The following is a 144,179-nucleotide window of genomic DNA, read 5'->3' on the forward strand; positions in this document are numbered from 1 at the left end:
CTAGATATTTTACTTGAGTCATAGGGCAGTGTCATGGAAATGGAATCCAGTAGCCTTGCTTTTAAGGCCAAAGTAACAAATGACAGCTGATTATTTTAGCAGATATAGATCATTTTCTTGATTTTGGCTTTTAAGATGAGTTTTATCTTCACTGAAGCTACTTGAAGGACAACTTAGAACCTTTGAATCATAAACTGTAGTATTCAGAACTAGTGGATGGTAGAAATTCTGGTATGATCTGCTATTTTTTATTCCAGTGAACCAATTAATTAAAAATTTTATAGTGAGAGAATAGAAATTACAAATATTTCTCATCACAAAAACTGTAACATCCTTTAACAACATTCTTTTGAATAAGTATAAAGCATACTAACTTTCTTTCTTTTATATAAAGATTTATTTATTTATTTGAGAGAGAGAGAGAAAGAGAGTGCACATGGGAGGGGCAGGGGGAAAGGGAGAGAAAGAATCCCAAATTGACTCCCTACTGAGTGCAGAGTCCAATGCGGGGCTCAATCCCATGACCCTGAGATCATGATCTGAGCCAAAATCAAAAGTTGGATGCTTAACAGATTGAGTCACCCAGGCACCCCAAGCATACCAACTTTCTATTTTAATTAATTATTTTCCAATTAGTAATGCCAAGCTTAGGATGATAGCTTTGGACTTGGCTTATATTTATAAGATGCTGAAATATGTAATGAATATAATCCAAAATTGCAAGATCTACATGAAATATAATGTATGTGGTCAACATTAGTAGATTAAAAGAAAAAAATCACTAGTGTTTAATTCCTGTTATAGTTTGAACTCTAAGAGCAGTAGGGTAATGCTGGTTTATGCATACTTTTTCAAGTATGTTATGACGGCAATGAAAACAAGTTGCATAATAAGTGGATTATATGTAGAACTATATTTTCTTTTCTGCAAAGTAAGAATGTGTTTACAAGGGATAGAGACTAAATTGAAATAAAGAATTCACCCTATTTTAAATGGAAGAAAACGAAGTCTCTTTATTTTGGTATCGTTTTCTTTTTGAATTTTTTCCCTTATTTTAATATATATCAGCTTCATGGTGAAAAATTAAATTAGATTAATGTGATAGAGAAACTCACTTGTATTTATGAGTTTGTTTTGTTAATCTTTTTGTGAGTTTGGTCTCAGTCTTCTATTAAATAAAGATTTCAGACTATTTTATTCCTCTTTAATTTTTTACAGAAGAGTCATATTTAAAATAAGCCCTATACCCCTGCAATCAACTGTTCAAAAAATCATTAGTTCCTTCAAGATGCCCTGAAGTTTGAGGTTTATTCAAAATTAAAGATACACTTTAGGTAATGCTGATCTTTTGTGAATTACAATTTTCTTAAATTTATAAAATTTAATTTATAATCTCATAGATTATACTCTGTTTGAAACTAAAAATTATTCCTTTAAATATTTAATAATTAAGATATTCACTAGTAGATATATCTATCCATTATAATTTTTAAAAATACAAACTAACAATAGTTTGTTATCTATTTATTTCAAAATATATTATAGATGGTTATTACCATCTTTTGCTTATTTTTTCTATTGTTCAAGAACTTAGGTCAAATTTTCATTAATTCTAGTATGAATTTTCATTTGTTTTTAAAATGTGTTTTGCTTGGTATTTCTTGAAGTAAGTGATGGAAAATAAAACAACTTGGAAATGAAAGACTGATAATTCTGCTGCAAATTAGACACAGCTCTCCAATAATTTGTAGCAACTAAACTAACTACTTAAAATGATGCTGCTTTGGAACCAGATCCACGTAGGGTGGCCCAGCCCTTCAAATAAGGAGGGCCCAAAGGATCCTTCATAGTCAGGATGATAGTCATCATCTGTCATTGGAAAGGGTTTGCTCAGACTCTTTTTCTAGCAGTAATCATTTGTCAGTCATGATCCAACCAAAATCTTTGACCCATTTTGGGTAAGAAAGTCAATGTGAGAATTGACTTGGGATCCTGACCTCAATAATACCATGTGCTATTGGATCACTTGGCCACTTACTGTAACAGGCAAAGGGAAGAGCTCAGAGAACCATTCTTTCTACTACCAACACACTGGTTTTCTTAGAGACTTCCATTTTATTCAATAGAATTTATTTTGGTACTTCTGACCTGGGTTGTATTTTTGATCAAACCACTTATTTTCAGTTCAAGGGGTCCTTAAACTTGGATCATTAAATAGGCACAGTTAACAATTTCTTCTTCTCCTCCTCCTTCTGCTCCTCCTCCTCCTCCTCCTCCTCCTCCTCCTCCTCCTCCTTCTTCTTCTTCTTCTTCTTCTTCTTCTTCTTCTTCTTTCTTCTTCTTCTTTTTTCTCCTTCTCCTTCTCCTTCTTTCTTCTTCTTTTTAAAATAAGCTGAATGCCAGAAGCCAAACTAGAGAATCTTCATGTCAAGTGGTTGACTAGACCACAATTTCTACTGTTCATTCACAAGCATGGGTTCCACATGTCATGTAGATAGCTGGCTAGTGGTAGAAGAAGTCATTCTAAGGCGTCCTTCCCAGGATGAGATGTCATCTCAAAGGGATGTATTGTCTGAGACATCTGTAATCAATCTTTATTTTAAGGTGGGATGCATCCTATTTTCTCTTAAACCCTACAACCTCTAGCAAACAAGCTGATATTTCCATAGTGCAATGACAGAAAGTGAATTAAGAGTCAAAGGAATGTAAAATCAAGACTAAGAGATAGATGATTGCTGTTGATGGGCCTTGTCCACTAAGTTAGTCTGACTTTAAAGGCCTGGAGTCAAGTACACAAAATGAGTATTGCTTATTTTGAAACTCGATCTCTCAGGCTTTTAAATGACCTTTTTTATAGTGTGGCTTCTTTTCCTAAGTGGGGATTTCACTTTCACAGTGGGTACTCAGTAATATTACCCTTTTGAATAGCCAACAGGACTCCCCACTGACTCGTGACCATTTGCAGAGCAGTGTCAGTCTCTGGGGCCCTTAATTTTTTCTCCCCTGGTACAACAAGACAAATGCACTGAAACCGTGCCAAGGTTTTGCTTCAACCATAGCATGAGATAAAGAGGATTTGCAGGCAAAGAACTGTCTTGAACAGCAGCCAAAAAAGCAGATAACTTTTAAATAACACAGTGTGGTGGAAGAAACTGCCTTGTGGCAATCTACTTTTGAGAAAAATAGCAGCTATTTACAGTACATGTTGGCAAACTGTGTATGCTTAGGTTCTAAGAGAGGTGGAAGGTTACCATACTGTTTATGGTTTTTCTTACATGGCTAACACTGACTGCATTGAATGTTACATTTTTATTACTTATCTTCAACCAAGTTCAATTGATTTACAACAATCAGCCATATGACTAATTCAATTTGAATGGAAATGAGTTCAAAGAATACATTAAAAGAAACATATGATGATAAATTATCTAAATTATACAAATGTGCCCCCTCACTACAAATTTAGATTTGTAAAGTAGATAAATAATAGATAATTGCTTTCTTTTATTGAAAGGCTCTTTTCTTCTTCAGTATAAGGTGATTCATCTCTAGATTTCTCTGAATAGTGAACTCTCTTAATGTTCTTAAAATATAATTAGATTTCAAAAATCCTTTTAAAAAACATATTTTGTGGAACATATCTACTGCATCAGATAAAGGTTGTTATGCTAATACTCTCAAGTTGTTAACATGGGAGAGTTCATAGTATCATGTGCTTTGATTAGCATCCATGGTACTTATGTACCATGTGCATGAGGGTGATAATACCTAAAGGCATTGATTTTATTTTTTTTTTGAGAGAGAAGAAAAGAGAGAAAGAGTGCATACATGTGGGTGCATGACAGAATGGGGAGGGGCAGAGGGAAAGGGAGAGAGAGAATTCAAGCAGGCTCCATGCCCAGCATGTGAGTGCAACCCTAGGCTCAATCCCACAACCCCTACATCAGGACTAGAGCTGAAATGAAGAGTTGGACGCTCAACTGACTGAGCCACCTGGGCACCCCCTTAAGGACACTGATTTTTAAACATACATAATATATGAGAGGATAACATGTCTTCTAGCCATGGAAATAACTACATAGACTATAACAGAATCCAGGGAAAAAAGATGCTGGGTCTGAGGTGAGTAATAATCCAGATGCAAAAGAAAAGTTGTCTGTGGTAGGAGAGGGAAATCCATTCAATTTCTCATCTTCTCTAACCCTAGTTTACATTCACCCACAATGTTCTTTTTTTTTTTTTAAGATTTTATTTATTTATTTATGAGAGAGAGAGAGAGAGAGAGAGAGGCAGAGACACAGGCAGATGGAGAAGCAGGCTCCATGCAGGGAGCCTGAGGTGGGACTAAATCCCGGGTCTCCAGGATCATGCCCCAGGCCAAAAGCAGGCTCTAAACTGCTGAGCCACCCAGGGATCCCCATACCCACAATGTTCTGATAGCTAATTTGTTGCTCAAAGTGCCCTGAGACCATGGAAGGAAGAACACTGATTTCAAAGAAATGGTAATAGTTTTCTTTATAAATTGTCTAATAGACACATTTGATGATCTCTGCATGTATGGACAATGGCAAACTACTAGACCAGGACTGTTGAAAACAAGTCCTATAGATTCAACCCAGAACTTCTATTGACCAGCAAGACTTTAGATTGATGGTTCTTAAACTTTTCCATATCATAGCACATACAGAAAATGATAATATTTGTAAGCCCTCAGGTGAACTAGAGAGGACATAAAGGAGACAATATGGGCTTCATGAAAAAAAATATTGTTTTATGTTACATATTTATGATAAAGTAAAAGTAGAGATACCTTGAATATTGAGTTTGTAAAAAATTTATAAATAAAATGGACTTACATTTTAATTTATTTTTTTGCCTCACATTTTTAAATGAAAAGTTGAATTTGCTTATGTGAATATTTTACACCTGTGCAACACAGACATCCACCTGATTTGCAGCTCAAAATTGTTCCATGTAATTCCTGATCAGAACCTTTCATAGTCTTCATAGTCTAATTGGTCAGAGATTATGTTTACACAAGCAGAGGTGGCAAATAGCAGATTTTTACTTTTTCTTCAATGGATGAAAACTGTTTTCTTGCTCTGTCTCAGATAATTTGATCTTTGATCGTTTGAAATCTTACTTTGCAGACTTCTCATTTTTTAAGCATAAAAGCTTCCTTATGTTTGACAAATGCAACATTAAAATGTTTTGTGATAATGGATTTGAGTTGAATCCTTTAAAATGTTTGCATACTATTTCAAAGTTTTCATGAAGTTTTTCTTCCAGCATAAAGACATTGCTCTACTGGTGCTCCTAATACCTTAGTGTTCAAATTCTAACAGCTACTAAACATTAGTAGTAATTTTTTTCTCTGAATCCATTAATACTGACACTGCACATTCATATATTTGATGGGGTCCTCCCAATCTTGGATCAAGTTCTTTAAGATGCTCAAAATATTAGTTAACACATTTTTTTTTTAAAAAAAGATTATTTATCTGGAAGAGAGAGAGAAAGAGAGCGAGCACAAACAAAGGAAGGGGCAGAGAGAGAGCAAACAGACTCGCTGCAGGGTGCGACAGTGGGGCTCAATCCCAAGACCCTGAGATCAGGACCTGAGCTGAAATCAAGTGTGGACCACTTAATCAACTGAGGCACCCAGGCACCCCTAGTTAACACATTTTTTAAAAAGCCAATAAACCAACCTTCATATCTACAGAGTAAGGATCACTTTTATGTACACTTAGATTCACAATTTCAATTCCTCTTTTAGCTCAGAAACTCTTGAGAAAGTTTTCATTGGTCATCCTCTTTGGTATGAACTGGTAGTATATTTTTCTGAGCTTAATTCTTTGAATAGAGTTCTAAACAAGTGTGACTATAGTGGCTTGGATTCACCATTTTGATAATATAATTTAATATGGAAAACAGGTCCATGGAAAATTGTTATACCAACATTTTTTTTTTTTTTTTTAATTACACAGGCAGAGGGAGAAGCAGGTTCCATGCACCGGGAGCCCGACGTGGGACTCGATCCCGGGTCTCCTGGATCACGCCCTGAACCAAAGGCAGGTGCCAAACCGCTGCGCCACCCAGGGATCCCCCCAACATATTTTTTTAATACCAGCATTTGTCTGTAATTAAAACAGTAACTTCTTTCATTGATGAGGTTTTGGGAACGAACTACTGATGTACGTCCTTTAACTTAGAATTAAAGCACCAATACACACATCTAAGCATTTTACATAATATATATTTTTTCAACGTATTCATTTAGCACTTTAAATATCTTATCTTAAGAACTTTGTTTTTGTACCTCTTTGCAGAACAAATAATGTTTTTCTGAAGCATTTCTCTTTAGGTAGTCTAACTAGATCTATTAACTGGGTATACTTTGTAAGGCTTGTTGATTGATCAATTATGTTTGATTTCTAGATTGGTGCTATCTCTTTGGCGACTCACATGTTAGTAAATACATCTACTTGTGGTACAGCTCAAAAACGACATCTTTTCTATGCTCTTATCTTGCTGGTCCCAAACACAGACAATTTTTTTTTTTTAATTTTTATTTTTTTTTATTTATTTATTTATTTTTTTAACACAGACAATTTTAACATAGGATGTTAAATTGAATGATTCTATAATTACGTATGCAAGTTGGCTTTTGCTATGAAGTTGAACTTCATCTCATCAAAGTGTAACTTGATTTTATAAAATATTCTTTCAAAAATTTTAAGTTTGCAGATGCTTCAAGAAGTTAAATCTTTTTCTCTTTTAAGATATAAGTTTTGTGAGGGGAGCTGGCCTGATTTGTTAGGCTCTGTTGCTTTGCTTGGTAACTTTTCTATGACTGAAAAAAGGGCTGAGGATTAAAAGAATTACTGGAGAGCACACATGTGAATTTGAGATAATCCTCATTATTCTGAATGATTTATGCTTCATGCTTCCTGATTTCTTGGCTTTCTTGGTAGCCCTTTTTGGCCCCCACATTTATTGAGATATATTTATTATATATAAATATTTAAATATCAATATATTTATTAACATATTGATATATTTATTTTGCTCCCCGATTTATTGAGATATAATTGACGTACAACATTATATACATTTAAGGTGTACAATGTGTTGATTTGATAGACATATTATAAAATGATTACCACAACAAGGTTAGTTAACATACCCTTCACCTCACATAATTACCATTTTATTGTTGTTGCGGTGGTTCTGAGAATATTAAAACTTTACCCTCATAACAACTTTCAGTATACAGTACAGTTATTGTTAACTACAGTCACCATGTTCTATCTTAGATCTCTGGAGCTTATTCATCTTATATAACTGAATGTACCCTTTGACCAACATCTCTCCATTTTTCCCAACCCCTTGACCCCTGGCAACTACCATTCTCTTCTGTTTCTATGAGTTCAATGTTTTTAGATTCCAAATATAAGTGAGATCATACAGTATTTGTCTTTCTCTGACTTATTTCACTTAGCATAATGCCCTCAAGGTCTATTCACGCTGTCACAAATGGTAGGATTTCTTCCTTTTCTTTTCTTTAAAGATTTATTTATTTATTTATTTATTCATTTATTTATTTATTTGAGAGAGGGAGACAAAGCATGAGCGGGGAGGGGGGAGGGGCAGAGGAAAAAGAAGGCTCTTTGGTGAGCAGGAGCCTGATGCAGGGCTTGAACCTAGAGCCCTAGGATAATAACTGAGTCAAAAGATGCTTAACTAAAAAAAAAAAAAAAAGATGCTTAACTGACTGAGCCATTCAGGTGCCCCTCCTTCTTTTGTTATGGCTGAATAAGATTCCATTGCATATAGACAGACATTTTCTTTATCCATTCATCTATCAATGGACATTTAGTTTATTAGTTTGTTTCCCTGTCTTGGGTATTGTAAATAATGTTTTGCAGTACTGTTTTGAAAGTCATCTCTGAAAACCTAGCACCTGTTCCTCCAGCCCTTGCAACAATGCTATAAATCTCTAATTCTCAGCCAACTAGAATAGATTTTCTTGTCCACAGAAGAACTTCAAATGATACGATAATTGGTACCAGAAGTGGCTGCTGACCTTAGAAATTCAAAGATGTAAATCTGGAACTGGTTGTTTAACCTGTTTAAATTTGAAAACAGTGAAGAGATCTGTTTACTTTGAGAAGATGTCTTGTGGGAGTCATCTGTAGTCTCTTAGAAAAAAGTACCTTTTGGAGATAGTTTTGACAGACCAAGTGGCTACTGCTGTAGCACAGTGTGATGGACAAAAGCAACAAAAGGGATGCAGAATGGGTAAATTACTTCTAATTATATTTAGTAGTTCTGAGACAGAAAATGGCAGGCTTAGAGTTTTAAGTTTAAGCCATGGCTAGAGAACCAGAGAATTCCAATGGTGGCCACATGATATCTTATCTCTTGTAGCCACAGTCTGGATCTGTAGATTTCTGATTTATAATGTGTGCTGAATTCATAGCTTCACCAGGCTTCAGAAATGACCTAGAAGCAATGGTCAACCCACTAACAATGAGCAACCCAAGTTAAATTATAGTCTCTAAATTTAATTTTCCGCTATGATGAAAATATTTCCAAATTATATATGATAAATGACTTGTATCCAGAATATAGAGAGAACTATTATGAGTCAGTAACAATAAGACAAACAACCCAGTTAAAAGTAGGACAAATATTTGAACAGATAGTTCACAAAAGAAGATATAGAAATGGTTAACAATAACATAGAATGAGCTCATCATTAGTCATGAAGGAAAACCAAATTAAAATCAGGAGGCACCACTACACACCCAATAGAATGGCTAAAATTTAAAGGCCTGACAATATCAAGTGTTGTAAAGCATAGGAAGCAATCGGATCACTCACTCATTGGTGATGGTTATGCAAATATAGTATAGATCCTTTGGAAAAACAGTTTGGCAAATTCTCATAACATCAAGCATACACATGGCATAAGACCCAGAAATTCCATTTTGGGTATTTTCCCAAGGAAGAAGAAACATATGTTCACACAAAAACGTGCGTATAAATATTTAGAGCAGATTTATTTATAACAGTCCAAAACTGGAAAGAACCCAAATGTCCATCAACCAGTGATTGGATGTTGTATATCTATGTAGTGTAATACTACTTAGCAACAGAAAGAGACAAGCTACTGATACATGCAAACTATGAACAAATCTCAAAAGCATGATGCTAGATTAAAGAAGCCAGGCACAAGAGGCAGCATGTTGCATGGTGCAGTTTATAAGACATTCTAAAAATCCAAAACTATAGGAAGAGAGAACAGATCATTTATTCCTGGAGATGAGGGTTAGAAGGAGAGGTCTGACCTCAAAGGCACATGAAGGAAACGTAGGGTGACGGAAATGCTCTATATCTTCATTGTAAGTGACAGTTACACAACTGTAAACATTTGTCAAAGATCATCCGCCACATATGTTAAAATAAAAAGGACCCCAAGATATAGACATGCTCAGTACAGACTAAGGTTGTGGGGAAAAAATTAAAACAGTAGCTTTAATTATTTTATGAACACTCTACACTTTGTCATAACAGTGTATTTTCAGAATGTGCTAGAATGATGCATTGGTTCAGAACATGGCTGTAAAAATCAAGCTGACTTTGGTCCAAGTTCTGGTTCTGCCATTTATTAGTAGAGTGATTTTATGCTAACTACTTCATGTGGGTTATTTAAGAACATTTAGAAAGAGCCTATGTGGAGAGACACACATATAAACAAATAAATTATATCATGTGAAAATAGCAGAAATAGAGCAAGTGTATGGCACAGTGATGGCAAAAAATGATAAATATTTCATCATGTTTGGAGAAGCCAATGAAGACTTTCTGGAGGAAATCATGAAGAAATTTTGAAAGAAAAATAGATGATGTTCAGGCTGATTAGGAGAGTGAAGGGCATAAATGTTATAGTGTACTTGGAGAATTATGAGCAGTTTGCTTTTTCTTTCTTTCTTTCTTTCTTTCTTTCTTTCTTTCTTTCTTTCTTTCTTTCTTTCCTTCTTTCTTTTGTTGAGTGATTAGAGAAGCTATTGCAATAGGGACGAGTCAGCCAGAATAAGCTCTTGAATGCTAATTTAAGAATGTTGTTGCATCTCATCATGCATTTAGTGGAGTGATCGGGAGCCAACAAGGAGGGAAACAAATTATAAATATTACTTTGGTCATCTTGGAGAAGGTGGATTGAAGCTAGGATGAAGCTAGAGGGTGATAGACCTGTTAGAAGTTTTGTTAGATGATATCAGGTAAAGGATGGTGACATTTAGTACTTGGACTATAGGAATGGAAAAGTGGGAATAAATTCAAGAGAGTTTTTGGGGAATCCACATAACTGAATATGAAGGATAATGGTTCTAAAATAACATTCAGAATTCATGCTTGGGTATCTATGTGGGTGGTATTTCCTCTTGATTAATAGAAAAGTATATTCCTAAGGGGAAATGATGAGTTTAGATGGGTAGTATTGATGTTTGAGATGCCTGTGGATGTCAGGTAGAGCTTTCCAGTAAGAGGAAGGATAAGTGAACCTAGAGCTCAGTACTGAAGCTGATGGGGAGCTATATGTATGACAGTTGAAGTCACAAAAATAAAAAAGATTACCCTGGAAAAGCATACAGTATGAGAAGGGAACCAGGGACAGAATCCTGGAAAATATCAACACTTAAGTCTGTATAGAAAATACCTTAAATGGTGGCCATAAAAGTAAGAGGAGGATCAGGGGTACCTGGGTGGCTCAATGGCAAAGCATCTGCCTTTGGCTCAGGTCATGATCCTGGGGTCCTGGAATCCAGTCCTGCATCAGGCTCCCCAGAGGGAGCCTGCTTCTGTGTCTCTGCTTCTCTCTCAGTGTCTCTCATGAATAAATAAATAAAATCTTAAAAAAAAAAAAAAAAGTAGGAGAATGATCGGGGGCAAGTAGTATCAAGGGAACCAAGGAAGGTGTTTCAAGAAGGTATCATCAAGAGTATTATTATATGCAGCAGTGCTGTCAAGGAAGATGAAGACAGCCAATGGATTGGAGTAGTTTTAATAGTGGGACCAAACAAGATCACTGTAGTTTTTTTTTTTTAATTTTTATTTATGATAGTCACATACAGAGAGAGAGAGGCAGAGACATAGGCAGAGGGAGAAGCAGGCTCCATGCACCGGGAGCCCGACATGGGATTCGATCCCGGGTCTCCAGGATTGCGCCCTGGGCCAAAGGCAGGCGCCAAACCGCTGCGCCACCCAGGGAATGGTGGTTAATGCATGTGGAAATATCAAATGCAGGCTACTCTTTTGGAAACTCATGGTCAAGAAGAGAAAGAGAAAAACGGAATGATAGCTAGAAAGAAATACATGTGGTTGAGAGGAGGTTTTTGTTTGTTTCTGTTTTTTTTTTTTTTGTATGAGGCAAAGGAGAGGTTTCACAGTATTCCTATATTGAAGGGGAAAAGGGTGGAAGAGAGGGAGAAAGTAGCTGAAGATCTAGGACTGCATTATTCAAGGTCCAATCAGGAGACAGAAATCACAAGTTATTTGACAGAAAAGTTAATATAAAGAATTCTTAAATACACAGAAAGCTATTTATCAGGTAATTTAGAGGTGATAAAAGGACATAAAGGGATATGAAAGAAGCAACTACAAGGAACATCTAACACTCTTAGGGCTGGGGGACCAGCAGAGGCAGGTAAGAGATGTGGAGTTTGAAAAGTGTGAAAAAAATTCAGCAGAGGGAGAGGTTTTTTTTCCTTGCTAAAGTCAATCAAAGAGTATTTTATGAAGATGGCATTTCAGCCGGGCTTAATTAAGTAGAAACAGAATTCCAGGAGTTACACAAGTTGCACATGGCCTGGCAAACAGGAGATGCTTAATAAATATTTGTTGATGAAACGATGAAGGGACAGTGAGCAAAATCCAGAGGAGAAAAGTATGGAAAAACTGGAGGAACAGTAAGTTTGACTGGTGCTTGTGTTGTGGGAGAGTGGTGGGCCGTGCAGATAGAACAGGATGGAGCAGACAGTTTTGAATACCAGGCTCATGAGTTCAGGCTTTATTTTAGGAAGCCAACTGAAGTTTGGGTAGGGGAGTGACCTGTCTAAAGCAATAATTCTGGGAAGGTTGATGTGTCTCTGGTATGGTGAATGAACAAGAAGGAGAGAGGAACCAAAGTCATCAGAAGCCAAAAAGGAGGACATGCATTGGGTGACAGGATGGAGGAGAGTGAGTGGATTCCAAACAAGATGAGGAGGGCCAGTGGACTTAACTGCTGATTGGAGGGGAAGGTGGAGGACGAAGAAGGGGAATGGAGATGTAGGCCGTTGGGAAGAATGACATAAAGTGGAATGAAAGGTGGAAGAGGAGATTGTCAAAGGACATGGTAAGTTCTGTGAGGGCCGACTGGACGCCCCAGTACGTCGAGGGTGTCCGTGCGGGCCTGGGGCTCCGTGGCGTCGGGGCAGGAAGTGGCCTTCGGGAGTCCCCTGCAGGGTGCTGGCCGAGGCCTGTCTTTGGGAGGGAGCAACAGCATCTGGGGGTGTGAATCCGGAGCCGGTCCTCCGGCTAGAAGCCGGGCTGGGCTGCACTGCCTGCTGACGTGGTGTTCACCCGGGCGGGCCTGCGACAGCCAGGAGGGGCAGGCGTCCACGTCCATCCTGCCTCAAGCCCCGGGCTCCAGGAGCGGAGGGCGCCCGACGCCCTTCCCCACCCACCCCTCGCCTAAGGCTGGACCGCGAGCGCCTGGGGCTGCGGGCGCGAGCTTCCCCGGCGGCGGCGCGCGCTCCCCTGCGCGCAGGCGCGGCCCGGTCGCCTAGCAACCAAGAACAACAGTGCCTAGGAGACGGGCGCCGGCGCGGCAGGTGCAGCTCTCCCGGTCTGAGGGGCCGCGGCTCCGAGGGATCTCCTGGCAGGTAAAGGCAGGCGTGCGGCTGCGCAGCCACTCCCGCTGTTTGGAGAGGCCCAGGGCCGAGGCCTCCGCAGGACGTGGGCAAGGAGAAGGTGCCCCGCCGGTGGGGTCATCTGGTCCAGCTGAGGGTGCGAACACTTTGGAGGGGTTGTCGGTCCCCGCCCTCTCCCCACAGTATTAGACGGGGGTCGGGGTGGGTTTCAGAAGCATCCTGGCCACCTTCCATTTAACAGGTGATGAAACTGAGGCCCGGAAAGGGGATCAGAGGGTCTAAGATTTCATTACTTGACTCTCAGCAACTCAAGAAGCCAGTCCCCACTTGCTCTAGCCTCTCTCCTCCCCTTCAACTTTTCTGAAAAAAAGGTCTCCCCATTGGAAAACACTTAAGGTCGTGTAGTCTGAAAGCTCACAAAGTAGTACAAATGGTTGATACATTTGTGGGGGGAAAATGTGGCTCCGTTCTAATAATCGAGAAAATGCGCATTGAAAGCAGAATTGTTTTCATACTCAAGGCCATGAAGTTCATGCCTTTTCATCCAATTATTTGACTTTATCTTAAAGAATCAGTTGCGATGTGGATGAACATTTTACGTGTAAGGATGTTCATTGCAGCCGTATCCATAATCTCAGGAAATTGGAAACAAATGCTCAACAATAGGGGACTGTCTAGATAAACAGTGAATTTTACAATTTTATTTTATTTTGTACTTTTTTGTTTTTTTTAAAAAAATATTCTATTTAAATTCAATTTACCAACATATAGTACAATATTATTTTAAATGACATGATATGCTGATTCATTGGAGATAATTGAAGCAATAAATGGAGATGGAGAGTTCATGAACTTGTCCATTGGTTTAAGAATATATAGGAAAATGGTTCCAGGAAGGGAAGTTGAGAATAGGAGCTAGAAATCCAGATAGGATGGTAAAATCACTATAGAAAACACACAAAAAAAGGAACTGTATTGAAATAGTGACGATCCCCTTGAGTTTTTTTTCCTGAGTGATTTTTTTTTATAATCCCGTGAATCCTTGTTTTCAAATCTTCTGTAATGAAATGTATTACCTCTATAAGTGGACAGTAGACACACAACTATACACTTAAATATGATTAAAATGTTAAATTTTACATTATGTTTATTTCAGCACATTAAAAAACATCAATGGGCAGGTGGTAAAATAGTCAAGGAAAGTAGGTTTGCTTCAAACAGTCAAAGGGATTTATTTTCTTAATTTGACATCTCTGAAGCTTTAAAGAAAAACAAATTTTAAAAGAATAAAATAAGGTAATTTGGTTGTATCATGTTGATTTTAAGTGAAATGTTGAATTTACAAAGCTAAAAAAAACACTTTAGGGTTATTTCTGAGGCTCATTGCCCCCCTGGTTCTGTGTCAGTTGTATAATTTCTCCCTCATTAACTATTATGCTCAGTATGACAATAAAAACACTAAATGCTTCCTACCTCACGTATTCCTAGGATCAGCTCCATTGCTATAATCCTGAGTTAAGGCTCTTCTAACCTCTGTACTCTTGAATATGCAATTATTCAAAGCCACTATCCTGAAATGGGAAAAATAAGTTCCTGAGTGAAAATCAGATGACGTACAGTAATTTTGTGCGGGTGTAATTCAGGTCCTTCTAAAACATTATTCATAAGCAGTTCTTATGTAAATCAAAGGCTGCTATATCTTGGAATTGGTTGCAAAGAGCTCTGAAATTTCTTTTTCCTAGAGATTAGTCATAGGATAGATTTTCATTTGTCCAGAATAATTTCTTTGCATCTGCCTGGAATATTATAGACACAAAGTCTAAGGTCTTTGTGCTTTTTAAGCATCCATGAAATATGTTTCAGTTTTGAAAAAAATATTGCTTCTAAAATCTGAAACCTGAAAAATTAACATTAAATGTTTTTAATATTAAATTACATTTGAAAACAATTTTCTCATTTTTCAAGAATTTCCAGGTGTACAAACTGCTGAATAATTTCAAATGCTTAACTTCAAAATTTTTTATGATTAAAATTATATTTAATGGAGAATGTGGGTACATTTCAGTGTTTAATATATTGGATATAATATGAGGTAGTGCATAACAGCGTAAACTTGCCCAGACCCTCAAAAATCTTGAAATCTGTGACCTGAACTTAGGAACCTGGATATCTTTCAGAAATCCTTAGGAGTTTCTATGAACATGTGACTTTTTAAGGTATGTGATAAATTCTGATTAGTGTTTCTAATGCTAGGAGTTGCATTTGTGCCTTGACAAACGATCTAAACTAACTCTGATATTGTAGATTCTCCCCAAGATTTTCGACTTCCTAGAATTTCTCTGGAAGCTATAGTCATTTCCTTGAGACTAGTTTATACCATCTGAGATTGTGCAAATGCCAAACATAACCCCACAAACTCTCATTGGAGAAAATTCTGAAGATGTCTAGGGTTATTCTAACAGTCATCAACACCTTAGAAAACTCTCTATACCCAGGTGGTTACTCCTCTGTAGTATATCAACTCTGAGTACCAATCCTTTGACTTTTTGTCTGTATAGGCATGGACATACAAGGGCAGATGGAAAAAGGTCCTGCAAGCAGTAACCCCAGAATCTCTTCAGACTCTCAATTAATTTTTTTTTGAACTATGGATTATATTAGAGAAAACTTCCAGATATCTGGGGAATTGACACAAATGTTAGTTTGGAGTTGGTATGTCTTCGGTATCATTCATACAATCATACTCTCAGGAAAAAACAGTTAATGATTTTTATGAATATTGAATGCCTATTCTGTACCGTACACTGTTGGGATAAGATCAGTGCGAGAAAGCAGACAAAACTCCATCCCTTTGTGGCAAAAGATTCTTGCAGATCTCAAAAGTAACTTGGATGTAGTCTCCCAAATTATCCAGAAGTGAGCTGTAAACATGGCAACTGTTTCCTATTTTGTAAGTAAAAGTTATGTCACTAATTTATTCTCTTCCTTACAAACTGAAAGCCAGGACTAGTGTTCAACAATCTTATCAATAGGTTCCTTAAAAGTTGCAGAATTTGAAATAGGAATGTAGGTAACATATTTATACATGTATAATAATGTACATGTATTGTGTATTCTCTTTTTGGGTAAAATTAAATGAGGAAATAAATCTCCTGCTAAGGGCATAGGTGGGGATTCCTGGGTGGCTCAGCAGTTAAGCGCCTGCCTTTGGCCCAGGGCGTGATCCTGGAGTCCTGGGATCAAGTCCCACATCGGGCCCCCTGCATGGAGCCTGCTTCTCCCTCTGCCTGTGTCTCTGCCTCTCTCTCTCTCTGTGTCTCTTATCAATCAATAAATAAAATCTTAAAAAAAAAAGGGAATAGGTAATTACAATGTATTGTAATTATAATTACAATTGTAATCACAATACATTGTAATTGTGTATACAATGTACAAATGACACCTTTTTTTTTTTTTTTTAAAGTAGGCTCCACACCCAGCGTGGAGCCTAACATGGGGCCTGAACTCACAACCCTGAGATCAAGACCTGAGCTGAGATCAAGAGTCAGATGCTTAATCAACTGAGCCACCCGGGCTCCCCTACAAATGACATTTTTAACTATTTATTGCATCTTTTTCCAGAATGGGTAAAAAGATAAAGAAGGAAGCAGAACCTCCTCCTAAGGATGTGGTAAGTTTCTGATTTGAATATTATAGCAGCACATTAACAACCAGTTTTAAAAATAAATTGTTCAGTTTGGCACATACCAGTATATACATGAGTACACAGTGGCAGAAGTCCAAAGTCTGACTAATGATAAGATTAGAGAAATCTAACATTATATAAACAAACATTTACAATGTTGTCATTACATAATTAGCACAATTAGAGAGTAATTATTAGCTTTTCCAGAATGTGGATGGCATGTTTATAAGCCTAGTTAATGAACAAATAGTTTTGGTTTGTGCTTTTAAATATCTTAAATTTATATTTGCCTGTCTCTCATTAATGTTAATCAAGTGAATTTTCAAAAATACCTAGAGTTTATGCTATAGCTATTAAATGTACATATAAGATTGTCTGAAGATGACCATTTGGACATTAGAAGTCTTGTATTTTCCAGTTCTATGGAGGGAAAACTCTGGGTTCATCCACTTTTTCTATTCCAAATATTTGAGTAATGTATTGCCTGCAACACAAAACCCTGTGTCTCCTAAAAGAATGGTTTTATCTTATTTCTTTAAAGTTTATGAATTACCAAGAGATTGTGTTAAAAATAGAAAATTAACTTGGACAGTTTTCAATGTAGAAACTTATTTTGAAACAGACATTTGGTGTAATTTTCTTCAAATAAAATGAAAAAAAAAAAAAACCTCTTAGAGTTGGTCAGTAGACTCACAGGATTTTATAGTTTGAGAGAAGCTCAGCTTAATGCAGGGTCTTCTCAACAGCACTAGAGCTTTGTAGCTACAAATGTCCCAGCTCTGCCTCTCATGAGCTGTGTTATTTGGCACAGTTGCCAAATGTGGCTGAATTATTTCAGTTCTTTACAAAAATTTCTTCAATGCAAATTATAATATCCAATTCATTTTGGTTGTTGTGTGAATTAAGATGAAATAAAACACATCAAGTTTTCAGTACCTTGCACATAGTTAACACTAGTAAATAAAACCTATTATTATGGGACTCCTTTAGACTCTGATACACACACACGCATACGCACGCACACACACCCCTATGTAACTTCTTAGGTATGATCCTTCAATGCAGTTGAGAATAAAGACTGCAAAAGCATCCGTCTGCCCAGTTCTAGGAAAGCTTTGCAGAGATAGATGGTCATTGTGGTTCATGATGCATTTTCATCATTCTAGTTCTCCCTTTGGACATACTCCTAAAATATTGCAAATTCTCTCCTTATTTTTTCATTGTAACCTAAGTTTGCATTACTCCTTTTTACTGCAACATAGCATTATTTTTTCAAGATTTTATTTTATTTTATTAAAGATCTATCTATCTATCTATCTATCTATCTATCTATCTATCTATCATCTATCTATCTATCTCTATCTGATGGAGAGAAAGAGAGAGCATGTGCCCAGGGAAGGGCAGAGGGAAAACTCTCAGGCAGACTCCCTGCAGAATTCAGAGCCTGATGGGAGCTCGATCCCAGGACCCTGAGATCATGACCTGAGCTGAAATCAAGAATTAGACACGTAATGAACTGAGCCACCTAGGTTCCCCAAGATTTTTTTTTTTAAAGATTTTACTTATTTATTCATGAGAGACACAGAGATAGAGATAGAGATAGATGATAGATTAGATAGATAGATAGATAGATAGATAGATAGATAGAGAAAGCCAGAGACACAGGCAGAGGGAGAAGCAGGCTCCATGCAGGGAGCCCAATGTGGGACTCATCCCAGGTCTCCAGGATCAGGCCCTGGGCTGAAGGCGGCGCTAAACTGCTGAGCCACCTGGGCTGCCCTATTGTTGTAATTTTGATAGGGATTACATCAAGTATCCCTCCATAGATGAATAGATAGAGAAGATGGTATATATGTGTGTGTGTGTGTGTGTGTGTGTGTGTATAATGGAATATTAGCCATAAAAAGATTGTCACCTTGCTATATAATGCTGACCTGCACAAGCTGGCTGTCAATATGGTCCCCTTCCCCCACCTGCACTTCTTCATGCCCGGCTTCTCCCCACTGACCAGCCGAGGTAGCCAGCAGTACGGGCCCTGATGGTGCCCGAGCTCACCCAGCAGATGTTTGATGCTAAGAACATGATGGCTGCCTGTGACCCCCGCCATGCCGCTACCTGACTGTGGCCACAGTATTCAGGGGCCGCATGTCCATGCAGGAGGTGGACGAGCAGATGCTGAACGTCTAAAACAAGAACAGCAGCTACCTCGTGGAGTGGATCCCCAACAATGTGAAAACAGCTGTCTGTGACATCCCACCCTGGGGGCCAAAGATGTCCGCCACCTTCATGGCAACAGCATGGCCATCCAGGAGCTGTTCAAGTGCATCTCAGAGCAGTTCACGGCCATGTTCCGGCACAAGGCCTTCCTACACTGGTACACGGGTGAGGGCATGGACGAGATGGAGTTCAGGGAGGCCGAGAGCACATGAATGACCTGGTGTCCGAGTACCAGCAGTACCAGGATGCCACCGCCGAGGAGGAGGGGGAGTTCGAGGAGGAGGTGGAGGAGGAGGTGGCCTAGAGCTGATACCTGGGGAAGCGCGTGGAAGCCGTGTGAACTCTTTATTCGCTCACAACCTGTTATCTGATAGCCGTGTCTCTGTGTGTACTCGCTCTTTTTCCTGTCTGGACGTCACATGCTGTACCATTAAAGCATTTTCACAGTGAAAAAAAAAAAAAATGAAGTAAGTCAGACAAAGAAAGACAAATACCGAATGATTTCAGACATATGTGGAATTTAAGGAAAAACCAAATGAACAAACAAAACAAGAGACAACAAAGAAACAGACTTTAAATTCGGAGAACAAACTGGTGGTTACCCGCCAGAGGGGAGATAGGTGCTGAATGAGTGAGATAAAAGGGATTAAAGAGTACACTTATCTTGATGAGAACTGAGAAATGTGTAGAATTGTTGAATCATTATATTGTACATGTGAAATTAATATAACACCCTATGTTAATTATATTTTTCTTAAAAGTAGAGTAAGACCAAAAAAAAATTAAAAATGGCCAGGCTGTGTTACAATTGCCAGTGGTCCTTGACTATTGCCTGTCCTCAGGGTCCTTCCATTCTTCTCCTACTCTGACTTTATGTTAATAAAGCTGATAGAGTATCATTGAAGTACGTAACCACTCTCTATCTTGTCAATTCAAATACTTCAAAACAGTATTTAAATTTAAACACAAAAGTTCAGAAAGTTTAAACACAATTTAGATAGTTTAAATTTTGTTAGATTTCTGGACTCTCTAATTTTTAGTTAAAATTAAACTATCTAAATTGTGTTTAAACTTTCTGAACTTGGAATTTGTTCCAAGGTGTACCTCTTCAAAGTCTACAAATGTTTTCTTGTACAGATTTTAAAGGAAAAGCAAATTTAAAAGATAGATATATAACTGCTTAAGAATATAAACTTTCCTGTGTCAACTAATAACAACTTCCTTCTTCTAAAGTTCCTAAAAACATTATTTCCAGAGATTTGTATTTTCATTGGTCTTTTTTTTTTTTTTTTTAAGTCTTTCACCTACTATTTAAAATGGGTCTTGGGGACAGAAAGATGTTCAGTTATATGGTTAAAACAAAAATTTCCTTTGCTTTTCTTAATTTTCTCATTGTCAAACATATCTTTAATATAGGTATATATGGTTTCTTGACCTCCATTTCTTCTCATGAAAGTGACCACTAGCTTGGATGTGGGGAAGACAGAGTTTGAACTAGCAATGCAACTATACTCTGCCTTCCCATATCATTTCCATGTCTGGCTGAAAGGTTGTTTGTGATGTTTTAATAAAAGGCAAACTTTCCATGGAATGATTGCTTAAGAGAGTTGATAACAGAAACGACTTTAATAGACAATATTTAACATAAGACAAGATATTCAGTGACTAAGAACACAGGATCTGGAGTTATATTGCTAGTGACTGAATCTTCACTCCATCATCTGCCATTTATATCTGGGGCAAAGTTCTCAATTTCTGTATACTCCAGAGAGGATGTCATGATATCCACTTCATATCTACTCACAGCAGTGAGGAAAGGTTAGATAAATATAAGACCCTTAGAACAGTGCTTGGCACTAGATAAGAACTTAGTAAAAGTTGTTATTTTTAATGATGTAGTTGAGTGTGCTCTTCGTCATTCTATACAACTTTAGAATCTTTATGAATTGTCAAAGAAGGCAGGGATATCAGCTGTGGTAGACCACCTGGCCACTGAAGTTCATGGTCAAGTCTTCAAGTTTATGAGCATGGAACTTTTATTTTCCTGACATTTCAATGGAAATTGAGTTTCAGTGGATAAACTCACACCACCTAAACTTACAAGGGACAAGCCCTGGTTCTGGAATCTCAATAAGCATCAAGTTAACTGAACATTTATGTTAATGGGTCAGCAGCTTCTCTTTGTCGTTTGGTGCTTATGGGGGAGTTAAATTCAGTGAATATTGAGTTAGAGCAATAGGCAATAGCAGAACCGGTTTTCTCATCTGGGCAAGCAAACCCAGTTCCTTGTAAGAGTGGGATATCTCCAGAGACTTGTTTTTCCTGGATGCTTTCATCAACCTCAGAATGTAACCCTTAACCCTCTGTCACCAACTGCCAAAACTGCTTGAACTTATTTCAGAAATGAAGCTTTTTGGGAATTTATTTTCCTGTCTTTCTCCCTTGTCACAGATAAATATAGATAAATGTCATGGTTTAATAAAAATTAGTATAAATTGATAAACATATGCAAAACTATATAAATAATTATCAGCTTGCTTACCTGGATCTAAACATTTAATTCAGGTGGTAAAGAAAACTAGAAACCATTTTATTTTAAATGTTTTCATTTTAACTTTTACACTTTTTTTAAAAAAACAGATTTTAGGGATCCCTGGGTGGCGCAGCGGTTTGGCGCCTGCCTTTGGCCCGGGGCACGATCCTGGAGACCCGGGATCGAATCCCACATCGGGCTGCCGGTGCATGGAGCCCGCTTCTCCCTCTGCCTGTGTCTCTGCCTCTCTCTCTCTCTCTCTGTGACTATCATAAATAAATAAAAATTGAAAAAAATTAAAAAAAATAAAAACAGATTTTAACTGATGTCTAGATGTTCTACTAAATGTTCATACCAGAGCAATACAGTTTGATCCCTTCTGTTTATCTCTTTTCCTGTGTAATTGGTTCCTTGTGATCTGAGACCACTGATGTAGCAAACACATTCCAAAAGACATCAAAAAAGCCTTTTATTTGCCCTTATCGGTACCATAAAAATCACTAAACTGTCATGATTTATGTGTTTTCACGGAGTTCAACTTTATAGTTTTGTATTCTTTTAGACCTGTGCTTAAGCAGTAGTCACTAGTCATGTATGGCTATTTAAATTTAAATTTATAATTAAAGTTAAATTAATTGGTTGGGTTTTTTTTTCTAATGTACAAAAAGGGGAATCCAGTGGAAGTTTACAAGTAAAGGATTAGTGACATCTTATTTATATTTAAAACAAAAAGCATAAGATCATTCTAAAATTAACAACAAAAAATTAAATGAAAAATTCCTCAGTCACATTATATACTTCAAGTGCTCAAATGCCTCATGTGGCTTGTGACTGCTGTATTGGACAATGCAGAATCAGAACATTTCCATTGTTGAAGTTCTACTGGGCAGCACTATTCTAGACAATCTTGTTTCCTTCACAGAGATATAAAAATATCTTTATAAGTCTATGGCTTCTCTAATTGAGCTTAAGATTTAAAATTTAGTCAAAATGCTTCCCCTTTATTTCACTCTTTCTATAAATAACTTTGGTTTATCATTTATTTTGTGTAGAGCGTGAAATTATAATTTCACAACCAGCTTGTTGGTGACTGACTGTGAGTTCCTCACAGGAAAGCAGATGGGATATGTAATTACAACACAGTATTATTTATTTAGTTGTGTGGCATTCTGTTATAGCTATCATTTTATTCTCAGCACCTTTTTTAATAAAAAATTACTATAATGCTGTAGGCTCTGTAGGAGAAACAAATGTCATGCCAAGTTTCTCCACTCTCTGCCAAAAATTGGTATTTCTCCCCTTTTAACAGCTCTTTAGATTGTGACTCTCACAGTTTGAATCTTCCCTTTAAGCTTCTTGTACCCCGTATCACCTTTTTCTTAATGATGACCAGAAGATATGGAAAAATACTGAAATGTTTTCTCAACCATTAAAGAAGGATTAAGGTATTTATGATAGTTTTAGTTTAAATATGTTTTTATGTACTCCTTTAACAATTGTAGTCATTGTGTGGAGATCATGACATATTCTTGTTTTAACATGGCATATTCGGGGACGCCTGGGTGGCTCAGCAGTGGAGTGTCTGCCTTTCATTCAGGGCATGATCCTGGAGTCCTGGGATCAAGTCCCATTGGGCACCCCGTATGGAGCCTACTTTTCCCTCTGTCTGTGTCTCTGCCTCTCTCTACTCTCATGAATAAAAAATTAAAATCTTAAAAAAAATCATAGCATATTCATTCACAGGCTCCTAAAGGCAGATTTAAAAATATTGAAATACCAGAATAGCAAATGTCCTAGCTGGCAGAAACAGTCACTTAATAAGTAATAGTATAATTCAGATAGTAATAAGATCAATGAGGAAAAATAAAGTAGGATATAAAAGATGGAGAGTGATCAGGCTACTTTAAATAAAATCCATGTCAGGGCAAGCTTTCCCAGTGGGGTCACATTTAAGAAAGACAAACGGAATGAGGAAGTACACTCTGCAAATATCCGGAGAGAGTATCCCAGTTAGTATGAGTGAGAAATGCCAAGAAAGTTTGTATGACTAGAAATTAGAAAGCAGGGAGTAGGAGGTAGGTACCAAAGGTGGTGGGACAGTGGTGATCATGTAGGGCCCTCTTGGCTATATTAAGGAGATTGGATATTTTTTGGAATGTGCAAAGAAAGGGAATCTAGTGGACGGCTACAAGTAGAAGATTACCGACATGTCTATTTAAAATAAAAAGCATAAGATCATTCTAGCTACAATGTGAAAGAACAGTGATACCTGGAAGACCAGTTTGGAGGCTGTTACAGAGGAGCCATAAACTATGCAGCTAGGCCCAGGTGGTAACTATGGAGAAGGCAAGAAGTGGCCATAGTGGGGATCCATGTTGAGGGTAGAGTTGACAGGATGCTGATGGACTGCATGTGAGGTGTAAGGAGAAGAGGAGTGGGGAGATGTTTCAACATTCTTGGCTTGAGCAACTGAGTAAACATAAGACACATACACTAAAGAGACGATGCAATGTATTAAGTGCTGCCATAGGGAAGTTCAGAGGAATATAGCTGTGTAAAAACAAAACAAAACAACCCCCCCAAACAACAACCACCACCACCACCACCCCACCACCACCCCACCACCATCACCACCACCACCACCAAGGATTTTCAACACTGAAACTACCATGGAATAAAAAGCAATAAGAAATTTATCTGGAAGGATGGAGGCCTGATAATTAAAGCAGCTTTAAGCTTCTACAGTTTCAAGTACTGTTTATCATTTTAATTCTCTAGAAATGAGATAAAAATGTCAAAAATGATAGGTGACGTGGTGATCACTGATGATGATCTTTGGTGAACCTATGAGGATGAAAGTCAGTTTGGCAATGTGAGAGGGAGAAAATAGAGAAAAATCAATAGTTCTTAGGAGTGAAAGGGAAGGCAAGATAGGATAGCATCTGAAAGGTGATTAATATCTAGGGAAAGATTATTTTTGTTTTAAAATAAGAGACTTTTGAGAAGTCAGAGTTTAGAGAAGTGAAGGTGGCTGGCATGTGCATGGCAGAGTGCCAGAGAGGAGGGAAATACATAGAAAAATAGCACCAGAAATTTGGGTAATGGTCCCCTTAATTCCTTGAAGTCTAAGCTGCACAGGGTGAAACTCATGCTCATGACAAAGAACAGGCATGAACAACTATCAGGGAGCTGTAAGCTGAATAATTTTTAGACCCATACAGATCTGAAATACATTCTAATTTTGATCCAAAAGATTGGAGAGATCTTACTGAACATCTGGGGTATTAAATAGAGCCCCAGGAAGGTCATGCCTTAGTAGTAGTATGGCTAACCCAGCCCTAGAGCAAAGACTTCCCCAAACCTGCTATAATAATGCTTTAAAACAGGCCTTAAATAGATCAAACTGAACCATAAAACTGTCTAGTAGAAAAAAATTCAACATCCTTTAAGAGAAACTCGCTCTGCCCAAAGAGTTTGGACACTCAGCAACATAATTTTCACATGTTCAGTAGCCAATAAAAATAATTATTATATGCAAAGAAAAATGTGACCCATAATCAGAAGAAAACTCAGTTGATAACCCAATAGAGGAGATAAATTGGATACTAAAAAAAAAAAATAAAAAAAATAAAATTCAATTTTCCAAAAGAAGACAGGAAAAAGGAAACCAGGGACCAAATCAGAAAAAGAGAAAACAACTAACAGAATGGTCCACTAAAACCCAATCATAGGGATGCCTGGGTGGCTCAATGGTTGAGCATCTGCCTTCGGCTCAGGGCATGATCCCAGAGCGCTGGAATCAAGTCCTACATATCAGGCTCCCTCTTCCTCTGCCTATGTCTCTGCCTCTCTGTGTCTCTCAAATAAATTTAAAAAGGGATGCCTGGGTGGCTCAGCGGTTGAGTGTCTGCCTTTGGTTTAAGGCATGATCCCAGATTCCTGGGATAGAGTCCCACCTCAGACTCCTTGCATGGAGCCTGCTTCTCCTCCCTCTGCCTGTGTGTCTCTGCCTCTCTTCCTGTGTCTCTAATGAATAAATAAAATATTTTTTTAAAAAATAATTTAAAAAAATCTTTAAAAAAACAAACCCAGGCAGCCAGGGTGGCTCAATGGTTTAGCGCCACCTTCAGCCCTGGGTGTGATCCTGGAGACCCAGGATCAGGTCCCACTTCTAGCTCCCTGCATGGAGCCCACTTCTCCCTCTGCCTGTGTCTCTGCCTCTCTCTCTCTCTCTCTCTCTCTCTCTCTCTGTGTGTGTCTCTCATGAATAAATAAAATCTTAAAAAAAAACCCAATCAGTAACTATATTAAATGTAAATGATTAAATATTCTAATTAAAAGCAAGAGATTGTCAAACTGAATAAAAAAACAAGACCCAAACTATAAGCTGTCTACAAGAAATCTACTATATTTTTAAAATATTTTATTTATTGATTGATGAGAGACACAAAGAAAGAGGCAGAGACATAGGCAGAGGGAGAAGCAGGCTCCATGCAGGGATACTGATATGGGACTTGATCCCAGGACTCTGGAATCATACCCTGAGCTGAAGACAGATGCTCAACCACTGAGCCACCCAGGCATCCCCAAGAAATCTACTTTAAATATAAAGATATGGATAGGCTAAAAGTAAAAATATGGAAAAAGAGATACTGAAATAATCATAAGAAAGATAGAGTGCCTATATTAATACTAGATGAATTATATAACAAGGCAAATAATATTACCAGAGAAAAAGAGATACATATCATCATAATAAAAAAGTTATTTGTAAGAGAAATAATGATCCTAAATGTTGTTCACCTAATAACACTTGTCTAAAATACATGAAGGAAAAAGATATTAGTTGCCATAGCATCAGAAACAATGAAATATTTAGAAATAAGTTCAACAAAATAAATGCAATGCTTATATGCTGAAAACTATAAAACATTGCTAAGATAAATTAAGAAAGACAAATAAGTGAAGAGATATACTATGCTGGATACAGATACATTGCTGGTGGGAACACAAGATAGTAACACTACTTTGGAAAAAAAATTAAGGGCATCTAGGTGGCTGAGTGGTTAAGCATCTGCCTTCAGCTCAGGTTGTGATCCTAGGGTCCTGGGACAGAGTCCTGCATCGGGCTCCCCACAGGGAGCCTGCTTCTACCCTCTGCCTCTCTGTGTGTCTCTGTGAGTCTCTCATGAATAAATAAATAAAATCTTTTTAAAATTATTTTTTTGGTAAAGTTAAACATGCACTACCAGACAAGCCAGAAATTCTACCCCTAGGTATTTACTCAAGAGAAATGAAAACACATATCTACAAGAAGACTTATATGAAAATTCCCATTGCAGCTTTATTCATAATGGTCCCAAATGGAAACAACCCATAGGTCCATCAATTAATTGAGTGGATAAACAAATTGTGTTGTATTCATACAATGAGATACTACTCATCAGTAAAAAGGAATGAATAACCGATACATGGAACAATCTGGATGAATTTCATAAGCATTCTGGCAAATGAAAGGAGCCATACATAAAGGGTACCTATGTGATAATTTCATATTAAATAGTTGGAGTTAATCTATAGTGAAAGGATGCAGATCTGGTTGCCTAAAGTGGATATGGGAAAGAGAATCAACTGCAGAGAGATGGGAACGAATATTTTGGGGGTAGTGGAAAGTTCCACGTATCATTTGGAGTGGCTTGTTATGTGCATGTATACATTTATTAAAACTCATCATATTTACACTTAGCTGCATTTTATTAAATCTAACTTGGCCCTCTGTAAAGTGGACTCAAAAGAGGTAATGAGAATAATTCAATTGTTAGAAGGAAGTTGACAACTCAAAAGAAAAAAGGGATGATTAATGGTATGACATAACTGGGAATGTGTTCTATGAAAATAGGGGTCTTGATTATCTTATTTAATGTGCTGTTCTTGGTGTAATGCACTTATCCGGGGTTGAATGGGTGTTTATTGAATGAATGAGTGGGTTAAAAGTAAATGGAGGGGGGTGCCTGGGTGGCTCAGAGAGTTGGGTGTCTGCCTTCAGCTTGGGTCATGATCCTGGGGTCCTGGGATGGAGTCCCACATGGGGCTCCCTGCTCAGCGAGAAGCCTGCTTCTCCCTCTCCTGCCTTTCCTCCTGCTTGTGCTTGAGTTCAATCTTTCTCTCTCTCTCTCTCTCTCAAATAAATAAATAAAATCTTTTTTTAAAAATAAAGGTGGACAGGTTAAAAATCCAAAGCACACATTAGATATTAGGCTTAGTAGGAGATACATTTTATTTAATGTTTCTTTAACAATTCTTTAATGTTCAATTCTTTAACAGAAGAATATGTGCAGAGACTCTTGTAAATATGTGAAGCTCTTGTGAACTTGTTGATCACGAATGTATAGTAATACTAATTTTCCAGTAGCTTAATATTCTCAGTAAGAAGGCTTGGATGCTTGAGCACAAATGCAAAGAAAGAAAATTCTAGTGTTTGCTCATGGTTTGAGTATTCTCAAATTGATTTGATGAGAAGACAAAAAAAAAAGTTTATTTAGGGTTTGACAGGAGTATTATTAAAATAATAGATCATTAAATTGAAGCAAGATAAGAAGTGAAGAAACCAAAAAACTTAAGTGGAAGTAGAGAGAGTGAATGGAGTGGGGACCACAGTGAGGATGAGGAATAGCTGTAGTGGGAGTAGCTGTAGTGAGAGTAGTTGAACCAGTGAAGCTTTATCTTTCACCATTTGCTTATTAGCTACCAAGAAATCCTCAAAGACTGAACACTATGGGTGCTGCAGGAAACCTATATGTGAGTAAGCAAAGAAAAAATGGTAGAGTATCAAGGATAATGACAGAAGACAAAGCTGAGAGATAGATGGATGTGTTGAGTCAGAGTCAGTAGAAGGGACATAGGACAATTTTAAAAAGTAAAGAGAATGCTTCTGCTTCTGACCAGGATGCAGTTGTAGTAGAGAGCAGTAGAGCATTTCTCTCACTGTTACAACCATGAAAAGCAGATTGTTTTAAAAATATAATCTAAGAGCTATGGAAAGACAAATATAAAAGACTGAAAATATCAAGGATTGGTTACGATGTAGAATAACTGGAATTCTTAAATTGTAAATTTAAGGTAATTTGTATGTAATGTAAATTGATAAAACCACTTTAGAGAGCTATTCAACAGTATCTATGAAATGTAAACATGTACCTAGACTATGGCTCATCAAATCCATGCCTAGATATATGGCCAAGGGAAATGAAGGCATATATCCACAAAAAGACATGTAAGAAGAGTCATTGCAGCTTTGTTCATGATAGCCTCCAGCTGAAAGAAAAGAACCCAAACTGGTATATGCATACAATGAAATAATATATAGCTATAGAAAGTATGACTTAGTGTGCAAAAATGTAAATGAAAAAAATGTGAATGAATCTCAGAGACATTATGCTGTGCTAAACAAGGCAGATATGAAAGAAGTCATGTTCTATGATTCTCTTTATAAAACGTTCAAGAATAGGAAAAACTGATTTTAAAAGTCAAGGATTATCTTTCTGGGGTTTTTTTTTGGAGGAGGGAGAAGCGTGAGAGAAATATTCAGAGGCAATAGAAATATTCTATATCAGAATGAGATAGAATATCTTAGATAAGATCTAAGATATCTTAGATAGATATGAATTTGTATTCTGTAAGGTCAAGTGGAAGAAGTATCCATTAATATACAAAAAAGAGTAGATTTTGCTTTATAACCCAATCTGACAATCTTACTTAATGAGATCTCTTTGTCCTATTGATGTTTATTTTGACCATTGATATATTTGAATTTATTCCTACCATTTTAAGTTTAAGGTTTATTTTAAGATGTTTCTTTGCTATATTTTTATGTTGTACCTTTTTTATATTTTATTCCCTTTTTCTGAATTGAGCAACTTTCATTTGTTACCCTTTCCTTTTGCTAATCTGGAACTTCTACTAATCTGTAGCCTATTAAACACATATTTAAACCTGCTTTTTATATCAATGTAAAAAATAAATTATAACTAGGCAGTAATCTCATTCTGTTTACCTTTGTGTGATCTTTGTTGAAAAAAATCTAGAATTTTAATTCTAAGACATTATTTTTTCTCATAATGTGTCATCACTTCAGAAACACTTAAGAATTACATTATGATTCACAACATCAGTATCATTCAGCTTAACTATGTATTTTATTGTATCTATTCATCTACTAGTATCTTTTTATGTTTTATCTTCCTCAGTTTGGGCTGGAGCATTTGTCAATTAATTTGTTTATATAGTAAATATATCTGTTGAGTTTATGAGTGCCTGATGGTTTTCAAGCCTCAGTCCCCAAATAGTTTCAGAAGGCCTCCCTGAAAATTTCTGTGGATTTCCAGGTCATGTGCTCTTCTGGTCAGTGTTGAAGCTAATGTCTTTGCCATTGCTTGGGCTCTGCTAGAGGCCATCTTTTCTCACAGGTTCATGTCACTGGAAACCCACAAGTATCACAAGCTTGGTGCATATGTCATACTTTTAATGAAGATTTATCTCCCCAGAAAGAGTCTAAAAGGCTTGAGGACAAATACCATGACTTTTGTAATTCTTAGGGTTTCTAGTATAGAGTTAGACATATACAAACAGCAGCGTTAATGTGGATGTTAGATAATACTGTCCTAAAATCCACTAGCCATTTCCCGGCAAAGGGGAATTTTACCCTAGCTGTGCTCCTTTAGGTCATTGCTACTGCTATCTTCTCTGTCTTCTTCACTCTTCCAACCTCACACAATTGTGCTTCCTTACTCAGAGTAATCAATCTGTCCCTCCATCTCAGCCTGAAACTGAAAACTAATTTTCATTATATTCCCAGACACAATAAGATGTCCATTTAGGAAGGGCCAACACAAAGAGCCAGCTAAAGCTTTGAAATTTGTTTTTCCCCTTTACCTCTTTAACATAAGGAGAGCACCCTCCTTCACCAGTCTCTGGAACTGGAAGAAAAATAGTGTAATAATTCCTTTTCTCTTTGACCAAAGAAAACCATGGATTTGTTATTGTGCATTTTGGCTACCCAAGAATTCTCGAAGATCTCTTAAGATGGAGTCTTCCTAGAGCTCTATACTTTTTCTTTATACTGTATTACCATTTGTCCTCTTTCAGATTTTATCCATTTTACATTTTGTTATATGCGGTTTTCTGTTGCTTTTTAGTATTTAACGTTATATAATGTTTGCTTTCTCAGAAAGAATAGTGGTTAGAAGCAGGTACTGATTGTTAAGACTGCCAGAGCATCTAATATATACAGGTACTCAAGGATTCTTACATATCAACTAAGAATTATGCTAGTATCTGTTATTTAATAGTCATCTGTTATGTGCCAGACAATGTGCCAAGTGCTTTACATATATGATCTCTAATCCTTTCCTTGATCCTTTGAGGGGAATAAGTGTCATTATACCTAGTATACAGAAAAGGAAACTGAAATTCTATCTGCTTAAGTAACTTGTTTGATTCCACATAGCTAAGTTGAGAGACTAGATCTGTCAGGATTCCAAAATGCTTTGCTCTTCCTGCCACTACCCCAGGAATTCCAAAGCCACTAGTTTTGGCAACTATATATCAGTAATGTTTTTTAAATAAAAACTTTACAATGCACTTAGTGGGCAGTGACCACATCCTTTTTGTATGGTTATGCTCTCTTCAAGTTTCTAGACACCGTTCATTTTTTATGTGATTTTTAGAGCCTATATGTGAACCTAACATTTTTCTCTCTACATTTCAGTTTGATCCATTAACGATTGAAAGTAAAAAAGTAGCAACTGTGGTGTTAATGCTTAATTCCCCAGAAGAAGAAATTTTGGCTAAAGCATGTGAAGCCATTTATAGATTTGCCTTAAAAGGTTTGTTTTTTTCAGTTTATTTTTCTATTTCATTAGTTTCTTAAAATATTTACTACATAATGGGCACTTTCTCCTTAGTCTTTAATACACTTCTTGTCAGATGAATTCTTTCAGACAACCAGAATATCATTTAATGCAGTACCTAAAAGTAATATATCTCCCTAAGTGACTATCTTAATCTTAAGGAGTAATTTAGTCACTGCATAGAATAGTCATGTTGAAGGTTTTATTGTAGTTTAAAACATTGTAAGTCACAGGAGCTGAAAGAGCTCCCAGTGGTTAAAGCTGGAACAATTTGAGCAACAAAATAAGGTAGCATTGGATTATGACCCCAAATATAAATATTTATGAGCTTATGCTGATATAAATAAATAATTGAATAAGTAAATAAATGCGGGAGAAAATACAAGTCTCCTGTGCAGAAGAATTCCAATAATTTATGTGCTCTGCCCTCAAGGAAGCAAAATATAACTTTTCACTCTTTAGATATGGACTTTGCATAGTGACTTCTTTTCATAGATTATAATATGGAAATGTGGGGGGCAGTTAGTTTATGGTAGAAGAACCTGACAAACACTACCTCGGTCAAGTGATCAAAATCAGCATTAAAGTGATAGGTCATGTTGGTAATATGTCAACTTGACATGATATAATGAAAATGGAACTTCTGTTATTTTTCCCCAAAACTTATAACCCTGGAATCAGACAAGTTCCAAGTCAGGGACAGTCTAGATATGAGTCTCACTCAGCCATACAGGGTCATCAAATGCTGACCCCTTTTATATGACATGAGGTAAAGAAATAGCAAGGCATGTATTTTATGTTAAATCAATACAGAAATTATTGTAAATCTGTTGTTTTATACTAACAATATTTTCTGACTATTTTTTAAAAGGTAAACGATGGGACGTTATCTTTTGGCCATAATGGAGTAAGGGGTCAAGTTTACTTTCCTGATTGAAACAACAAAGAAAACCAAAATATATGAAATAACAGTTGGCAAAACACCAAATGTTAGGCAATGAAGGACAATGACCATTGAGAGATAGAAAACGAAGGAAATAAACTCTATGATTACCCCAGCTTATTGATTTCAGAGAATTTCCAGGCCACATCACAGGAAGGGGTAACCTATACAGAACCGGGTAAACTCTGAGTTGAGAAGACAGATCTAAGAGTTCAGAGAGACAAAGCCAGCAAGAGTTTTCAGGACAGTAATAGGGAGGAAAGAGATGTACAGAAGGAAAACTCAGGAGATTGATAAAGGGTTTGACTCAGGTGTTCAGCTGAGTACTGATTAGGATGGACATCTATGGGAACTACTTGAAGTTAGACAAAGCACCTAAGAGGATCAGAGTTAACAGTGCCTCTTAACAGAGGCACAAGTAGTGCCTGTTTCCATCAGCCCAACTGAATCTTCAGGAAACCCTCAAGATTCATGGAGAATTGTATAGAATACACAGAAAAGTCTTGCTCCAATAGTTAGAAAGAATTAGCGCTAGATCAACCTCTGCTCTAGTACTACCTAATAAATATTTAAAAAGCAAGACCTAACGTAAACAAATTGTTTCCAGATATTTGTGTCCCAAAACAAATTTGAAGAATGCAAAAATACCCATTTACCAACTAGGTAAAATTCACAATGTCTGGCATCCAATAAAAATTACCAGGCATAAAAAGAAGCAGGAAGATACAACTCATAATGAGGATATAAATCATCAGTAAATAGAAACTCACAATGTATGTATAATGGAGTCTTTGAAAAAGAAGAGAGAGGGACAGAAAAAGTATTAGAAGAAATAATGGTACTGAATTCCCCCAATTTGATGAAAACTCTAAGCTTCCAGATCCAGAAGCTCATAAAAACCCAAGCACACTGGATATGAAGACAATTACACCAAGGTACAACAAAATCAAATTGCTTAAAAAGAGTGATAAAGAGAAAATCTTAAAAGCAGCTAGAGAAAAAACACATTACATTCAGAGGAACAAAAATAAGGATGACAATAGATTTACCATCACAAATGATGCAAGCAAGAAGTCAGTGGAGTAACAGGTTTAAAGTACTGAAAAAAAAACCCAAAACTTTAAACCTAGAATTTTATTCCCAGCAAAAATATCTTTCAAAAAATATAAATGAAATAATGTCTCTTTCAGTCACTCAAAAGCTGAAGTAGTTTCTTGCAAGCAGACCCACGCTACTAATTATACTAAAGTAGGTCCTTCAGGAAGAAGGAAAATGACACCAGATGGAAATGTGGATCTACACAAAATAATAAAGATAGAACACTAGAAATGGTAACACATAAAATTTTTCTCATTGTTTAAATCACTTAAAAATCAAGCTGGTTATTTTAAAGAAAAATAATCATATACTGTAAAGAAACACTTGTAAAAATAGGATATATGACAACAATAAAACGAAGGTAGAAAGGGGAAAAATGAAAGTATACTATTTTAAGGTTTTTGCACTAGATGAGAAGTAGTATATCACCACTTGATAGTAGACTATGATAGGGATGTATGCTACAGACTCTAATACAACCACTAAAATAACAGGGTAGTGTCAAATAAGTAAAAAAAAAAGGAAATGAAATTATAAAAATAATATTCAATTCATACAAAGAAGATAGAGATGAAGAAAAAGAAAACAAAAAATAATAAGACACACAAAAAACAAATAACAAGATGGTAGATTTAAACCTAATGATATCAATAATCAAACTAAATGTAAGTGGTCTGAGTACTTCAATTAACAGGGAGATGGTGTTATATTCATTAAAATGCAAGACCAAACTACATATTGCCTCCAAGAAAGGCACTTAGAATATAATGATGCAAATAACTTGAAAGTAAAAGGATAAAAAAAGGATATCCTATATTAGCACTAATCAAAAGAAAACTGAAGTGCCTCTATTAATATCAGAAGAATAAAAGAGCAGTATCAGATAAAAAAAACCCTCATTTTATAATAATAAAAGAGTCAATTAAGAAGCTATGAAAAATAAAAGATGAAAAGAGAGAGGGAGGCAAACCATAAGAGACTCTTAACTATAGGGAACAAACAGGGTTGCTGCAGGGGATGTGTGTGGGGGGATTCGGTAATTGAGTGATGGGCATTAAGGAGGGCACTTGATGTAATGAGTACTGGGTGTTGTATGCAACTGATTAATCACTAAATTCTACCCCTGAAAAAAAAAATAAGTTCTACCCCTGAAATTAATATTACAGTATGTGTTAACTAAATTGAATTTAAATAAAAGAAAAAAAGAAGCTATGAAAAAACAATCATGTAGTTAATGTCAAGACTTCAAAGAACATAAAATTAAAAATATAGGGAGAAATAAACATCCACAAATATAGCTGAGGATTTTTATAACCTTCTATTAATAAATGAAAGAACAAATGGATGGCAAATTTATAAGGATATAAAATATTTGAACAGCAGTATAAATGAATTTAACCTAATTGATATTTATAGAACACTCTAAGCAAAGTAACATCCTTTTCAAATACCCACACAGGACATTTATCAAAATAGGTGATATTCTGAGCCATACACAAGCTTTAATAAATTTAAAAGAATTCTAATCGTATAAAATATATGTCATACCACAATAGAATCATAAATTAAAAATCAACACAAAAGACTTTGGACAATCATTAGAAAGTAAACTACACACTTTTAAATCATCTGTCAGTGAAAGAATTCAAAAGGAAAATGCAAATTGAAAATGAAAACATAGCATATAAAATTTGTGGGATGCTACTAAAAAAGTATTTGGGTTAGCCAAAAGATTTTTAGATATGACACTAACACATAATCCACAAGAGGACAATTGATTGGATTTTATCAAATTTATCATAAACACACACCTCACCAAAAAAAGATACAGAGATGACAAATAAATATGCGAAAAGAATGTTATCAGGAAATTGCAAATTAAAGCAATAATGAAATACCCCTACACACCTATTAGAATGGCGAAATTTCTAAATACTGACAACATAAAATGCTGTGAAAGATGTGGAGCAACAGGAACTCTCATTCATTGCTAGTGGGGATCCAAAACAGTACAAGTACTTTAGAAGATGATTTGGTAGTCTCTTAGAAAGCTAAACGTAATCTTATGTATTTCTCAGAACCCATAGAATTGTATAACACGTATAGTGAACCAAATGTAGATTATCAACTCTAGTTCATAGTAGTGTATCATTATTGGTTCATCAATTGTAACAAATGTACTACACTAATGCATGATATTGATAGTAAGAGAAATGGGGGAGGGGAGGGAGACAGAGTATATGAGAACTCTGTATTTTTTGTTCCTTTAAAAATTTTTTTTGAAGATTTTATTTGTTTATTTAACAGAGAGAAAGAGAGCACAAGTAGGGGAAATGGCAGAGGGAGAGGAAGAAGCAGACTTCCCGCTGAGTAGGGAGCCTGATGCAGGGCTCTGTTCTAGAACCCCAAGATCATGACCAAAGGCAGATGCTTAACCAACTGAGCCATCCAGATGTCCATTTTGTTCATTTTTTTTAAAAAAATTATTCATTTAAGAGAGAGCAAGCATGAGCAGAGGCAGGGAGAAGGGCAGAGGGAGAGGAAAAGAGAGCGTTCTCAAGCAGACACCCATTGAGCTGGTAGCCCAACACAGAGCTCAATGCTAGGACCCTGAGATCATGACATGAGATGAAATCCAGAATTAGCCGCTTAACCAAACGAGCTACCCAGACACCCTTGTTCATTTTTTAAATAAACCTAAAACTACTTTAAAAAAAAAGTCTACTAACTTTTTTAAAAGGTATGCTATATAGACCACAAGAAAATTTTGTAAATCATATATCTGATAAAGGATATGGGTCCAAAATATATAAAGAACTCTCAAAACTCAATAATAAACTAAATTTAAAAATACATATGAACAAGAGATTTGAATAGACACTTCACCATAGAAATAAATGAATGGCAAAAAGGTACCTTTTGCTCAGCATCATTAGTTGTGAGGGAAATGCAAATTAAAACCATGATGAGATACACTCCAGGATTACTATCATCAGAAAGATGGACAGAAGTGTTGGCTAGGATGAGGAGAAGTTAGAACCCTCATACATTGCTGATGAGGATGTAAAATGGTGCATTCACTTGAACAGTTTGGCAGTTTCTTGAAAAGTCAAATGTGCACCACCCATAGATGCAGCCAAATTGTGGTATATCCGTATAATGTAATAGTATGTAACAATAAATAGGATGAACTATGATATATGCTACAACATGAATTAATCTCAAAATAATTAGAGTGAGCAAAACCAGGCAATAACGAATTCATACTGCATGATTATATAAAGTTCTGGGACATATGCAAAATAATGTATACTAACAGGAGGAAGAGATCACAAAGTGTCAAGAGGGCACTTTTGGGAGTATTAGATATATTCTTCATCTTAATGGTGGGGTTTGATTTCACAGGTTAAAACTTACCAAATGGAAAAAAAAAAAAACTTACCAAATGGTTCTCTTTAAATATATACAGTATTGTATGTCAATGATCTCATTAAAGCTGTTATAGAATAAAAATAGATGTTAAAGATGACACATGTTGTTAATTTTGCAAGTACTCTTCTTCTGGTCATAAAATTATATATAGCATATTTAAAAACAGTAAGAAGCAATATGTTTTAATGAAGAAATAATTCAAGTTCTGTAAGAATCAGAAAGAAAATTTAAAGACAAACTTAATTTTTATAATAATCTGATATATAAAATATTTTTTATTTAAGCATAAGTATCTTAAAATTTATCTTAAATTAAGATGCATTTGACAAAATATTTTCATCTAAGAAATTAAGCTTTAAATTTCCATAAAATGCAAATATTGGAAGATTTGAAAAGAAGTGTCTAAGAGTCAACAATGCATATTTCAACATGTTTTTATCAGGCAACAAATTTAACCTGTTTAAATATAGGGCAATTCCATGGGCTATAGGAAGTATAGTCTGTGTCTTATCAGAATATGGACCTATAACTTAAAATATAAAATACTGTAATTTTATGAGAAAACTGAGGCAAGGAAAATTAAAATAACTTTATTATATTCTCAAATTAATCTTGAAAGCGAGATCTGTATTTTTGTAGACTTCCTATGAAATTAAAAAGCTGAGGGGTCCCTCGGTGGCGCAGCGGTTTGGCGCCTGCCTTTGGCCCAGGGCGCGATCCTGGGGACCCGGGATCGAATCCCACGTCGGGCTCCCGGTGCATGGAGCCTGCTTCTCCCTCTGCCTGTGTCTCTGCCTCTCTCTCTCTCTGTGACTATCATAAATAAATAAAAATTAAAAAAAAAAAGAAAAAAAAGAAATTAAAAAGCTGAAATTAATCAGGACCTAAACATTGTTCCTGACTTTGTAGAATGATATCCCACTTATCAAGGTAATGGATAAACTGCTTCTGCAGCTAAGCCAGACTCTGGTTCTGGGGCTTCTTGCCTCTGCTAAGGAGTTCCCAGTGACCCTGGCGGCTCCCTTCTGTGTGTGCACCCCCATGACAGCTGCAGGCACATCTTGCAGGACAAAATAGAAGCTGTGACACCGTTGGGTGAAAAATGAGCACCCTGAACTCACTCCCCCATCCCACTTTAACTCAAAATGGGACTGTGTATGTTAATTAAGTCTTATGATTAACTATGCCAATACATGACTGGCACTATGCTAGGCACTGAGGATATGAGAGAATAGAACAAAAAGGTGTCCATTCTCAGGGAAAATTAAGTTAGAATGGAACAGGCAAACCAAGCAAGGAGATGGCTAAGTGGTATGAAGAGTAGACTACAGAAAGATAAGAAAGGCCCGGATGTAGTGACGACATTAGATAAGGTGGTCAGGGGAGACCCCTCTGAGTAGGTGCAGTACTGCATGAGCTAAGAACAATGACAAGAGGAAGCCAGCTTTGCCAGTATCAGGAGACAGAGAACAGCAAATGTCCAGGCTACCTGTGCTCTAAAGTTCATTCCGACAGAAATATATGTGGAAGCAAAGAGAATGTGAAAGGCAAATGGTGAATAAGAAATTAAAATGACACAAGGAAGAGTTTTGATGAGATTGATGATATCCATGCCTGATTTTATTTTACCTGTGATATCAGGTGAAGAAAATAAAGCTACCCTCCTTGAACTTGGAGCTGTGGAACCCTTAACTAAGCTGCTCACCCATGAAGATAAAATTGTAAGAAGAAATGCTACTATGATATTTGGAATCCTAGCTTCTAATAGTAGGTTAACAAATTTTTTAAATAATCTAATTTCATGTCATACATTATCTTTTTTAAAAAATTTAATGGATTTGTTTGAATTTTATTTGAATTGACTTGAATGGTAACAAAAAGTCAAATATGCATGATACAACAGATGAATGATTTCATATTTTAAGAGGTTTTTTAAAAAATTTATTCATTTATTTTAAAGAGAGAGCACAAGTGGGGGAGTGGGGAGGGGTAGAAGGAGACTGAGAGAGAGAGAGAGAGAGAAAGAAAGAGAGAGAGAGAGAGAGAGGAGAGAGAGAGGCAAAGAAGCAGACTACCTCCTGAGTGCAGAGCCAGATGTGGGACTTGATCCCAAGATCCTGAGATCATGACCTGAGCCAAAACCAAGAGCCAGAATTATTTAACCAACTGAGCCACCCAGGCGCCCCAAGAGATATTTTTAAAATATAAAAACATGTGCAAATATATCTGCAAAAACTATCAAAATTGGTGATGTAGTATGTTCCAGTCTAACAAGTTGTCTTTTAAAATTAAAATTGTTTTTTTTTCCTTGAGTTAGTATAATGTAATTTGTCTGCCTATATGTAAGTTACCCTTCATATGTATGACATAGTGAAAGGAGCCCAGTGTAAAGAATCTTGATACATTTGTTTTTTTTTTGAAACTGTAAAATATATTTTGCCAAAAATAATTTTAGACATGTATTTCTTTTTTAAATCAGACGCATTACTTGGTTGAATATTTTCATATATTTAATATGGTGGAATAATAGTATAAGTTAAAACATGCTATTATGTCTGTTAGAATATCAGTTTGACCAAACCATGCCAGAAAAGGCAATCCCTGATGAATGAACGGGATGTATTTTCCATTTGAAAGTCATTTTCATATTATAATGGTAGGTTTTGGAGTCAGCCAACAAAAGCCTTCTAATTTTATAATAAAAAATGACATCCTTGGTAGAGACTGAATTCTAACATGAAACTCAGGCAGCTAGGAATAAGCGTGTCTCTCTCATGGCATGTGGCTAAAATGATCATATTTCTCTCCCTCTCACCAGTCTCAGAAAAAAAAAAAAGCACAGTTTCCTCCCTCTTCTTCCTGCCCCCCTACCTCACTTTCCTAAAAAATGTGTGAGACAGGGCTGGGGTGGGGATGGGCTCCTTATTCTGTGGTGTCCAGTGGGGACTGTGACATTAGTCAGAGACAGGAAGATGGGAAGGGGAAGGAGAGTTTTCCCTGCATCTGTGTCATTTCAACCTCAGCTGCAGAGTCTGCACGAGCGGCACCTGCCATGTTGGGGGGCAGATGGGGCTCCTTTGGGGCTGTAGTGGAAGAGGTTCCAGAAGCAACTGCACGAGCTCTAATGGTGGCTGTTCAGTAAGGCGAGGGCTCTAGGAGTATTTCTGGGGATGGCTGCAGGAGGAGGACAGTTATAGGGAGAGGATGTTACACCAACCCAGATTAGGAAAACACCTACACAGCATTTGCAGCGTGCCGGGCACTGTTCTATATGCTATTTGTCTATTCAGTCATTTAATGAGGTGGGGGCTATTATCGTTCCTTTTACATACAAGACAACTGAGGTACAGAGCAGCTAAATTAGGAAGTCATCATCTGTACTGTGGAATCTTCATAAATTTATCTCAGAGGCTACCTGTGTACTAATTCTGCCATAATGAATGAGCCATGTGAATATATATATATATAACCTAAAAAGGGAAAATTAAGAATTTTCTTATGTTATATTCTGTTTACACGCCACAGAATTTGAGAACCAGTGGTGCTTTGTGACATGTCTTGTGCAATTCCTCGTTTTAAAAATAGGAATGAGCTCTGAAGGGATTAGGTTCCTGGCGCAATCATGCAGGTGGTTAATAGAAGAGATGAGATCAGAGCTAGAATTAGAACTGTACTCTCTGGCTCATAGTGTAGTAGTAGGCTTTCTATCCATCTGATCTTCTCCAATCCTTGACGTTAGTGCCCACGCTAAGTCAGGTTCTCCTTCTAAATGGTTCTGAGGGACGAATGCAGCTCACTTGGAAAGGAGAGTTATAATTGTCTGTTTATACTTAGATCTTCTAATGTCTAGATTTCTACTTTTTTCCTGTTTACTTCTGTTCTTAATTTCTATTACTCACTTTATTTAGTATTTCCATCTTCCAATATGTGAGGAGTTTATAACCTATGAAGCCCTCCAAATTATTTACAAGATTTTCTGGAGCAGGGTTTATATATTGAATTTCATGAGTTTCCAAAGGAGTCTGTGATCCCAAAATATTGAGAATTAACTATTGTGTTTGACTGCTAAACGTGGTGGCTTTCAGACCTGTTGAGCCACACTCTGCTGCAGGCTGGGTGGCCGGGCTGCGACCAGTGCTCGACCAGTGCAGTCTGCAGTCACGAAGCATAGCACTGGAAAGAGTTTTGCTGAATAGCAGTTTCCAGTGAGTGGCTGGGTCTTACACAAGATCAATGAACCTTCAAGAGCTTTCTTTTGGTTCCATGAATTGGGTAGAAAAAGTCAAACCATTATTGGAATGAACTCATTTTCTATTTGAACTATCTGATGACCTGCACGAACACATGACATCCTCAATAGCTTTTGGAGTTCCTTTTCTGTCAATACAGCCAATACATTAATAGCTATTGCTTCACTTTGCGTACATGACATGGAATAAAATATGAGCAACTAGTCATTTGCTCTAAATCACAAAGCATGTTTCCAGACAAATATATAAGTAAATGCACCTCTGCTGCTGCATGGTTAAATCATCTTTAAGCTGTCTTAAAATAACTGATTTTTTTTTAGAAATTTGTGTTGTCACATGGCTTTCATGTCTTCAGTGATATCACTATGTTCCTAGTGAATGAACCAATAGTATGTTCCAACAGAATGCCAGGTGCTAAAAGGATTGCTATGAGACGAAAAAAATCTTACTTTTTCTTCCTTTTCTTTTTTTCTAAAGTGATTGAGTTATGTACCTATGCCAAGCCTGGGTCATTCAAGACCGGCATTTATATTGCTTTGTTAAGCTTTCTTATCAAAATGGAGCTACTTTCTCCTTTTACCTGCCAGTTTGTATTTAGTTTGATGAGGTCATATAACAGAGACTCACTCAATGAAGTCAGCTAAAGAGAGAGTTCATTGTGATCTTTAAAGCTCAGACTTTATGTTACTTACAGCAGTCTGAAGAGCTTGCCATCTTAAAAGATTGATGTAAAAGAGTGTACAAAGTCAAAAATAAATTAGATGGTCAATATTATGCAACTAAAAATTGTACATTTTTAGCTAGAACACGTTTATGTGGACCAATCACGAGTCAGAGTTTCTATTCAGCCACCATACATGAGAGGGTTCTCTGTTGAGAGAGAAGGGGACAGAGAGCAATATTGTTTTTTAAAGTGATGAAAATTGCAGCTTATCCATTATTTTTGCTGATTCACCCTCAAGAAAAGAAAGATTGGGGGGGGGGCAATTTGGTGTCAAAGAGCAGAATAACAAATTGATCAGCTCTGCTGCTGATTCATAAGAGCTGTCAGTGAATCTGAACCGTCCACCGAGCCAAGAGAAAATGGTATAGTGAAGAGATCTACTAGATTTGTTATTGAACAGATTTGGCTGAATTCATAGGGAGAAGGAAATTCCGTGGCACAGGGAATCCTCTAACAAGAACATGTGACTTGCTAGGACAGACCAAGGGGTGGTGTTACATACAGATGCCACACCGGTATATTGGTATGACCTCAATTTGGAAAATAGAGACTGGACTCCTCAGAGTAAGAAGAGAATAGAGGCACGCTCTTCAAGAGGGTGCACGTCTGTGTAGTTCACCAGAACACCTAGAAGGCTCTGAATATTATGCCTTAACTTGGTTAATTCCCTGTCAAGGTTATACTTTTGTTTTTTGAATGAGTGTTGACTAGAAAGTAACGTCCTCCATTTTGGGACACCACACTTTCCAGAAGCTCTACTGTTCTTTTGTATTTCAAGCTTATTCACATACATATAGCTAGCTGTGAATCTGCGGGCCCTCTTTTTTAGCCATTTTGAACAAAAACAGATTGCAGAAGTTTTGATGGGTTGAAGAATAGCTACATCCCTGAATCCCACAGGAAAAGGTGTCCAATAAAAGTCAAGTATGCCCAGTGGTTAGTGAGAAAAAATTCATCCAGAGACCATCTGCCTTAGCTGCTGCAGAGTGAAATTTTCCAAAATCCTGGTAATGCTAATTTTGGCCTCCAGACAAAGATAACTGACCAAGAGGAGAAACTACAAAAAACAAATTAGTACCTATGCCTTATTTCTCAGAAAACAGGGGCTATGGTTGGCAGGAGAGAAGTAGAGGCCTACCTGTCTAGCCTTAATTAGGCTCACATAAATAATACAAAAGTGAGCTTTAAAAAAATCTGTATACTAAAAAAAAAAAATCTGTATACTTACCTTTAATCATTTTGAGCATCTCTGATAAGAAAATGGAATGTAAACAAGGTATATTCATCGAAAAGGCTGAGGATAATTCTCATGTACATTCTGTACAAGTTTTATTAAAATCAAAATTTAAAAATACCCTTCCCAACAAAACAGCACAACAGAGAATTTTTCTACCATGTAGTAAACAAATGTAGGGCACAGTAACTCAAATTTGCTTATTATGTTTTAGGCGCATTTTGTATTTTTCAGTGGTTTTGGAAGGTAGTATACCTCAGTGATCAAGGAGCAGAAGCCAGAATTTGTCTAGGGTCAGACAGACCTGGCCATACCACCTGGTCCCACCACTCACTTGCTGTGTGATTTTGAGCCTCCATTTCTTTATCTGTAAAATTAGGTAATAATAAAGCCTATCTCATAGGGGACTATTTAAACAATATCGCTATTATTATTATTATTAATAAACATTAATAATCTGTTTCTCTTTTTGTAGATGACGTTAAAAAATTGTTGAGGGAATTAGATGTCATGAGCTCTGTCATTGCTCAGCTTGCTCCAGAAGGTAACTTTCCATTTTACATTGGTTCAAAAGTGGGCCTGGTTTAGTTTTCATGTTGGATTAAACTACTCATCGAAAATAGTTTGTGTCATATCAATTATGAATTATCTTTAAAATCTCTCAAACCAAGGTGGGCTCCAACCAAGTAAGATCTGTGAAGCTTTGGTTTTCAAAACATGTTTTAAAGTAATGGTTGAGTAGGCCTTTTGCATACTTGTGTTGTTTATCTTTGATGCACAGAAGAAGTGCTTATCCACGAGTTTGCCACTCTTTGCCTGGCGAACATGTCTGCAGAGTATACGAGCAAAGTGCAAATATATGAGCATGGTGGGTTAGAGCCACTCATCAGACTGCTGGCCAGCCCAGACCCTGATGTGAAGAAGAACTCTATTGAGTGCATTTACAACTTGGCCCAGGTGAGGGTAATTTCTAAAAGTGTGTTTTGACCAAAGCTATATATAGAATTGATTTGCCCATTAGAAAAGGGGGAAATGTTTTAAAAACTCATAAGTTCTGACTAACCAGTTTTTTTTGGGGGGGGGAGAGGGTACTAATTTAGTAATTATAATTTAGAGAAAAAAAGAAAGGATGTTGAATATGGACACCTTTCAATTTTCACATTTTACAAGTATTTTTTAATTTTTTAATTTTAATTCCAGTACAGTTAACATACAGTGTTACATTAGTTTCAGGTACACAACAAAGTGATTGAACAAAGTCATACATTACTCAGTGTTCATCATGAAAAGTACAGTCTTCATCCCCATAACCTATTTCACCCATCTCCAAACCCCTCCCTTCTGGTAACCATCAGGTTGTTCTCTATAGTAAAGAATCTGTTTCTTGGTTTGTCTCTCTCCTTTTTCTCCTTTGTTCATTTATTTTTTTTCTACATATGAAGGAAATCATGTGGACTTTATCTTAGTCTGGCTGACTTATAATTAGCATAATACTCTCTAATTCCATCTATGTTGTTGCAAATGGCAAGATCTCATTCTTTTTTATGACTGAATATTTCATTGTGTGTATGTATGTGTGTGCGTGCGTGTATGTGTCTGTGTGAATCTCTATCTATCTATCTATCTATCTATCTATCTATCTATCTCACATCTTTATCCATCCATCTTTTGAGGGTCTTTGTAATTTCATACAAATTTTATGATTATTTGTTCTAGTTCTGTGAAAAATGCTGTTGGTATTTTGATAGGGACTGCATTAAATGCGTGGATTGCTTTGGGTAGTATAGACATTAAACAATATTTAACATTTTAACAATATTTCTTTCAATCCATGAGCATGGAATGTTTTTCCATTTCTTTGTATCCTCTTCAATTTCTATCATCAATGTTTTATAGTTTTCAGAGTACAGGTCTATGAAAGGGCATTTTAGAAGTGTATTTAAATTTTGAAAGAATAGAATAGTTTGCAAATTAAGGCAGGATTATACTAGATAAAAGTATTTTTTCTGAAACAGGATATCTAATACATTGAACTAGTTGGACCCAGGCAGTTATCTATTAACCTAACCTTGGTGATCTAAGCACATTGGATGCAATATATGCCTTATTTAGTGTACCAGGATTTTGGATTAGACTGGTTATTGGTGAAGACCCAGTGAGTTGAGTATGCTGAATAAAATTCATTGTTCACAATTGCAAGATGCTATGTCACTGACCTGTTTTCCTTTGTTATGGAAAGAAACAGTCTCCCTTGGCCTTTCCACCTGTGCTGTTCTGTGACCCTGTCCCCACTGCAGCCCCAAAAGGCACACAGATTCTCACACCTACAGCAGTTCAGCTTCCTGACACTTTGGACAGCCTTCTCTGCTTCTTTTCTGGCTCAGGTTCCTGAACAATTCTCACACACATTTGGTAAGCTTAAGATCAACTGAAAATACAAAAATGCTGTTTTAAATAGCCAGCAGTGGAGTATAAAAGGAAGAGATAGCGAAGTGAAGGTGAGGCCTCCCTTTCATTGAGAGGCCGATTATCTAGGCAAATTATATAGAAAAACAGAGAGAAATGGGCCCATGCCCAAAGGCAGCAAAAGTATACCTAAATTTGTGGCCTTAGAAGTCATTGCCACGTGGCTGGGCACTCACTGGCCTCTATTCCGTTCTTCCCTGAGTGAGACGTTCTGCCGGAAGCTCAGCTGTTTACCTTCTTTCATCACATAGACCTAAGTAAACTTGTCAGTGTGTTAGAGTCTTTCATCCCAAGACTCCTCATAGCTTTTATTTCTCTGGTTTTTTTGGTTTTGGGTTTTTTTTTTTTTTGTCAAACAGAAATGAAAACCTTGCCTTTGCTAGTCTTCACAATAAAACTACTAGTTAATAGTAGTGTATTAATTTCCTACAACTGATATAACAAAAAATTGAGTGCCTCTAAACAACAGAAATTTCTCACAGTGCTAGAGGTGGAAAATATGAGATCCATGTGTCAGCAAGGCCATGTTCTCATGGCCCTTCCCTTGCCTCTTCCTGGCTGCTTTTGGTGGCCATTGGTCCCTGGAGGTCCTTGGTTTGCAACTGCATCATTGCAATCTCTCCCTTCTGTTGTGTCTCCTCTTCTTTTAAAGACACCAATCTTAGGAAGATGCTATTAAGTACTTGCCCTACTCCACTATGACATTATCTTAACTAATGACAACTGCAATGACCTTGTTTCCAAATAAGATTACGTTTTGAGATACTGAGGGTTAGGACTTCAACATATATTTTGGGAGGGACACAATTCAACCTATGACAAGGAGCAACCCATAATTTTTATGTCTGTAGGAAGCATCCATTGAAGAAATAGAGATAGAGAAAAGCTAAAGTGTTAGTAGGGTTTTTCCACCTTTAATACTATTCTACATTTATGATGTTTTGATTTTAAGTGTCATGATTCAGCAGTCAGAGTTTTGGGGCTTTTCATGACTTTTTGCTTTGTTTTCTCCATTGTTCACGGAGACTAGTCCTCTCCCACCACTCACACACACACAATTATAGACATACAATGTAGTGCAACTCATCTAGACTCTAATGACCCTTGATATTGTAAATGTCTTAAATAAAGGTCATGTTGTGTCTGAACTAAACCTGATATAAATTTGTGTGTACAGGGTCTGCCAACAGCACTGTGTGCATGTAAGCATTTCATAAGCATTCCATTTGAATGAAGATAATAAGGAATTGATGCCATCATTTCATTTTATCAAATACTATTTGAAACAGGGTCCAGAGTGTGAAAAGAATTTGATTATGCACAGATTTATTGTAATGCTATTTGTAATAAAAGGAATTTGCTGGATAATAAAGAAACAATAGATATTGCAAAAGTCATAGATCATATTTATTTCCTGTTATTGACAATGTTTGCATAGCTAACATGAATATTTAGGTGTTGTCATTTGAGAGTTTGCTTATTTTTTGTGTGAGTTATTTTGGAAGGGAATCTGGAATAAAAGATTCGAAATTTATAACTCATAATGTCCTTTGTTAGAAAATAGAGCTTCCCCATTCTTGAGACTGACTGTATTTTGCTTTAAAAGTTACTTATTTGATTATTTGTATCTCATGGCAGGATTTTCAGTGTCGAGCTATGCTTCAAGAACTAAATGCAATCCCCTCAATACTAGATCTCTTGAAGTCAGAATATCCAATTATCCAGTTGTTGGCTCTCAAAACCTTAGGTGTTATTACTAATGATAAGGAGGCACGAGCAATGCTAAGAGACAATCAAGGAGTGGACCACCTTATTAAAGTCCTAGAAACTAAGGTATCTAACTTTTGTTTGACTCTCTACGAGGAAACGTATCTCTTCTAAATGTTGTTATAAAATATGAATTGTAGAACAATTTTAAAAATGAAATTTAATATATTTAAGCCTAGTACTAAGTATAATGGACTAATTTGCTTATTGCTACATTGTTTATCAGCATGATTAAATCAGATTAATGATAAAAATCCATTATAAAATTCTTTTTTAATCTGGTTTAGAAATGTAAGATTTTTAGATTCTTGTTTAGGATCTTCTTCATGATTTCCTGAAATACCTAGAATTAGTCTTTTAAGCTTTATGGCCATAATTTTCTCTAGGTAAAATTAAGAAGAGTTATTTACTCCCCATTGTGGAAAGTAATCTGCTGTACCTGGTCTACTGATTTAAATATTATTTTCATCTAAAGAAATACTTTCACAGAAACATCTAGAATAATGTTTGACCAAATATCTGGATACCATGGCCTAGCCAAGTTAAAACATGAAAATTAGTCATCACAAGTCCATCCCTTATAAATTTGACACCCATACACATCTCCTTAAATCATAATTAATCTCCAAATAAGAGCAATAGCAAGGTCTTACTTCTGTCTGGCATGATATAGCTATCCTGTGTACAACCAGAACAACCCTTTCTCCAGAAGAGGATGCAATGTCCTTGCATGATGTTTACTCTTCTCCTTGATATCCTATAACTTAAATACGATGATATAAAATTAATAATAAACACTAATTTTTAAAGTCTATACATCTTATGTTACCTAACAGGATAAGAGGGGAAAAAACAAAGATATTTCATACATACACACATACACACTTCTTTATAACAAAATAAGGAAGAAATACTCATGGCAGTTACAACCCTCTTGTCTGTAAGTGCCACATGGTGGTGGTTGGTACTTATAACTATTTTCCTTCAATACCCATTCCATATTCCCTTTGCCCTCAGCAAGCACTTTAGCTGGTAGGGTGATCCATATCTTCATTCCTGAGGGTCTGGGCGGGCCATCAGTAGTCCTGCCTGGAATGGGTAATTGTAGTTTTCCATCGACCTTAACCATAGGGCTTGATAATATTAGGAGACACCCTAAGAACATCCTGTAGTCCAGATATAATCTTCTTTACCTCTACTATGGAGCAGCAGTCCAATTTCCCCTTGGTGACTGGGATCAGTCACCCCAGCAGCACTCTAACTCTCTTTTTTGCCTGCTTTAGAGGCATGGGGAGGCCAGAGTGACTGGGTGGAAGTTTTAACTTCCAGTTTAGTGGAATTATTGTTGTTTCTCTTGGTGGAAGCAGTCTTCCCTTTGGAACTAAGACCTCTAGGCCAGCAGAGTATAAGGTCTGGGAGACAGGAAGCAAAAATGTTGCTGGTGAGTCTCTAGGGGTAATCATGACTGGTGCCACACCTGTTTCCACCCCTTGATTCCTGGACCCACCATGACTGGCTATGGGAGAAACCTCTTCAGAAGGCCATTCTATCAAGCCAGCTGCTTCAGGATGGTGGGGAACACAGTAAGATGGTGAATTCCATGAGCATAGGCTCATTGCCATCCTTTGTTTGCTGTGAAGTGAGCTCATTGATCAGAAGCATTGCTATGTGGGATCACATGATGGTGGAGCATCCTTTCTATGTTCCTCTCACTTTAAGGATTCCCACTTTAATCATCTAGCTGTTCAGATAAGGCCACAGTTTTCCAAAGCATTGGGGATTCAGGAGATTCCCTGGGCAAGAGGGCCACAAACAGAATACTTCCCTCTACCCATAGGAGACTTTAAGAAATATACTTCCTTTCAGTTTCTTCTGTCTGCTTTTTCAAAGAATATTTTCTGCGGATTTTAAAACTGTTGTCGGTAGGGGGTTATATGAGCAACTTCGCTTGGATATCATGACTGGAAATGTCCAGTAATTATCTTCTATCTGTGAAACATTTTGGAGCAGGGGAAACAAGAGAAGATGGGGCAAATTGTGAGGGAGAGTGGATGTTCTCATCATAAATGAAACTGTTTCCTCAGGCATCTGTCACAACAAAGTAACAGCATTATGTTCTGACCGACTTTTGTCTTACAGTAAAATTTGGGAAGTACCAATCTCTTTTAGTACAATTTTCTAAGGTAGTGTTTGCTTTTATTATTAGGAATTGAATGACCTTCATACAGAAGCACTTTCTGTGATGGCAAATTGCCTTGAAGATATGGATACTCTGGTGCTGATTCAGCAGACAGGGGTTCTTAAGAAGCTCCTATCATTTGCAGAAAACTCTACAATCCCTGATATTCAGAAGAATGCAGCAAAAGCAATCACTAAAGCAGCTTATGATCGTATGTCTGATTTTATATAAACTAAGCACACATACTTCCTCTTTTATTCTTGATTTTGATTAGTACTAACAAACATTAGAGTATTTGTCTGCTTTTAACTGGTCATCTGAGAATAGTGCCATATTTACTATTTAGGGCCAAAATTCATCCCAATGCCAATGAGTAAAAGTAGAGATTACTTTGTCAGGGATTTAATAAACTCAGTGTGATTTAAACATGAATTTTTTTTAAAAAGCTATCTCATTCCTAAATTAAGTTTTTCAAGCCTTTATTTCTCTTGATTTTGAAATTTTACAGAATCCATCCATTGTTTGTGATCCTGAAAACATTGTTTCAATATATCCACATTTGGCATGATACCTACACAGTAATCTCAACTTCAGCTGGAGACTAGCAGTGCCATGTGATATAGCTGTGAAAAATAATATGCTCATACTATATACATAATACAATTTTCATTTCAGTGGCAAGCTATGTTGGCATAAATCTGTAAAATATGAGAGATTAATTACATCACAAGCACTGAGGATGAAATTATAGTTTTAATTTATGTATATTTGGAGTATTTTATTTAATAAAAGAAGTGATTTTATTTTCCCCCTTCCACATCACTCCTCTTATAAACAGTGACAGTTTTGACTAGTTTAAGTGATTTGTATTCTAAACATATATACTCACATCTGTATATATGTCTATGTGTATATTATGGGAAACATTTCCTTCTAATTCCACACTGATTTCTTCAAGGCAGAATTTTATTGCGATAAGCTGAGTTTCATCATCCAGCACATAGTTAACATAGAGGGGACTTGTGAGTTACACTATAAATGCCAAATCTAACCAGGCTGTAAAATTAAGGTTTTCAGTATTGGCAAAAGTTGCTTGATTCAACATTTTGTCAAATGGAATTTAGATCTCATCAAACCTGGTCAGTTCTGTTTTCCAACTATCCCAGGACTTATTAGTTGTTTGGGACCAAAAGAAAGGGCAATAGCAAGACATGGACAATACGAAGCCTAAAATTTTTGCAATTTCTCTATTGCCTAGTGTGGTTGGACCATTTCAGGATGGTCACAGCCCCTGTTGGGATAGGGCTTCATGAATTTGTTACTCATCATGTGACGTAGCAAGGGGAAGAGCACTGGGTAGAGAGTCCTCACTACTGGAACTGAAATGTCCTAGATTGTGACTATGAGTGAACCATAACCTCTCTGGACCTATTTAGTGAGCCTCCACCTTGTGTCAATAAACCCAGAACAGGCAAGGAAATAAGTGATCACATTGTAGTGTTAAATGTGCTTGATAATAGAAGAACAGAATCACCTTGGGGCAGAGCACCTAATGTCAAGTTGGATCAGATAGGTTTCCTTGACATAGGTGATTTACAAGCTAGGATCTAAAATGAATAATAGAAATTGGGTGGCCAAAGAAGGTCCTGGTGGGATGGAGAAGGATCAACAGTGCTCCAAGGAGAAGGAACAGTGTATAAAGGCCAGAGGAGGAACAGAGCATGGTAAATTCCAGAACTGAAAGTTTTCAGAATGGCTAGTTGAATAGAATGCAGCAGAAAACTGACAGTGAAGGCTGTAGAAGTAATAAGAAGCTAGATGCTAATGGGTGATAGAAGCCAAGTAAGGACTTTGGAGCTTATTTTGATGGCAACTGAAGTTACCACTGAAGTAGCTTAGAGAGGTGAGGGACCATTACAGATACTCACTTTTAAAGAATGAGCACTCTTGCTGCAAAATGGAGGAGAGACTAGAAGTGTGCTGAACCAGATCCAGAATGACCAGGAAGGGGATTTCTGTGATAATCTAGAGGGAGGGTGAAAGTATCCTGAAACAGACATTTGCAAGGAGAACCACCAGCACAATGTTTGGCACATTGGGAGGGCCCATAAGTGTTTGTTAAATGACTACATGGGTTGGAAGAAGAAGAAGATGATGTTAAGGATAAGATCAGGTTTCTGGCTGGGACAGCTGGGAGTAGAATGAGATTCCATTCACAGAAGTGGGGAACTCAAGAAGAGGAGCTGGTTTTGATTAAAAGAAAGGAAATAAATTCTATTCTTCTTTTTAAAATTGTGGTAAAAGGGGTACCAGGCTGGCTCAGTTGGTAGAGTATTGTGACTCTTGATCTCAGGGTCATGAATTCCAGCCTCATGTTGAGTATAGAAATTATAAATAAATAAGCTTTAAAGTAAATAAATAAATAAAAATTGTGGCAAAATACACATAATATTAAGTTTTCCATCTTAACCATTTTTAACCTCAGTGGTATGAAGTATAATTACATTTTTGTGCTACCATAGCCACCATCCATTCTTGCAAAACAGACACCCTATACCTATGAAACAATTAACTCCTCACTTCATCTTGCAGTCCCTGACATACACTATCCTTTCTGTCTCTTTGATTTTGACTATTTTAAATACTTGTATAAGTGGAACCATACAATATATTTGTGACTGGCTTATTTCCTTTTGCATGACTTATCCTCAGGTGCATCCATATTCTAGCATACATCAGAATTTCCTTCCTTTATAAGGCTGAATAGTGTTCCATTGTATGTATATAGCCCATTTTGTTGATTTGTTCATCTATTAATGGACACTTGGGTTACTTCTACTTTTTGGCTACTATGAATAATATGAACATGCATATACAAATAGCTTTTCAAGTCCCTGCTTTCAGTTCTTTGGGGTATATACTCATGACTGGAATTGCTGGATTATATGATTAATCTTGTGTTAAATATGTTGAGGATATGACATATTGTTTTCCATAGCAACTGCACCATTTTACATTCCCATCAACAGGACACAAGGATTCCAATTTCTTTACCTTCTCACCAATATTTGCTGTTTTATTTATTTAGTTAGTAGCTACACTGATGGGTATGAGGTGGCATCTTATTGTGTTTTGGTTTGTATTTCTCTAATGATTAGTGATGTTGAGCTATATTTCCATGTGTTTATTGCCCATTTGTTTATCTTCTTTGGAAAAGTGTCTATTTAAATCCTTTGCCCATTTTTCAATCAGATTGTTTATTTTTCTTCTTACTAAGCTGTAAGAGTTCTTAATATATTCTGGATATTAATTCCTCATCAGATGTATGATTTGCAAATATTTTCTCCCATTCTGTGGGTTGCCTTTTCACTCTATTGACTGGGTCCTTTTTTTTTTTTTTTTAAGATTTTATTTATTTATTCATGAGAGACAGACAGAGAGAGAGAGAGAGAGAGGCAGAGACACAGGGAGAGGGAGAAGCAGGCTCCATGCAGGAAGCCCGATGTGGGACTCGATCCTGGATCTCCAGGATCATGCCCTGGACTGAAGGTGTTGCTAAACCGCTAAGCCACCAAGGCTGCCCTGACTGGGTCCTTTGATGCACAATTTTTAATTCAGATGTTGCCCAACTTATTTTTTTTTTTTGTTTCCTATGCTTTTGGTGTTATATCCAAAAAATCATTAACAAATCTGATGTCATGAAAATTTTCCCCTATGTTTTCTTCTAAGAATTTTATAGTTTTGGGGCACCTGGGTGGCTCAGTCAGTGAAGTGTCTGCCTTGGGCTCAGGTCACAATTCTACATTCTGGGGATCAAGCCCTGAGTCAGGTTTCCTGCTCAGCAGGGAATCTGCTTCTCCCTCTTCCTTTGTCCCTTCCTCCCCTGCTCATTCTCTCTCCTTCCTCTCAAATAAGTGAATAAAATCTTTTTAAAAAATCTTTAAAAAGAGAATTTTATAGTTTTATCTCTTACGTTTAGGTCTTTGATGCATTTTGAGTTGCTTTTGTATATGGTGTAAGGTAAGGATCCAACTTCATTCTTTTGCATGTAGAAATCTGGTTTTCCTATCACCATTTGTTGAAATCCATTCTTTATTTGTAATACAAAGAAACTCAACCAGATAGACTTTAAAGCCCATCTGGCACTTAATGCTTTATGAATCTACTTCCTTATGTTAGCTCTAAAATGACTACATTCCAGTTCCAAACTGTGTCTCCTCACTCTTTATTTTAGAATCAAATGACTAAATCTGTGTTTATTTCGTCTATGCCATTTGTGATTTTTTTTATGTTCCCTCTAACCACCATTTTTCCAGACTGAAGAATCTATATTTACTTCATTTTTCACCATACATCACGTCTGTAGGCTATCCTGTAATCATCCTCTTACTTTCTCTGGATGTTCTCTTGTTTATGATTCACTCTTTGAAGTGGAGTGATATGTATCATGAACAGTATTTTAAAAACATGCACCATCATTTTATGTAATATAAAGATTTGGTTATATCTTATGATTATTTTCAATTTCAGTTTTATGAAACAAGTATTATAATCAGCCTCTTGAACCACATCAGCAAAGTGGGCCAATACTTTGAGGGAAAGACTTACAGTGAACCCCAGATCCCATTTCTCCATCAGGACCCAGAGCTCAAAGTCTTCCATTTTAAATTCTAACATTTTGGGACACCTGCGTGGCTCAGTGGTTGAGCATCTGCCTTCGGCTAATGTGTGATCCTGGAGTCTCAGGATTGAGTCCCACATTGGGCTTCCTACATGGAGCCTGCTTCTCTCTCTGCCTGTGTCTCTGCCTCTTTCTCTCTGTGTCTCTCATGAATAAATAAATAAAATCTTTTAAAAAAATAAATAAATTCTAACATTTTTATTTGATTTGTAGTTTAAAAAATATAAATTTTGCTTTGAAAATAATATTGCATTTTCATTGAGGCCTAGTATATAATCAATGTATACAAGCCTTTTATGAAATCTTGAAAAGATATGCTCTTTGCTTACTACTTAATAAATATTTATTCTATGCATGCTATATGCAAGGCACTATTGTAGAAGATGAAGGTAAACAATGACTAAAATAAGTGAATAAATATTTGTTGAATAGAAAAAAGATGTATTTCCAGTGGAATGTAGAGTTTGATATTTACTTTTAGTTTAACTGTGTAAATTACATTGTACTGTTTTTGTCATATTTATTTTGTATCTGATATATCACAAAAGAGTAGTGTGTTAGAAGTTTCTCACTATGTTATTTCTGTTGATGTTTCTCTTGTAATTTTATTTTAACTAACTTTGCTTTATTTAATATTATTGTATATCCACTATTGATTTTTTTTAAAAACTCACTTAACTGCAGCCTTAAATTCTAATTTGATATTAAGATTGCAGTTTATCATCAAATATGGTCTAGGCAAAAACCAGCTCTGTAAACTCCAGATGGTTTAAATAAAGAGACAAATGAAGGGACTATTGTCAGAAGTATAATTAGGGCTAAGGGAACAAAGTTGGTGAGGTCTCCACAGATTAGCAACATGGTGAAACCATCACTACCACTAGATCCAAGACAAGATGATGAACCATTGTTAGATTTATTTTTACAATGATTTTATTTGTTTGACCTTCTTCCTGACACCATGTTTTATGTTTCTTTTATTTTTCTATGTTGTCTTCTTTGTTTTCTTTCTTTCTTTTTTGTTATATAGATTAAAAGAAATTTTAAATGACTATTTTGAAGATAGAGTTACTATAGTTATTTAAGATAGCTAGCATTTTTGCTTCCATAACTCTTTGCTTTCCTGATGTTTGTAAATTTCACAGGGCGTTATAGATTCTCCTCTCTAAAATCTACATAGTTCTCTTTTTAATGAGTCACTCTGCCATTATGCTCAATTTTATTCATATTTACCATTATTTACATATTGAATCCACTTCAATGTACATTGTAAATTTCTCATCATAAAACATACCCATTCCTAAGGTTTTTATTTTGGGTTCATTTCTCATTTGGAGTACTTTTTTCAGTTAAAAAAGATGTATTCAGGAATAGTCAAGAGTGGTATTTTTTGAGACCTTCACTGTGCATGTTTGTTGCCTTCAAACACATATGGCAGTTTAGCTGAGTTTGGAATTCTTGCACCATAACATTTTCTTAAATTTCTACAAACCTTGTTTTTGTAGTGTCTGAGTCTAATGACAGTCTGATTTCCATTCTTTTGTATATAATCTATGTTCTTTTTGTATTTGTGTAGAGTTCTTTATCCTAGAAGTTAAAAAAAAACTTTGTCAAAATGTGTCGGACACACACACACACTTCCCACTCCCTGCCTACAACATAGAAAAGCCTTGTGGTCTACCAAATCATGTTTTGGATTTGTTATTGTTGGTTTTTTTTTTTTTCCCCTAACTTTGGAAACTTTTTTTTCCTATTATACTTTTGGTTATTGCTTTAGTTTTAATATTTCCCCCAAGAATATTTATTATTTTAGCATATCTCTGTCTCATTATTCTATACTTATTATACACTCATAATTTTCTTTTTTAATGTTTTAGTCACCGTAGAATGAACAGTGGTCTGCCTAGGCCTCATTATAATGAACAGAAAAGACATACAGGATGCCGTTTGCCTATTTACTCCCTCAACTGATGTGGCACTAGAATCCGTCACCCCAGTTTTGGGTGATGAAGGGGTTTTCCTCATAGGTGACATCACAACACTAATGTGCTGTTTTCTCCTGGTCCCACTGGTTATGTTGGAGGAAGCTGATACAAGTTTGGAACATTCTTCCAAATGAGGAGACCATAATTGTTCATTGACCAGTAGTTTGTGAATATTTCTTTCTTCCTGACTTGTTCCTGCCCCAGGGCTTTTCCCCCCTTTTCTTCTCAATCAACTTCTTTGAAAGACTAGTCAATTTTAAATAGCTCTACCTCTTCATTTTATCTCCATCCCTTAACCTTAAGCATGTGACTTCTGCTTCTACCGTTGTGCCAAAACAGTCCTTGAAGAATTTGACATTGACTTTTCAACTCCTACATCCTACAGACAAAGCATTTACCTGATTATGCTCATTTATTTATTTATGTATGTATGCATGTAGGTATGTATGTCCTTATGCTAGTTATATGGACAGGTTGACAATAACCATCTTCATTCTATACTGTTCTTTCTTTGCAAACCCTACCTATGTTTCTCGTCTACCCCTTTTTATATCAACTCTAGCCTGCGTTGACTTCTCTCTGCCAGACCCAGCCAGCTATAGCATGCTTTATTTTAGAGTAATTAGTAACAATGATTAAAAACTCTAAAAACTTAATAAGGATTGACAAAGTTATATCCTAATATTTCTGTACTTAAAATAAATAGTCATTAAGTTTCAAAATAATTTTCCACAGTTAGAAAATTCTGGAAGAGAGCACAGGCAGTAATTTCTCTGACATCCACTGTAGCAACATTTTTCTAGATATGTCTCCTGAGGCAAGGGAAACAAAAGCAAAAATAAACTATTGGGACTACATCAAAATAAAAAGCTTCTGTACAGGAAAGGAAATACTCAGCAAGACTAAAAGACTACCTACTGAATGGGAGAAGATATTTGCAGTTAGGAAACTTCATTCATAAGCAAATTTTAACAAATAACATCAGTATTCGTCTATAATTTTTTTTTTTTACCTTCCATCATCATCAAACATTCTTTTGTAGGTTAAGCAAGGCATTGTCATTGCATGTCGAAAACACAATTGAAACACACCAACCCATAATAATATACAGTCTTTAAGTTTTGTTTGTTGAGTACTTGTAGCATGTGTCCCCACAGTGGAAAGCCCAGATCAGTCTGCCTTTGACCTGGCACCAGGAGGAGGAAGGTGTTAATTACCACGGTGCCATGAGGTTTATGAACTGGCATTAACATCTCAGCAGGAGCAAAGGTGGCACAATAGCAACTTCCAAGAGTGGGTGAAAAAAAGCATTATTACGTGCAGATTTATTTCCAGTTACAAAACCTCCTGCTTTTATTTTAGTGATACTGTGCAAATGTTATTTTTAAAAGACATTACTCTATTAGTCGCATAATTACCTTGCCATCTTTATTATTTGTGTAATTAAAACGTGAATACTTTACTTCTTGGTGTAGCAATTCAATGAAGGAACTTGGTTAATATGTTAATTCATCTTTTAAATCTATTATAGCCACACTGCAGTCAGCACTTTTGAGGTTTGGTGAACACAGCTGGATTTTGAGAACACTCCCAGCAGGGTTGAGAAACTAATTGCCCACGGTATTTAGATTATTTTGAAAAAAAAAATCTTTCCAATAATTGCATATATACCGTTTTCTGAATGCAACACTACATACTTCAAAGTTAGTCTTTACAAATTAATTTTTTTTGGCCGATTTTCCTGGTAGAATTTACGTTGAGAGTGTTCTGTTTAGTAAAGTTGATTTAGAGCTTTAGATTCAGGGAAGTCTTAATTATAAATCTAAACATTTTAGGTCAGAGACTAGAAAACTCTCAGATCTTGTTTCTTCAGGGAATACTAATCAGGACCACATATATTTTAAAACATTTCAGAAGCCACCTACTTGAGATTTAACTATTAATCACAACATTTTTATAAAACAGATCTGACCTGACTGAAAATGAATTTTAAATGAAAGGAGCAAGGGATTAAAATGATGGGATTACAGGACATGGTTCATAATTGGTTTAAGACAAATGAACAGAAGTGTTAGTAATTTAGCTAGTGCCAGTTATAACCAGATTGCTGTGTATCAGATGAACAAAGGCCAGAAGTGTTTGCAAAGATGATGGTTCTGCTTCTGTGAAGAGGGCAATTTTAAAAACTCATTGTTGGAAGAACACAGAAATCATATGTTAACTTTATTTATTTATTTTTTTTTTAAGATTTTATTTATTTATTCATAGAGACACAGCTAGAGAGAGGCAGAGACACAGGCAGAGGGAGGAGCAGGCTCCATGCAGGGAGCCCGATGTGGGACTCGATCCCGGGTTTCCAGGATCACACCCGGAGCTGCAGGTGGCGCTAAACCGCTGCGCCACCGGCGCTGCCCCATATGTTAACTTTAAAGTGGAAAACCAGTTTCAATAACTTCTGAGAATATTCCTGGAAAAACAAGTTAATTACAGTATATATAAGTAATGAATTATTTCCACATACAATTATGTATGATGTAAATTAGTATCAGCAGTTTTTGCAGAAATTTTTATTCTAACAGAATAGTCTTCTCTTGTGTATATCAACATCTTAAGAGCATATATCTCACATTCTTCTGCTTTAATCATATAAATTGAGTTTATGAAGGTCAATTAACGGAGAATCAAACTTATGACGTTTTTTGAAGGAACTGTATATAAATTAGCAAAGAATTACTTGTAAGCTGTTGCTTTTCAAACTATTCTCTTTTACCTCTTATGGCATTAAAACTGAGTTTGGTTTAATACATTTTTTCTAGTATATGTCTTTAATAAATAGTAATTTATTTAGAATTAACTATAGAACACAAAACAAAAAATTAGGTTTTAATGTTCTAATTTAGTTTAATGCATTGTTTGCTTAGTATAGTAATGAGGCTGTCATTTATTAAGAAAATGAAACAAAATCAAGAGAAAACATTAGGGAACAAAAAGAAGATTAAAAATACTTTGTTTTTTCATTTAGAGTTCTAAAATGGGGTGAATATCATGGTATGTACTTAGAGTCATCATATTATTTGTTTTCACATAAAGAAAACTATGCTAATATATGTTTTGATTATACTGATGGTAATTTAGTAATTAAATATTTATTTTAATTTTTGCTACAATAGCATGTAACAAGAGAAGAAATGATTATGATTTTTTGATATAAGATTATAAATCCTTAAGATTTAGGATTATACTTTATTACTCATTTTTACTTTCTCCTCTTCTCTCAAGCATCTAGCACACCAGTTTATATACCTTAAGCATTCTTCAGACATTGAGTTGTATATTTAAAATAAATATCAAATAAATGCAGTTTTGTCCTTGGTGTGAAAACAGCATGTGTAAGCACAGCACCATGCCAGACACCATGTTTGGCATTAAATAAGTTCTCTCTAAAGTTGAACCTTGCCCTTTTTCTTAATATAGAATGTTCTTTTTTTTTTTTTTTTTTTTTTAAAGATTTGCTTATTTTAGAAAGACAGAGAGCACCAGCAGGAGGGGCAGAGGGGAAGAGAGAATCCCAAGCAAACTTCATGCTGAGCACAGACCCCGTGTGGGGCTCAATCTCACCACTCTGAGATCACGACCTGAGCTGATACCAGGAATCGGAGGCTTGGGGATCCCTGGGTAGCTCAACGGTTTGGCACCTGCCTTTGGCCCAGAGAGTGATCCTGGAGTTCCAGGATTGAGTCCCACCTCAGGCTCCCTGCATGGAGCCTGCTTCTCCCTCTCCCTGTCTCTGCCCCCTACCCCCTCTCTCTCTGTGTCTCTCATGAATAAATGAATAAAATCTTAAAGAAAAAAGAATCGGAGGCTTAACCAACTGTGCTACCAAAGCGCCCCTAGAATTTTCTTTGCTGTATTATTAATATAATATTAGGGAACAGAAAAAAAAATTCCAATACCCATAAGTCATTTTGCATAATCACTGGGTTCTAAAGGTTAAATAGGTGTTTATTTTGTTTAGTTTAGAGTCTTTGTTCCTGAAGCTAAGAAATAGTTTGAAATCCTGTCATATTTTAGATGATTAAGTAGCTACCCTTATACAATTTTTGCTGCAGAATTCTGATTTTTTTTTTCTTTTGGTTTATACAAGCTGAAATTAGAAAACTTTTTCACGAACAAGAGGTCGAAAAATGCCTTGTAGCCCTTTTGGGTTCTGAAAACGATGGAACGAAAATCGCTGCTTGCCAAGCCATTTCGGTGATGTGTGAGAATTCGGGCAGCAAAGAATTTTTCAATAATCAGGGTAAGCAAAGTGGACAAACACATTTTGAACATTTTTAGGCCACGAAGCTGTCGCTTACCTGGATGTTTACAGAACCACATCTTCCCTTTCTGTTTCTACAGGGATTCCACAGTTAATTCAGTCGCTCAAGAGTGACAGTGAGGAAGTCAGGGAAGCCGCGGCCCTTGCCCTGGCTAATCTGACCACATGCAACACCGCCAATGTAATGTGAGTACCAAACAACTCAACACTGTCTCATTGGGGGACGTCTCACAGTCCAGCATGTTCTAATTGTAGTATTTTGGCTTTTGAGGCAGTCTACATATTCTGTTAGATATTCTATCTTGGATTGTTCCTTAAAAACCCACTCTTGTGGAAGATTCCAGAACAAACAGAACTGGATAGTGCTGGAAATATTAAAGACAACTTTATATAAACCTTTGATAAATCCAGAAAAAAATTTAAAGGTTCATTTTAACTTTAAGACTTTAAGACTTAAAGTTTAAGACCTAAACTTTAAGTAATCTAGAAACATTTTAGAAAGTCAATCTGAAACAACATATTATGAGTAAATACTATGAGGAAAGATGAGAAAATGCCCTGGGCATTCCAAGGACTTTGGTACGTGATCTATATTCATTACAAATTTTAATTACCAAGATAATCTGTCAACAAATGAGAAAACTGATGTTCTGCAATTTACCTTGTTTTCCTGGGTATACAAATTTATTAAAATAGCTGAGCTGGAGACTAAACCCAGGTCTGCTGGCTTCCAGAATTTGTATGTTCTTTTCTCTATAGAAGATCACCTTATAAAAGAGTGAGAATTTCTTGAAGGCACCTTTCATAAATAAAATATTTTCCCTCCCTATTTAGTATGTTTATTAGTCAGGACTCTCTAGGAAACCAGAACCAATAGGACATAATATACATGGAGGAGGAGTTTTTTTTTTTTAAGATTTTATTTATTTATTCATGACAGACAGAGAGAGAGAGGCAGAGACACAGGCAGAAGGAGAAGCAGGCTTCCTGTGGGGAGCCCGATGTGGGACTCGATTCCGGGACTCTGGGATCATGCCCTGAGCCAAAGGCAGACACTCAACCACTGAGCCACCCAGGCACCCCATGGAGGAGGAGTTTTATGATAGGACTTGGCTTATGTGATTATGAAGGCCAAGAAGTTTCATGATCTGCCATCTCTAAACTGGGGAACCAAGAAGGATGGTGGTATAATTTAGTCTAAATCTGAATTGCTGAGAGCCAAGGGAGCCCATGTGCCAGGGCAGGAGAAGATGAATGTCTCAGCCTAGGCAGAGCAAGTTCACCTTTCCACCTTTTTTGTTCTATTTGGACCCTCATCGGATTAGATGATGCCCACCCACTTTGGTGATTGCAACCTTTACTCGGTCTACTGATTCAAATGCTAACCTCTTCCAGAAACACCTTCACAAACACACCCAAAAATAATGGTTTACTAGCTATCTGGATATTGTTTAGCTCAGTCACGTTGACACATAAAATCCACCATCATAATACGTAAGTTATTAACTTCGGTGTATGTTATTGTTTTGTGACATTGTGGCTAAAATTACTCTTTCCTAACTTGAAATAAATCTTCCTCCACCTCCTCATATACTTAATCTTTTTCTTACCCTTTCTTTCCCTTTTTCTACTCCCACACATTTTATAAAGACCTTAACGCAAAGAGTAAAAATCTAACAATGCCCGATTAAAATACAGCCAAAATGTAGAAACATCAGAGCAAAATTGTGTTCCTTTAATAGCTACCGTCTTTGACATGGTAATTTCTGAAATTCAAGGTCATCATCATCTATATGAAAGCGCACAAACTTCTAGAATATTGAGTCATACATAGTAAGTAGCAGTTTGAAAATAGCATATTCAGTGACTGTTCCAGAATAGTCACGCTGGTGCAAAAGTCTTATCAGTGACACTAAAACACTTTTATCTCGGGTGCATTTAGATTTATGTATTACCTAAAATACTTTAAATAGGCCTCCAGAGTGTATAGATGTCTTAATTTGATGTAGGTTTGCCTAAGTTTTATCATCTCACAGTTTTATATAAAATCGTAGAAAATTAGGATGTTAAGTAGCTTCTAAAAGACGCTGCCTCCAGATTCTCTCTTGCAATTTAATCATCTATTTCACAGTTTTGTCATCTAAGTCTATAGTTCCATTTTGTCAACATAGAAAGGTCAATCAAGACTAAATGATGATGCATATATCTTTATTTTTGTAATTTGTTTTAATTTTTATAAATTTTATTTTTTTTTATTTTTTATTTTTTTTAAATTTTTATTTATTTATGATAGGAACACAGTGAGAGAGAGAGAGGCAGAGACACAGGCAGAGGGAGAAGCAGGCTCCATGCACCGGGAGCCTGATGTGGGATTCGATCCCGGATCTCCAGGATCGTGCCCTGGGCCAAAGGCAGGCGCCAAACCGCTGCGCCACCCAGGGATCCCTAATTTTTATAAATTTTAAATTGCAGTTATTTCTTTAACCTATTGTATATTGTCCATTATGATTTTTTTTCAATTTGTGTTTGTTATGGGAAATGGGACATGAATAAAAGTGGTTTTATGGATGTCTTTTGAGGCCTATAGAGTTTTTACTTTGGACTCTTTGAGCTAAAAAATATTGAAAGTAAATGTTTCTGATGAGGAAGTGGAGTCAGATTTGACATGTTTGTGCCAATGCTGAAGACTAGAGTTGACAAAGATTTTATAGTCAATCAAAAGGAATGAAAACAAATAAGCCACATTGTCTATCCTTGTAGCAAGCCTCTTAGAGTATTAATTAGAACCACAACAGAAGAGACAGCAACCATGATTGATTATTTTTAATAAGAAATTTTTTCTACTCAGATCATCTTTAAAGACGTATTAGCTTAAACTCAGCATTGGTGAGTATTTCTAGCATCACCTTTTAGAAGCAGGGCCTTAGATTACCTTTCCTAGCTATGCGGTAGGGGATGGGGGGCTGAGTCATGGCTCTGCTGCTTCGGTGGTGGGACTGGGGGATGGAAAGAATGTTCCTTTCCTGCCACACCTAAGTGGTAAGAGAAGGCAAAAAACCAGAGCTAATGTCTTCCAGGTGCACTGGGTAACTGTTTAGATACCTGATAATTGCTAGCCTAATTAAAAAAAAAGTTACAGTTAGGCATTGTGAATACTAATTTGTTCATTAAAAGGCAGCTCCTTCTCCGACATTCATGTCCCTATGTGCCCAAAATGGTTTTCTGTTGCTTAAAGTCAGGGCACCTTCTGGAGTTGAAGGACCATTTCATGAATTGAGTAATCTCTGATGTGTTATGATTACATGCTGATATAATTTCCTTTATGTAACAATGGGTTTTTGCTTGGAAAGTTGTGGGTAAATCAAAATTTTCTAAATTAAAGGAAAAAAATCAAGGAAGGAAAAATATACTTTGTGGTGACCCTTTTTGTAAAACTGGCAAATGCTTTTTTTTTTTTTGTAAATGCTTTTAAAAAATAAAATATCTTACAGCCTGAAAATAGAATTTTATACATATTTATAATCTAAAATACCTAAATTCAGATTTTCACACATCTTGTTTTCTTAAGAAGGAAAATACACTCATATGCAATAGAATGGTAAGATGATGAGCAATTTTGGTAGCAATGATAAATAACCAGACTATAACCATAACCCTTTCAACTTTAATTATAAATGTCACCTTAATTGATGCCAAACGATCTTGCCTAATGGGTATTCTCTGTGAATGAGGCTTCCTAGATGCACAAGTTTTTAGTATATTTGAAAACTCTTTATAATCCACAAATCTTTAAAAAATTGTAATGCATTTGAATTAAAACCTTCTAAAATACTTTCCTCCCAACCTTTGAAACTGATCATACTGTTATTAGACTTTTGGGGGAGGGTTATGGTTGCCATTTTGAGTTGATGCCCATCATGTGCTGTAAGGTGGAGGTGTCAGGGCCCCATAGGGAAGGTGGATGCTTGCGCTGCTCTGAGTGTGGCCTGCTGAGGGCAGGGCCTTTTGGGTATTGATGCATTTTGTCGACTCTTCTACTGGCAGGCTGTCAGTATCTATTTTCACTGCTGTCTGTAGATCTGATTGGCAGAACTGATCCTGCCAAAATTCTCTTCAAATCCCTTCTAGTTACTTAAAAGTTTGGATATCAGGTAACCAAGCTTTATCAAATTGTATATAAAAGCTGTGAGGGCTGAGACCTCTTCTCTAAGTGATAATTTAGTCTTCAGTGGCCATTTCTTCTTTCCTTTCTCCCTTCCCTTCTTTCTCTCTTCCTTTCTGGTAGTTCTCATGTGTATTCTGGATATATGAAGTGTTCAGGTATTTGAGTTATAGAAAACTGAGACTGTACTTAAAAAAACAATAATAATCTAACAGATGCAAATCCCTTTTCATACAAATAAGCCAGCGTTGGGGAATGAAATTATGAAAAGTAAAGTATTCTGGAAATACATAAAACTTCCAGTAGTATTTTGCGTCAAGCCTTGTGGATGGACTCTTCTCTCTGCATGGAATGTTCTTCCAATACCAGAATGCCAGTGGCTCACTCCCCCACATCCTTCAAGTCTGTTCAAATGCCACCCTCTTAAAGAGACCCACTGTGACGACATTGTTTACAGTTGCACCCACACACACTTTTTCTCAAACCTCCTTCCTTGCTGCCCTTTCTCCAGAGCACTTACGATTTTCTGACATACTATCTAACTCACTCATTGTTTGTTATTGATTTTCTATCCCTCACCCTCCTCTGACAAGCCCTCATGAAGGAGGTACCTTTGGCTGGTTAATTCACTGATAACCTACCAAACATCTAGAATAGTGCCCATTGTAGAGTAGGTATGTGGGGGCAAATGGACTTACCAAAAATAAGATGGAAAGCAATAGGATAGTGAAAAAACATCAACTGATGCCCAGAACTTAAAACAGAAAGTGATCATCTCTGTTGTTTCGTGTGTTGATTTTTACATAATTTGGATCACAGAAGCAACAGTGGATATGCAACCTCTAAGAGTTTTCTAGTCATACCTTACATTTTTTATTATCTGCAATGTAAAGATCACTTAAAGTGGATAAAAACATGGAAAGGCCACAAACACAAATAAAAGTAACAGTCTGAAGGCATAAGAGAAAAGGACAAGAACAGCCAGATTCACTTATCTAAAGTGAAAGAGGAAAAAGAAGAGTAAAATTATTTTGTAAGTGAGTAAATTAATAGACAACCTCCTTTAGGACGAAATAGGTGGAAATAGAAACGAAAGAGCAATAATGACTTTTTATAGAAAAATGTAACCCACTGGGACACCTTGGTGGCTCCATCAGGTAAGCTTCTGACTCTTGCTTTAGGCTCAGGTCATGATCTTAGGGTCATGGAATCAAGCCCTGTGTCAGTCTCCATTCTCAGCAGGGAGCCTGCTCCAAGATTCTCCTCCTCTCCCTCTGCCCCTACCCTGCCCCCTCATGTGCCAGCATGTTCTTTCTCTGTCTCTAAAAATAAAGGAATAAATCTTTTAAAAAATAGAGCGCATTTAGTTGCTCTGGACACCGTTATCCTTTCTTGGTTCACCGCTAATCCTTCTAAAAATTCTCAATTTATAATACTTTTTGAAAAAAGAAAGTTGTTGATTTTTGATCTAGGAAATACCATTTCAATGAAAATTCATATGATATTTACCTCGTACTCTTCTATCCAATTATTCATATCAAAGCTGTACATTATTTATGCAAATACCAAGAGAATTATTCCTGGTTGACATTCTTCTGAGGGGTAGATTCTACATATTAACAAGAATATTTTAAACTGCTAATTTATAACATCACTGCCATCTGTTGGATCTGATCAGAATTAGAGTTTTTGAGTTGTCCTAAGAATAAAAAGAGTTCGATGTTTTTCATTTTCCTTGCCAACAATGAGTAACTTCTGGCTATTAGTAAACTATGAAAAGATGAGGAAATAGTATGGTTGGTTACTAGATAGCTCTTAAAAGATACAGTTATTTTAGGAAATAAGAATAAAATAAAAACATAAAAAGTAATAATATAATTAATGCCCATAGATAAGTAAGTACAAACTGTGGTTTTGCTGTAGAAAATACATAATCAAGTCTCTGTTGTTTATACATATATCATACTAACACCTGATTCTTCATACTTATGTTCTCTCCATGAAGAACTGGGTGATTTCCCTAAAGCTTAGAGACCTTGTCTCCATTTCTTTTTTTTTTTCTTTTTTTTTTTTATACACCACTTCTTGGCTTTCCACAACACCAGTGCCTTAAGTAAGTTCTAAATAACAACACTATATAGTGGTTACTTAAACAAACAAAAATTGATTGATTGCTGGGCCACCCCAGGCCTCCACAACACAAGAGACCATGCTCTTCTGTAGGGACCATTTTGCTATTGTGTGATCTACAGTCAACCACAGCAAAGGAAGTCAGGAATCCCAAAGGGATTCCAGAAAGAGACACAATGCCCCCAATTTATATGGATGTCTGAGTACTTTGGGAACTTCTCAATGTTCTTTATTATCTATGGATAACCTGTCATTTTGTATTATCAGTATTAAAATTTCTATTCACTAACATAGAAATAAAGCATGGACCAAATAGTGGAATTATTCACGGAGTACTATGCCTGAGAAAGCCACGTAATGTGTAGAAAAACCACTTCAAAGGTGTGCCATGGGGGCACCTGGGTGGCGCAGCTGGTTCAGCCACTGCCTGCAGCTCAGGTCACAATCCCAAGGTCCAAGGATCAAATCCTGCATTGGGCTCCCAGCTCAATAGAGAGTCTGCTTCACCCTCTGCCCCTCCCCTTGCTTGTCTTTTCTCGTACTCTCTTTCAAATGAATGAAATCATTAATGGGGGGGAAAAAAAAAGGTGTGCCACCTACGGAACTTTATATAGCACTTCAAGGCAGGTCTTCATCTATTCACAGTGACCCAATTCCCTATCAATCACTTGGCACTATCAGGGGAGAGCCTGACCCAGAGCCAGTTGTTGGAATGTTAAATCTCTGTAGCATGTATAGAAAACACTTTTTAGAGCTTTTTTTTCTTTTTTATCCTTACCCCATTAAGTAGAGTTGGGGGAAGGTGATATATTTGTAAATTTATTTTTACACTTGTACCCGTAAGTATATAGACAAATGCTATTTCTCAGAATTGGCTAGGGTGCACTGAACCGCCACAGTCATTTTGAAGGAGGGAAAAAAAAAAGGTCTCCCCTAAAGTTGGCAAAACACCACCAGCTTCACTTCCATCTCCGTTCCTCTACAGGAAGAGATGGGATTATGGCTTTGAGATGGCTGGACTCGTGCAACTTCACCCTCTGAAAAGAAATTTTACCCTCTATTCTAGAACCTAATCCTTCTTGGCCAATACACACAGATTCACTTAGAGTAAGTAATCTGGTCCCTTTGAATACTTTGCCATTAACGAAACATCGACTGTAGAACGAATCCACTGTGATTTACAAAATAAACGTAGGCTCATGAAAAATGCAAACTCATGGTACAGACTTGATGGATCGGTTGGACTTCAGGATGCTGAAGCCGTGCAGTTATTGTCTTTGTTGCATCAGGGTTTTTCCCTTGGAAAATGTATCCAGAGCTTGGTGGTGTTTTTTTTCCCCACCTCTGCGAGCAGTGGAGGGAACTGTGTCTTCATACTGACCCCTAGTGGTCGTTCAGGAGCGAGTTGGGGGAGGGGCAAAAAGGGCCCTGGAAAGCTCGCTCCCTATTTCAATGAAAGGCACGCTAATTTAATTTGAAACACTCTCTGGCGCGTCTAAAATAATATTTTTAAAACATTATTAAAATATTGTCATCTCGTAAGCATTTCATTGTGTTTTTGAAGAGAGAATATTCTCCTGCTCCATGTGTGTTAATAGATGCTTGCGTTTGTCTCTGGTCCCTTTTAAGATGCAGTCGCTTTAAAATGTTTTGACACATTCATTGTTCTGGTGACTGAATATGGGCTGCGCTACATAACCATATAGGATTAATAGCATATGCTTGGATGGCATCAATTAATCTCATTGTTATTGTAGTCACTCTGGAGTTGATTTTTTGCTCTTGACTCCACATAATAGAAAAGATTATTTTGTTTTAAAATTCTTATTAGCATCACTTTGTTGTAAGATGCTACCTCCTTTTAATTAGACCGCTCACAATATGAGCATCCTACAAGATAATTGAGTTCGTTTCATGACCTTTTTAGGAAATTCAGTTTTGTAGAAGGATGTTTCAAACTTTTGTATTGAGGACGATACCTCAAAGAACTTATGGTGTTTATTGACTATTTTAAAAGGCTTCTGAAGTTAATAGATCAAATAAATGGGAAGACTCTTTGTGGTAAATCTAAAATTGATTCTTGTATTATTACCATCCAACTTTACTGAGTGGGTCCTTTTCATTTCTACCTGTTAGCACCTGGATTCCTTCTCTGCCTGATAGAATGTTGTTCTGACACAGGCTATGATAGGTTGGAAAAATCATACTGGATTTGAAGAAAGATGTAGAATGAAAAGCTGGATTTTACAATAAAACAGATTGATTCCATATCTCCATTTTGTGTTAGCTGTTGCCTAGTCAGTCTTCACAGTTTAAATTTTATTGGCTATTAGTTTTGTGAGGCTTTGTGAATCCCATGAAATGTTCATTTAGAAAATTGTCTATGCTGCTTTTATTACCCAGAGAGGAGAGACTGACATTTGCATAACCTTTTTAAAAAGTTGTTGGCACCTCTTTCAGGTTTAATTTCCAATATTACTGATTTTCACAGAGAATTATCAAATTATTGTGTGATTTTTTTTCCTCTCACACTCTCACTTTGAAGCAGTACTTAAAGCCTACATAAATTCCATTTTTACTCATCCTTGACTTTTTATATTAATCATTTTCTGTGACTTTTTATTCCCCCTCTCTGGAAATGGCCTTTATTGCTTATTGGCTGCACCTAAATGGGAGAGACCTTGGTGAGATTCCTGAGGAAACTGTCCCAGCTCTACCCCTGCAGGTGGGAGATTTGACCACTTAGCTGAAAAAGTCTGAAAATTTCATATGCACATCTAAATTTGGAAATATGATATTTTTCCATGGTACAAGAAATCAAGTAAGATAGGATATAGGAAAGTCTCTGCCTTGTGGTTCACTGAATGTCAGCAGACAGTGGTGATGATGATAGCTGGCATGTGTGAGCCAGGCCTTGAGCTAGGTATTTGATATGGAATGTATTATTAAATCCCCAGAATGAGGATGCCTGGGTGGCTCAGTGGTTGAGTGTCTGCTTTTGGCTCAGGATGTGATCCCGAGGTCCTGGGATCGAGTCCCACATCGGGCTCCCCACTGGGAACCTGCTTCTGCCTCTGCCTATATCTCTGCCTCTCTCTGTGTATCTCTCATGAATAAATAAATAACATCTTTAAAAAATATTTGTCAATTGATGATTGTAATAAAGTTTACAGACTAAAAGACCACTGAACTTTTAATCCTGTGTTGGTTGTTGACTTGCCTCACAAGCAAGTCTTAATCTCTCTAAATGTTATCTTTCTTCACTATAAAAGAAAGAAAAGCGAGCCTAGGTTATCTATTATACTTTGTGCATCTGACTACGCTCTATCCAGTATCATAGGGAGTCTTGAGCACAACTTCCACTAGGAACTAGCTGGGATCACTCTTTACCACTTTCATCATTTTGTCTCAAAGGTGAAGGAAGTTATGTTTTTAGGTTTCTTTTGTAATTCTCTCACCATTACTTGGGGATTCTTTACATCTAGGCCTTATTGTAGGCTGCAGGGATATCCTAGGGAACACAACGAAGGTTCCATCAGACTGCTGTCATGAAACCTACATTTCGCACAGGGAGGCAGACCATAGGGAGTAACTTTAAGAAGGTAATTTCAGAAGTGATAACAGTATCAATTAAATAAAGTAGCACAACGTCCTAGAGAGGAGCCTGCGTGACACTGGGGTTGTGAGAGGGGTCAGGAGGATGACACAAAGCTTGTCAAACGGCCTCTCTGAAGAAATGACATTAGAGCTGATGAAAATAAGAAGCCCTGGCAAGGCCAGGGGTTTTCATGTGCCATCACACGAAAGCATGCAGCATCCTTATTATTTAGTTAAGGAAATCAACATGGTACTTCTAATTACTTTGGGATTGCGTCACTTGTCACATACAGATACGTAAATAGACTGATTTCCCAGTGAAACAGAAATATTTGGTAACTGCAAAAGCCATTTATTATGAGTATTCCAACACCTTGACCATTATTCGTACTTTATCAGGAGACAAGTCAGCCATGTATAATGAAGACGGTTGTTCTTTCCTGATGGCAGCTAGTTAATTATGGGCAGGCATTCCAGCTTTTGAAACAGACGGCGGCATGTATGGAAGTGAAGTATTGCAATTGAACAGATAGGTCAATAAGGATTCCATGTCACTTGTAAGAAAATTACATTTGATTTCCCTAGACTTTGATTGACTGCCTCATAATTGGTAACAAAAACCTGCATGCTGTTCGAGAAGGTGCTGGGTTAGCATGTACTAGTCTCTTTGCAACTGGCCCCTTTCTCTTTAGAAACCATGATGTCATAGCAACCGTAGCAGAAAAGCATACCCTGGAAGTCTCAAAATTATGCCACCGAGATACATCAGTATGAGAGAAGGAATTCGATTTCACCTACTTTAAAAAAAATTATTTTTCACCTTTTTCCTATTTTGCTATAGGATGTAAAACTGCGTGCGTTTGTTTTTGTGGCTGGGTTTTACTTTCATAAATACAGACTATTTAAAAAAAACTTTCAAAAAATTTTTAAAAATAAATTTGAAAACCTTTCATTTTAAGCATTTGCCCACAATGAATTGTGCTTCTCTCCCTTACTACTAATAAGTTTCTTTAAACACTATTTCTTTAAAAGGAGAAAATTCTCTTGGCTACTTTTGCGAGCCCTGGAATTCAGCCCGAGGTGGAGGGCAAACATCCCCATTCTTCTGCGACTGTGGGGCTGCGGCTGGGTCATAGCTGTTTGGGATGTACTCAGAAATTGATCGATTTAACGAACACACTCGACTTCTTGGATCATTACTTTTGTTGAAAAATTGGTTGGAACGAGAGTCAGGAATCCTGTTCACAGCATTCCAAATCTGGCTGCGATAACCAGGAGACCTGTTTATCACACCGGCCAGGGTCCCCTCCCCACGCTCCTATGTAGACTTGCTGGGAGCTGGGGAGGCTCAAACACACCACCCCTGAGCCTGTGCAGGAGCACCTCTCCTGACCCCTTGCAGCGTGTCTGCCACCGGTATGTCTTCCTTAGTGTGACAAACCTTGCAGAGACATATGAAAAGTCATGCTGGTGGGAATGGTTGTAATCACTGTTAACAAACAAGGTTCTGATTGCCAATATTACCATCTGTTCCATCGGGTTCCACATATTACCCTGTATGTGGGCTCTGTTAAACAGATTTCTCTACTGCCCAAGGTCACCCTTGATTCATGTAACCAGCCTCTGCAGATGGGTTACACGTGAACCTCCAAACTGCAGCAAGGATTTTCTGAGAAGTACCAAATGGTGTCATCTGATGACACGACCCAAATAAACAGAGTCAACGATGTCTGCAAAGACAAAATATGGACAGCCTTTGATATATAAAGAGATCAATCCCTAAGACGTTGTCTGAAGTGCAAGATATGATTCGCCAAACTCCATATCAAAATTATTTCACTGAATAATTAGGGAAGCATTGGGGATGGGGAGAGCAGCTCTAAGTGATACAAGCAGAGATCCCGGTTGTGTTGGGTCCTATGCCTTCTTGCAAACTTAACGCTGATTTTTCTCTCATCCTCTCTTGACTCCTACTGAACTTTTCTTCAGCACTCCCCTTGAGTTGAGTCAAGTCCGTTTAAATATATTGATCTTCTCAGCACTGGGCATAGAAATAAGAGTCAAGTACTGCCTCTAAGAAGTGGGGACCAGTGTAGACATAGGGAGAGGGGGAGTGAATACCAAGGAGAGGCACTGATGGACCAGAATGACCCTGAACAGGAAGGGACAGCTGAGGAGGTCTGGAAGGGTGAGCTCCAGTTCCCCAGGCAGAGGTGTGGATGGGTAGCGACAGGCCTTTTGGCAGAGAAAACCTGAGTGCAAAGACACACAGACATGAGATAGCAGAGTATTCTCTCAGTGATCATATTTTTCCTTAAACCATGTTCTTAGTATCCATGCTATTAAGTGTTTTTTCATTGTGGGCTCCAGGATTTAAATGAAAAGCTATGTGGTAAACTCCTTTCCACAACAAGCTTCTGTAAAATAGTATCTTAAGATCGTTGCATTCTATGCGACCATTTGAGCCAAAACATCATTTTAAAAAAATGTATACATGTTTAGCAAACAAATGATTTTGAGCTCATGTGGAAAAGAGACACATGATATGTAGTTTGGGGGGTCAAGGTATGCTTCCTTGAGGAAGAGGTGTTTGTGCTGAGCTTGCCAAGCTGAATGGGAATTATCTGGGGGAAGAGTCATCATGAGGTGAGAAGGATGGGCATATGGGAACACCCAGAGGTAAGATGGAGCCCTGGCATGTTGCAGGTCGCCAGAGAGGCCCAGAGCACAGAGCCACAGGTAAAGATGAGAGAGGGCGGGCGTGGGGGTGCAGTGGACTCAGGGAGGGCTTTCGGGGCCATGTGAGAAATTTGGGGCTTCATCCTGAGCAATGTGAAACCAGAAACATTTTAAATAGGGAAGAAATCTGATTATGTGCATGATATATATAACTATAATAATCTGATTATTATTTCAAAAGAAAACTTTAGCTCTAAGTTGGAGAAAGGATTGGAGGGGGAGAGGAGAGACCTGTTAGAAGGGAATATAATTCACAAGACAGGATGTGGACGAGATTGGATCAGAGAAATGGAGCTGGAAAGGGGAGAGATTCAAGAAATAGGGAGAATGGGGTGCCTGGGTGGCTCCGTGGTTGAGCGTCTGCCTTCAGCTCAGGTCATGATCCTGAGGGTCTGGGTTCGAGTTCCACATCGGGCCCCCTGCAAGGAGCCTGCTTCTCCCTCTGCCTGTGTCTCTGCCTTTCTCTCTGTGTCTCTTGTGAATAAATAAACAGGATCTTTAAAAAAAAAAAATAAGGAGGAGGAAAATAGTCAGGACTTGGTAATAAATTGGATACACATGACACATCGAACTTCACTTCTGTTTATGTGTATCAAATTATATAAACAGATGTTTTTATACTTTCCCATATTTGGGTTTTAGTTAGTTTTTCTGAATGTACATTTTAAACTCTTACTTGATTAAACTTCAAATGATGGAGGTTAATGATAGTAAAAATCAAAATATTTTCTGATTATCACGATGACATATGGCCCTATAATTCTGGATTTTGTAACAAAGCAGTTTGACTTCTGTCCCGTTCATTTGGATAATGCCATACTATCTAGGAAACGGAAATGTGTTTTTAAAATATGACAGACTTCAGCTTGTGTACATAGTAGACACAGAGAAAAATAAAACAGAATGTCTTCGGTTTGAAACATGAAATTAATGCGATTCTGTTTAAAAAAAATATAAAGTCTGTGCTCTATTTCTATAATGAAATTAGTTTTTTTAGGTAAGAATAATAGCTTGTTTTTTTTCCCACCATAACAACTTAATCTCAGTTATGCTTTTTACACTTAAACAGACCGCACAGAGCATATTATGGGCAGGTACGTACGTACAATGCAAATTGTTCTCCCAGCTGCACGCGAATGATTTGTCTTTGGTGCTGGCAGTTATGTTCAATTTAGTAAAAGCTATGTTCCGCTGTGTACTAGAATCTTTGATTTCTTAAACAGCTAGGATTTTATGTACTTCTCTTTACTGGCTCATAAAGAGCACAGAAAAGAGCAGAAGGTAAGGATATAAATGAGCCAAGGCAAAATATGCCTTTGTCCATGAGAGAGGAGGAAGCGAAACCCAAGCACAAAGGCTGTGAGCAGAGGCACATCTGATGAAAATTCCTGTATCTCGCAGCCCGTTTTGTGTGTGTGTGTGTTGTTGTTGTTTTGTGTTCTGTTTTGTTTTTTGAATAAATAAGAGAAACTGAAACAACAGAGTGTGATCCTATGTATGCACTTGAATTTTCCAGAAAACCCCTGATGCATACAAAAGACAAAGCCCTGGAGAATTTCCTGGTATGCATTTACCTATAATACTTGTAGCTTCTATCAGGGTTGCAATGAAATAACTCCACAGTGTGCTCCTCCTTGATTCTCCAGGATGTTTTGAAAGGTGAACCTTCTGAAAGGAAAAAAATCACTAAGTGACAAAGGAATTGTGCTTTCCAACTGAGGCATGTTCACAATGATTAAAAACTGCAAAGTATTTTGGCTGAAGGGACTGATTGCATTCAGCGCGTGAAAAATAAGTCAAAGGAATAAAACGATTTTTGAGCAGGTTTGCGTCTATATTAATTAGAAAATATGCATAATTTAACATTCTTGCTGGCAGCTTTAAAAAATTCAGTATTTCAGCTATAAATAAAAACATGAGACATTTCTGAGAAACTAATATACTAGGGCCTCCAAATTTTTCCGTATTCATACAATCAAGTGACCACTGATTAATAGGAGAGAGAATTGTGATCCTGGGGTCCTGGGATTGAGCCCTGCATCAGGCTCCCTGCAGGGAGCCTGCTTCTCCCTCTGCTTATGTCTCTGCGTCTCCCTGTGTATCTCTCATGAATAAATAAATAAATAAAATCTTTAAAAAGAAAAGAAAACTTATCTTAAGAGTGTTTATTTTGTCCCCTAGAAAGGAGAGTAAATGATGGCCCTCAGGCTATCATAGGGAGCTGCAGGCCCTCTCTACCAATATTTTTATATAAACAAATTCTGGTTCTGTGTCATCTAACCAAATTTTAAAGGGATGCCTTCCCAGGAAAAGAACGGGAGACCCCAAAAGAAGGATTAAATATATACCAAGGACTAGGGTATGGGTAGAAATGGAACCAAACTCTGATTCTGTCTTCATATCAATATGGTGTTTTCTGGACGGATTTATTCAAACCAGGTGGAAGGTGCCTTCAGGGTTAACACCGAGGGAGCCCTGTGTTCCCTGGAGCACCTGCCTTCCTTATTTCATTCTGGTCCAGTTGCTGCCATTAGGTCCACTTCAGAACTGGTCTGTGTGACAGGCATAGCTTCCTTTCTCCTCGGCGACACTTCATTTACATTGTGCCCTCTCTTGGACAGTTGTGATAACTTCTATTCTTGAGATTGTCACTTCTCCTTCACAATCAGCAAATCTAAGTGGCTACCTAAGTAAATTTAATGATCAGAATATTCATCGGAATACAGGGTGATTCAGGCTGAATCATACAGCCTCACCTGTTGTTTTTAGTTTTGGTTCTTAATATGATCCTAAGTGGAAAAAAATATGTGTCAGCTATAAACCTTAAAGGGATGTTCATATTATTGGAGTCTCAGATATGTTTTTATTGTCTTGATTACCTCTAGTCCTTTGATGATATAAATGGGTTTTTATTTTTATTTATTTATTTATTTATTTTTTTATAAATGGGTTTTTAACACAGAATTTGGGGTCTTCCTTTGAAACTAGGTTGCTCTGTGTACCTTATGGCTTGGAACATCTCTTATTTGAAGCAATTCCAAATGTTAAAGAACGTAATTAAATCATCTTCCGCTTGTTAAAATGATCCCCTTTTCTATTTTCACTACTTTATGAGCTTTTTAAGTGATTAGAAAGCAAGGACTATATAGGAAGTATGGTGTTCGTTAAAAAGAGGTTTAGCCTTTATCACTTGTGAGACTATTAATATATTTTATGGATAATTGTGGTCTTTTTATAGCAGAAATAGGAAATTTAGCAACTGAATATGCCTACATTACTTAAATTAGTTACTATGTCAATATTATGACTTTGATCTTTGATGTTTAATTTGTAACAGCAGCATTCACCTCCAAAACGTTTTGCTGGTTTCAAATGCATTAACCTCTGCCTACGATTAACAACCTTATTTAAAAAGGGGGAGGATGAGCTAAAGAGTTTTAACTTAAACCAAGAGCATCTCCCACTCACTTATTCCTCCTATTTAAAGTGTTGTTTTCCAGGGCACCTGAGTGGGTCAATTGTTGAGCATCTGCCTTCAACTCAGGGGCATGATCCTGGGGTCCTGGGATTGAGTCCCACATTGGGCTCCCCACAGGGAGCCTGCTTCCCTCTCTGCCTATGTCTCTGCCTCCGTCTCTGTGTCTCTCATGAATAAGTAAATAAACTCTTTAAAAAAAAATAAAAAAAAAAGTGTTGTTTTCCTAGGGGCACCTGGGTAGCTAAGCTGGTTAAATGTCTGACTTTTAATTTTGGCTCAGGTCCTGAGGTTGTGAGATCCAGCCCTAGTCAGGCTCCATGCCCAGATTAAGATTCGATTTCTCCCCTTCTCTAATAAACAAATAAATAAAAATAAAAATAATATAAAGCTTTGCTTTCCCACTAGTTGAATACCTTAATCAATTTTCTTTGAGTAGAATTTCCTGGTCTTGTAAGTATCACTGAGTTCAAAAATGAATGGCTGTAGGAGGGTTTCTAAGAAGTAGTTGTGCAGTTTTCTAGAACTACAAGCTGTAAAAGTAGGAAAAGGGTTATTTAAATTCATTCTTAACTGACATCTTCCCAGACTCCATCTAAATCACTAGCTCCTCAAGCCTGGGTTCATTGCATTGTAAATTAATTTCTTTCCCAAACTGTACTTACGTGCTCGTTTGTTTAATAAGCTCCGTGGTACACCCCAAAGACCATTTCTTGAACTCAGTTGAATGACATTCATTTCTCCTCCATTTACCCAGTGCTGCTGCTGAAGCTGATGGAATCGATCCATTAATAAACATCCTGTCTAGTAAACGGGACGGAGCCATTGCCAATGCAGCTACGGTACTAGCGAACATGGCAATGCAGGAGCCCCTGCGTGTGAACATGCAGAACCACGACGTCATGCACGCCCTCCTTGGCCCGCTGTGCTCTGCCAACACGGTTGTGCAGAGCAAGGCTGCTCTCATGGTTGCTACAACTGCCTGTGATGTAGAGGCCCGGACAGAGGTGAGAACTTTAATAACATTTGTTCTCTCAGTTTTTCTGGTCCCTATCTCTGAGTGGATTAATTCCAAACATTTTCAAGTGTTTGAACCGACCCATCATTTAGATCCTTCAAAACTGGGACCACACTTCAACCACGGACTCTGGGTGATAATAATGTGTCAGCGTATGTTCATCAGTTGCAACAAATGTACCAGTCTGGTGGGGGATGTTGCTAATGGAAGAGCTGCTCCTGTGTGGGAGCTGGGAGTAGGGGCTGGAAACCTAAAACCACTCTAAAACAAATACAATTTAAAAAATTAAAAAATGAAATCTACTAAGTTGGTGCAACACTTTGGAAAACAGATTGGCATTATCTAGCAAAGAAGAGCATATCCTATAATCTGGCAGCTCTGTTTCTAAATTATACCAAAAATGTTCTCCTGCCTCTTGTGCACCAGGAGGCATTGTTTATATCTAAACGACTGGCAACACACCAATTGTCTAGTTCTCTTTTTTTTTTTTTTTTGTCTAGTTCTCTTTTAAGAGAATGGGTATAAATTGTGGCATACTCACAAAGGGGAATTTCACATCAGTTAAAATGAATGAGCTATAGATCCAGATACCGACAGAGATGAATCTTGAACATAAAGCAAAATCAAGTTGCAAAAGGATGCATACTTATGATTCTGTTTATGTAGCATTTGGAAATATACAAATCTAAGCAATACATTTCTTAGGTAAACATACATGTAAGTTGAAACTATAAAGACAAAGGTAGAGAATGATTAACTCCAAATTCAAGAAATCCTCTTGGGGAATCAAGGGAGTGGATATAATTGAGAGGAGCAAACAGGGGTTCAAGGTCATTTAAATGTCTTAAACTGAGCAGTAGACAAACAGGTGTGTCCTTACTACGATGCTTTACATTATACACATGGGTTCCGCATACTCTTGTGTTTCTTGTATATTTCAAAGTTTTAAAGCATAAAATTACATTTTTTTTACAAGTGTGTCATGTAAAAGTATGTTTGGTTCTGTTCATAAAGATAACATAAACCTACAAACATCCTTTTTTCTCTTGCCTTTCTCATATTCACCAGTCACAGGGCACTCATTCAAACAGCCTAGGACTTTGCTCCCCTGCCGCCAATATAAACAGCAATAGCTAACACTCACTGAGCACTTACTATGCAGTGGGCACTGTGCTAAGCACTCTACAAGCATTTAAGCCTCACTTGTGATGGGCCGTGTTTGTAATTCCCATTTTACAGAGGACGAAATTCAGGCTTAAAGACAAAATGTGCTCCAAGCAGAGTTGGTAAATTGGAGGATGAAGAATGCCATCCAGAGCCCAAGCTCTTGCACTATGCTGTCCACTCAGATGACTAACAAATCTTGTCTCTTCTGTCCCATAGGTATCTCTATTCTATCCGCATCGATCTTCCCATTGATTCAGTTCACTTGCATTCATCCATTAAGGCACTAAGACTACCAAATATTATTTTTAAATATTTATTTATTTATTTATTTATTTATTTATTTAGGAGCCTACATGTGCAAGAGTCGGGGGAGTGGCAGAGGGAGAGAGTCCCCAAGCAGACTCCCCCGCTGAGCACAGAGCCCAACACCTGGCTCCCCCACGACCTGAGTTGTCTAACCAAGAGTCGGACACCCAACCTGCTGAACTGCCCAGGCGGCTCAAGACTGCCCCATATTTATTTACCATCTACCCTGTGCCAGGCACTATGCTAGGCTTCCAAGCGTTTTGGTCCTACCTCTGTGCAGTCTGCAGAATAGTCCATCTCTTTCCTGGAATAGTGCAGCTGAGTCTCTGGCTCTACCTACCCTGCCACCTCCTGCTTCCCACACTGCCTCCAGACTAATCTTTCAAATATATGACCCTCATCACATCATTGTAAGTCCCCAGTGGCATGCCACTGCCCCAGAAGAAAAATTCTGAGCTGCTTAGCGTGATGAGCAAGGGCTCCCAATGACCCACACTTATCCACCTGTGCCTGAAGCCTCTTCCCAGGCATAACTCTATGCTCCAGAAATACCATACTATTTGTAATTCTGTCCATATGTTCTGTTCTCTTGTTTATATGTCTTTGATTTCACCCCTTGGAAACTATTCGCACTTTCATCCACCTGATAAAATCTCACTTCACCTTCCAAACTCATGTCAGCCATCCTGTCTTCCACGAGGCCTTTCTTCAACCCTCAAGCTGGAAGCACCATCCTCTATGCTTCCATTACATCCTAGACATGCTTCCTTAGTCCTCTGATTTGCATATATGGTTCTTTTATGAAAGGCTATAAGCTCTTTAAGGCTTTAGGGAAAGGATTTGAGAGTTTTTCTTACCTGTGTTCATGCCATTAACATATATGTGCCACAGAGTGCTTGCTTAATAAATGGTTGTTAAAAGAATGAGTATGAGTGAAGGAATTATTTTTTACTTTTTTATGATTTTATTTATTCATTCATGAGAGACAGAGAGGCAGAGACATAGGCAGAGGGAGAAGCAGGCTCCCTGCAGGATTTGATGCCAGGACCCCGGGGATCATGACCGAGCCACCCATTGTGCCCTCATGTGAAGTAATTAATAAATTAGTTAGATCTTTGCCAAAAGAACACATGGAGTTAGACTATCCTGTATTATACTCAAAAATAACAATGTTCAGAAATTTGACTTGCTAAGCCTAAGATGCTTCAAAGTAAACTTTTTAAAGCTGTAATGTTACATATACTAAAGTGTGATCCCTGAGAAGGAAATGTCACTGGACACTGGCAGAAAATGACTGAATCAAGTGAGTCATACCCCATAAGGGCTCTTGTCTTCAGATACTACACATAGAAACTGATAAAATATTCTTTTTTGTCCTCTAGGCTTGGATGATAGAGTATTGCATTTCAGACAGTGAGATAAGAGCTCTGTCCATTTTTTCTCCAATTGGAATAATTTTATCTATGAGTAATTAATCCACCTTTATTAACTGCATTTCCTTTAATAGTGCAATTAATGTAGTTCTGTCCAATTCTCTTCTTATTTTTTAATCTCTTTTCTCACTCCTCCCTTGGAGAAATGAAGAGAAGACACTGTGCAGTGATAACAAAAATTGGTCTTTTTCTAGGGCATTGCTACAGTACGCTTTGGCCACACTGACAATTTGGTGGCAGTGTCCAGTGTCATGGATAGCATGTTACTGTATCAGTTCCTCCTGCCCAGCCTTGGGGACTATATTAGTTTCCTATTCCTGTGGTAACAAATTCCCACAACATGGCTTAAAGTAGTAGAAATCTATTATCTTATAGTTTAGGAGGTCAGAAGTCTGAAAACAGGCCTTATGGGTTAAAGTCAAGGTGTTGTCATAGCTATGTTCCTCTGGGAGACTTGGAGGAAAAATCGGTTTCCTGGCCCTTTCTAGCTTTTACCATCCATCTCCATCCCTTGGTTCTGGCCCATTTCTCCATCTTCAAAGGATAGTACTTTAACCTCTGCTTCTACGCATCTCCTTTCTCCACTCCAGGAACCCTTATTCCATCTTATAAGGACCGTAATCATTAAATTGGGCCCACCTGATTTTCCCGGACACTCTCACCATCTCAAAACTGGCAACTTATCACATTGGCAAAAATCTCTTCCAGGGAAAAGGACACCTTTGGGGGACCATCATTCTATCTACCACAGGGCCAAGTGAACAGCCATGTTGATGAGCAGAATGAAGGAACATAGGGGAGCGAGAGGACAGGCTCTCCACCCAGTGTCCCTTCCATGTAAAATCACAATGACCTCCCTCAATTATTTGACTGTGGCCCCCTCTTGACCTTGAACAGAAACCTGGGCTTCTGTCTATAAGGTTTTGCAATAGATTGTTTTCCCCTGGATGTAATAAAATCTAAATATCCTAAAATGTTCTCACATAGTTAAACTCTTCTAACAATCAAATGAGATTTTTTAAAAAATGAGTGTTTATGTTCTGTACTCTCAAAGCATAGACTTCTGGTTTCCACTTTTAGTTAAGAAATTCAGGTGGACTGGAGCCTCTGGTGGAGCTCCTGCGCTCCAAGAATGATGAAGTGAGAAGGCACGCCAGCTGGGCTGTGATGGTCTGCGCCAATGATGAGCTGATGGCTGTTGAATTATGCAGGCTTGGGTGAGTGGAGCTGCCATGAGTTTCTGGGTAAGAGGAAGAGCAGAAGATGAAGAGGTACACTCTTCTGCACCCAAGGAAAGTCAGAGTCCACACTCCCACTCGCAGGGGCTGAGCCCTCAGGAGCTGTGACTGTCCCAGCAGATGGGAGGGGGCCCTTCATCATTCCTCCCACCTGGTGATCTCCACCAGCACCTGACAAAAGCATCTTCTCTGCTGCCCCCGCACCACCTCCACGTTTTCACCCCCATCAATGCCTCTTTTTCCCTTCCCTCTGCCATTGCTCACGAGTGATTGTCTCACTACTTTTGAAGCTCAAATAAAATGGGTGAGCCCTGACTGCATATCCTCTTTCTCCCTCCTTCACACAAAGCTTTCCATCAGAATCAGGCATTTAACCAACCCCACGAAAGCAGTTCCTCCATCAGTAGCAGATGCGTGAGTTGCCTGAACACACTGGCAAATAGGGTTCTAGGTTTCCAATGACAGGCTTACACTATTTCTAGGCATCTTTATGTTTGTGTGTATTGCCTGGTTAGCTGAAAAGGTTAGGGCTCAATATTAATTTTGCCTTATTTTTTAAAGATTTTGTTTATTCATGAAAGACACAGACAGAGAGGCAGAGACTAGGCAGAGGGAGAAGCAGGCTCCACGCAGGGAGCCTGATGTGGGACTTCATCCCAGACCCAGGATCACACCTTGAGCTGAAGGCAGATGCTCAACCACTGAGCTACCCAGGTGCCCCTAATTTTGCTTTAAATGAAGGACTTTCGGCTCCTCACCCAGTGTCCTTTCCAGCTGTTTGAATATGAAACCCTACATGGCATATATACCCTCTAAAAGGACTGATTCATCTTCATAATTCTGTCTGTATTACTTTATCTAAAAGCGTGAGATGTCTTTAACCTTCTCATCTCAATTCTTCATTCTGGGTCTTGGCCGGATATATAAATGAGAACTTAATGTTGGATTGCTTGTATAAAGCAAATAATGCTTTTTTTGTCTTATTGACAGGGCTCTAGATATCCTTGAAGAAATTAATCTATCAGTAAGTCGAAAAAATAAATTCAGTGAGGCAGCTTATAACAAATTGCTCAACAACTACCTGTCTCTGAAATATAGCCTGACTGGCTATTTGTCATCAAGTAACATAATTAATGATGGATTCTATGATTATGGTCGGGTAAGTCGGGTTGGGTAATTTGTATTTTAGTATGTCCGATCATTTCTTCTTCAGTCACGATGCCATTACATGGCAATTTTATAACCACCTAACAGAATATATAGTCTTATAGACAGAAACTTGGGAATCAGAGCTTTATTCATGACTTTATCTGGCTATAAGATTTTGCATTTCTGTACAGTTTTAACTAGAATCTGATTACTTGGAGTAGAATCAGCTTGCTAAGGCTACTCTCAAGTTTCAGAGAAGATATAAAAGAAGGAGCATTTTTTGTTTGGGGGTTCTATTATTTCTAGGGCTCAGTGTTAGTGATAAGGACAGAAGTATAAATGTTTCATTTTATTAATTATAATCTAATTGAAACTAACCAAACTGCAATGCCAGATTTTAAAAATGTAATATAGAAGAACATTATTTAAGCTGCATTTCTGATTACGATTTTAAAAACATTATATAGTGTAATTCAAGGTTATGTCAAGAGAAATGAGAAGCTAAAAAGAAGCATTCTGAGGACTTTTTGGCATTGTTGCTAAAGCCAGCATTTTCCTTTCGTCTGGAAACCAAAAGCAGGAAGGAGACCAGGGAAAATGTTTTAAATCTACAAATGCCATTTTAGGCAAAACTAGGAACCAGATATGATCCAGACTTCATTTAAAAATGTAGAAGTTACTAAGATTCCTTGAGATCAGGGAGAAAGGGTACAGGAGGAGGAATGAAAAGGGAGAAAAAATAGGCCAGAGAGGGACAAGGCAGCTAGTGGTGGCAGGTTTCAGAAAGCACCATCGTTGCCTCAGGTGAGAGGAGAGCTTAGAAGTGCAAAAGCCAAATTCTCTGCCAGGCAGGTAAAGGACCCAAGGACCTGGGACGAGCAAGGCTGGCAGCAGGAGCCTTCCTGGACCAGCTTGGTTCAAAAAGGCAGAGGAAACAGGGCCATGAAAGAATCACATAGCTGAACCATATTTGCAGGAAACACGCTATCATGGCAACAGAATTAGAGACAATTTTTAAAATTTTTATTTTATTTTTTAAGTAATCTCTACTGTGTGGGACTCGAACTCATCACCTTGAGATCAAGAGTCCCAGCCAGCCAGGTGCCCCTAGAGACATTCTGAATAATGAAAAATGGCTAGCCTAAATCTTGACTCTTGCTCTTCTTCTTTCTGCTTTCCCCGGCTGCCACCACGGCCATACCTGTCATAACACACACACACACACACACACACACACACACCACTGAGAAATCACTGCTCCGACAAAGCCCATCTCACTCAGTGATGCATAGTTCAAAAGGAACTGGCACAACATTATTAGTACAAAGATGCTAGAGAGAAATGAGGAAATGAGCAGAAAAACCAACAGAGAACACTTATTGGAACAGTGTTGCCATGGATCAGACAAAGCTGTGACAAAATGTATTTGTTCATACAGTTTTTTAAAAATTTAATGAAACCATATTCTTTGTAAAGGAGAATTCTCTGATTCATTCGTTCAGTAGATATGAAGTTTCTAATACTATGGGTTTGAATATGTCAGTGAATTAAAGAGATCTCTACTTTCGTGACACCAGTGAGAAGAGACAAACAATAAACAGTAAACATGACAAATAGATAAATAATTTATCTCACGTGATCAAAATGATCAGAGTTTTAGGGGGAAGAGTAGAGCAGAGGCAGGATAAGAGGTCTCTGTTGTGCTGAGTGGGTACTGGGGTCAATGTTCATTTTAGAAACTGTGGTCAGGGGATCCCTGGGTGGCGCAGCGGTTTGGCGCTTGTCTTTGGCCCAGGGCGCGATCCTGGAGACCCGGGATCGAATCCCACATCAGGCTCCCGGTGCATGGAGCCTGCTTCTCCCTCTGCCTATGTCTCTGCCTCTCTCTCTCTCTCTCTCTCTCTCTCTCTCTGTGACTATCATAAATAAATAAAAATTTAAAAAAAAAAAATTAAAAAAAAAAAAAATTTATAAAAAAAAAAAAAAAAAAAAAAAAAAAAGAAACTGTGGTCAGGTAGGTCTCAACGGAGAGGGGAATACCTGAGCAAAAATGAGAAAGTGAGGGACTTAGCCATGAGGACGGCTGGGGGAAGAGGGAATATGCCTGGCATATTCTTAAGAAACAGCGAGGTGAGCATAGCTACAGCTGAGTGAACCAAGGGCCCTTCTCATAAAGACCAAATCAGGGAGGTAAAGAGAGACCAGATTGTGTAAAATCTGTGGACTATCAGAAGGATTTTTGGCCTTTACTCTGAATGAAGTAGGAAAACTTTGTAGAGTTCTGGGCAGAAAAATGACCTGATCTATCTGATTTTTAAAGTATCCTGAAATGTATCTTGGACGAGAGAGGGATCTGATGATAATACGATTGGGAGAAGACCCCAGAAGGTGGTGTGGCCTAACCCGCCTCAGCAGGCTGGTAAAATTGCCAATTGCCCAGCCTGTTTTTAGACAGCCTCACAGCATTTTTAGTCATCTGTTTGGTAATTAGTTACTCTTACAGACAACCCATTCTCCCTTACGTTTACAGAGGGATTTGCAAACTCAACTACTTTCAGCTCCACTACGGATCACTGTGGTGTGAAACAGCTGAGAGTATAAGGCAACACAGATTGTGGGGAGCTGGAGGCAAGATGCCCAAAAGTTCACGTCCTATTTCTAACTGCATATGTGTGTGTGACATTACTTCAAACAGTCGAGAACATCAGTCTTCATTTAAAACCATATAACACATGCAGATATTACTTTTTAGTTCTTAAATTATCTACAGATAAATCCCGGCACCAAACTCTTGCCTTTGAAGGATCTCTGCTTACAAGAACCAAGTGACCTACGTGCTGTACTCTTAGTGAACAGTAAATCATCTGATGTGTGAGTCTCTTGGGGGAGGGGAGGAGCGATGCGGGGAGGCACACAGTGTTTTTTGTTTGTCCGTCATCGTTGTGTGAATGTATAAGATTCACAGGATGGCATCTTTTTTGCCCAGTGTATTTAGCATCACCCTGAAAATGAACACCGGTCCGTAAACTCATAGCCCGACATCGTAAAGACCATGAAATCACCACCAACATGGTTTTTCCTCTGACTCCCTTTACCACTTAGTTCCAGATGTATTTCTGTAGTCACTGCTTCTTACCCTTCTGGTAACATGAAGTAATTGAAGAAAGTGTAAGTAGATTTTGAAGCAAACCAAAACGAATTATGTTTACAGGGCTCCACAACCGCATGCTGGACTCCCACCATTGCCCAAAGATTTTTTTTTAATATAAAATAAGAAGTAAATAGTAAAGCTAAAAATTAAAGCTTCAAAAGTCTTCTTTAAAATAGTCATGTGTATTTTATGTGACACATTTTATAAAAATATTTCCTGTTCCAGTTCACGAAAAACTTTACAATATTCTCTTCATCTTACCTTAACCTCCCCTTTACGTGTTCATTTTGTCACTCCATAGATGACATTATGTCAGCTCCAAATATGATTTTCCAGGGGGAAAAAAGGACGTGTTTTGTAGGACATCCCATAGTGACAGATGAAGTATTTTAATTTGTGTCTAATTTCAAATGTGTAAAATTTTTAGTTCTCCACCTGCATCTATGGAAGACAAATCATCAGATATTGGTTATGGACGGAGTATTTCTTCCTCATCTTCCTTAAGAAGAGTAAGCAAAGAAAAGACAAAGTAAGAAAATGATATTTTGCCTAGACTCAAATAATTCTGCCCTCAAGGTGGGAAGAAGAACAAATGTAGAGTCTAGATTTGGGCAACTTAATTCTTTTCATTCGTATAGTACTGTAATTTCACAATTGCTTTTTAAAATCACTGTGGAAAAGATCACTGGAAAAAAAGCAGGCTTTACCTTCTGTGTGCCGTGAACCCACAGTGAGCCCTCGAGCTGTGAGCCGGCTCTGTTTTTATTATCTGTAGATGGAGTGATGCCTGGTGCCCCTGTTCACAACAGGGAAGGGAGCCAAGGCATCGAATGGCAAAGCAACGTGCCTTCGAAATTACGAAATGCCTTGCAAATGTAATGTTTCGTTATTTTTCATGTGACTGAAATCGATGATGAGTTTTTCCTTGTCATGAGAGCAAATAGTTATCCTTTTAGTACCGGATTTGGATCTCCCACAGAAGAGAAACTGGAACCTACTTCTGGACGAAATACTGCTGTTAGCAAAAGCACCACGAAGGAAAAAGGATCGAGGTAGGACATGTGTTATTGCATGATTTTCCTAAATAGGAGGTTTTGATCCCCCCACCGATGCTGGTGACCGGAACGGGTGGCTTTCTGAATCAGTATGTTGCACAGGGCAAGACGCATGAAATGTAATTAAAGAGTAACTTCATTTTTGTCCCTTGCAGTCTCTTTAAAACTTCACCGGAGGAAATTTCTCCTCCTGCCTCTGGGTGAGAACTCAGGTCACTTTGATCAACCGTACAGTCCTCCAGACGCTTTAATTCTAAACCAGAAACAGCAGCCTCCAGCTGGTCATTTGAAAGTCCACCCCTGCGTCGTGGTCATCGTGGAGTGACCCCTCTGCCCTCTCCCGGCGGCTGCCTCTGCCACGCACCCTGGAGTGTGGGCACCCCCTTTGTGCTACCACGGCCCCTGCCCGTCCTGCTCCCCCAGAGGAACCTCAGACCCTTTAGGAGGCAGCCAGAGGGAGGAAAGGGAAATAGGACCCCTTTCTTACTTGATGGAACAATTATAATGTGGTTTCATGCCTTTTAGGCCTGGCATGTTTTAAACATGCTTTCTGTAAGTTTACGTATTTTTAAACCTATTATTTCTCTAATGAGCACTTTCCTGGATTCCTCAAAAACCCACTTGGACCTCTTGCCACACTCCATGACCCTTTAATTATTGTTGACTTAAGCCCTTCAGAACCACTGCGGTATTGGAGGCTGCTTGGCACGCATTCCCAGCATCCGCTTTCTAAACTGAGACTGCTCCCGGCGGCCTCCCGAGGTCCAGGCAGCGGTTTGTGCTCCTCCTCAGACCTCAGAGCTGGGTGTTTTGTTTTGTTTTGTTTTGTTTTCTATTTTTGATTTCATTTTCTATTGCCTGCCTCCTTTGCTCGTTATTCTCATCTCTGCTTCTTATCTGCTCCTATTGTTCCAGGACTGATACTTTTTGTCTGTCCCTCTCCTGCCCTCCACTCCCCTCCCCTCCCTAGTCTGCCCCCCCCCCCCATCCACTTCTTCTCCTGTCTTTCCTCCTTTGGCTTCTCTGTGCTTCACCTCTACTGCACGGAGAGCTCCCTGAGGAGGACAACAACTTGTTCTGACTTGAGTAATTTCTCTTTCCACCTCCCTTGTGTTTAGCGCAGTGCTGGCCTGGCCTACATAGGCATTTGTGTGTGTTCAAGAGAATAGAAATCTGAACATTTGCAGGAAAAGGTCATTTTTGACAAGGTCCACCCTTATACGCTGTGTATCTTGAGCAAGTTGGTTACCTTCTCTTTGCCTGAATCTCCTCTTCAGTAAAATGGACATAACATAGGGTAATGTGAGGTTTCATCAATTAGCGCATGGAAAGCACAGAGAGCAGTGCCTCGCACAAAGTAGACGCTCAACAAATGTCAGTACTGTTGAACAAAACAGTTGCAAAAGGCCCAAATCCACTCAACCCATGCAGGGATATAGAAGAGTCTCCCGAGTCCAACCCTGGAAATGCAGGACAGAAGCTGGGGTTAAGTAGATAATTGTAGGGTCTCTGTCTCTTTCCCTCTCGTTTTCTCTTTCCACATGCGTGGTATCTTATTTACGGATGCTTTGTTTTCCTCCTTGACTTTCTTTTGGTTACTGCCTCACCCATAATCGTAGCTTATATGTGACTTTGGTTTGCCATGGGACAGATCTGCTCCAATTCCAAGCAAACTTTCAGTTCTAAAGCCCAACAGCTATCAAGTGCCTATTTGTCAGAGACCATCTTATCTTCATAGGCCAGACAAAGCACTGGCTGGCTTTGAAGCAGGTGTCTCCCTTTGGTCTACCCAGCCGTGGCCTTGGGAAGAATTGGCCTTCCTCCCCCTTAAGGGGAGAATAGGCCACTTGTCTGCTGGGTAACCATTACATACCTATTGTACTTAACATCAATCAAAGTGCACTATTCCTTCTGGTACCTCTGATATCACATCAGCTTTAATCTTTGGTGATTTTGCTATTCTTGGCAGAGTATCATCTTATTTTTCTTACAGCTTAGTCTGGTTCTTAATCCTAAATCTTTTGGGAGAGAATGGGCAGCCCTACTGGATTGAAAGTTATTTTGTATATCAACATGCTGATCTTTGAGGAGGGGGATAAAAGAAAGGGGGGAACAAATCAGAAGAGAATCTTTATAGAGAACAGAGTTGGTAGAGGGATGTGGGTGGCTGATGAGCTAGATGGGGGATGGGAATTAAGGAGAGACTTGCTATGATGATCACTGGCTGTTGTATGTAAGTGATGAACCACTGAACTCCATTCCTGAAATCAATATTGAGCTGTATGTCCACTAATGGGAATTTCAATAAATTTAAAAAGTGATGATCTTCAGATAGCCATGGGTTTTTAATTATAATATCTGATAGTAAGACTTTTCTGTACTACTTGGAAGTACTCACATCTTTATCACATTTGATCCATGTCTTCTTCCTCTATGGATAAGTTCCCTCTTTTCTGGTCCTTTTTGCTATATCCTCATCTGCTTATCACAAGTACCTTACACATTGACATGCTCCAGGATTCTTCATTTACTCCCTTTCTCACTCTCCATAGTTTTAGCTACTGCTGACATTTATATACCCCTCCCCTGAGTCCAGCCTTTTCTCTCCTTCTGCTCTGTAAACAGAATGTTCCAAAAGAACTGTTCCCCCAACTCCCAAAACCTCCTCTCTTCCCTAGGTTGATGAATATTAGCATCTTCCATGCGATTGCTCAAGCCTAGGGATCCTCTTAAAGTCCTTCTTCTCCTTACTGCCTACACTGAATGAATATGTATTCAATGTCATCCATGTCTCTTAAGTCATGGTTTCTCTTCATTTTCACCTTTACCTCCCTGGTTCAGGCCTTTGTATTGTATCTCAACACACTAACCTCCTCATTGTAAGAGTCTTCTGCCTTTTGAAGAGCCCTCCATAAGCCCATCCTCCATACTACCCCCTGAGTCACCTTCCCCAAATGAAAGCTGATGAAATTATTCTGCCTAAAGCAATGATGCCCTATCATCCTCCAAATGAAGTCCAAACAGCAACCACGGCATCTCCTGTAAGAGTCTTACATGTTTTGTATGCATGGCAAATTCCTATTCTTTCTTCATTCTGTTCATATATTTTGTTTTTGCGAGGCCTTCTCTGGCCACCCTAGGTTAGGTATTCTCTTTGTGTCCATTCCTCTGTGAATTCAAATAATCTTATATGTAACCTGAACTGATTCATGTTGATTTATTTGTCTTTTTTACTAAGCAATGGACTACTTGAGACCTGGGACCAGGCCTTTTTCATTTTTATTGCCATAGAGCCTAGAATAATATCAGGAACATGAGGGACAGTAAAGAAACATTTATAGATCATATATTCATAAATTATTTCAAAGATTGAATGCTGGTTGTTGAAAGGAATAGAGGTTTGACTCCCTCCCAATATGCCTCTGGAGAATAAATATAAACAAACGAAGATGATTATTTCTTCTCACATCATTTCTGGTATCTTCCTTGTACCTGCGTCATCTCTCCACTTGAAGACAAACCCTGATGTACTCCCGACATTCAAACAGATTGTTAGCATGAAGGAAAGCATACATTTTGGATTCAGACAAAACCGGTCCTTGGTTTCCTTATCTCTAAAATGGATATGATGATTTCCTGCCTTGTAGAGGTGCTGTAAGAGTAAATGAAACAATGTTTGTCCAGAGCCTAAGCCCTACATACTAAAGGGATCAATGCACGTCCACCCAGTTCTTTCCCCTTTCTTATTCCTGGGCCCCCTGGGGGGATAGATTGGTCATAATCTTTTTGCCCTGTTGGCTGTCTTTTGGTAAATCCTTCTTGTCTTGTAACTATAAGTCCTTTGGGTCCCTGGAGATAGAATAAAACATTTTAACTCTATTTATCTGATAAAGTCATAGAGAATGTTTAATGTTTAAAAAAAGTTACTGAGAGATACTGACAAAGGATAATGAACCATCTAGGACCACAAAGTGGCTAAATATTTGAAAGGAAGAAGAGAGAAGGGATGGGAAATAAGCAAATCAATTATGTGCATGAAGTGGCCTAATATGGACAAGGAAAGAATAATTTCTCTCTCCTCAAGAATTTCATCACCATATACTACATAAATTAAAATCCTGAAGCATCAGGCTCTCACTGGGTCATCAGCAATCAGATTATTTTTGTGTGTGAAGGTTTCAGTTGTGCTCTCCTTTGTGGGGGAAAAAAATAACACTCATAAGAGAGGCTAGTAGTTTCCCCTTTACCCAGCCACCATCTTGATTTTTTCCTAGATTACACCAAAGTCAACAAATCTAATATGCCCTCTGAAGCTTTTCTTTATAAAGATCATTCCCCTTACAATAAACATTTATGATTTGTAAATGTATTGTAGGTAGCTGTACTGTATTTTTGTATTCAGACCAGTCTTCATAAATATTTAAGTTGATTGTGTGAGTTTATTATACACACTTAAAAGTTTATTGCTTTCCTGTCTCTATTTTGTTTCTTTCCAGTCTGTTCATCTCTGGAGTCTTTTAGAAATTTACAACATATACTTAAACATTTCTGCTGCTCAATCTTGATCTTCATCATAATGACTTCCTAAAACATTTTCATTTTTATTTTTTTTAAGATTTTATTTTTATTTATTCATGAGAGACACAGAGAGAGAGAGGCAGAGACATAGGTAGAGGGAGAAGAAGGCTCCCTATGGGGAGCCTGATGCGGGACTCAATCCCAGGACCCCAAGATTATGACCTGAGCCAAAGGCAGATGCTCAACCACTGAGCTACCCAGGTGCCCCAACGTTTTCAGTTTTAAAATATTTCCCTAAAACTCTTTTTTTAAACCTTAGCTTAGCCTTTTTCTCCCTTCCTCCCAAATCTTGACTAACTGCAAAAGTCTTTCAGAAATAGATATTGTCTCTTAATCACACTTAACATCTTAATCACATTTAAATACCTTTTCACCTTTTTTTTTCTTGAAATTATTCATCCCCTCAGCAAATGCTTCTCACCTTTTTTTCTTGAAATTATTCATCCACTCAGCAAATGCTGATTGTACTAGGTGCCAGGAGTTGTTCCAGTGTTACAAATATAGCCGTGAACAAAAACCTCTGTTTTCAAAGAGCTTCCATCCTACTGGGGACATTGACAAATAACAAAATAAACTACCACATGTGTGCACACGCACATACAAGTATGCACACATGCATCCTTCTAAGCCTAAAATACATTGTGCGTCTCCTTTGACTGATACTCTCTTCTTATTCTTTTGCAACAGAATAGATGGAACAGGACATCTAATTGGGATAGATTTTTGGAACATCTTGAGTTTCTCATTTTTATCACGCATGTGGAATTTATTGAATGCTACCTAGCATTGTGATTATTTTTCATACACCAAAATCTTCCCACCTAAATTGAAACCCTATATGGGCCAGATTCATGACTTATATTTCTCCCAGTAGCCTTGACTTCTAATTTATTTGTTCAAATAGTTGATGGTGTCAGAAAGGATCAAGTGATTAAATTTTGAAAATGTCAATACACAGTTTGAAGGCAGATAAATATCTCTCTCTACTTGGCTCCCTACCTTCTCGTCCACCTAAGAACATAGAAAATATTCTTATTGTTTTGGATTTCCATAGTAAATCTCTGTTTTCTGAGGTAGTTTTGTTCAAGCCTCTGTAAGAAGGTTGAAAGTTCTGCTATCTTTAATCACAAATCGATGTCCTTTCTGAGAATTTTACAAGAGTAAATTTTGTAATTTCTGAGCACTTGTTTCCATATTTATTTAGAAGTGAAATTCGTTTAAGTATTAAAGCCCTTATTAATACAACTGGGCAGACTTCATGGGAAAGGAATCCAAATGAAATACTTCTATATACAGCAGTGGGAAACTACAGTTCAGGATCTCTAGTAAATTATCCCTTTTTAATCACTCAGTAAGATTGCCCTCCATGATGCGCTTTAGCCCTGTATGCTGGCTATCATCTTCTATGTGCCAAATGATTCCTTTTTCTCCCAGCAGCACACTCAGTGAGAAATACACATGCTTTGTTTTATACGTGGTTCTGAGTCAAACTGTCCAATATTATAAAGCTACCCCGTAACTTTAGGAATAGATAAACCTACATATGCTTTCTGACATTCTTATTGACATTTCCAGTGGTAGTTCCCAACTTATTAAAATTTTACTATGTTTGTAAAGATGTTCTATTTGTTTGTCTTACAAAAAAAGAAAGGTATTTAGATGATAGAGCTGGGAAATGTGAATTTTTGCTTAGAGATTTTACCATAATATATGGTGAGTGCATTTAACGCATGATGAGACTCTCTACTTAGCTGCAGTAAATAGAATGTTGAATTAGAAAATATAAAAACTTTTTAAAAAAGATTTTGTTTACTTGAGAGAGAGAAAGAGAGAGAGCATGAGCATAAGTGGGCAGAGAGGCAGAGGAAGAGGGAGAAGTAGACGCCTCAGTGAGCAGGGAGCCTGACATGGGGCTCAATCCCAGGACCCCGAGATCATGACCTGAGCTGAAGGCAGATGCTTAACAGACCAAGCCACCCAGGAACCCGAGAATTATAAAATCTTAGTATTTGTTATGATTACAGAGTTTTGTCTAATTCTCCAAAAGCATTTAGTAAGATTACTTTTGTATTTTTTTCCTCAAAATAAAGAGAAAACTCACATGGCATTTAGCTGATCCTCTCTTTCACCCTTTACTTCAAGAAATACTTAATCCCTGCCCCTAATTTATAGCTCGTGGAACAGAATGCTCAAGAGTTACAAAGACATAATTTAGGAAATTCACCTGAACTAGCCTCATTTTCATGGCCTGTGCAGGGGGATATATCCCCATGGCTGAGATTTACTATAGCAAAAGATATAATGCAGGAGCAGTGGGGAAAAGATACACTTAAGCAAATGCTATAGAAGTCACACAGAGGTTTCCTTGTCCTCCCTCTCTTTCTCCTAGCATAGCATAGAGTACAATTTTCTTGTGTGAGGTAGCTCCACCGAGGAAGCCCACCTGAGTCATGGGATCCAAAATTTGTAAAGGTGCAAGTTCCAGTTTCCTATAGGGAAACTCCAATTTAAATGACAGTACATTTCTCTCAGGCTAGAGGAAAGTGGCACATTTCTCAACTGCTAGAGGAATCAACCACGTGTTCTCTCTCTGGGGAAACTTTAGTAATGAAGAAGGAGAAGTAAAGACATTCCCAAGTGAAGGAAAACAAAGAATTTACTGCCAGCAGTTCTATTCTTACATATTGGCTAGTTAACAGAAGTTCTTCAAACAACAAGAAAATGATGAAAGAATCTGGAAGCCTAAAGGAAGGAAGAAAGAAGAATTGAAATATGGGTGCATACAATAGGCTGTTTCCTCGTGAGTTTTACAATTCATATTTGTTGATTGAAACAAAAATGAGGAAAGATAAAAAGCACTCATTCGTTGGTTGTGAGGTTTTCTTACTGCCCTGAAAGTAGTAAAATGTGGATACCAGCCGACTGTGATGAACCATGTATGTGTATTATAATCCTATAGTAACCACTTCAAACCAATACAAAGAGTTACACTCAAAAATGGTATAAATAAATCAAGGTGGAAAACTAAAAAAGGTTCAAGTACCAAACCACAAAGTCAAGAAAGGAAAAAACAGAGGAATAAGAACCAATTGAAAGGCAGAGATTGGCAAAGTGGATTAAAAAGTTATGATGAAGGGGTATCTGGCTGGCTCGGTTGGTAGAACATGCAACTCTTGATCTCAGGGTTGTAAGTTCTAGCCCCATTTGCATGTAGAGATTACTTAAAAATCTTAAAAACAATTATATGAGCTATTTGCCATTTAAAGAAATGCACTTCAATTCATTGATATAGGTAGGTTGAAAGTGAAAGATGGATAAAGATACCATGTAAACATTAATTTCTTAAAATGTACAAGTGACTTTTTAATATGTAATAAAGTAGAAGTATACTTCAGAGCAAAGAAAACTTCTAGAGACAAAGAGAAACATTATATATGACAAAATGGATTAATCTGTGAGGAAGACATAATGATCTAATGTGATCACTATATGAGCACCAAAAAACAGAGCCTCAAACACATGAAGCAACAACTGATAGAGCAGAAAGTAGAAACAGACAAATCCCAAATTATGGTTGAGGACTTCAGCACTCCCCTCTGAGGAACTGATAGAATTACTTGACCTGAAATCGGTAAGGATGGAAAATGTTTGAACAAAACCAGCAATAAATAGGATCTAGTCAATATATTATAGAACATTCTACCACCAACAACAGAAAACACATTTTTTCAACTTCATGTGGAACATTTGCAAGTACCAGGGTCATAAAACAAAGCTCATCAAATTTAAAATAATTGAAATCATACAGAATATGATCCATGGCCATTATGGATCAACAAACTAGAAATTAACAACAGAAAGACAACAAGAAAACCTCTAGATATATAGAAATTGAATGACATACTTCTAAATAACCTATGGGTCAAAATCTCAAAGGAAATTTAAAAATACAAAAAAACTGAAGGAAAGTGAAGATATATCAAAATCTGTTAGATCTAAGCAAAGCAGTATTTCACTAACCAGCATTATCCTAGTCCCAATATCAGACAAGGTTGTTATATGAAAAGAAAATTACAGCTCAGTATCCATCATAAATACAGATGAAAAGTCCTCTCTGAAATATTGCAAATCAAATCTAGCAAGACATAAAGAGAATAATTCATCTAAGAGGAGTTTATCCCAGGAATGCAAGGCTGGTTCAATATTTAAAAATCTATCAATGCAGTCCACCATATTGACAGTATAAAGAAGATAACCCACACAATTATATTAATTGATACAGGAAAATTATTTGACAAAATTCAACATTAGTTATGATAAAAATACAACTGTCAGCAAAATAGGAATATAAGGGAACTTTCTCAACCTGATAAAGGGCATCCATGAAAAAACCCTTCTATTATATCATACTTAATGGTGAAAACAAGATGCCTTTCTGAAAAGATCATGAACAAAACAAGCAACCTATTCTTTAAAAAAAAGATTTATTTATTTATTTATTTATTTACTTATTTATTTGAGAGCAAGCATGTGTATATGCACAAACATGCATACAGAGTGGGGGGAGGGGGAGAGGAGGAAGGAGAGGGACAAACAGACTCTGCACTGCTCATGGAGCCCACCAAGGGGCTCGATCCCATGAATGTGAGATCATGACCTTAGCAGAAGTCAAGAGTCAGCTGCTTAACCTACTGAGTCACTGAGGGACCCCAAAGATAACTATTCTTATCACTCCTATTCAGCATTGTATTAGAAGGCCGACACATTGCAATAAGGACATTTTTAAAGTATAAAGATTGGAAAGTGAAGGGGAAAAAACAGTTCCTATTTGCAGACTATCTATTTGCAACAAGATAGTCTAAGTAGAAAATCCTTAAGGAATCTACTTTAAAAATAAACCTCATAGAATTAATAGGTGAATTCAGCAATCATCAGGATTTCAGATCAACATACAAAAATCAATCATGTTCCTATGTACTGGCAATAAAAAATTGAAAACCAAAAATTTCTTGAACACCATTTTAATAGCTCTAAAAATGAAATATGAAATAAAAATGAAAGTCAAACAAAACATATATTGAGAACTATCAAACACAAAGAAAATCAAAGAATCACTAAATAAGTGAAGAGAGACGTACCATGTTCATGTATTAGAAAATTCAACATAGTAAAAATGTCAGTTTTCTCCCAAACTGATCTATAGACTAGATACAATTCTATCAAAAGTCCAGCAGGATTTTTTGTAGATATAGGCATGCTAATTCTAAGACCCTTATGGAAGGGTATATAAAATAATTTTGAAAAAGAAGAATAAAGTTGAAAGCATCTCTCTGATTTAATGATTTATGATAAAGCTATAGTAATCAAGATATTGGTGAATGCGTCTTATATGCATTCTAGGAAGAATGTTCCTTTTTGTGTCTGTTTTAGCCAGCAGTTGACCCAGTTGATTTCTTCTTTTTTTAAAGTTCTATTTATTTAATTAATCTCTACACCTAATGTGGGGCTAAAACTCATGACCCCAAGATCAAGAGTCACACGCTCTTCCAACTGAGACAGTCAGTTGGCCAGACAGGTGCCCAGACCCAGCTGCTTTCAAACCTCAAGTTTCAACCAATGTTCTATGTGTTGTCATCCCACTGTCAGTTCAGTTTCCAAAGGCTTTGCAGTACTATTTGGAGCAGTCCTGACTGTGTGCCAGCTAGTGTGTCTGGTTTAGGATTTGGGCAGTGGTCAGTTCCATAGTTCCATCCTCAAAATCTGTAATGTACTGTTTAGGGTCAGAACCATGTGTACACAGCTTGGGGGTAAGTCTAGGAATTCATAAATAACTTGATTGCTCTTCTGAGCTTTTCCTTCTTCATCTCCCTTGTCTTTTTTTGGTTCCTTGGGAGTTTCTTTTTGGTGCTCAAGCCAGAAAACTCTATATACCCTGCCCTGCTATACTCTTGCCATGACTGCTCCTGTATCTTCAGGCAAACCACCTGAGGACTGAGTGAGTATAAAGGTATTTTAGGTTCTTATGAGATGCTGATGTCACCATTGTTACCACTATCAGAGGATTCCTTAGGGGCTGCAAAGAAGAAAACAAAACAGGGCTTTCTTCCACTCTGTGTCATTCCTGTTTCTCAAAAGGTCTTCTCCTTTATCTCTCTCTGTGCTGATGCCCACTTCCAAATTTTGAGCAGTGTCTAGTCTGGCTTGGAGGATACCAGAGAAAAATAAAAATAAACTTACCATCTGTTCAGTGATAATTCAAAAGACCTTCTCTGATCTTTCTGCTACCATTTGCTTTAACAGAGTCTTCAATTAGCTGTTGAATCCTGTCCAGGATTGATGACTGTATTGAGTAGAAAAAGCAGGGTTAAATGTGCCTTCTCCATGTTATCTGGAATGAGAACACATATCATTGTTTTTATTCAACTCATAAATTAGAGACGGAATCAGTAAGGTGTTAATATTGGTTCAGAGGACATTTGAGGAGCTAGGTATTTATATCTAGTTTAATTAAGGAATGTTAGAAAAAGATCACTGAGTTACATAAAAAACTGGTTAACATCCTAAATGACAATAAACTGTAACCTCTGGCAATATCTTCTCCATTGACAGAAATAATTTGCACCTCTATGAAGCAAAAGCTTGCATGTTAACTAGCAAATTCTCTAAGTTTGAAAAGATTAATTGCATATTTTTTTTCTTTTTTTGAATATTTTATTTATTCATGAGAGACACAGAGAAAGGCAGAGACGTAGACAGAGGGCTCCTTCCCTCACAGGGAGCCTGATGTGGGACTCAATCCCAGGACCCCGACATCACAACCTGAGCCAAAAGCAGATGCTCAACCACTGAGCCATCCAGGCATCCCAATTAATAGTATATTTTAATTACACAGTATCTTTACAGTTTACTAAGTACATTCCAGCTTTCCTAAGTACAGAATTAAGTACATTTCCCTAGATAAACTTTAGGTAAATCTTCACCCCTGCATGACATGGAGATTCCACACTATCCTTATTTTGTGTTGCTTTTTTTCCCACATTTTGGGTAATTTTTCTTAAAATGAGTGATCCAAACTCTTTTTGCAGAAGCCCCCAACCAAATCAAGAGATGATGTAAGACTGGCTTAGACTTCCTGAGGAGGCAACCTATTTTCTCCCTAATTCAATAAATGTTTATGACATACCTACTATGCACCAGACATCTGGCAAGGCAATTGTACTCAAGACCAGTGTATGATTTTCATAATATGTATCAATCATGTAGTGTTATCTTGAAAGTTAATCTCTCTTAGCATAATATAGAGACTATAAACTCTAGCTTTGTCATCAAAAAGTTGAGAACAGCATATGATATGGTCGTTAAAGTATAAAATACTCTATTTCTGCGGTGCTCTTCAGATGAACTCAGAGCACAGTTAGTGCTTATTCATTTTGTGACTTTGATGGCTGCTGTTTGCTCTCAAAGGAAAGGCCGAGGGAAAAAAGAAGAGGAAAAAGTGAAGGAGGAAGAAGAAGTGGCAGCAACACCAAAATTGACCGGAGAAGGGAGCCCTGATAAAGAATGGTACCCTCCCTCTGACCTTGACTTCTGTGTGTATGTGTATGAAGTGACCAAATCGATATTTCCCATAACCAATATTAAGGAACAGATTGAGGCTCTAGCAAAGTAAGTTGTTTGTATATACATGTGCATTTTCAGTTTCTGAAAAAAAGTGTTTGATGTTAGTGGTTTGCATTTTTAAGCCAATTTTCAGCTAACCACACCAAAATTACTGCCCCCCCCCCACCTCTGACTCTGCAGCAGAAACACAATAAATTGAAAAAAATGCCCAATTTCTATTTTAGGTCCTATTTCCACCAAGAATTGGAGCTAGGACCTGGAAATTGCTTAAAGAAAAATGCTTTTGTCATTTTCTCCAGCTAAACCATTAGAGGCGTCTTTCAATGTGATCTTGAAGAAGTTAGCAATGAATCAAAAGTTTGAAAATTAAATTACTCCAAAAACAACAAAAGAAAGAAGGAAAATTCAGTTACTCCTTAGGTGCATGGGGTGCTTAAAGGTGATTTAAAGGAATCGTATTGTGAATTATTTATAAACTCACATATTATTTTCTTTTTATCATTTTTTATTTAAATTCCATTAATTAACATGTAGCGTATTATTAGTTTCAGATGTAGAGTTCAGTAATTTATCAGTCTTATATAACAACCAGTGCTCATCGTATCATGTGCCCTTCTTAATGCCCATCACCCAGGTATCCCATCCCCACAAATCATATAATTCTATTACATAACTAATACATCATAAATCATGTCATTCTAATACAAATAACCATCACTGATTTGTAGGTCAGATGTCCGATATTTTGCATTTTGCGTTGCTCTCAAGTGTGAATGTTCTAAAGGCATGGTTGTTTGGGCAGGCTCGACGCTCTGTGTACCCCAGTGACTTTGCCTCCCTAATCAGAGCATTTAATATGAGTCCACTAAGAGAAATTTGAGAACTTGACTTGGTAGCTGTAAGGGATTACAAATCACAGGAAGTGGAGGATAGTCTCCGTAACTGGCACCAACATCCAGTAGGTGAGCTACTGGATCCTGCAACAGCTGTAGTCTCCACGGGAGCTTGTATCTACTCCAAGTAGAAGTGCGTTGCACTCATCAAACCGGGATGTGACAACTGGAAGAAACACAGCCGCCAGATCATTGACTCCTTGTCAGCCAGAGCTCTCTGGAAGAGAATGTTTTTGGCAACTGAAGTTCTCCTAATGTCCTTGAGAAGTGATGACTTGGGCAGAAATCTGATTTAGCTCACTTCAGCATTTGTTAAATGTCCTCATGCTTTGCTATTATCAAAAATTCTTTCCATCATTCCCAAATAATTTTTTTTTTAACCTAGCCCTTTTCAAGACGAGATGTAGAGATTTGTCCCAGTGCCTTTGGTTCCCAACACTCATTACAGGATGCCTGGCTGGGGCAGGGTGACAGCTTTCTCCTGACCCTTCTCTTGTTTTTCACCATTGTTCTTCTTTGCATAGAGCGAGAGGAAATTCTTTCTTAAAATTTGCAATTCTTTCCTTTCTTTCTCTTTTTCTTCTCTTTTTTTTTCTTTTTTTCTTCCTTTTTTCTTTTTTCTTTTTCTCTTTTCTCTCCTTCTTTCTCTCCTCTCTTTTTCTCCTTTTCCCAATACAACTTGTTTTTGGCCACTCTGCACTGAGCAAAATGACAGGAAGGAAAACCTCACCTCAAAAGAAAGAATCAGAAACAGTCCTCTCTCCCACAGAGCTACAAAATCTGGATTACAATTGAATGTCAGAAAGCCAATTCAGAAGCACTATTATAAAGCTACTGGTGGCTCTAGAAAAAAGCATAAAGGACTCAAGAGACTTCATGACTGCAGAATTTAGATCCAATCAGGCAGAAATTAAAAATCAATTGAATGAGATGCAATCCAAACTAGAAGTCCTAACGACGAGGGTTAATGAAGTGGAAGAACGAGTGAGTGACATAGAAGACAAGTTGATGGCAAAGAGGGAAACTGAGGAAAAAAGAGACAAACAAAAGACCATGAAGATAGATTAAGGGAAATAAACGACAGCCTGAGGAAGAAAAACCTATGTTTAATTGGGGTTCCCGAGGACGCCGAAAGGGCCAGAGAGCCATAATATGTATTTGAACAAATAATAGCTGAAAACTTTCCTAATCTGGGAAGGGAAACAGGCATTCAGATCCAGGAAATAGAGAGATCCCCCCCTAAAATCAATAAAAACTGTTCAACACCTCGACATTTAATAGTTAAGCTTGCAAATTCCAAAGATAAAGAGAAGATCCTTAAAGCAGAAAGAGTCAAGAAATCCCTGACTTTTATGGGGAGGAATATTAGGGTAACAGCAGACCTCTCCACAGAGACCTGGCAGGCCAGAAAGGGCTGGCAGGATATATTCAGGGTCCTAAGAGAGAAGAACATGCAACCAAGAATACTTTATCCAGCAAGGCTCTCATTCAAAATGGAAGGAGAGATAAAGAGCTTCCAAGACAGGCAGGAACTGAAAGAATATTTGACCTCCAAACCAGCTCTGCAAGAAATTCTAAGGGGGACTCTTAAAACTCCCCTTTAAGAAGAAGTCCAGTGGAACAATCCACAAAAACAGGGACTGAATAGATATCATGATGACGCTAAACTCATACCTTTCAATAGTAACTCTGAACGTGAACGGGCTTAATGACCCCATCAAAAGGCGCAGGGTTTCAGACTGGATAAAAAAGCAGGACCCATCTATTTGCTGTCTACAAGAGACTCATTTTAGACAGAAGGACACCTACAGCCTGAAAATAAAAGGTTGGAGAACCATTTACCATTCAAATGGTCCTCAAAAGAAAGCAGGGGTAACCATCCTTATATCAGATAAACTAAAATTTACCCCGAAGACTGTAGTGAGAGATGAAGAAGGACACTATGTCATACTTAAAGGATCTATCCAATAAGAGGACTTAACAATCCTCAATACATATGCCCCAAATGTGGGAGCTGCCAAATATATCAATCAATTAATAGCCAAAGTGAAGAAATACTTAGATAATAATACACTTATACTTGGTAACTTCAATCTAGCGCTTTCTATACTCAATAGGTCTTCTAAACACATCTCCAAAAAAAACGAGAGCTTTAAATGATAAACTGGACCAGATGGATTTCACAGATATTTCACAGATATCTACAGAACTTTACATCCAAACTCAACTGAATACACATTCTTCTCAAGTGCACATGGAACTTTCTCCAGAATAGACCACATACTGGGTCACAAATCGGGTCTGAACCGATACCAAAAGATTGGGATTGTCCCCTGCATATTCTCAGACCATAGCCTTGAAATTAGAACTAAATCACAACAAGAAGTTTGGAGGGACCTCAAACACGTGGAGGTTAAGGACCATCCTGCTAAAAGATGAAAGGGTCAACCAGGAAATTAAGGAAGAATTAAAAAGATTCATGGAAACTAATGAGAATGAAGATACAACCATTCAAAACCTTGGGATGCAGCAAAAGCAGTCCTAAGGGGGAAATACATCGCAATACAAGCATCCATTCAAAAACTGGAAAGAACTCAAATACAAAAGCTCACCTTACACATAAAGGAGCTAGAGAAAAAACAGCAAATAGATCCTACACCCAGCAGAAGAAGAGAGTTAATAAAGATTCGAGCAAAACTCAATGAAATCGAGACCAGAAGAACCGTGGAACAGATCAACAGAACCAGGAGTTGGTTCTTTGAAAGAATTAATAAGATAGATAAACCATTAGCCAGCCTTATTCAAAAGAAGAGAGAGAAGACTCAAATTAATAAAATCATGAATGAGAAAGGAGAGATCACTACCAACACCAAGGAAATACAAACAATTTTAAAAACATATTATGAACAGCTATACGCCAATAAATTAGGCAATCTAGAAGAAATGGATGCATTCCTAGAAAGCCACAAACTACCAAAACTGGAACAGGAAGAAATAGAAAACCTGAACAGGCCAATAACCAGGGGGGAAATTGAAGCAGTCATCAAAAACCTCCCAAGACACAAAAGTCCAGGGCCAGATGGCTTCCCAGGGGAATTCTATCAAACGTTTAAAGAAGAAACCATACCTATTCTACTAAAGCTGTTTGGAAAGATAGAAAGAGATGGAGTACTTCCAAATTCATTCTCTGAGGCCAGCATCACCTTAATTCCAAAACCGGACAAAGACCCCACCAAAAAGGAGAATTACAGACCAATATCCCTGATGAACATGGATGCAAAAATTCTCAACAAGATACTAGCCAATCGGATCCAACAGTACATTAAGAAAATTATTCACCATGACCAAGTAGGATTTATCCCCGGGACACAAGGGTGGTTCAACACTCGTAAAACAATCAATGTGATTTATCATATCAGCAAGAGAAAAACCAAGAACCATATGATTCTCAAACCTCTCAAATGCAGAGAAAGCATTTGACAAAATACAGCATCCATTCTTGATCAAAACTCTTCAGGGTGTAGGGATAGAGGGAACATTCCTCAACATCTTAAAAGCCATCTATGAGAAGCCCACAGCAAATATCATTCTCAATGGGGAAGCACTGGGAGCCTTTCCCCTAAGATCAGGAACAAGACAGTGGTTTCCACTCTCACCACTGCTATTCAACATAGTACTGGAAGTCCTCGCCTCAGCAATCAGACAACAAAAAGACATTAAAGGCATTTAAATTGGCAAAGAAGAAGTCAAACTCTCCCTCTTCACCGATGACGTGATACTCTACATAGAAAACCCAAAAGACCCCACCCCAAGATTGCTAGAACTCATACAGCAATTTGGCAGCGTGGCAGGATACAAAGTGCCCAGAAATCAGTGGCATTTCTATACACTAACAATGAGACTGAAGAAAGAGAAATTAAGGAGTCAATCCCATTTACAATTGCACCCAAAAGCATAAGATACCTAGGAATAAACCTAGCCAAAGAGGTAAAGGATCTATACCCTAAAAACTATAGAACACTTCTGAAAGAAATTGAGGAAGACACAAAGAGATGGAAAAATATTCCATGCTCATGGATTGGAAGAATTAATATTGTGAAAATGTCAATGTTACCAGGGCAATTTACACGTTTAATGCAATCCCTATCAAAATACCATGGACTTTCTTCAGAGAGTTAGAACAAATTATTTTAAGATTTGTGTGGAATCAGAAAAGACCCCGAATAGCCAGGGGAATTTTAAAAAAGAAAACCATAGCTGGGAGCATTGCAATGCCAGATTTCAGGTTGTACTACAAAGCTGTGGTCATCAAGACAGTGTGGTACTGGCACAGAAGCAGACACATAGATCAATGGAACAGAATAGAGAACCTAGAAGTGGACCCTGGACTTTATGGTCAACTAATATTCGATAAAGGAGGAAAGACTATCCATTGGAAGAAAGACAGTCTCTTCAATAAATGCTGCTGGGAAAATTGGACATCCACATGCAGAAGAATGAAACTAGACCACTGTCTTGCACCATACACAAAGATAAACTCAAAATGGATGAAAGATCTAAATGTGAGACAAGATTCCATCAAAATCCTAGAGGAGAACACAGGCAACACCCTTTTTGAACTTGGCCACAGTAACTTCTTGCAAGATACATCCAGGAAGGCAAAGGAAACAAAAGCAAAAGTGAACTCTTGGGACTTCATCAAGATAAGAAGCTTTTGCACAGCAAAGGATACAGTCAACAAAACTAAAAGACAACCTACAGAATGGGAGAAGATATTTGCAAATGACGTATCAGATAAAGGGCTAGTTTCCAAGATCTGTTAATAACTTATTAAACTCAACAGCAAAGAAACAAACAATCCAATCATGAAATGGGCAAAAGACATGAACAGAAATCTCACAGGGGAAGACATAGACATGGCCAACACGCACATGAGAAAATGCTCTGCATCACTTGCCATCAGGGAAATACAAATCAAAACCACAATGAGATACCACCTCACACCAGTGAGAATGGGGAAAATTAACAAGGCAGGAAACCACAAATGTTGGAGAGGATGTGGAGAAAAGGGAACCCTCTTGCACTGTTGGTGGGAATGTGAACTGGTGCAGCCACTCTGGAAAACTGTGTGGAGGTTCCTCAAAGAGTTAAAAATAGACCCGCCCTACGGCCCAGCAATTGCACTGCCGGGGATTTACCCCAAAGATACAGATGCAATGAAACGCCGGGACACCTGCACCCCGATGTTTCTAGCAGCAATGTCCACAACAGCCAAACTGTGGAAGGAGCCTCGGTGTCCATCGAAAGATGAATGGATAAAGAAGATGTGGTCTATGTATACAATGGAATATTCCTCAGCCATTAGAAATGACAAATACCCACCATTTGCTTCAATGTGGATGGAACTGGAGGGTATTGTGCTGAGTGAAATAAGTCAATCGGAGAAGGACAAACATTATATGGTCTCATTCATTTGGGGAATATAAATAATAGTGAAAGGGAATAAAGGGGAAAGGAGAGAAAATGAGTGGGTAATATCAGAAAGGGTGACAGAACATAAAGACTCCTAACTCTGGGAAACGAACTAGGGGTGGTGGAAGGGGAGGAGGGCGGGGGGTGGGGGTGAATGGGTGACGGGCACTGAGGGGGGCACTTGACGGATGAGCACTGGGTGTTATTCTGTATGTTGACAAATTGAACACCAATAAAAAATAAATTTATTATAAAAAAAATTTGCAATTCTGCCCTTACTCTAAAATGTAGTAACCTAAAAAAATAAAAAATAAAAAAAAAATAAAATGTAGTAACCTTCCTCGACAGAGGATTTTTGCAGGTGTGTTTACTGACTTCAGCAAAAGCCTCAAATGAGAAGAAACCCCCAGGCAAAGTATGCCACCCAACTTAGTTTTCCTTCTGCCCTCCTCCTCGTTCCTGTCACTCCAATGTTAGTTAACTGCCATATCTTTCTCTAAATCAAAAAAAGTAAGACAATTTAAAAGGAAAACACTTAACTTGATAACACTTAGGAATCCGATGGGAAAATTTCCCATGCGTTTGTATTATCTCTGAGTTCAAATTCCTTAAAAGAAGGACCATAGGTTAGTACAATGCCTTGGAGTTCAGATCGAAACTTTGGAAAATATTTTTCAAGAGCAATAAAGGACTTTAAAACTGCATTGCTACAAATTTAGGGTGATATTAATTTGTATCTTGTTATAAATATTGGGAAAATTAGCATTCATTATGTGTTGAATGAAATTCTTAGAAGTTCAGCTTATACACGATAGTTTGAAGAAAGTAAGCATAATGTTAACCCTTCTGTACCATAGAAGAAAAGCAAATAATAAAATCCTGAGGAAATCCAGTTTTTAGACGTAAAATTATACACACAATTACACGCAAAGCATCCAAAATGAGATATTAAACTTGATTGATTTGATCTCATGTAATTGACACAGGTATGTGGCAGAAAAAATGGGTGGTAAAGTTTCAAAAGAGAAGCTACATGATTTTGGCTGGGAACTTCATATAAGTGAACTAAAATTTCAACTTAAATCCAATGTTGTACCAATTGGACAGATCAAAAAAGGAATCTTCTACCATCGAGCTTTGCTTTTCAAGGTACTGAAGATGTTTTGCCTCATTTGCCGTTAGGTAAAAATGTTTGTCGTTATCATAATTGGCTAACATTTAACTGGCTAATACTAATCTTCTCATTTAGAGTTACTTCTATTTGAGATATATATGTATGTGTATATACATACACACGTATACTTGCCAGACTCTCGGAAGCATATCCGTTCAACATTTATCATACATCTACCATAGGCAAGAGCTCTTCTAAGGTCTGAGAATACAGAGATACTAAGGTGGCAGCCCCTGCAGACACAAGGTACCTAAGGCAGACTTGTGGGTTCTAAGATGATATCAGGGCAAGTTTTGGGGGAGGAAATGATTTTCAGCCTCAGTATACATGGATTTCAGCAGGTAAAGAAGGAAGATGAGTATTCTAAACAAGGATTTTATACAGAATAACAGGAATGAGAGCCCCTGGCCCCTCTGAAGAGTATAGAGTAAGTGTGTCTGGATGAAGGAAGGAGGAGGAGTTGGATGAGGCTAACAGACCAGCTCATAAAGCACCACATGAGTGTGCAATTGACCCTAAAATCTGTGAGTAGTGACTGAAAAAATTTTTTTAAGATTTTATTTTTATTTATTCATGACAGACACAGACAGAGAGAGGCAGAGACACAGGCAGAGGGAGAAGCAGGCTCCCTGCGGGGGGATCCCCCAGGACCCTGGGGATCATAACCTGAGCCAAAGGCAGAAGCTCAACCACTGAGTCACCCAGGTACCCCAGCAACTGAAAATTGTTAAGGGGACAAACAGCAGTGACATGATTTTGAAAGACCATTCGGGCAACAGAATGGGGAATAAATTAGAGCAGGAGTAGGACTGCAGACAGGAAGACCAGTTGGAGGGTTGGTGGAACAGGAACTAAGGGGGGACCTTTGCTAAGAGGATGTGAATCTAGGGACACCTGCGTGGCTCAGTGATTGAACATCTGTCTTCAGCTCAAGTCCTGATCCCGGGGTCTGGGATTGAGTCCAACATTGGGCTCCCTGCGAGGAGCCCACTTCTCCCTCCGCCTATGTCTCTGCCTCTCTCTGTGTGTCTCATGAATAAATGGATGAAATCTTAAAAAAAAAAAAAAGATGTGAATCTACAGGGAGATTTAAGAGATACAACTGAAAACAGTTGGTGTCTGCCTCAGGTGGTATGAGGAATTGCATGAGAAGAACAAAGTGATTTTCAGGTCTGGGCAGGGCAGCTGGGAGTGATGGCATGATTCACTGAGCGGGGGTGCAGATTCAAAAAAGAGGGGGTGATTTTTTTCTCCATTGTTATCAAGTGTCTGGAATATAACAGGGGCTGCAAAAATGGGTTCTGAACTCTAGACTGCATGTCTAGATTCCTATCCACTTCCAAAACACCTACAAACCTCTTTACATTCATGTGTATCTTGCTTCCAGTTCTAAGCTAACTCTCTCTATAATCCAAATGCCAATCTTCCTTGTTTTCTTGTTTTATCAAATTTTCTCCTATATTAAGTATCTTTCTCTCTATGAGCTGTTTCTCCTTTAGAATCTAAATTTAAGTCTATACTATTTAAAGTGGAAAGAGGAATCTTTTCTCATAATAGCTATGACTACCCCTGTAGCTCTATTATCATGACCACCATCATTTTAAGCTACGTGCCAGGCACTTGATAAATGCAATTGTGAAGGTCTCAAAAATGCCAAAGGTTGAAATGACTACCCTTGTTTGAAAGATAAGACAACTGAACTCAAGAGGGAATTTACCAAGGGTCAACCAGGGGCCTGGCTCGAGTCTGAGCCCATGCCTACCTGAACCAAACCCACCATACTGCTTCTATCTGTAGGTAATTCTTATTTGGGTCAAAATTCAGAGTCATGTCAGCACCTCATCCCTCCTTGGCACACCTCATTTTTCTCCTCAGTCCCTGCAGCTGGCCTTGGCTCCCTTGCAGGAATCTTTTTTTTTTTTTTTTTTAAGATTTTATTTCTTCATGAGAGACACAGAGAGAGAGGCAGAGACACAGGCAGAGGGAGAAGTGGGCTCCCCATGGGATTTGATGCCAGGACCCTGGGATCACTACCTGAACTGAAGGCAGATGCTCAACCACTGAGCCATCCAGGGGCCCTGGACCCCAGGAATCTATTGTCTGTCTTAACTTGATATGTAGAAGAATTTGTCACTGATCCTTCTCGTTCCCCAAAACCATCCACCTTAGTAACTTTTGTCCTCTCTTTCCACCTCATCTCAGTCACCGTGGTGACCTCTTTCCTCTACCTCTCTTTAACGTTGGGGTCCCTCAAGGTTCCAACCCAGGCTTTTTTCTTTTCTCATTTTATGTACTTCCTATGGTGGGGTCATCTGGTCACATGGCCCTAAATACTAACTGCCTAAGGCACCCAGATTCTTTCCTTTGCCCCATGAACCTCTCCTGATTCCTGACCAGTGTGTCTGTTTACACTCCAGTTGGTGCACCTGAGTGTCTCCTAGGCACTGAATTAGTGTGCTTGTGCTGCCCTAATGAAACACCAGACATTGGGGACTTAAGCAATAAACATGTATTTCTCACAATTGTGGAGGCTGGGAAGTGTAAGATTGAGGTGCCAGCAGAGTTAGCAACTGGTGAGGACCCTCTTCCTAGCTTGCAGTGGCCACTGTGTGCCTGCATCCTCACATGCTGGACAGTCAGGAGGCTCTGGTCTCTTCCTCCTCTTATAAGGTCATTAATCCTGAAGTGGGGGCTCCATTTCCATGACCTCTTCTAAACCAAATTACCTAAAGAACCCATCTCCCCAGTACCATCCTACTGACAGTCAAGGTTTCAGCATATGATTCCGGGGGGTGGGACACATTCAGTCCACAGCATTATGCCAAATGGAATCCAGTAGCCTCATACCTCTGCAGAGTCATGCAATTCATTAGCCAAGTTTTGCCCACCCCTGACATCCTGACCACCAATACCCACTGATAATATCCTTCAACTTTCCTAAATCATTCACTCCCACGAATGCCCTTTATCCTCCCTATTTTCTTCCAGTTTGTTGCTTCCTTTTTGGCTTTACTTTTCCCCCTTGGCAGCCTGGAAACATCATCCACAGACTGTATGATTTACTGGCGAACTTCCCTGACTTTCTTGATGTCATCCTTCTTCCCCAATGCCTTGCCTGTCCACCTGGTGCAGTCTGACTGCTTGCCCTCTCCCCTAGGACACTCAGGCTGCAGAACTTGACAGCGGCAAGCACCCCAGCCAATTCAGGGTGCCCAGCTCAGGTGGACATTCATGTGGCCTGGCCCCTCTATTCCAGCTCCTGACCATAGGCTTTGCCCTTCTTCCTCAGTAGCCATGCCTTACATCTGCTCTTCCTTCTACTAACACTTTCATCTCCACCTCTTCCTCTAAGCAGACAATCTTGTCTCCCACTTCACAAAGAAGATGGAGACTTTCAAATAGGAACTCATTCAACTCAATGGGAGGCGGTATCTCCCTGAGGTTGGGAATTCACGCTCTGGTAACACATACCCAGCTTCCATATTAGGTCACCCTTATTCTGACCTTCCTTGGGAAATTTATCTGACCTCAGTTTTACTCTCCATAAAATGGGAAATGCAATCATTACCTATTTTACAAGATTATTTTGATGATATAAAGTGCCTTGACATGGAGTTAAGAGAGCAATAAATATAATTTCTGAAAACATGTTTATTTTTGACTCCCTACCACCCTCTAGACAATGAGTGTAAGATGATTCTGTACCAATTCCAATGGAGGGAGGGGTGGCAGGCCTTAGGGGGACAGTTTTTATACATCTAAGTAATCCTCAGACATCAGCTAGCTCAATTCAATTCAATTCTGACACAACCTACCTGGAGATAGTGTCAGATCCCACAGGTTATGGGCTCAGCCCTATAAGACTGCCCCCGTATCCCTCCCCCCCACCATGCCACACACACTTCAGCCAACCAGTCACAAGCGCCAGTTGTCATCTATGCTTCTGACCAGCCGACTATAGATTAGAGGTTCCCAAGAATTCAGCCCCCTCAGGGTTGATTAATTTGCTAGAGCAGCTCACAGAACTCAGAAACATTTTACTTACTAGATCGCCAGTTTATTATAAAAAGGCTATTACTCAGTAACAGCCAGATGGAAAAGATGCCAGAGAGAAAGTTTTGGGGGATGGGCACGGAGCCTCTATGCCCATCTCCTCGTGCAACACTCTTCCTGAGTCTTCATGTGTTCACCAACCCAGAAGCTCTCCGAACCCTCTGTAATGGGTTTTCATTACAGCATCATTACATAATCATGATTGATGAAATCATTGCCATAGGTAACTAATTCAACCTACCCTCTCCCCAGAGGTCTGATGGGAGACATTGTAACTCTCCAGTCACAAGACTGGTTCCCCTACCAAACAGCCCCCATCTTTAAGTGTGGTCCAAAAGTCACCTCATTAACATAAGGAAAGATATTTTTATGGTTATCATCACTTAGGAAATTCCAAGGGTTTAGGAATTCTGTGCCAGAAATGGCACAAAGATCCAACGTGTATTTCTTTTTATAAATGACAATACCACTGAGTGCCATCCATTTGGATACTGTTGTATTACAGTTGACTGTTTACCAGGCAGGCTCAAACTAGATAGGATGTAAGGCCCTAAAAATGACAACCATATCCTAATCTCAGTCCACGTATGACTACCTGGTGCAGTCATTACATATTAAGTAATCGATAAATCATATTAATATATAATGGATTATTAAAACAACACAATTCTTGCCTTCTAGTACTAGAAACACTTGTTGAATACCCACTCTGTGTAGCATTCATAGCTCTAAGCATGCGGCCCGTATTAATTCACTTCATTTTTATAACCACTCCCTAGGAAGGAGGTGCTAGTGATGTTATCCTCATTTCTCAGATGAAGACATGGAAGCACAGAGAGCCTGAGCCATTCGCCTGAGGTGACAACCACTAGTAGGTGGCTGAGCCAAAATTCAAATCCAGGCGGTCTGAGCCAGCTCCCTTAATCCGTTATGATGCGGCTAAGAAGTTTCCAGACTATTGTAAAGTCACTTTTTAAATAATCTCAAAATCAGGACAAATTGAAGAGAATAAGGAACATAAGCCACTCGGGAGGAAGTGACAGCAGGTAGCCCCAGAAGGACCGACCCCTCGCAATCCTGCTCCTCCTGCTTCACGGAGCACCATCCCCATCACACAGTATAAATCGGCACGAAATAGGTCCCCACCAGTTTGATCCCTCCGTTCAATCCCACTGCATGTCATGCCCACAGAGCAGCCTAGAAGCATGGAAAGATTGATAGATGTGGTAGTGCTGAAAGCCCGCGGAATGGCTTTTCTCCAATGACGTTATCAATCTTGTGCTGATACAATGCAGTGTAACTGCCTGAAAAATGTCACTTCCCAGCAGGACCTACACAGAGATTTTGAGTCTACAGGATCTTGAGGCACAGGGGAACTTATCACATTTTATTGGCTCCCATCACAATATTCCACAATTTTTCAGCCTCCTTTCTAAGCACTTCTTTGCAAGAGTTGTATATTTCACCTTCAACAAGGTGTGTCTTTCAGCTATGGATTTTCCTCAGCCCCTCTCCCTCCTCACTTTTGGTTGATCTTGTGTTTTCTCCCACAGGCTCTGGCTGATAAAATTGGCATCGGCTGCTCCCTGGTTCGTGGGGAGTATGGCAGAGCTTGGAATGAAGTTAAGTTGATGAATGAATCTCGTAAGGGACTGATTGGGGCTCTTCCTCCTCCTGAGGTGTATGTAGTTGACCTCATGTTCCATCCAGGCAGGTTGATGAAGTTAAGAAGCAAAGAGGCAGACCTTTACAGATATCTCTAAGCTATCAAATGAACAAAAAGGGGCTCACACAAAAAAAGGCATTACATACACTTTCTATGACGTTCACCAATTGATTTTATTTCTTTAAATAAAAGTATTAGACATTTCTAATTTCACATTTTCTCCGTGTAGAAATGAGGACACTTGAGTTGAACTTGGCTGTGTTTCTGATTTCGGGCTCTTGGCAAAAATTCAGTCTGATTAGATCATATTATGCTCACTGTCCCTCATGTAAAGTTCATTATTGTCAAAATTAATCCACCCTTACTGTTTCATAAGGAGGCTCTCTGCCTTTTGGGAATCACGTGTAAAAGCACCCAGCTGCTGTGCCCAGGACAATACTGTGGCCTCACGACTGTCATTCTTCACACCCAGAATGCTTCAGGAACACTTGGTTATTGAATTTATTTTAATTCACTAGTATTTTATGTCTTCAGTCACCTTGTCTCACTCTCATTTTTGTAAAGTAAGATTATTGTTGATAGTTTGAATATTTATAGATAGATTTTTAGTGTTACAAATTCCTTTCTAAAAAATTTAGATTCATATTTTAAAAACATATTAAGAACACTGTCTAATATACTTCACTGAACTAAAACTCTTTCCATGAACTCTTCCCATAAACTGTGTTTGTCTTTTGTCCTGGGTTTGTCTACTTGGAAATATACCTCCAATTAAAAACAATTCTGATTTGCTTTTACACATTTTACTGCTGGGTCACAAAAATAGTATTTTGGATTTATATAGCCTAAAAATTCTTTTTTGGAAAAATTTAAATATAGAAATAGAGTAAATCTTTGTGAGAAATTGTGTCTTCAGCATTGAGAACAAAACAGGGAGCAAACACACATTTTAAAAGATAAGCAAAAACTAGTAATATGGTGACTCTCATAAAGTATACATATATCCTAGCCTGACTTTAAGTCTAGTTTACTGTAATCATATTACTAGAAGGTTTTTAAAAGCCAGCTTGAGTTTAGAAATTAAGGCTGAGATGATTCTGTACGAACCAATGTGTAGCTTCAAAGAATTTGTATTTCCTTATTTCAAAATAAAGTTCTTTATATCAAATGGTGTGGTAATTATATTTATCATGCAATTTCATGAACTGGGGCATGGATTATAGGATGCAAACCCGTCTAAGCATTTTCAAGTCTGTTTTGATCCAGAACACATTTAAAGTGGATTACAAAGATATGTAAGATGTAACAAGATAAAAATAAATGAAAAACAGGCGTAAGTGTTGGAAAGAAAGTTCAACAAGGCCAAGAATAAGCTTAGAATTCAAATGCATCCATGAAAATCCCATGCATTTGTTAGCAGTGGGTGAAAATTTGACGCTAAGCTCTCTAGCAGACAATGCAGTGGGAAATGCTATCAGTTACATGATTTATAATAGGGTCCGCCAGCTAAAAGCACAAAGCAGTTTCTCAGGAGGAACAAAGACCAGGGGAATTCCTCTTTGGGAGCTTCATACAGATGACAAATGTAATATAGAAAATAACACCATTGAAAAACAACCTCCTAGTAAGTTCTGAAAAGGGTTTTTGTAGGCAATGGCCTAACAGCAAAATGGAATGAAGCAAAAGTTCATTCACAGCCACTGTGCTGGGGTCCAGGTAGACATTACATTTTTCTGTATGGTACAGGTCAATGGCCACCCCCTCCCCTTCTCTCATCTTAGAGACATTTGTGTGTAATGTCTCTCTCAACTGGCTCCTAGGTAATTATTGCACAGGAATAAGTTTAAATTCTATTTTCAGACAGTTCTTTGAAGTTCATCTATTTTGTGTTATCAAAAGACAACACACTCACAATAGTAACACAAATTATAAGATACCTAGAAATAGATTTAATAAAAATACGCAAGAAAAACTATAAAATTTTAATGAGATCTGAATAAGTGAAGACCCACATCATTTTCCTTGATGGAAACTCAGCAATATAAAATTTTCAGTGCCCCCTATATTAATATATACAGTTAGTATCTCATTTAGAATCCCAACATATTTTCTTTTCTGAAATCTGACAAATAGTAAACTTTATCTGGAAGATGAATGCATGTGTAGGCCAATAATATTTGAAATTAAAAAATGAAGAATTGGGTCCATCATATATCAGAACACATTAAAAAGCAGTAATAAATTAGTATGAAATGGGCCCAAATATTGGACCCATTTTATATATCTATAAAAATATAACAATATTAAGAGTGCAGACATAGATACATATATTTTATACATATAGGGATTAGTATTGATAAAAAAAAATATAGCTTTTCTGCCAGAAGCAGGGCACAATGATCGCCTATTCAGTAAATGACTATGGGAAAATTATGATCTTGGCAAAGCAAGATCCTCTCTATTTCTTTCTTTTTTTTAAGATTTTATTTATTTATTCATGAGAGACAGAGAGAGAGAGAGAGAGAGAGAGAGGCAGAGGGAGAAGCAGGCTCCACACAGGGAGCCCAATGTGGGACTCGATCCCGGGTCTCCAGGATCAGGCCCTGGGCTGAAGGCAGAGCTAAACTGCTGAGCCACCTGGGCTGCCCGATTCTATTTCTGACAGATAAACCAGAAGCCGTAGGAGAAAATATCTGACAAGTTTGGTTCTGTGAAACTTTTAATTCCTGTTGAGAAAAATACAGCATAAACAAAAATACTTCAACAAAAAATAAAGTATAACCAAAATCATAGGGAGGAAAACATTTGCAGCATATGTAACACACATGTCAATATCCTTAACAAACAAAGAGTTTCTATAAACCAATGAGAAAAAGATAATACACTTGGAGAATAGTCAAAGACAACAGTATATATATAAGACATCTATACAGTGGCCATAAACAATCCCCAGATCTCAGTACTTGTTTGTATTTTTTATCACATTACATGTCAAACACAGGTCAGTAGAGGGGACTCTGCTTCACACAGTCACTCAAGGACCTAGGCCAATAGCAGTACTGCTGTTTAGTAGCAGCACTGTCTGGAATATCCTTCAGGAATTATGCACTTTGGGCTGACATAGCATGCTATTTGGTCAGAACTAGACCCAGGAAATATGGGGTAATATCTGGAACCAAGGAGATCTGAGAATCCTACTCTGTCACCTAAGAAGTGTACAAACTGGCAGCTGTTGTGGTTGTGAGGTTTCAAACAATTTATGTAAAGTAGCTTGTGTTGATTCTGTCAGAATCAAAGGCCACAGTTTATCTTATGGAGATCAAAACATTTCATTAAAATTAATATCTGACTTTATTTTTTAGAAGTGGGGGGAAGGGCAGAAGGAGAGAATCCCAAGCAGACTCTATGCCCAGCACAGAGTCCAAAGTGGGGCTCAATTCCACCACCCTGAGATCATGACCTGAGTTGGAAGCTTAACCAACTGAGCCACCCAGGCACCCCTAAAATTAATATCTAACTTTTTAAAGCAGCTGTAAGTGGAGAAATGGACAGGTAAGTAGAATCCTTTCCCCAGGCTTCCAGCTCTGGAGCAGGTGCCATAAATGAGGATTCAAGTCTACACTGCACTTTAAGCACACATCCGATTGCAATGTATTATTTCCTTGTCAAAGAAGCAGCATTGTCATCCATGAAAAACACATTTCTAGATGCTCAAAATAATCTGTAGAATTGAATGGGTACTGGCCTTATTATTGACACAGAATTCTTTAAATATAGTAACTTGCTTCTCAGAAAAATATTACCATGGTATTCTTCTGCCAAAGGATATGATGGAAGGGGTTTCATTAGATGGTGCATTTTCCCTTAGAACTCTTCACAAAAAGGCTGTAATACACATACTGGTGGTGATAGTTGCTTTTTTCCCCCTCTAACTCAGCACTACTCAGAGTAGGATCAACTGGCTCTCTAAAAATTATATGGAATATATCACTGTCTTGGAGTATACTCTTAAAGCAATACAATAATAACAAATAACTTATCTACAGTTTAGTATTTAAAAGTACTATTCCTTAATTAAAATTACCCGAATATTGTTATATAGATAACTGGCAAAAAGCTTTGCTTAGGCTTATGCTCTTAAAACCATGAATATAATTATTTTAATAATAAAAGTGGACTTGACTTCAAAGGATAGCCATCAAAGCATCAGGTGGGAATATATTAATATAATGAATTCAAACAAGGCTCTTGTAGAACTCAGGAGAAGAGACCTGGAGGATCTGCCAATAAACACCCCACAGATCACAATTTTTAAAATAGTAAGTATTGTTGTAAAGGGTAAATTCTATTATGATTGTATGTACAAATTCAATAGTTCTTTAATCTTCAGGGGCAATATAATAGCACTGGTAAAGGCCCAGATTTTAGAGTCAGAGCTGAAATTAAGTTGTGCATCTACCTTTTTCTACCTGTGTGACCTTAACAAAATTACTTAACCTCTCTGTTTACTCTTTGGGAAAATGGAGACACACAATAACAAATATTTGCATGTTGGTTATTATGCATCAGAGGCTATTTTATGCCTTTGTGTAATCCTTCGATGGACCCTCTGATAGATAACAGTATTACTCATGTCTCGCAAGTAACAAAACCGAGGTGCAGAGAAATTAAATGACTTATCCAAAAATCACTCAGCTAGTAAGTAGCAAGCCTTAAATGTGAACTGAATTTGTCTCTAGAGGCTATGATCCCAAATATATATGCCTAATAACCCTGCTGTGAGGATGATACAAGACCATCATGCAAATAAATGACAGACGAGTGTGTGATTAGGGGCAGGAAGGGGTGTGTAGATATGTGAGTACATGCATGTGTGTGTGTGTACAGGTGTGTATGTGCGTGTGTTTATAGCACTCTTTTCTATGCTCACAAAGTGTTCTGTTCATGGGGGAATTCTTTATTCTACATGAATGTGTCTATTTCTTTAGATCAGAGGTCATCAAGTATTTTCTGTAAAGGACTAGATAGTGGACAGCCCTGGTGGCGCAGTGTTTTAGTGCCGCCTGCAGCCAGTGGTGTGATCCTGGAGACCCGGGATCAAGGCCCATGTCGGGCTCTGTGCATGGAGCCTGCTTCTCCCTCTGCCTGTGTTTCTGCCCCTCTCTCTCTGTGTCTCAATAAATAAAATCTTCAAAAAAAAAAAAAAAGGACTAGATAGTAAATATTTTAGGCTTTACAGGCTGTGGAGTCTCTGTTGCAACCACTCGGTTCTGCTATTGTTGCATAAAAACAGCCACTGATAATACCTAGACAATAAAAATTTACTTACTAAAAAAGGTGTGGGCCCAATTTGGTTCATGGGCCAGTTTGTCAACACTTGCTTTCAGTGATGAGGGTTTGGACATGGAAATGGTTGTACTCTACTTAGCTTGGCCTCTGAGCACCTGGCAAAAACATTCAGGGGAGACTCTCACACTGCCATTTTGTCTTCATTTCTTTAGACTCTTAATATGGACCCACTTGAAATTAATCCAATGGATGCCAAAGCAGATGCCTTATTTTTCTATAAAGATGAGAACAAATTTGACCTGTCTAGAAAAGAAAAGAAAATTTCCTGACTTCTTAAATGGGAAGGGTCTAAGGTTCATTATTGCTGGCATAAGACATGAAACTCCCAGGTGAGAGACAAAGGACTTTGTTATTCATAGCACAGCAAGCAGCATGAGCAAGTGCAGTGTGTTAATTCTCCTTGCTCCCAGGTGTCATGGGGACCACCTGGATAGACGTAGATGGGTACCTACAAGGGCAGTGGATTGCATTTCAGGAGAGGAACTCTGGACTTAGGGAACCCAATCTTTTATAGTGGGCAGTAAGCATATCTGTCCTTTCACGAGAGGGAGACACTATATCTTCTTAGGCTGTGTGCCAACATCCTTGGAAAGCTAGTCTGGAACAAAGGACAGTTAGGGAGGCTCTGTTTGTAAGATGTGCAAAAACAAAGGAAACTCAAGGAGAATTGTCTCCAAGGAGCCTGATCAATTCATACAGTATAAAATGCTTTATGGAATTTCTCATCTATAAAATAGAGATAATTGGGGCATCTGGGTGGCTCAGTCAGTTAAGTGTCTGCCTTCAGCTTGGATCATGCTCTCCAGATCCTGGGATTGAGCCCTACATTGGGCTCCCTGCTCAGCGAAGAGTCTGTTTCTCCCTCTCCTTTTGCCCCTCTCCCCCTGCTCATGTTCTCTCTCTCTCTCTGTCTCCCTCTCTCTTTCAAATAAATAAAAAAAATTTAAAAACCAAATAAATAGAATCTTTTTTAAAAATAGAGATAAATGACACATGGTTATGGAAACCTACTCTAGCCATTATATCTATAATTACATATATACAATTTCATAAAATTGTATATAAATACATAAAAGTGTAATATATATACATGTATTATGTGTGTGTGTGTGTGTGTATATCACTTCAGTGACATATATCAGCTCAATAACTCATGAGTCCGGTTTCCTTTCTTGGCAAAGGAGCGTTGGTAAGAAAGTATGGTAGTTATTCTCCATATCATCCCACTAATCTTTTGTTTACAAGTTCAAAACCAAATTCAGATAAGCCTCACTGTCTCCTCGAAGCTTTTCCAGATGCCTTTTGTTCTTCTGATGACCTGTACAACCCTATCTTTGGTACTCATTTTGACTTTTCCCCATATGTTTACTGCCTAGCGCTGCTATTTTCCTAATGCATGTAAATACTCAGGTACTAGTTAAGAGCACACATGGTTCTTGGAGTTAGAGAAACTTGGGTTTGAGTCCTCCGGCTATCATTCTTAACTGAGGGATGTTGAGCAAATGTTTTGATTTTCTTATCTTTAAAATGAGGATGTAGGGCAGCCCTGGTGGCCCAGCGGTTTAGCGCTACCTTCAGCCGGGGGTGTGACCCTGGAGACCCGGGATCAAGTCCCACATCGGGCTTCCTGCATGGAGCCTGCTTCTCCCTCTGCCTGTGTCTCTGCCTCTTTCTTTGTGTGTGTGTGTGTGTGTGTGTGTGTGTGTCTCATGAATAAATAAGTAGAATCTTTAAAAAAATAAATAAATAAATAAAATGAGGATGTAGGGACGCCTGGGTGGCTCAGCAGTTGGGCATCTGCATTCTGCTCAGGGCATGATCCTGGCGTCCCAGGATCGAATTCCACATTGGGCTGCAAGGAGCCTGCTTCTCTCTCTGCCTATGTCTCTGCCTCTGTGTGTGTGTCTTTGTGTGTGTGTGTGTGTGATGAATAAATAAATAAAATCCTTAAAAAAATAAAATAAAATGAGGATGTAATAATAGTAGTGACCTCATAAAGTTGCTCTGAGGAATAAATAAGATAGTGCATGTAAGGTGCTGAGTACAGTGCTAAACATAGTAAACAGCTGACAACTGTTAGCTATTATTCTTTGATCTCCTCCAAGGAGACGGAAAGCTATTTTGGGTCTGGCAAACACCTTACTGGCAGAGTTACCAGCGTAAGGATAGCTTGAGTGATATTTGTTGACTATCTTGATGCCTTAAACGAACTGACTTTAAAGACTAAAATGCGATTTTCATTACTTTTCATTTCTTTTTAGATAGTTTTGAAAAGTAGCCATGTGGTCAAGAAGAGCACTGTCATCTCTGATTAAGTACTGGTTTCCTTTCACCTTTCAGGGTAGAGGAGAGGATGGCTGCACAGTCGCTTTTGAATTTGTGCAACGGGAAGTGAAAATTCAGAAATGTTCGCTGTCTGTGGAGCTTATATCTGAAATCATCCTCATTATGCATGTGTGCATTCCCACGTAACCAACACCGTGCCTACCCACAGGAGGTAACCTGTCGTGGTTGCTTCAATTAAGAAAGAGCAAAGCATTGCTTCCTAGGTTTAATGATTTTGTATTGCTGCTTGGCCCCGCTTGCCTGTGATTTTGAATGACTCATCTTGCGAATTTACCTTTTAAGGTACTATCTGTGCAGTGGAGACGTCTCAGGTCCTTCTTAACTTGCTAACAGCACATAAAGCTCCATATTGCTAAGATCTTTCCATCATCCAAAATCTGCAAAGGAGCAGACCCTTGTTCTTACAAGTTCCCAGTAATCAGCATCTGCTTTGGGTATATTTCAGTCACAAGCGTCTGGGTCTGACCTCAGGATGATGAGCTGAGAGCCATCAATTTCCTTTTCCAGCTCATAGGTATCAGCCCCCAAATCCTGCAGACAGTCCGACTCTGATTATCTTGAGAAAGTCCCAGTTTGTTTTACACAAGAACAGCTGGCATACAAATGGAATCAAGCACTTTTAAGTAGTCATTAATCATACTGATGAGAACAGCTGAAACAAACAGTGTTCTCTCTAAGTACTTACATATCTGACATACAAATCAAGTGATAGTCCAATTAGTTATTTATAGGTTCCTTTCTTTGAAAAATCTTAGTGCCTATCTTTCCTTTTTGATTCCATAGTCTCTACTTTCAAAAAAAAAAAAAACTTTGAAAACCCCAGATGAATGCATTTATATTTATATTATCAAGTCATTTATCTGCTAAATCACTGGAAGTCAATCCTGCATGCACAATTTTCTAGCTGTGTGATTTTTGTTTATTTGCTTTCCAGAAAAAATGTATGATCTCTTTTAACTTTATTAATACATATAAGAGAAATGCAGAAGGAGAGATCAATAGGATAGACACACAATAGAAAGCGTGGCTTGTATGCAATTATTTATTCATTTAAGGATTAGGATGTGAGAGGAAACTCAACTGTTCAATGAGATGAGATTTTCCTTATGCAGTCATTTTCTCTAGCCAAACAAGACAATAATAAAATACAAAATAAAAAGGGAGCTAGGAGTTGCCAGAGATGGACCTCAACTGTTCCACTCAGAAGTTAATAATACAGAACCCACCCTAGCCGGCTATAAGGATTAGCACAAAATTTAGCAACAGGAAAGCCCTCTCCACACCCGGGGGTCAGGATTACTAGCTACAAAGACATTATTGGTGAGTTAAAAACATTTATGGTATAACTCAAATGCTCCCTTCCCGATCATGCTCTTTACTAAATGAGTGCCCTGGGACTCAGGATTGCCACGTGTCACTGCTACACCATCACACTCAGAGAATATGCCCACATATATGAAATCCCTTAGAAAACAAATGAAGAAATAAGGAAGGCTCTGGTATATCTCTTATAAATACTGACCATCTGATTCCTTTTAGGCTTAGTTTTAGGTTCACCATTACATTATTGACATAGTCCTGAAGGCCTGGGCTAGATTGAGAATGATGTCTGGCTGGGAATCTAGTCCAGAGCCATAAAATAAATCACTCCAGGAAAGAAACTAAGCCTTGCCTTTGGCCTGTAGCTGGCCCAGCTCAGATCCTAGGAGAGGATGTTCAGAGAGAAGCTTCCCACCAGAACGTGTTCTATTATAATTTTTCACGTATGGTTGGCATCTCTGTCAAAGACACCATGTAAAAAGGACACAAAACCCCCAACAGAGGTCAGCTATGAACTAGAAGTTTCCACAGAGAAGGTCAGAGTAGATCTTTAGCAAGTGTTCCAGAGTGTTCTTTCAGCTCAGGTTTCAATGTCAAAGGTTAAGTGTGGATATAAAGACATTAATCCAAGCAGAGATTTGCACGTAACTGTTCTTCAAAGTTTTTTTTTTTTAAATAGAACCAAACTTCTTTTTTTTTAAAGTAGGCTGTATGACTAACGTGGGGCTTGAGCTCACAACCCCAAGATCATGAGTTGCATGCTCTGCCAACTGAGCTAGCCAGGTGCCCTCAAACTTTTCTTAATGAGTGTTTTCATTTCTATAAAAAGGCAATTTAAAAATATATGAAAAGAAACTTGATACCCATGTTGCCCTGAATGCCTTGGTTGTAAGATGCCATTGGCTTTAAATTTTTGTTATTTCAGTTTTGTTGTTGCCTGTTGTAGGTTCACACACTACTCCAAAATATGGCCTTGGCATATTGAACATTTTTGGCTGAAGGTGCTAAATTGAGAAATGCCAGGTGCAAGAAGGTCTCCCTGACTTCCCCTGTATCCCCCCAAACGGGTCATGAGATCCTCATGTGAGAGGTACTCTCTCTAAACCTGGAGAAAAGGAGCATCCTCGTCTCTGAAGACTGAGGGCCCTGAGAGGAATTTGAACCAAGAGGCTTTGCTAAGTTTCCTCCAATGTTACTGCAATTAGCTCATATACTTTGTCCTATTGTGTTTTCCATGATTTTCCATTCTTCATCAAACCTAGGATACAAACATGTGGGGGGGAAGGGGGAATCTTCATTTTCTTATGAAGGTTCCTTTGTCATGTAAAACATATATTAAATAAATTTGTATGCTTTTCTCTTGTTTATGAGAATTTTGTCATTCCAGTCAACAAAGCTCCAGCCATAGAATCTAGGAGGGTATGTGGAAAAAGACCTCCTCCCCTGTACTGAAGTGGGGCAGGTTTGAGTTGGTTGACCCATTTCCTCGTATTTTAGATTCATGCCATTGAGATACTTAATCACTAAAATCCTTGGGCCTTGAGATTATTTTTAAAAACATTTTACTTATTTATTTGACAGAGAGAGAGAGTGAGAGAGAGAGCACAAGGGGGAATGGCAGGCAGAGGGAGAGGGAGAAGCAGGCACAGCAGGGAGCCCCATACAGGACACCATTTCAGAACCCTGGGATCATGACTTGAGCTGAAGGCAGATGCTCAACCTACTGAGCCACCCAGGCGCCCCGCCCTGAGAATATTTAGATGGTGGGCTCCCATTGGGCGCCAGTACCCCTTGGTATGCTATTTTTATTCTTGGAACTTGGATGTGGTTTCCACAGGGAGCAATATTTGTACCCTCCCTTTTCAAGGAACAGAATCACTCACTCCCTGGTCTCCTAATTATAGATGTAAATTGTGAGCACATTGTAATTAGCATATTGTCTAGAAAGGTATCTCCTTATAATTTTTAAAACTTTTATGCACAGCTGAAAGCAAAATTTGAAATGACCATCGGTGACCACACACCATGGCAGGAGACGTGTGTTGTGGTTGTTGGGTGAAGGCCAGGTTCATAGCCTACCTAGCTCTGCTACTCACTGAACGAGTGGTCTTGGGTGAGTGACTCTGGCTCTCAATATTTATTTATTTATTTATTTATTTATTTAGCCCAGAAAATGGCAATGGCAATACTCCCTTCTCATCAGGTTGTTGTCAGAATTGAATAGATGAATAAACACAAAGCTGTTAAAAATGGTGCCTGGTACAGGTAATGAATCCAGTGAATGTTAGCTCTCCTTAGCCCATTCACATCATGCCCTGGGACCCAGATTTTCAGGCATAATCCATATACAGGAGAATCTGCAGATTGAAACAATCCACAGCCTCTTTCCATTCGATGAGGGCCGCGCTGGATGTAAGGAGATCCGTGGAGCAAACCACCTCCCTGACCAAACCGGAAATCCTCTCTCTCCTCCCTGCGGTTTATAAGGGTGAGATAGGGTGAGGACAGCTACAGCCTCCCACTTTCGCATCTGAAAAAACAAGACTTAGGAAAATCTACCGGAATGGTTTCTGACAGCCCTAGGAGTATGATAAAAGGCTTCTTTTTTCTTAAAAGAAAAATCACATTTAATCACTCAGTGTCAGGAGCCAGGACTTTCTGTTGTGCAACAACCAGAGCTCCAGCTTCCTTTGCTCCCCCTGCAGAGCCAGGCAGGAGAAGGCAAGGGCATCCGGACAGAGCCCTTGAAAGTCAAGGTCAAGGGAGGGCCTGGAAAGTCCAGTGTTTCCTGATCTCCAGGGCTCCAGACAACAGCTGGGCTTTCCAGGAATTCAGTGCTGCAAAGCGGGAGGCTCCTCACGTCTGTACTTGAGAGTCCCAGCATGCCGGGTCACCAGGTGCCCCCCGGGCAAACCCTGAGGTGGGCAAAGCTGGTCTCCCAGCCCACTTTCTGCCCACTTTTCCCAGCATGCCAACCCACACCCGCAACCCCCACACACCCTCAGGCTCATGAGAGCTGGCTCTCTGGAGGCCCATCCATTCCAAAGCCTTCTTTCTAAAATGATGAACTCTTCAGCATCTGCATTTTAAAAATATAAAAAACCGGAGGCCGAATGAATGACTCCTTAATGGTGGCATTTCAAGTTATCAGTGAACATGCACACATGCATTATTTTGTTTCTAAGAAACACATCCTCCTTATAGAGGATACAAAAAAAATCTAGCAAAGAAGTTTTCTATCAACCACAGAGTATTTGTATTTTGGTGGATTTCTTTCCAGCCTGTTCATATGTACTTTTTAAAAAATCTAATGACCTGCTGAATATGTAGATTTTGTTCTTATGCAACACAGATCACATTTATTTAGAAAGGATGTGGGGGGAGAAGGGTTGGAACAAGAGGGGATCCTCCTGGCGTCCAGAAGTCGTGCTGCAGTCAGCAGCTCCGTGTCCTCGACAGATGCCACTATCCCTCCCCTTGTTCAAGGGAAAGCCCAGCAATAAGCAAAGTGGGGAGAAAAAGAACTTGGCCATGGTACATTTCCTACCTCCTCTTCCTGTGCTTTGAGCCACTGGACCTTTCTCAAAGGCCTTGGCTTTGTGGAATAGCAGCCACAACCCGTGACAAGCTGGGTGATAAATAGGATATTGATGGGCAATTACCTGACACCAAATAGCTCCATAAATCAATGTGCTAGGAGCTGGTACCACAGTCAAGGGCAGCTCTCAGTGAATGCCGGCCCGGGAGTCCTGCAAGGGGAGGACTGGGAGCAGAGGCAGTCCTTGGGAGCACCTTGCAGAGAATGGGAGCTTTCCTAAGTGGGGAGCAAACGAACGCCCCCACCCCTGCCATGCTGTGGACACCAGCGTCAGGGTTTGTGGAGCCTCGGAAGGGCTTCCAGCCCAAATGAGGCTGCATTTTTCATCTAGTGCTTTCCTGCTACTGTCAGCTCCATGAAACCTTGTGACCTCCTCCTGCATGGCAAGTTTAAAAATAATCAGTGTTTTAGGATTCTAAAGGTAATGCAGTCTCATTGTAGAGAGCTTTTTAAATATTAGACAAATATATAAAGAAGCAACCATCACCCACAGTCCCGGGACCAGAGGTAACTAACCATGGTTAACATGTGGCCTTCTTACAGGCTCACAAAAGCAGCGTACCCATAATCCTGGATGCTAAAAAGTGGTGCGTTTTCATCCTCTGCCCCCATCACCACCCATTCAAAGACACAGCTTCCCTCCCCTCTGCACCACTGAGGGGCCAACTGCTCCTTCAAGAGGCAGGAAGCTCAAATGTCAGGCAACCACTTCCTTGCCATAGATGGCCCCAGAAGCTTCAAGCTGTCCTGGTGCCTGACATGCTAACCCCTCCCAGCTCAGTCTTTTTAAAAAAATTTTTATTTATTCATTATTTTTAATGTATTTATTCATGAGAGACAAAGAGAGAGAGAGTCAGAGACCCAGGCAAAGGGAGAAGCAGGCTCCACACAGGAGCCCGATGTGGGACTTGATCTGGGACCCTGGGATCACACCCTGAGCTGAAGGCAGATGCTCTACCGCTGAGCCACCCAGGTACCTCCCTGTTCAGTCTTAATTCAGATACTATAAGATGTGTCATCCCATCCACAAAATCTCAATCCAGCCAGGAAAAATATTTCACTAAAAACAAAAACACACCAATAACAAAAACAAAAAACTTGGAAATCTGCTACACATTTTAGGTGCTCTAAGCAGAATGGTTTGCCAGAGAGCACGGCAAGCCGTCCTCGTGAATGTCACCTGGGAAAACCTTTATAGACTTCTCTCCAGTGGGCCTCTTTCCTGGGAGGAAAAGAAGACCGAACAAAAGCTTTATTCCCTCACTCCTACGGGAGTCATTCTTAGAAATAATAAATGAAGTCAGATTGCGAGACTTAATAAAGTCCTCTAATACAGTTATTTTGTAGATAATGACTGAAAAGCCCCTTTACAACATTTTAAATTCACACAAAGCAGGAATTGCTTTAAATGAACGTTCCTTGATTCCTCATCTTTCAGCCAAAATAGGCAGACCAGTACAGCTATTTTTACTGGCTGTGGGGATATATCTCATTTCTCATAAGGCTCCTTATCAATTACAGCCTACTTGGAATTTGCCATAAGCGTGTCTAAATGAAAAACACACCTTCTCGGGCCCTCTAACAAAATCAATCCCTCAGCAGGAGAGTGAAAGCTTGTCTAGATCTTGCATTGAAATGCACATTTGCATGCTAATTACCCAGAAAGCTCCTCTAATTCACTGAGGTGTTATGGAAATGCTAAATCGGGATTCTAGGAGCCCAGCAACTGAGAATGGCTTAGATGGAAACAATTGGAATACAATTTATGTTTAAAGTCTTTTCTGGAATCCACTTGAGCTGGATTAGCCATGTCCAGATTAACCAGAGAATGCTCTCTTGAAGTCGCTCGGACCGTGGACACAAGCAAACAGTTCATTTTTTTCTGGGCCTTGTACAGCTTGGGGACCCCTTTTCACGCAGGTTCCAATGTCTGTGGGCCTAAATATGAGAAAATACAAACATCACAACTCCCGGACTGCTGCAAAGAAGCACTCAATCACAGCTCCAAAAGTTATGTTCAATAGCTAAAAATATGTTGTTTGCAAATAGGGTTATAATTGAAGAGAATTCTTTTCTGATTGAATAAAATGAGGCTACATCTATTCAGCAAAAATCAATCTGCAAATACAATTGGAACACTGCTTTCTTCTGCTGAAGACAACGAAGTGTTCATACATATAAATGAAAAGCAAAAGCTTTTTGGTTTTCTTAATGCTCTCCATTCTCCACATTTGAGGGGAGTGGGAAATATTTTCCCTCCTCCCTCTGCAGAAAGATGCTGTTTCTTCAGCTTTGCCATTTTTCTTTCTTGCTTCTGGAAGGTTTTGAAACCCTGAGAATGCCAAACAGGAGTGGACATTTTTCTTAGTCTTAATTGTCCTTTTGTTCTTAAAGATTTTATTTATTTGAAAAGAGAGAGAGAACAAGTAGACAGACAGAGCCTCAGGAGTTGGGCTTCCTGCATGGAGCCTGCTTCTCCCTCTGCCTGTGTCTCTGCCCACTCTCCACTGAGCAGGGAGACGGATGCAGGGCTCGAGCCCAGGACCCTGAGATCATGACCTGAGCCAAGGGCATGCACTTAACCCACTGAGCCACCCAGGAGCCCCATAGTCTTAACTGGCCTTAGTTTTTGGTGGTGGTTTACGCTCAGGCTTCTTTTTTCCACTTGTGCCAACCTTCCTTCTGCTCCGAGTGTTCTCTAATGCACCAGTGGTATCAGTGTTTTTGTGCACCTCAGAGCAGAGTTCCCATGTTAATCAAAAACTGCTGAAAACCAGTGTATCTGCCTTCTCATCCTCGTTGAGTCCAGGCCAGCTCTACCCAGGCGCCTATGGCAGGCAGCCTGGATGGAGGGTGCAGGTGGCCCACTTTGTTGTCCTCTTAATTTAAAATCTCTCTCTCAGAATTGCTTGCCTTTTTAAATCTTGAGTTAAAAATAGTGGGTTAGGATCCAGAAAACCTGTTCTCCTCTTTGAACTGTTCTACGGACAGAATCATTGAACTCCTAGAACCAAGGAGCCTAAGTGTGCCCGGGGATGGAGCAGTGGAGGGAAGGCAGGGTATAGAAGCATGCATTGTAGACAATGTAATATGTGTCTACACTGTGGTGTTTATGTAGCACATTCTGAACCCGAGTCAATAGTACACAAGGTTATCAAACTTCTTTTTATACAAAATTATAAGATGGTGGAAAAATCCAAGAAATATTCTAACAGGTCTCTTTACATGATAAACATAATGTAGGGCAGTCTGGGTGGCTCAGCGGTTTAGCGCCACCTTCAGCCCAGGGCGTGATCCTGGAGACCCAGGATCGAGTCTCACGTTGGGCTTCCTGCATGGAGCCTGCTTCTCCCTCTGCCTGTGTCTCTGCCCACCCCCCTCTGTGTGTGTGTGTCTCTCATGAATAAATAAATAAAATCTTTAAAAGAAAAAACATAATGTAATGGCAGCTCTTTTCACAGGGGCATAGATGGTTGACTCAGATGTAGTTTATCACCATATCATGGAATCCAAGATACTAAGCTCGCCTTCGAATATGAGTGTTGACCACACTGGCAATCTGAGGGTCTCATTAACCAAAGTGGAACCTATCCTTCCACTATACTGTCCTCCCCTCCTCCATTATTTAATTTTATTGTAAAGCAACTATGATAAATCAATTATCTGAAAAGTATACTAAAAATTTCCCTAAAAGGAGTTTCACTGTCCTTGAAAACAGATTATTTGCTCCCACTGAAAAAGATTCTTTCCTTGACCAAACTTTAGACAGGCTCCTCTGAGGTTTCCTTTCAACTCGGTCTCATCCTTGGACCTTGTCTTTGACTTGGCTTGTCCAGTTTGTAACAAAAATCCTGCCAATTTAGCTTGGTAGGAAGTCCCCCATCCTTGATTGCTTGCCTCCGACAAGAATCCTGTTATACGCGTTTAGCAAGAATCCTTTGTTAAACACAAGACAGGTCCAAAATGGAGTTGCCCGTGCTAAGACCTAGGTCATCAACCAAGACTTAATTGCGGTTTCAGCTCTCCTAGAAATGGAATCTTAAGCCAATCAGGAATTTCCTGAGCAGCACCAGGTGGGCGGTCTGCCTGATAGGCCCTCATCTTCCCCTATAGGGAAGGTGACCTTACAATAACCACCTGCTTTTTTGCCTAGTTCAACCTCCTTGTTCTTGTTCCATTTTGCCTATAAAAGTCCTTCATTTTTTAAAAAAGATTTATTTATTTATGATAGAGAGAGAGAGAGAGAGGCAGAGACACAGGCAGAGGGAGAAGCAGGCTCCATGTAGGGACCCCAACACAGGACTCGATCCCAGGACCCCAGGATCGCACCAAGGGCCAAAGGCAGGCACCAAACCACTGAGCCACCCAGGGATCCCAAAAGTCCTTCATTTTGTGTAGTTCCTTGGAGCTTCTTTCTGTCTGCTAAATGGGTGCTATGTGACTCATGAATCGTGTAAAGCCAATAAGATCTCTAAAATGTACTTGGCTGGATTTTGCTTTTTTCCCATCCTCCTACCCTTCTTGTCTCCACTTAGTGATTTTTCCATTCATGGGCTCATCACTCTGCTCCTTTGGCTATAAATCCCAACTGTCTTTTTTTTTTTTTTTTTTAAGATTTATTTATTTTAGAGAGAGAGAGGATGAGCAGGAAGGGCAGAGGGAGAAGGAGAGAGAATCTCAAGCAGACTCCACACTGAGCATGGAGCCTGATGTGGGGCTTGACCTCACGACCCTGAGATCAGGACCTGAACCGAAAACAAGATCTGGACTCTTAACCAGCTGTGCCACCCAGGTGCCCCAATCCCTAGCTGTCTCTACTGTATTTGGAATTAAGCCTGATTTTTCTCCCCTCTGGCAATAGTCCTGAATACAGCCTTCCTTCTCCTTTTAACAAATGTCAGAATAATATTTTCCAAGCACCCCAAAATATCTACTATTTAAAACTTATTTAGAACTCTATATGAATTGTCCATTGATATTTTGTTTTTACTTTTTCTTTTTTTTAAATATTTTATTTAATCATTTGAAAGAGAGTGTGAGCAGCAGAGGGAGAGGGAGAAGCAGACTCCCCACTAAGCAAAGAGCCTGACTCAGGGTTTAGGGCTCAATCCCAGGACGCTGGGATCGTGATCTGAGCCAAAGTCAGATGCTTAACCAGCTGAGCCACCCACGTGCCCCTGTTTTCACTTTTTCTGAAAGAACTTTTATGCATTATCTTCCTATTGCACATATACCATCCTTAAAGATGGAAATGACGAGTCATAGCATGATTAAGGCCACCAAAGCATCCCAGAGAAGATGAATATTTCAAATCTACAGTTAAAACAAAAGCAGCTGCAATAGTTGGGCTTGATAATATTATAACAACAGATATTTAAAGCTTGAAGAGTTCCTAGAGACCATCATGTTCAACCTTCTTATTGTAGAACAAGGAAAAGCTGAGGCCCAGAGAAGCAAGGTGATTTGCTCAGGGTTCTTAATAAGTTCCTGGCAATGCTGGTTCTGAGTACAGGTCCCTGCACTCCCAGGGAAGTTGGCTTTCCATTCCTGAGGGAGGTGTAAAACTGGACCAACTGGCTCCTCTAGAACAAAGAAAGTGTCTTCTTTCTTGTGGCCTCAGCCAGAGCCTGGCCCCACCCCATGACCAAGAGTCAGCACAGCCATGAGCGCCAAGGAAGTGTCCAATGCATCCTGGGTCACTCAGGAGGCGAGTGCTGGGGACAAGTGCAAGGGTGAGGCTCTGGTTTAAGCAGAGCATCCATGAGATGAAAGAGCTGGCCCAGGGCTTTCTGGTTTACCAAGCACTGCCACAGGGGAGTCCACAGGATGGCCGCGGAGACCAAGGAAGCAGAGCGGGTGCTGCTCACGTCCATCAGATCCAGGAGAAGTGAGGCTGGGGGAGGTTGTCTCCTGCCCTGCTTTTCCATAACCACCCGGTGCTGGGAGCACAACAGGAATCTAGAGGCGGCCCCTGACTTTCCTCTATCCCATGCTGCTGCTACACTTAGTGATTTCTTAGGTCTTGCACAATTCGAGACAGGTGTAGAGGATGAAAGGAAGGCAAGGAGGAAGAGAGGAAGAATAGGAAGTCAGATCTATGGCTCAGTGCATGCACATAACTTTCTACGTCTTTTTCCTATCATGATTCATGATAAATCCACCCTATTTCATCACTGGCACAGTTAAAAAATAATAATTTATAGTGATCCTAGTTAGACTCCTGGTACTGGCTCCACATTACAGATTTCCCCAAGGAGTTGAAATAATCCAGACATCATGGCAGACCAGGGCCCTAAGCAGTAACCCTAGTGACCGGCTCCATCCTGGGGCCCCTCCTCCTCTTTGCAACTCTGTGGGAAATCTCCCACAGTCTGGCCAAATCAGAAGCTGGCTGATGAGAGGAAAGTCTCCCGACATGGGGAGAGAGAACAATTTCTCTCTGCCTGGAGTGTGTAAAACACGAACAACATAGCATAGAGCTGCTCTTAAATCATTTATATTTTCCCTTTTTATGATGCCATTGCAAATTAGCTATTTTTTGCATTTGTAATTAGAGGCTGGAACAGATGGGGAGGCCGTAGTTCAGGGAGATAAATTTGCAGGCGTGCAGTGGCTGCTCAGTATCCCTCGCTGTAAGTCATCCAAATGCCTCCCAGGGAGCCAAGGCACCAGGACCTAGGCCTTGCTCGCACCGCCACCTCCAAAACCTCTTTCCTGTTTGGGGAGACTCCTGCTTGGCAGTTAAAACTCCTTCCCAGTTACCAAGGGGAAGGAAGCATCAGAAACAGAAACTACATTTCCCACAAATCCCTTCAGCTCTCCACTGTCTCTGGAACAAATCCCAAGAACTCTACCCAGGACACGTGAACCCTGAGCATCAGTCTGCAAGTCACAAAACGAAGTGTTCTCAAACTAGAGCCGGTCCTAAGTCAAGAAGCACCACGTCCGGAGAGAGGTTGGGATGGCTGTTCATCATCAAACATCTCATGTTGCCTGGAAATTTATTTTGGAAGGAATAACTGGCAAAAGGGTCTTGAGTTCTGAGCTCAGTGTCTGCCACTTGTTTAATGAATACTTGGGGAAGGGTGCTTGACCAGGAAAATAAAATCTACAGGAGCTTAAAGTTCATTTTGTTGTAGGAGGCTCTTCCTGGAGAATCCAATCAGCCTCCTCATTCTTCCACGTTGAGCTGAGCCCCTGAGCCCTGTGGGGGGCTGAGCTGGACACCGAGGCAGGGGCAGGCTGCCCCAAGAAGGCTCCAGCTCCTCCTGCCCCCAGCCAGGCTGCATGACAGACATTCCCTTCTTTCCCAGAACATCGCCTCTGCTCTGCGAGCACATCCAGCTGCAACCAAGACATTGGAAGACCTCAGAAAATGAAAGGTAACCTTGCCAAAAGGCTTAGCTCCTTTTTCCACCCCCAGGAAGGGGTTGATGTGTGGGGTATTGGATAGCAGTTGGGGCCCCGTTAACACATCATGACCCGCCACAAATCACCCCCCCCCCTGCATTCTCAGATGACACGGGCCAAATAAACTCTGGGATTGCAAAGCGCTGCCTTTTGTTGAAATGTAAAACGAGGTGGGGGAAACTGGATAGGGGACCCGGGCATGAGAATCAGGAACTGCTCCGAAATCCGCTTGGAGCCCTGCTTCTGTTCTCTCTGCCATGAAAATACAGTTTGGGTTACATAGCATATGGACAGTGCGGTGAGGCCCTCCCTTACAATTGTTCCTGTCCAACTTAACCCAGCCTGCAAAGAGCTGCCGACAGCCAAGAGCTGAAGCAGGACGTTTCCACTGGTTCTGGCGAGCACATGACTGCGGGCTGGAGTCTTAGATGGGTCATGGCACTTGAGGCCCTCTTCGTAAACGAAAACCTGACATTGGTTACCATTTGGAGAAAACAATGCTATAGAGAACGAGGTTCTAAGAAAGAATACACCACACTCAGGTATGGGTTTAAACGTCACAAGAGGGGGATCCCTGGGTGGCTCAATGGTTTAGCACTTGCCTTTGGCCCAGGGCATGATCCTGGGGTCCCGGGATCAAGTCCCGCATTGGCTCCCTGCATGGAGCCTGCTTGTCATTCTGCCTGTGTCTCTGCCTCTCTCTCTGTGTCTCTCATGAATAAATAAATACAATCTTTAAAAAAAAAAAGTCACAAGAGCACTGACCACAATATCCAGAGCAGCAACAAAAACACTTAAGAGTTGCCACTTGCCATTTGATGCTTCTTTGAGGTGGGGGGTGACCTGGCATCTTTTTAGGTAAATGCTTGATGTGGCAGGTTTCTCTTCCATATCATCTCCCAACCCACTTCTCCCCAAGATGACATCTGGCTGGTCAGCGGTCTGCAGAGCCACTGGATCTGTGAGATCGCTGAGGGAGAGCTGCTGGCCTCTTACCTGTCTTTCAAAGAGGGGGGAAGATTATGCTGGCACCAGGGCCCTGGCCATTTGTCTCTGGCTTCTTTGTTCTAACCGCAAGCTTTTGTCAGGCCATTGATCCCATTAGCCCTCTTTGCTGGAGCAGGCAGTGAGTTCTAGATCCCCTACAAACTCTCTGAAGACTGGAGAAAGCCAGAAGCACTAAGTGTCATGGCCCCTGGCCCAGACACCTCCCCCCAGCCAAAGCATTACAATGGCCCCCCAGGCACAGTGGTAAGCAAAATGCAGGAGTCTTTTGGAGACTCACAGCCTCCCTTGTGCAATACCAAGAAAATGGGCCATTGGTTCCTGATGTTCTTGGGTTTTCTAAAATATACAGAATGTCTCTTGCTTTCCCCATCCCTCATACTCAAGAAGAAAGAATGAGAAGCTTGGTATCTGGCCTTCTCATTTTATTAGTCTCTGACTCTCTACATTCCACCAGTGGAGGGAACAGGCTTTTCTTTTATTCCAGCCAGATAATGAGTTGGTGTATGACTTAGCTATTGCTGTGTAACAACTATAGATCCTAATGACATACAACTTTGAGGATTTATTTAGCTTACGTGTTTGTGGGTATGCTAAAGGTTGGCTGATCTAGTTGGGGGTTCACCTGGGTGGTTCTGCTCCCTCATCCCCTTTCTCAGACCAGAGGGCCTGCCTAAGCCTATACTTCATGGAAATGGTGAAATCCCAAGAGCAACAGTGAAAACATACAAAGCATCTCATTCTTTTGGCCAAGACAAGTCACGTGGTCAAATACAAAGTCAAGGGGTTGGGAAGCGTACTCTGCCCCTTTGGTAGGAAAAAACTGCAAAGTCACAGAGCAAAAGGAGTGAATATAGAGATGGAAGGTCTGGGGACAACGACATGGTCTATAACAGTATGTGTGCAGGGAAAGAGATTGGCTTGCCACTGATGGACTACTTGGGAATTCACTAAAAAATATTAGACCTATTATTTTCATCCATATCCTAGAGCCAAAATGTGTCGTTACTTGCCCCAATAAGTGGATTAACTGACCCCTGGGAAACTTGCTGGTTCTTTCATCATCTTACTGGTAGGTTATAAGTAGGAATCTTCAGCAGCCTGCTAAAGTGTATAGATTGTTTATGGAGGGTGCCCCACTCTCCTGACATCATCCATCCAGAATGAACCCCTTACAAAGAGAGCTTCTCTATGGTAGAGACCTCCTGGACTCTGCTGCTGGCATTCTGATTTAGATTGTTTCCAGCCCCCAGATTTTGAAGAAAGCTGCTTAGAGAGTGATGGGCCAGATCAAGCTCCATTAACTGGTCCATTTAATGCATGTGCATTCAGTGCCAACCAACTGCCAATCTCTTTCCTTTACACAGAGATTATATATACATTCTTACTTACATGTAACAAGACTTAGGAAGTTTTCTCTGCCAGACCTGAGGATCCAGAATACCTACGTCTTTAGCAGAAACTCCTGATGTGGGAAGAAAACCAAATGATAATAGAATAGAAATCATGATCTTCTGAAATTGAACATTGTACCAGGCTGGGTGTTATCTCTGTCTCCAGAATTGTCTGATTATTTAATATTACACAGAACAATACACAATAGATATTAAAGTCAAATGGAGCATGTGATTGAATATGGAATAGAAAGGATGCTAAAAAAATCCTTTTAAATGGTAAGCATAATAATATTTTGAATACTGACATTCCAGGTACTGTTCAAAGTGTTTATATACATTACTCACTTAATTATCTCTATAACCCTTTGAAAGTACAATTACTATTTTCCCTTTGAGAGATGAAGCCTGAAGCTAGAAATTTGGATAACTTGCCCTAGCCCAGGATTCCCTGGATAATGAATAGTGGGGCCCTGATTCCATGTAGACATATGTGCTCAAGAGTCACTTCCTTTCCCCTCCAGGTCTTGGCTGAATCTTGAGGCATCCTATCCTGATTTTGTGGGAATTTTTCAACTGCTGCAATTTAACGTTACTATTTTAGTGTCTGGAAGGCACACTGTCTGGGAGATATAGTCCTTCCAGGAGACTGGAAAATATACAAAAATATTCACAGTGGTTCTCTCTTAGGTGGTGGGTTTGCAAGTTTTTGCTTTTGTTTTTTAAGAGGAGATCATGACCTGAGCTGAGGTTAAGAGTTAGACACTTAACCAACTGAGCCACCCAGGCACCCCTCAGGTGATTTTTGTTTTTTCTTTTCTTCATCCTCTTCTGAATCAAATAACATTACATTTACATTGAGCATAAAATTGAAACCTCTTCTCATTAATTTTTTTATTATTTTGGAAAGTAGTTATTTTTCATAAAAATGTGTTACTTGTGAACATGGAATGTGTTTATTGCCATGAGTTTTGATGAATTAATAGACATTTAAATCTCTCAGTTTTAATTTCTAGTATAGTAAATCATAAGAGATGCATCCTACAGAAACAATACTCTTCACAGCCCTCATCAATTGGAATGTGAAGGGGTCCTGAGACGGAAGCATTTGAGGGCAGTGACATAAAGGATACAACAGCATTCGAGGGTGGAGGTTCTGAATTTGAGTCCTGGTTTTGCCACTTAACTGACTTTGCTTTTAAAAAGGAAAGATACTTAAGGGGCACCTGGGTGGCTCAGTGGTTGAGCATCTGCCTTTGGCTCAGGGTGTGATCCTGAAGCGGGGGGATTCGAGTCCCTCATCAGGCTCCCCATAGGGAGCTTGCTTCTCTCTCTGCCTGTGTCTTTCTCTCACGTGTCTCTCATGTGTCTCTCATGAATAAGTAAATAAAATCCTTTTAAAAAAAAAAAAAGGAAAGATACTTAAGTGCAATGCAAGTCAGATTGTCTGGGATCATATTGTGGCTCCAGTAGTTGTGGCTACTATATTGTGGCTCCATATTGTGGCGCCAGCCAGTAGTGTGACTTTGGCTGCGTCATTTCACCTTGGCGAACAGGGACAACTATAATACTCCTTCATCAGGTGGCTGTGAGAATTAAGTGGCAGGGTCCTTTCTAGGAGCTTCCACCTGGTCCTGGAGCAGAGTAAGAGCCCCGTGAATGCCAGCCACCATTTTTCACCTGAAATATTCTAAAATAGGACAAGCTCCTTCCTTTTCATCATCTAACGGCTCACAATTGTCAGTCACCGTCACGTTTGAATTCTGAAAGCCATTAGGAAACTGGCCTTTTCTGTATGTGCCTCCTGCTTCCATCAGGCGGGCCCTGAAGTCCAAATGGATCACTGTCATTTTCTAGAAAGAGGATGTGAGGAAGGCATATGACTCTAAAGCAAGAGAATAATCCTGGTTGTGGTTGACACAGGGGCCCCAGGAGAACCTGAGAGGCCCAGACAGCCAGACCCACAGGATGCCCTCAACCTTGGGGGCCGGGAGACATCCTGCTCCCCTAATTTGCGCCCAAACCTGGCTCCTTCCTGAACCCATCACTGCCACTCCATTTGCTCCACAAAAGCTCTCTGGAGCTCCCCAGTCCCACGAAGAGCAGCCTCTCTTCTGGGCCCCTGGCTCCCTGACCCCTTGTCTTGCCCCCTCCCACCCCCTCCAGTCTTTCCTCCCTCACCAGCTCACCCGTTGCCACTCTTTCTCCCAGATCTCCTTCCTCCCCGGGGGGCTGGCGGTGCTTTTCTCTGTCAAACCCATTAACAGGCAGATGAAGGCCTTCCCGGAGCAGTTCCAGGGGCTCCGGGAGACGGAGGCATCCAAGACCAGAGCTGGCGGCCGCCTCCCCTTTGCAGACAGGTGAGCCATTCCGAGGCGCTGGGCGCCCCCTCGTGGGCCCCTGGTGCCGCCAGCTCCGCAGACACAATAACCTCTATCCAGAGCAGGAGGTGCTGAGGCCTCGGGAGAAAAGAAGAAAGGCCGTTGGGAGGATAATGAATGGTTCTGTGCGAATAATACACCAAAACCGTGGAAACCTTCCCTGCTCCTCCCCTCTCCCAGAACCGGTGTCCCCAGAAGGCCGACGGAGTCCAGAGAAAGCCGTTAAGCCAAGAGCTACTGCACTTGAAGGACAATGTTTCATTTGGCCTGAGCTCCTGGTAAGACTCTCCAACCGGAAAAACACAGCGAAACACCGTGGAATAAATCGTGTTGCAGAGATGCGGCTGGAAGAAGCAGGTGGGCCCGGCAGCAGCGGAGGCTCGAGCCGCGGGCCCTCTGAGCCTGCTGGTTGTGAGTTCAGGGTCACGGTCAGGGCCTGAGCGCCCTTTGGGGCGATGCGCAAGCGAGCCGTGTGTGCTCAGCATCCTGCTTGCCTCCCCAGCAGCAGTGAGGGAGGACCCCTAGACTGAGAGAGAACATTTCTCTATTCTGAGCTTCACGTGCTTCCTTAGAAGAGCCACACTGTGCCAGGCCCCCCAGCTACCTCCGGAGGCCCAGAGCCACTCCCAGCCACAGACTCTGCTCCCTCCACTCCGAGAGAGAGCCCATTCTCTTTGAGTGGCAGATTTTTCCAACTGAAAATCTCTCCGGTTACAGTTAGCCCACGATGAAAGCAGATGGCTCTAACTTGTAACTTTTAAAGTCAAAGTGTCCTAACCCAGAACTCTAAGAAACATGATCACGGAATCCTAAAGCTTGTGTTTAGCCAAGCAATGAGTTCTCGTATCAGTCATTCGTGCAATCCCATGCAAATGCAATTTTAACAGCTGTTAGGACATCTATAAGAAGAGAGAACATCTCCATTAATAACTGTCTGCTTGTTCTGGGAGACTGGAGAGACCTCTCTTCAGCTACAGGCTCAAGTTCACATTAGGCTGGGAATGGTATTTCCATTTAGACATTTTTCAGGTAACATTAGTAGAGACTTGGAAGCTCCTGACAAATGGCAGGACATAAATATGTGACCAGTGTGACTGTTTTGTAACGGGTTCATGCAGGCAGTGATTACTCCTTGGTCTCGTTTGACAAAAGCTAATTCCTACCCAGTTCAAACTGAATTGATTTGAGATCCCTGGGTCTAATAGTGATAACAGAGAAGCTAAGAGGAATGGTGACATTTCCTGAGAAAGAACAATTCTCACACATGTCCCAGAGGAAGCACAGGACATGGTTAGGGTACAGTGGTGGTGGCTGCTTGAGGCACAGAGAAAAACTGAGAGCAGATAGGCAGGGACTGCTATATTCTGGCACCAACATTTTCCTTAGCAATTGCCTATCTTACTAATCGAAGGGAGCTCAAGGAAGAGGAAAGACCTTCGCGGTCAGGCTGAGTATACACACTCTCCCGCCTATTCCTGGGGGTTAAGGTTCAGAAAGATCTATTAAGAATGCCGATGTCAGCACTTCTTTTTTAATTGCCTATTCTGATATAAAGTTCTTGTCACAATTTTATAGAAACCATTGTAAAACGCAGAACTAGACACACATTTAAAACGAGGGCCATAGATGGAGGCTGTCTAAAGCACATGGAAAAAATAGAGAAGAGACAGGAATTGGTGATTCAAGTGCTAAAATTCTGTCTGCAGGATCCGTTTATTGCCATTCAAGAAATAATGCACCCTACAAGATCTGGCTGTTTTTCTCCAATATGCCCTTGGTCATGGTTGGGTAATCAGCTGTGGGCTGTGCCCAGGTTCAGGCATCTCTCCAGAAGACTGGATACTAACTACCCAATTTGTTGACATCATTGTCTAATTGTAAACAGTTAAGTAATTACACCATGAACTGAGGCTAAGGAGTTATGCCCCCCAAACCACAAGCCACTTTAAAAGAATAGCAATCTTTAATGTTCCCTTCATTAACTTCTACCTTGCATTAGCTAATCCAGGGTAGACTCTGATACAAGAAGCTAAAGTGTGTTCACTGCTCTCAGAGCATGATTCTACCCAAGGCTCTTGTTCTCACACTAGACTGATAGAGCAGTGGTCTCAAACCTCAGTGGACATCGGAATCTCCTGTATTCTCATTACTGGGCCCCACTCTCAGAGGTCCTGATTCAGTAGGTCTAGGATAAGACCTGAGAATCTGCATTTGCAGCAAGTTCTCAGATTATACTGAGTCTGCTGGTCTGGGGCCTCCCTTTGAGAACCACTGACTCAGAATCTGAAGAAATCTCCCACTTAGGCTAGCTGTCCTTCCCCAATGTTTGTGTACCAAGAAACACAGTGGACATCACTCCCTCCTGAAAAGGTAACCACCATCTTGGTTTATAACGGAAGAACATAGGCAGTTTCAAGAATTCTAAAGCCTTTTCAATAATAACCTATGGAATTTCCATTTTAGCCTTCTTCATGCCCTAGAGAGATTATCACTAGAAATAAGGAAAACACTAAATTGAGAAATAGGTCAACGTCAAATAGCAGCTGTCACCACATTGAGGGCATTTGAGCCAAATAAAGTGACACTCAACTGTTTTTTTTTTCTTACTCTGTACACTGAATATATTGCAAGTCAGCAGAATTTCAAAGATTATCTGGAACAAAGAATGAAAAGCAAAGAGTTAAGATCTAAATGCAACAATTCAAAAGCAAAGAAGGAGATTTAGAAGCACAGGGTTGCTTTATTTTCTAAATTGCCCACTTTATAGCACAGGATTTTTAAATTGGGAAAGAGATAGCAAATTCCACCTGTATCTCTATCAAAATGACTCTCCAATGACTCACTGGCCCCAAGCCCCGCAGATTTGTAGCTTGATAATACAAATGAGCTAATGTATAATTATATGTGTAATTAATGTGTAATTATACACTCAGACTGCAGTTTTAGCTAAATCCTTTGTGCCAGAAAGATGCCCTCTGCCATGAGCATCACAAAGTCACAGTCTTGAGGGTTTAACACCCACAGTGAAGAGCTTAGCACCAGTCCATGTTCATTCAATGATTATTTTCCATTGTCATAGTTAATGATGATGACGAGAAAACAAGGACCACCTCTATAACTGCCTGAGTAGGACTCTTAGTGATGAGACTGTTTTAAAAGAAAAAAATAACATATCCAAATTCCATTGGATGCTTGTAAATTTTGAGTTGTAAATTTTGGCACAGATCCCAACGTGGGACTGACTCTCATGACCCTGAGATCACCACCCCCAGCCAAAATCAAGGGTTGGATGCTCAACCAACTGAGCCACCCAGGTGCCCCCATGTGCTTTATTTACACATGATGGTGAGATTGGGGTTTTAGATGGCCACGTTTTCTGGTTTCAAGACTGTATGTGCCATGGTCTAATGAGATTATGAAGTAGGGGGTCCTGCTCTGCGGCATTAAGAACGCAGGAAGAGGAAAGAAGGAGTCAGGATTTCAGGAAGGAGGAGAGGAAGCTGTAGGCTGGGCATGCTCACTGCACACAGACTAGGCAGGACACGGGACCTGGGGTGGGACCTGGGAACAGAAGAATGGAAAGGCAAGGAAATTGGCAGACAAAGCGGCTGTATGACCGGGGGTTTCTTCCCCACGTTGGTTGGTTATTGGAAAGGCCAAATTTACACCTCTTTCCAGTGGGAATTTCCTCTGGACATGTTCAAAGGAAATCTTCCTTTGTATCGAAGACAAAGAATCACACTTCCCATCTGAACCCGAAGAACCTGAATCCATCTCTCAGCAGCTACATGTGTCAGCCCTGTGCTCGCGGCACTCCATAAAAAACAGTTATAATGAAATGTTTGTCAGGAACTGATGCTTGAATGCTTTGCAACATCACTATATATGTAGCTGGTTATTCACCCATGCGGAGGTAAAAAGATGGATCTAGTTAGGTGTTGTTTTGTAGGACTTAGAATGATAGCTCTGCCTCTGGAACCCTAAAACTGTCAAATGTCACATATTTGCTTTTTCTGTTTGTTTATATATTTATACCCCACCTTGCCCTACAAATAATTTGGAAAGGCTTATAATATGCATGCCACTTTAAAATGAGAACATGTGAATTTATAAGTCAGGGTGAGGGATTATATGGGTGGAATGGGAAGATAGGACCAGAAGGTCCCAAGCAAATTCCAAAATTGGAGACCAGGCCAGAAATGGGGCCCTAGGCTTTCCAGCAGCCAAAGAAAAATAAGAGAAATGCAAAATTCATGTTTTCTAGCAAAGGAAAACATACCAATTCATCAGAAGAAAGGCTTTCCCCAGTTTTTAGGTTGAAAGAAATTTCCTGCACATACATTCCTATGGGAGAAGGCCTGGCCATTTTGGGCTCACTTCATCCTTCCACATGAGCCTGTCAGGGAAAGAACCCTGGAGCTGGAGTCACAAGACCTGTATTTGAGTAATGGTTCTAGTTAGATGATCTTGCGTCAGCCACTTGCTTCTTAAAGGTAACAAAACAAGGGTGCCTAGGTGGCTAAGTCCATTGAGTGTCTGACTCTTGGTTTTGGCTCAGGTCATGATCTCAGGGTCATGAGATGGAGCCCTGTGTCAGGCTCCATGCTCAGAATGGAGTCTGCTTAAGGTTCTCTCTCTCTAGGGTGCCTGATGCCTCAGTTGGTTAAGTCTGCCTTCGGCCCAGGGTCTTGATCTCAGGGTTTTGGGATCAAACCCTGTATTGAGCTCCTTTCTCGGGGGAAGAGCCTATTTCTTCCTCTCTGCTGCTCCCCCTTCTTGTGTTCTCTTGTACTCACTGTATCAAATAAATAAAATATTACCAAAAAAAAGGATTCTCTCTCCCTCTGCCCCTCTTCCCCTCTCACACTCTCTAAAAATAAACAAATAAATAAAATATATATTTTTTAAAGTAGCAAATACACTCCACAGCTGGCTCGAAAATAAAGATGAGAGAAACAAAGATTGCAAAGTGCTGATCAAAGGTAGGACATGTTAAAATCATGTTTTCTTTATTATGGTTTTAGCCTCCCTTGCCATAAAGGTCATGCATGCCCCTCACCCCCTATATCCCCCTCAGTCTGTAGCTACACAGATGCACTTGACATCTCTGGATTCAAAACCAGCCTATGTCCTGGAGAGTTACCTTGGGGGTCTGCTCTCAGTAATCGGTAACTGTGAACAGTCCCCAATTTATTCCAGCCCTTCTCAAGTTTAATCTCTTGATCAGAAGATCAGAAATTAATCTGAAAAACCCATTTATTCATGTGTTCATTTGTCCCAATTTCTACTTCTTGCCCAGCTCACTGCATCCTCCTTTCTAACTAACCTTTCTCCATGGTACAGCCCGACATACATCCCAGGAAGGCTCTGCACACCCAGCAAAGTCTAAGGCAGAGCACTGGCAATGAATATAATTTTATTTTGTGTACTCTTTGTTTAAAAAGTCATTATGCTTCATTCCTAAAGCCACATAGAGATGATGTCAATTGATTATTCTAAAAGGTTCTATATAATAAAATATTATTTCTAACACCAAATACTAAGGATAAAATACAGATGAGGAGAAAAGTGTCACAAAGCCAAGGTGAAAATTTTACCAGATGACCATCAAAAACAGAAGCTCAGACTTGGAACTCAGAGGCTAACATGACTGGAATTTGTCAATTTTCATTCTGGTCTTGGTGGTAGTGACCTGGATGCTTATGTAAATCCCTATGAAAACAAAGGAACTCATACAAAACAAAAGAAGACTGGGTTTTCCGAATCTTGTTCTTTTTTTTTTTTTTTTTTTTTTTTTTTAAGTAGGCTCCGCAATATAGGGCTTGAACTCATGACCCTGAGATCGAGACCTGAACTGAGATCAGGAGTTGGATGCTTAACCCCTGAATTAGATCACTCCTCATGTTCTATAATTTTTCATTAGCTCTGCTTCCTACTCTCATGACACACAGGGACAGGTCCCCCAGGTGAGAGGTCCTCAGTGGCTCCAGTTTGTAAGATACATGAGTGCATTTTTATCATGAGGTCGCCATCTGGAAAAACTGCTCTTCCACGGATAGGTGATACTTTCTTCATACTTCTTATGAAGTATCAGAGAAGAGATGTCTTCTATTTAAAGAATTTCTTCCACTTATGATAATATCCATCCCCTATTACAATAAGTTCCCTCTGTTTTTTGAAGACAAGGAACGAAATAGGAAGTATGTGAACACTTTATATATAATCTGAAAAAATCTAGCAACTTGTAAATTTTCTAGAAAGAGTTAGCTTGCTCCTTTAAAGTCTCAAACTTAGATAAACACCCCCCAAAAACCAGCCAACTTGCATGGCAATCTTTTCAAAACGAATTATACAGGTAAAGGCTTTACTGAGGAATTTCAATTCTTAGAGGATATAGATATTTATTTTCTCCCAACCACAGTTTTAAGTGGTGCTCTGTCAGATAAGTTTTTCCCTTTTCCTAATGAAAGAATCAGTAGAATCTGTAATTTCTGGTTCCTTTCAGATTTTAACACATAGTCAATTAATTCAAAGTTCCATTTAGGCTGGGTTTGAGGGCCAAGGGCTTGGAGTGGGGTCCGGGTCATGGTTTGCATGTTCATTCTTTCTCTCACCCAGCATGTTGGGTTGGGCTGGGGGCTGGAGGGAGCTGTGGGCCCCAGCCCGGATTGAGCTCTGCTCTCTAGTGAGAAGGGAGGGAAAGGATACAACAAGCACCATTGCAGCACCAGGCTCACAGTATTTCCTAGTAGCAGTCGTTAGGATAATGAAATGCTTTTCAGGAACCGATGTGAATGTCTTGCAATAACACTATATATAGCTGGATGTTCAAGAGCAAGTGAATGGATAGATTTGACACTGTTTTATACGGCTCAGAATGACAGCTCTCTGGCTTGCTTTGTTGTGGTCTAATAGTTGGTGACCTAGACGAAGGCAGTAGACTCCATATAGGGGCTTTATTTC

The 144,179-nt window shown here is 39.0% G+C and overlaps 1 protein-coding gene across 7 annotated transcripts; it reads left to right on the plus strand.

The window, feature by feature from the left end:
• The first annotated feature begins 12,873 nt into the window (after positions 1–12,873).
• On the plus strand, positions 12,874–113,498 carry ARMC3 (armadillo repeat containing 3). 7 transcript variants are annotated; one of them, XM_041765109.1, is made up of 19 exons: positions 12,874–12,929; positions 16,539–16,587; positions 31,119–31,236; positions 38,375–38,500; positions 43,417–43,485; positions 43,723–43,898; positions 47,046–47,240; positions 49,381–49,564; positions 60,164–60,316; positions 60,418–60,523; positions 77,198–77,447; positions 81,445–81,581; positions 82,593–82,761; positions 85,522–85,622; positions 86,330–86,431; positions 86,847–86,954; positions 99,000–99,200; positions 106,507–106,669; positions 112,301–113,498. In XM_041765109.1, the coding sequence occupies exons 2-19, from the start codon at positions 16,540–16,542 to the stop codon at positions 112,508–112,510; spliced, it is 2,616 nt and encodes an 871-aa protein (XP_041621043.1). In that variant the 5' UTR covers positions 12,874–12,929; position 16,539; the 3' UTR covers positions 112,511–113,498. The 7 variants fall into 7 exon arrangements, with proteins under 7 accessions (XP_041621043.1, XP_041621045.1, XP_041621044.1 ...); XM_041765111.1 differs by having other exon boundaries at positions 99,000–99,098; XM_041765110.1 differs by lacking the exon at positions 16,539–16,587 and having other exon boundaries at positions 12,880–12,929.
• Positions 113,499–144,179: the final 30,681 nt, after the last annotated feature.

The sequence above is a fragment of the Vulpes lagopus genome, chromosome 8, assembly GCF_018345385.1.
Source record: "Vulpes lagopus strain Blue_001 chromosome 8, ASM1834538v1, whole genome shotgun sequence".
Classification (NCBI taxonomy): Eukaryota; Metazoa; Chordata; class Mammalia; order Carnivora; family Canidae; genus Vulpes; species Vulpes lagopus.

What these genes read in the sequence shown, in the direction of transcription:
- ARMC3 (XM_041765109.1), top strand. Translation starts at nt 16,540, where the DNA reads ATGGGTAAAAAGATAAAGAAGGAAGCAGAACCTCCTCCTAAGGATGTG. An exon ending in TGGAATCCTAGCTTCTAATA is followed by an intron (nt 38,501 to 43,416) that starts GTAGGTTAACAA and finishes CTCTTTTTGTAG; the next exon opens with ATGACGTTAAAAAATTGTTG. An exon ending in TGCTCAGCTTGCTCCAGAAG is followed by an intron (nt 43,486 to 43,722) that starts GTAACTTTCCAT and finishes TTTGATGCACAG; the next exon opens with AAGAAGTGCTTATCCACGAG.